Consider the following 136,301-nt stretch of genomic DNA (forward strand, 5'->3'; position numbering starts at 1 on the left):
GAGTGGACAGTGAGAGAGAGAGAAAGGTCTTCCTTTTTTCTGTTGGTTCACCCCCAATGGCTGCTGCGGCTGGCGCGCCACGCTGATCCGAAGACAGGAGCCAGGTGCTTCTCCTGGTCTCCCATGTGGGTGCGGGGCCCAAGCACTTGGGCCATCCTCCACTGCACTCCCAGGCCACAGCAGAGAGCTGGACTGGAAGAGGGGCAACCGGGACAGAATCCGGCACCCTGACCAGGACTAGAACCCGGTGTGCCGGCGCCGCAGGCAGAGGATTAGCCTAGTGAGCCGCGGCACCAGCCAACCTAAAGTAGGTTTTTAACAGTCTCACCAGGGGAGAATGAATTGATGAAGTGACGACGTGTGTGAGCTTGCTGAGCCTCCCGTACACACAGGTCATGTCTCACGCTGTACTGCACACGGACGTCTAACTCAGCCACCAACGAGAGAAGAAACAGGACTGCTTCCTGTGCGAGGAACTCGCCCAGCTCACCTCAGACTGTTCATTTTGTGTCTTAAGTTTGGGTTATGCTTACACTTGCTTCCTATTTTTTAAATTAATTTTTCAAGACATTTATTTATTTGAAAGGCAGAGTCAGAGAGAGAGAGAGAGAACAGATCTTCCATCCCCTGGTTCATTCCCCAAATGGCCACAACAGCCACACAGGGGCCAGGCTGTAGCCAGGAGTCAGTGGGTGCAGGGGCCAAGGACTTGGGCCATCCTCCACTGCTTTCCCAGGCGCCTTAGCAGGGAGCAGGATCAGAAATGGAGCAGCCAGGGCTCAAACCAGCGCCCATACGGGATGTCGGCACTGCAGGCAGCGTCTTAACCGGCTACGCCACAGCGCCAGCCCCTTATGCTTATCTTTGAGCCAGTGCCACACTCACGAGGTTCCAAATTCCAAAAAGGGCACACACAGAGGCTCCCTCCTGCCCTGTCCTCAGCCTCCTGTGTCCACAGTCTCTGTGTCTTCCCAGATGTCTGGGTAGCCGGGCAAGCACGCCCGTGTGAGTTCCCACCCCTCGCACTTCTCACTTCGTGGCACAAGGTGGAGAGGGGTCCTCTCGGTAGCAGTAGGAATCTTCCCTCCCTTTTTTCGCGGCCGAGCACTTTGCCTGGGGCTGGGCCGGCTCGTAGGGGAGCATTGTTCCCGGTTCCAGGTTCCAGGTCACCTGCGCGCCACAAGCACAGGGGGTGTTGGTTGGGCATTGGCCAGGGCCGTGAGGTCAGCTGGGCTTGTTAAGTTCCCCAAATCTCCCTCTTGGAGGTGTGAAGTTCTCGGCTTCATGGTCAAGGTCAGCTGTTTCCATTTCTCTCGGAGGCAGAGGATTGCCTAGTAAGACCCTTCTGCGGGCCGGCGCCGTGGCTCACTAAGCTAATCTTCCGCCTGTGGCGCCGGCACACCAGGTTCTAGTCCCGGTCGGGGCGCTGGATTCTGTCCCGGTTGCCCCTCTTCCAGGCCAGCTCTCTGCTGTGGCCAGGGAAGGCAGTGGAGGATGGCCCAAGTGCTTGGGCCCTGCACCCCATGGGAGACCAGGAGAAGCACCTGGCTCCAGCCTTCGGATCAGCGTGGTGCGCCGGCCGCAGTGGCCATTGGAGGGTGAACCAACGGCAAAGGAAGACCTTTCTCTCTCTCTCTCCCTCCCTGTCTACTCTGCCTGTCAAAAAATTAAAACAAACAAACAAACAAAAAAAAACCTTCAGCGAATGGAAGCGGTGAAACTCAGCAGGAGGCTCTCAGCAGCTGTCTGCTCCAGGGACGCGTGTGTGGAAGGTCTCCCCCCCCCCCCCCACAGAGCCAGGGGGGCTGGGTCTGTCTGGGCAGGGGTCTCCTCCCCCGGGCAGCCCTGCCTGTGCCAGGGCTGTGAGCACAGCGGGAGGACGGAACTCCCAGCTCAGCCCCTGGCCCAGCAGGGCACAGAAGGGACATGGAGAGACCCAGAGTGGGCCCCGCTCCCCGCCCTGGGGGCCTCCTGTTCACCACTGAGACAGCCTGGGATGCAGCAGCGGCTCAACAAATACTCGTGGAAAGAATGACCTCCCCCACCCCAAGCCAGTAACACCCAGGGGCTCCAGGGGGCTCTCCGGCTGAACCGAGGGGCTTGTGTTCATGAGAGAGAACTCCCCTCTAGATGCCCACGATGGCCAGGACGGGGCGGGGGCCGACGCCGGGAGCCAGGAGCACGTCCAGGTCTCCTACATGGGCGGCAGGGACCCACGCACGTGAGCCGTCACCGGAGCCCTCCCAGGGCTGCAGCAGTGGGGAGCTGAGAATCGAACCCCGGCTCTCGGATGTGGGACGTGGGTGTCCCAGCCGCGAGGCCGAACACCCGCCCTCTTAGGGCAGCTGTCTTCCCTCTCCACCCGTCCCCACGGCTGTGGGCAGCTGGTGAAGTCTGCTCGCCGCTCTTGGGTCTGGGATCCCCAGACCGGCCGCAGATGGCCCCACACAGGTCCTTGTTAGGGCAAGGTGGGGGAGGTTTGACCCACGGAGAAGGTGCCACCAGCAGGGAGGCAGAGGCTGGAGGAATAGCCGGGCAGGCCAGGAGTGGGCTCCCCCCAGCCCCTGGAGGGGGCATGGCCCCGCCGCCCCCTGAACCTCCCGGAAGTCAGGAAACACACCGGGGACTTCAAAGTGTTCATGGAGAGAGGCATTCAGAAGGTAAGTCTATTTAGCTGCAAAAAAGTTTTGAAATTCATGCATAGTTTTTTATGTGTTTCTTTTTAAAGATTTATTTATTTATTTGAAAGGCAGAGTTAGGAGGGTGGACTCCATCTGCTGCCTCACTCCCCAAACGGCTGCAATGGCCAAGGCTGGGCCAGGCCGAAGCCAGAAGCCTGGAGCTCCTTCTGGGTCCCCCAGGTGCGTGCAGGGTCCAAGCACTTGGGCCATCTTCTGCTGCTTTCTCAGGCCATCAGCAGGGAGCCGGATCAGAAGTGGAGCAGCTGCTGGCACTCATAGTGTAGGCCAGGCGGCTTAGCCGCTGCACCGCGGAGCAGGCCCCTTTGCGGCCACACTAAGAGGCGTCAGGTGCGCCCGGCTGCGGCTTCCGGCTGTTTCCCTGATGAGTAGTGATGTCGAGCAACTTCTCGTAGGAACTGTTGGTCGTTGGTAAATCACCTTTGGAAAAATGTCTGTTTAGGCCCTCTGCCCATTTTTAATTTTTTTTTTTTGACAGGCAGAGTTAGGCAGAGAGAGAGAGAGAGAGAGAGACAGAGAGAAAGGTCTTCCTTCCGTTGGTTCACCCCCGAAATGGCCATCACGGCTGGCGCTGTGCCAATCCAAAGCCAGGAGCCAGGTGCTTCCTCCTGGTCTCCCACGGGGTGCAGGGCCCAAGCACTTGGCCATCCTCCACTGCACTCCCGGGCCACAGCAGAGAGCTGGCCTGGAAGAGGAGCAGCCGGGACTAGAACTGACGCCCATATGGGATGCAGGCAGAGGATTGATTAATCAAGTGAGCCACAGCGCCGGCCCCTAATTGGGTTATTGCGTTGTGAACGGGTCACAGGAGTTCTTCCTCTGTTCTCTGAAGCCCTTGCCAGATGTGTGACTCGCAGAAGCTTCTCCCTGTCCCACGGGGACCACCGAGCTCTGTCGATCGTGTCCTGCACGTGGAAGCCGGATGTGTGGAGTCCCATTTGCCCCTTCTGCTTTTGGTGCCTGTGCGTCGAGTGTCAGAGCCCAGGGATCCTTGCCAAGTCCAATGTCAAGAAGCTTCTTTAATTTTGTAAAGATTTATGTATTTATTCGAAAGAGTTACAGAGAAGGAGAGGCACAGAGAGAGAGAGAGAGAGAGAGAGAGAGAGTCTTCCGTCCGCTGGTTCACTCCCCAAATGGCTGCAGTAGCCAGGGCTGGGCCAGGCTGAAGCCAAGAACCAGGGTCTTCTCCCAGGTCTCCCACGCGAGTGCTGGGGCCCGAGCACTGGGGCCAGTCTCTGCCGCCTTCCCAGGTGCTTTAGCAGGGAGCTGGATGGGAAGTGGAGCAGCCGGGACTTGATCCAGCGCCCATGTGGGATGCCGGTGCTGCAGGTGGCGGCTTTACCTGCTGCACCATAGCACCAGGCTTGTGAAGCCCCTGTGTGCTTTCTTCTAGGAGTTTGATGGTTTTGGGTCTCTGATCCATTTTTGTCAGTTTCATGCATGGTACAAGGTGAAGGTTCAAGTTCATTCTTCATCGCGTGGGTGTCCGGTTTCTCCGCGCTGTCTGCTGACAGACTGCCCTCTGCTGGCGCCCTCGCTGGCCACTCCGACCACATCCTGGGGGTTGTTTCTCGGCTCTATTCTACCCCACAGGTGCGTTTGTCTCTGTGTCAGTTCCACGCTATTTTGCTGACTGTGGCGTTGTGTGAGGACAGGGTGGTTTGTTCCCATCTTTCCCAGAAGCATCCGTGCTGCGGGACCGACATGGGCACCGCCTTGTCTCTGGGTGTTCTCTGAGCGTCTCTGACTGCGGGGCCCCGGGCTGCTCTCGGGCCCCGAGCCCGAGTTCTGTTTGCCGCACTGGGACCTTCGGGACAATGACAAAAGGGACACCGAGAAGGCAACTCGCAGGCTGAGCGTCTGCGCTTGGGACCACAGGTGTTTCCAATCTGGTTTTTTTTTTTTTTTTTTTTTTTTTTTTTAGAGTTTGGAATATTGGTGTGGACTTGATTGTCGAGTATCCCTAATGTGAAAATCCCAGATCTGAAACATTTTGAGTGTTTTCTTGGCAACTCAGAAAGCTTCAGGTGTTGTAATACCTGCAGTTTTGGACTTTCTGGTGGGTGGAGTTCAACAAACACACAGCAGCCTGTGGCCCCCCGCGGGCGCCAGGCCCTGCTTTGGGGGGCTCACGGCGCGGGGGCTCACAGAGCTGGGGCTCACGAAGCCGGGGCTCATGGACCAGACAAGGCCCATTTTGGGATGCTTTCTGCTGGCAGAGTGGAGCCCATAGGGAGCGGGGCAGAGAATGTCTGACGTCGACCCCTCCGTGCCCTGGCGCTGGCCGTGGGCTATGCTTTTCTCAAAGGAGCTCCTGACTGGGAGAAGGTTCCCAGGCCGCATCTCTGGCCTCGGGGCTTTGCCACCGCCGCCTCCCGCCCCCCCAGGTACGCTGAGCGACCTGAGGCCCAGGCACCTGCCCGCCAGTCTGCTGCCTGTGGTTTATCTTTATTCTGACAAATACAGAACAGCGCATCGTGCTGACACAGCCACATTAACGCGGGCGAAGCCTCGGTGGGGCTGTCGGGGAAAGGATTTCAAAGACGGGTTCTGGGCCCCTCTTCCCTTCCTGAAAGTGTCCGTAGGGAGCTCAGAACCAACCAGGACCACGTTCAATATTTTTAAAATATTTTATTTATTTATTTCAAAGGCACAATTACATACAGTGAAAGACAGAGACAGGGAGAGGTCTTCCATCCGCTGGTTCACTCCCCAGATGGCCGCAATGGCCGGAGCTGCGCCGATCCGAAGCCAGGAGCCAGGAGCTTCTTCCGGGTCTCCCATGCGGGTGCAGGGGCCCTAGGACTTGGGCCATCTTCTACTGTTTCCCCAGGCCACAGCAGAGAGCTGGATCGGAAGTAGAGCAGCTGGGTCTCGAACCGCTGTCCATATGGGATGCTGGTGCCACAGGCAGAGGCTTAGCCTAGTACACCACAGTGCTAGACCCCCTTATGCAAGATTTAAAAAAATATATTTTAAAAATGTTATTTGAGAGAAAGAAGATGCACCCATCTGCTGGCTTATGCCCTAAATGCAACAGCACTGAACCCAGCTGGGGCTGAAACCAGGAGCCGGGAGCTCCATCCGGGTCTCCCACGTGGGTAGCTTCAGCCGTCACCAGCGCCTCCCAGGGGCTGCAGGCAGGACGTGGACCAGCAGCGGAGCCCACGTACTCTGATGTGGGACTCAGCCACCTTCACTGCTAGGTCCAATGCCAGCCCCTCACGAGAGACTCTATCCACCGGCGCTAGGCCTGGGAGCGAAAGGCACACTCGGTAACGCTGGCTCCGAGACCCTGGCAATTCTGCGGTGCCGAGCGAGCTCATGGTGAGTGACAAGAGCGACGGGTGGCCGTGGCGCACACAGGGACGGACAGCTTCCCTGCAGCTCCTCCAAGCACAGCTGAGTCTGCGACGCGGGGACCCTCGTGGGAACCTGGGGGGGGGGGCTCGGGGCTGGAGCCAGGAGAAGGGAAGTGAGCCGCCCCGGGGGGCTCCAGCTGCGCCACGCCGCAGGGCGCCGGCCACCTCGGGCGGCAGGGGCAGGAGGGCGCCTGGCGAGCCCCGCGTTCAGGGCTCCATGCGCCACCACTTGAAGGCGAAGGGCTTCCGGCGCACGTTGGTGCCGCAGTGCACCTCGCCGTGCCGGACGTGGTAGGAGTAGAAGTCGTCGATGAAGGTGCAGCGCAGGCCCAGCGGCTCCAGCAGGGACCGCACCTTCTCCTCCAGGCAGCAGCGGCCGTTGATGATGGGGCCGAAGGGCTTGGGGATGCCCAGGTGCTTGCCCAGCACCAGCAGGTTCACCTGCGGCGGGAGGGAGGCCGCAGCCTGGGGTGTGGTCCGCGCATCCCCCACCCACCCCCCCCCCCGACCTGTGTGGATGGGGAAACTGAGTCTTGCATGGGAAAAGGGCCAGCCCGCTGTTCTAGGACTGGTGCCACGTCTCTCCCCCACTGACCACCTTCTGGTCAAGCCCAACTCAGATGCCAGCCCCGCTGCGAAGCTGCCATGCATCCCCCAACTCTGGTTTCCATGGCAACAGTAAACAAGAGCCGGCGTGCCCAGGGACACAGTCAGTGCAGGGTCGCCCTCCTGAGTCCTTAGGGCGTCTCGTTCTCCGTGGCGGCTCAGCACCCGGGAGCCAGCGGGCCTTGGCTCAGGCTCCCTGCAGGGACCTTGCCGGCAGCTCAGAGCCAGCCCTCAGCCTGGCCCGTGGGTCATTCCAGGAGCCCTCCCCTAGCTGTCGGCACCCACTTCCGTTCCTGCACCAGAAGCCTGGCTCGGCCAAGCCAGAGGGGACCAAGATGCCTGGGGCCGAGGGAGTTCAAAGGGTGGGGGAGGGGCTTTCCTCTTCTTTTAGCCCAGGGACCCTTTATTTATTTATTTATTTGTTTGTTTTATTCCGGCCGAAAGCATTTATTAGACTGAAGGTTTCCTAAGACCTCTTGGAAAACCCGGTAATGTTTGCATGAATCACACACATGTATAGATCCATGCTGTAGGCGATATGCGGCCGGCACTAGGCTCAGGCCATCCCAGCCCAGGCAGGAGAGGGCCACGGGACCCCCATCCTATACAAGACCCTCTGCAGGGCCTCCATGCATGGAACACAGACAACCTGAGCCCCGGATTTGAGGCACCGCCTAGGCACCCCGGAGCCCTGGGGAACCCAGTCTGCAAACCGCCACATTAAGGGCTGCTGGCTGGTCCGGGGCTGCAAGCCCAGTGCTGGGGGAGGCGGCGGCCGAAGGGCCCTTGGGTGTTCTCAGAGGAGATGGGAGAGGGATGGGGGCTGTGACCGGGCTGGGCACTGGGGGTGGGGGGGTGTGACCCTCACATCCGTGCTCCTGCAGCTGGGGTCCCACCCAGCCGGGGAAGGGGTGGTACCACCTTCTCCTTGCAGAGGTCCCCCGGGGCCACCCAGCCGAGGGCCCCCACCTGCATGCCCTTCCTCGCACCTGTCACGGCCGAGGGTGATTCCAGCCCCCCACGAGAGGCAGCCACCCCGGCCCGGAAGCTCTGAACCCCGTCCCCGCCGGCCCAGGGTTCTTGTGCCAGAACCACCCCTGAGCAGTGCGTGACCGGGAGACCCCCGGCATCTAGGGCGCCCCCCTCACCATGTTGGGGAAGAAGGCGGCAGCCTTGAGGCGCTCCCTGCTGCCCCCCACGAGCCTGAAGAGCTGCGGGATGTCCACGATGTCGCCCTCGGCCAGGCCCAGCTCCCGCCTCAGCACCTCGCGGTTCCAGTCGATGCACTTCTGGGGGCGGGAGGGGCGGTGGGTAGGGGGCTGCAGGGGGGCGGGGGGCGAGGCCCTGGGCCGAGGGTGGTGGAGGGCCGGGGTCAGGAAGGCAGTGGCAGTAGCTGCGGGGCTCCCAGGGACTGAGCCGTGTTTCTGGGGCTCTGGGGGACCCTGTAGGCCTCCTCCCCTCCCTCCGCCCCCCTGCTTCTGCGCCTCTGTCTCCCCCGGGCCACGGTGACCCCCGGGCTCGCTGCGGTACCTCCACGTAGGCATTGTGCTCCCTCAGTTTCTTGTTGGACAAAATCTCCTTTATTTGCTGCTGTTTTTTTCCTGTTGGAGAAAAAGAAAAAAAGCCAAAGCCAGTGACCTCAGAGGGCTGTTCCCGGTCCCAGCAGGTGCAGCGGGGCCTCAGTGTCCCCGTCCAGAACATGGGGGCAGGGCGGGCATCTGGTTCAGGATGCCGGCCTCCCCGAGCGCGGTGCCTGGGTGTGGGCGCAGCTCCGCTTCCGCGCCTGGGGAGGCAGCAGGTGGCGCACGAGTTCTCTGGACAGAATCCCCGCTCCCAGCTTCAGCCTTGGCCCAGCCCTGGCTGTCCGGGGCTCTAGGGGAGTGAACCAGCAGATGGAAGATCCCTGTCTGTCTTCCTTGCAGATTAAGCAGAGTTATGGAGAGAATGGACATAGCACGAAAACACCATTTTTTAAAAGGCAGTGGTAGCCATCCCTAACATCCAGGTGACGCCTAGCACCCGCGGGGCAGATGCCATTAATGGCGCATTTTAGCGGTGTGATTGCTCATTGACAATGTTTCTCTCGGGCTGGACAACAGGCATGGGCATAGAGGTACACGCAGAATTTACTGCTAATGTGCTGCACCGTGGTAGGGTAAGACAGTCTATGATGATTTTTCAAAATATTTTAAACGGACTTAATTGGGAAAATCAACCTAATCACTGTCCAGCCCTCCGGGTGGCCCCAGGGTCCTTAGACCCAGGGGCTTCTGTCGCCTCCCCAAACTACTCCACCTGCTGGCCGGTGACAGCTCGGCCTTCAGGCCCCTGCTTGGGGCTCACTTCCTCCAGGACCCCCACCCCTGGGGCCCGTGTCCTGGTTGCTTTGTTGCCTGGCTGGGAGCGACACTGCCCGCGTGCTCAGCCCACATCCGTTGCCCGGAGGCTGCTGCCTGGCGGCAGGAGGCAGAGGAGGGGGCGGACAGAAGCAGGCGGCCTGGCCACTCACTCTTGAGGCCCTGGAAGAGCAGCGCCTCCCCGTGGCCCTCCCGCTGCAGCTCCTGGAAAAGTCTGTAGCAGGCCCGGGGGCTGGCCAGGAGCAGCCGGAAGCCCTGCAGGCAGAAACGCAAGGGTCAGAGGTCAGCTTTGCCACTGGGGCTCCCAGGGAGGGGCAGCACCTCCCCCATCCCCTCTGCTGAGTCAGGCACGCCCCCTCCCCAGGGAGAGCACGGAGCTGTGCAGGGGGACCCAGCGAGGAGGCGTGGCTGGCGCGTGGCACCTTCCTGTCCAGCGCGGGGACAAAGCTCAGGAACTCGTCCACGTGGCCCACGGCCAGCCAGTCTGAATAGAGCTTCACAGGGGCCTGCACCTGCTGGGCGCACAGGAAGTCCCACAGGGCCCGGTGCATCTCCCGGCTCTCGTCGCTGCGGGGGCAGGGGAAGGCGTGTTACTGGGGAGAGTGCCCTCCACCTCCCGTCAGCTCCCTGCTGTGGCCTGGGAAGGCAGCGGAGGACGGCCCACGTGCTCGGGCCCCTGCACCCACATGGGAGACCCAGATGGAGCTCCTGGCTCCTGGCTTCAGCCTGACCCAGTCCTGGCTGTTGCAGCCATGTGGGGAGTGAACCAGCAGGTGGAAGACCTCTCTCTGTCTTCTCTCTAACTCTGTCTTTCAAATAAACAAATACATCTTAAAAAAAGAAACTGTCAGCCGGCGCCGTGGCTCAATAGGCTAATCCTCCACCTTGCGGCGCCGGCATACCGGGTTCTAGTCCCGGTCGGGGCGCCGGATTCTGTCCCGGTTGCCCCTCTTCCAGGCCAGCTCTCTGCTATGGCCAGGGAGTGCAGTGAAGGATGGCCCAGGTGCTTGGGCCCTGCACCCCATGGGAGACCAGGAAAAGCACCTGGATCCTGGCTCCTGCCATCGGATCAGCGTGGTGCGCCGGCTGCAGCGGCGGCCATTGGAGGGTGAACCAACGGCAAAGGAAGACCTTTCTCTCTCTGTCTCTCTCTCTCACTGTCCACTCTGCCTATCAAAAAAAAAAAAAAAGAAAGAAACTGTCAAGTCCTTGGTCCCTGTGCCCGCATGGGAGACCAGGAGGAAGCACCTAGCTCCTGGCTTCGGATCGGCGCAGCGCCAGCTGTAGCGGCCATTTGGGGGGTGAACCAGCGGATGGAAGACCTTTCTCTCTGTCTCTCTCTCTCTCACTGTCTAATTCTGCCTGTCAAAAAAAAAAAAAAAAAAAGGACTTGTCATTCCAGGCTCCTGGAGGGGAACCAAGGCTTGGCCCCTCCCCTAAGGCGGACAGCCAGAGCGCAGCCTCAGAAACTGCTGCCTGTTGAGTCACCGAACGCTGGTGATGCACCGCGGGGTTGGGCCGGTGACTCCTTCTTACCTCTGGGGCCCTGGGGACCTTGGGGACCTCCCTGCATCTCCCTGAGCCTCTTTCTCAGACCCGGCCCTGTGTGCGCTACCCCCTTGCTCTTCCTCTTGCTTATTCTGCGTTAGGCACCCTGGCCTGCCCAGCACAGCAAGCTCCTCCCTGCCGCAGGGCCTTTGCACAGGCTGTTTCCCATGCCAGGCCTACGCTGCACCAGATTTCCACGCAGCCATGCCCTTCCCATCGCAGCCTCAGCTCAAGCGCCCCTCCCCCCGAGAGGGCTCCCTCCCACCCCGCTACCCTAGCTCTGCCCCCTCCTTGTTTTCCTCTCTGTGTGAAATCATCTTTCAGTTGTTTCTGCCACCTGCCTCGCCCACTAGCGCTGTGGCGGGGCCTTGTCTCCGTGCAGGGCTGCGATCCTGGCGCCTGGCCCAGTACACGCTGCTGGCCGAGCGGTGAGCCACGGAGCTGGACGTGGGACTCAGGTCTACAGGGCTGCGTTCGGGTTCCCCTCCAACTCCCAGAAGCCCCCTGCGCCCTCCCTGCGGGCCCCGCCCCCCGGCCCCGGCCCTGCCCCCTTACCCGGGGAAGCTGCTGCTCCCGACGAGAATCCTGCCCAGCGGGTAATCCTTCTTCCCCACCGTGACCGGGGGACTCACTTCCAGGTTCCCGAAGGAGTCCAGCCCCGTGACCTCCTCTGCGGCCCCACGTGTCACATAGCCGAAGTTTGGTCCCTGAGATGGAGACGTACGAGGGTCTTCAGGAAGTTCGTGGAAAAAAGAAGTATGCTCGGATCTTTATTTTTTTTACACCCAAATAAGCTTATCTTTTCATTCCATTTTCCCACGAGTGTTTTGAAGTGCTGGGAGTTGGAGCAAATATTCCCGGGGGAATATTTGGGGTGGAGGCGGCCGTAGGAGGCATTCAGTGGGGGTCGGCCGCCAGGGTCCACTGGCCGCGTCACTGCTGGCGACGGTGAGGCCGGTCAGCGGGTAGGAAAAGGACCTGCCTTCCTCAAGGCCCCCTGCCTGCCCCAGCCTCGCTCTGCAGGGAAGAAGCTGAGCTCGGGGCAGTGGCAGCCTCTGTAGGGCCCGGGGCTGCCGGCTGACTCCTGAGTGTGCCAGCAGGGGCTGCCGGAGGGGAGCTCTGAGCTCTGGCTGCAGTAACCGGTGCCTCCTCCCCTCCCCCGCCACGCCAGGGTTCCACAGCTGTGCAGGCCAAGGGCTGGAACCTGCTTCACTGGTGCACGGGGCGGGGGGCAGTGGGATGGGGGGAGCTGTCCTGCTCACCTCACCCACCCACCCCGGGGGATTCTCATTTCTAATCTTGGCCGGGGCCTCTGCCTCCATCTTCCTGGCGCACCCTCCAGCATCTGCGGCCTGGTGGGCGCCCGCCTGGTTTCCCTGCCTGGGCAGCCCCTGAGTCGGCCCACATCCTCAGCCCACTGTCTGCCCTTGGCCGCTCTCCCACGCGGGGACAGTCCTCACATGTGGGGCTCCCTCTCTCCCAAAGGTTAGACACACACATGAGGTCCACCTGTCTTCTCCCACCCCAGTACACCTGCCGACCCCCAGCCCCACCCCCATCCCGGTCACAGCCTGGCAGTAACCTCTGCCTCATTTGTCTCTCACAGTGGCCAGGAACTGCTAGGGGCTCTGCCCAGGAACCTGCCCAGACGCCCTGCTCCCCGCATTGCCCCATCTTCTGCTGAGACGCCGCCCGCTCTGCCCCGGCCCCTGCCGGCTGCTCCCCCTGGACAGATCTCAGCCTTCTGCTGAGTGAGACCCTGCGGTGACTCCTGGTATCTCAGGTGCTAACTGATGGCCTTAGAGGGGCCGGCAGGTCCACCAGATCTGCCCCTCACGCAGCTCAGTTCACAACGGCCAAGCTGTGGAATCAACCTGAACATCTACCAGCTGAAGACTGGATGAAGAAATGATGGGATACGTACCCCGTGGAATACCACAAAGCGATTAAAATAAAAAAAGAAATACTGTCATTTGCAACAAAATGGATGCTGGACAACACCAGCCTTAGTGAGATAAGCCAGTCCCTAAAGGACAAGCACCATATGTTCTCCCTGACCTGTGATAACTCAGAGCCCCTGAAAGTAGCTACAGAAGTGAAACTGACACTTTGAGATGCGATGGCTCGGCACTGGTCAAAAAACAGGTTCCCCTCCCCGCCATACTGTTTGTTGAACTATTTACTTAGTATAGAGTTAATCTTGCGTGTATAAACTGAAAATACATCTTAGCAAAATATAAGAATGGGAGGAGGAGAGGGAGGAGGAAGACGGGGTGGGGGAGGGTGGGCACGTGCCTCAAGTTGCATTTGTGAAATGCATGGAGTCAGCACACCTTACACAGAAAAAGCAAATGCATGAACTGCGGCTGAAGTAGAAGCCCAGGGGAAGCCTGCAGCTGAGCTGGGTCCCCGCCGTCCAGCACCGCCAGCGACCGGACGGACGTGGCCCAAGCCTGGGGACCCTGGGAGGCTTTCACAGTGCAATGGCCGATCGGGAGGGGCTGTCCCTCCACGTGGGGCCCCCACAACCAGGGCCCGGACGTTCGCCCCGGGAGACCTGCAATCACTCTCCGACCCCCGGTCTCCTCCCACAAAGGACAAAACTCAGAGTTCAGGAAACGCAATGGCGGTGGGTGAGTGAGGCCGGAGGTCTGGTTACTGTTGCCAGCCCTCGCCCAGACCCCTGGCAACAGTGGCTTTTCGCCTTGCTACTTGTTGAGTTTTTTATGCAGTGGAGGATTGAGTTTGTGACTAGAAAGTACATTAGAAGCCGGCGCCGTGGCTCACTAGGCTAATCCTCCGCCTAGCGGCGCCGGCACACCGGGTTCTAGTCCCGGTCGGGGCGCCGGATTCTGTCCCGGTTGCCCCTCTTCCAGGCCAGCTCTCTGCTATGGCCAGGGAGTGCAGTGGAGGATGGCCCAGGTGCTTGGGCCCTGCACCCCATGGGAGACCAGGAAAAGCACCTGGCTCCTGGCTCCTGCCATCGGATCAGCGCGGTGCGCCGGCCGCAGCGCGCCGGCCGCGGCGGCCATTGGAGGGTGAACCAACGGCAAAGGAAGACCTTTCTCTCTGTCTCTCTCTCTCACTGTCCACTCTGCCTGTCAAAAAAAAAAAAAAAAAAAAAAAAAAAAGAAAAGAAAGTACATTAGAAGTGGGTTAGCACAAAAGTAAAAGGAAAACCAACAAGAAGCAAGGAGGGAATGTGGGTGGGGAGCATCATTATGGCCTTAAAACTGCATATATGAAATCCGTTTTGTTTATAGAAATAAGAAAGGAGAAATACCAAAAAAAAAAAAAAATCCATCCCTTTCCCACACCGCCCGAACCCTCACCTCTCCTGCTCTTCCACCCACTCGCTCTGCCCCTGTACAGAGGCTTCCGCCTCAGGGCCTTTGCACTGATGGCGCAGCCTGCCCAGAACTGCGCAGCCAGCTCCCTGGCCTCCGCCAAGCTCTTGCCGCAGTGTCAGCCTGTCGCCGAGGCCCACCCGACTGTTCCCTAATTCTCCCTCCCCTGTCCCCCGTCGGGTACTGCAAGCCCCTCAGATTCCCCCTACTCTTTCACCAAGCACTCGCTATCACCTCCCACAGCGCTGTGACGACAGGAGGCCAGGGCCGGCGTTGTGGTGTAGCAGGTAAAGCCACCGCCGGTGACACTGGCATCCTGTATGGGCGTCAGTGCTTGTCCCGGCAGCCCCACTTCTGATCCAGCTCCCTGCTAATGCGCCTGGGAAAGCAGTGGAAGATGGCCCAAGCCCTTGGGCCCCTGTACCCATGTGGGACACCCAGAGGAAGCTCCTGGCTCCTGGCTTCTGCCTGGCCCAGCCCTGGCCTCTGTGGCCATCTGGGGAGGGAACTAGCAAATGGAAGACCTCTCTCTCTCTGTCTCTCCCTCTTTGTGTCTGTAACTCTTCCTCTCGAATACATAAATAAAATCTTAAAAAAAAAGATACAAAGTAGGTGATACGGTGACACAGTAACACAGCCTCTGAAGGGGGGGGGTGAAACCAGCGAGAAGGGAGCAAACTCCTGGAGGCAGGTGTCCGGGCCCTCACCCTGCTCTTGATCCAGGGTGAACCTGACCTCCCCTCCCACCCCCCGCCCCGACTCGGCAGAGTCTCTGTGCCTCCACGATTCAGCACCGGGCTGGGCTGGAGAAGGTGAGACTCGGACAAGTTGTTGAGTTAAACCAAAGCTTCGCTCCGAGCCCGCGTGTGGGCGGGGCTGCCTCGCCTGCCCTGGGGTGCAGACCTGGGAAAGCTGCTCTGCCTACAAACCTCGATCCTGCACCCCTTCCTCCACTGCCCCAGGACGCCGAGAGCCAGCGTGGCTCTTCCTGGGAAAGCAGGGAGGCAGGCGGGGGCACCTTATGCAGCCTGAGCTAGACTGCCCCGTGTGAATTCCAGCTTTTCCATGCTGAGCCTTAGTTTTTCCATCTACAAAATGGGCCTGTTGATAGCATCTCCGTAAAAGGTGGTCAAATTACAGTGAGTCAGTGCATGACACAGAAGGCGTGCTCAGGAAGCACAGCTAATAATAATAACAACAACAACAACAACAACCGTCTGTGCTGAGTGTGCATGGACCCGCCAGGCCAGCCAAGCACGACTCAGCGATACGTCACTTCCCACCCCGACATCTAGAGACTTGGGCTGACAAAGTCACCTAGCAAGTGACCACAGATCCTGAAACCCCACCTCCCTCCCCACGCAGCCCCTGCAGGCCAAGCCCACCTGAAAGACAGGGCCTCCAGCTGGCTGGAGAGAGAGGGTCCTGTCCTGTCCCACCCCCGCGGCCCAGGATGCCCCAGCCCCACCCACCTCCCCCTGCGTGGAGTTGTTCGAGGACACGCCCAGCGCGTGGGTGGCAGGTGCTTTGGGAAGAGACGGATCTCATCAAGGTAACAACAGAACAGCAAATTCCACCTGCAGGGCCCCGCTGAGCCGGAACCCCGCCCTCCGGAGCCGCTCAGCGTGTGTGTGTGCGTGTGTGTGTGTGTGCATGTGAGTGTGTTATTTCTGGCAGGCTGTGTCCCCCCAGGTGCGCAGGGTGAGTGTGTGTGTGTGCGTTATTTCCAGCAGGCTGTGCCCCCCCGCCCCCAGGTGCATGGGGTGTGTGAGTGTGTGTGCATGCGTGTGTGTGTGTGTGTGTGCGTGTGTGTGTGCGTGCGTGTGAGTGTGTTATTTCTGGCAGGCTGTGTCCCCCCCCAGGTGCACAGGGTGTGTTCGTATGTGTGAGTGCGTGTGTGTGTGTTTGTGTGTGTGTTATTTCCAGCAGGCTGTGCCCCCCGCCCCCAGGTGCATGGGGTGTGTGAGTGTGTGCATGCGTGTGCGTGTGTGTGTGTGTGCGTTATTTCCAGCAGGCTGTGTCCCCCCTGCCCTCAGGTGCGTGGGGTACGTGTGTGCGTGTCTGCGTGTATGTGTGTGTTTGAGTGTGTGTGTTATTTCCAGCAGGCTGTGCCCCCCGCCCCCAGGTGCATGGGGTGTGTGAGTGTGTGTGCATGCGTGTGTGTGTGTGTGTGTGTTATTTCCGGCAGGCTGTGTCCCCCCATCCCCAGGTGTGTGGGATGTGTGTGTGTGCCTGTGTGCATGTGTGTGCATGTGCGCGCGTGTGTGCATGTGTGTTATTTCCAGCAGGCTGTGTCCCACCTCCCCACCCACAGGTGCGCAGGATGTGTGTGCCTGTGTGCCTGTGCCTGTGCGTGTGCGCGCACGTGTGCATGTGTGTTATTTCCGTCAGGCTGTGTCCCTCCCACACCCGCCCCGGCAGGTACCATCACGATTTTGATGGGGAACTCCTTCAGGCCCCTGTCCCTCGGGGAGTCAAAGACCACGGGCAGCGCCTTGTGTGGGGCCTGGGTGTAGCCGATCTCCATCTCGTCCTGCATGGAGAGAGGGAGGGAGGGGGAGACCGGGCAGGAGGCTCAGCCCACGGCACCGGGACGGGGTCGGAGAGCCCTCCAGGCTCTCACCCTTGCGGGCAAGAGACCCTTGACCCCAGCAAGCAGAGCCTGTCGCAGCGGGGGGCCGCCGGGAGCTTGCTGCGCACTTTCACTCCTGCTCCTGCTGGTGCCGGGGCCCGCAGGGAGGGAGACCCGGCCCTGTCCTTGAGAGCCAGGAGGCTGGGCAGTGGGCAGTGTTAGCAGGTGGGGGGGTCTGTGGGGACCCAGATGTCCTGGGGGGAGGGCTGCAAGGCCAAGGCTGGGAGGCCAGCGAGGGCAGCGCCCCCTCCTGCTCCCCCCGAGGGGCCAACCCCTGTGGTGGGAAGTGGGTACAGGGGAGCTTCAGACAGGAACCGAGTGTGAATCCTGTCCCCTCCACAGGCGGGCGGGGGTGGGACTGGACCTGAACGCGATTCTGAACCAGGGCTACATGGAGCCATCGGGGATTTCCGTCCTTGTGGGTCAGAGACAAGGGCTCAGCGGCCACTTCACACAGCTCAGCCCAGCATGAGGGTGGAGGGACAGGGAGGCGGGAGGGCAGGTGATGGAGGCGCTGGGAAGAAGAGGGAGGGGCAGAGCCGCTGCTTGCCTCAGGCACCTGCTCCGCTGCCCATCCAGCCCTCTGCTGTGGCCTGGGAAAGCAGCGGAAGATGGCGCGAGTGCTCGGGCCCCTGCACCTGCGTGGGAGACCCGGAAGAAGCTCCTGGCTCCTGGGTTCCACCTGACCCAGACCCAGCCACTGTGGCCATTTGGGGAGTGAGCCAGCAGATGGAAGACCTCTGTGTGTGTGTGTGTGTGTGTGTGTGTGTCACCTGTCTTCAAAATTAAATAAATAAATGATAATTTTTTTTTTAAAGAAAGGGCAGCGTCCCCGCGGGGACTGTGAGCTGGCATCGCGGCTGACCTGGGGGGGGGCGGGGCGCGCACCTGCATCCACTGGTCGTCCATGTTCTGCTCCTCGGGGCACACGGTCAGCTTGCACCTGGCTTTCTTGGCCAGCGCTGCCACCGACTTCAGGAAGTCCTCATTTTCCAAAACCCTAGGGAGAGAGGACAAGCGGCTCCTTGGGGCTCTGGATTTTAGAGTTCGGGCCCCAGGGTGGGGGGTGGGGGGTTTAGGGGCCCGCGCAGGCGCTCTGGAGGCGGCTTCGGCCTGAACAGAGCCCCCTGCTGGGTTGGTCCCGTCTCCCTGAGCCCTCATCAGCAGGAACCTTGCTGGGAGGGCACCGGCCCGGCCAGGCCACAGGGACAGCCCTGGGGTGGCAGCCCAGCCTCACCGGCTTCCGGCCTGCGTCCTGGCCAGCAGGGTCCCAAGCAAGCCGGAGGCCCTCAGTGGGTCAAGGTCAGGACCAAGACTCTCCCGTTCCCGCGCGCGAGCTCCCAGCTGGGCTCCGGGGCCTCACCTGCACACGTACACCTCCTGAGGCGGCTGGGTGTTGGGGGTCATGATCCAGGGGGCCACGCGGAAGGTCACGCGGTCTTGGAAAACCAGGGCTGCAGGGAGCTCCTGCGTGGGAGGGGCGGGGCGGGGCAGGGGGGTGTCACAGCACGGGGTGGGGGGCAGCACCGCCCGCCTCCCCAGCCCGGCCCCCGATCTGGGCTGCAGGCTTGGCCTACCGGGTTGGACGTGTCCAGCAGGGAGACGCAGAGAGAAATGAGCCCCGGGAAGCCGGCGTCGGGGAAGGAGAGGCCCTCGGCGTAGAAGTCGGTGTGGTGCTGGCCGGCGGGCAGCTCCAGGACGTGAGATGGCTGCTGGGGCCCCAGGACCACCCGGTACCTGGACAGCGGCTGGCTGCCTGGGGAAGAACCGGCGAGGCTCAGGCCCACAGGCCTGGTGCCGGGGCCTCCTCGTTGTCCCCACGCTGGGCACCCCGTGTCATCTCCAAGGGCCCTCATAGCGCAATCCAGCTGGAGCCTCCCCCAGGACCAAAGCCGCAGCTGGGACATCGCTCCCCTGGCTGGGGGTCCAGGGTCGGGAGCGCCAGAGCCGTTCCTAACTTTATAGGAAGTCCAGTGCACATCAATTTTTCATTCATTCATTCTGGAGCACCTGTTCCCGCCAGGGCTCAGGAGAGACCTCGGGTAGGAGTAGGGGAAACCCGGGGTCAGAGTCCTCACCCTGCCCTGCGGAGCACACAGGTAGGTAGAGCGGAACACAGACTGCCCATGCAGTGATACAGGAAGCCCCGCGGGCTTCCTGGAGGAGGGGATGCCTGGACTGAGGCATGAAGGGGGTCTGTCACGGAGTCTGGAGTTGGAGTGAGCCCTGGCTCTGCAGAAACGCCACCATGGCCTCTCCCACCTCCCTCGGCGTGGTGGCCATGGTCCGTACCCGCCTGATCTGCCCCCCATCCCGTCCTCTCTCTCCACCCTCGCCCACCAGGTTGGCCCTTGCACACTGGGCTCCAGTCTCACCGGCCTCCTGCCTTGCTCAGGGCCTTGCAGCTCTGTCCCCTCCCCGGGGTGAGCGTCAGGTCGCTCCTGCGCCTGCGTCCGCCCAGAGGCCTCCTCGTGGGGGAAGCCTGCCCTGACCACCCCCTCCACACCACGCCACGCCTTTATCCATCTTCCCTCCCAGCCCCCCACGCGGCCCCGGCAGGTTCGTGGCTCCACGCCTGTGCCCGGAGCTCAGCAGCAGGCGCTCCTGAGCTGCCAGTTACAGCTGTCTCTGATTGGCAGAATGTTCCAGAACAAGTGTCATGCAGTCACCTTGCATTCAAAAGTCTCTATGAGCAAGAGGTGTGTGTGAGGCTGAGAGAGAGAGAGAGAGAGAGAGAGATTGATTGCGAGAGAACAGTGACAAGCGTCTCCCTTCTCAAGGAAGCGGACAGAGGTGTTTCTGTCTTGCTCGCTGCTTGCCCCTTGTTCTTGGAGCCTGGCACACAGTAGGTGCTCAGGAATTCCTCTCGGAGCAGGTGTTTGGAGAGGCGGCACCCCATTGGCTGGGGCAGGAAGGGGAGGAGCCCGGGGCGACTCACGGGTGGCCTGGAACACCCTCACTTTGTCCATCTCAGACTTGGCCACGTGGAGCACCAGCTGGTGGGTGGCAGAGAAGTTCTTGGGGGTCGTCGTGCTCAGGGTCACCAGGGACATGTCCTTCAGGTCTGGGGCGAGAAGGAGGCGGCCTGAGACCCCAGGAGGCCCGGGGCTCGGGTCCGAGGTCTGCCGACACCTGGGGAGAACTGCCGGCCCGCCCCATGCCTCGGTTTCCCCGTCTGTGCAGCTGGTGTCGAAGGTCAGAGGAGTCAGTCCTCCGGAAGGGCTCAGGGCGCGCGGGCTATGCGGCGGGCTCTCAGCTTGACCCAAGACCGGAAGTTTGGTTTTGGCAGCGGCCAGGGCATGGAAGAAGGCGCCCGTGGGAGACGTCAGGAGACGCAGCCGCGGCGCTTCCCCGACTGCTGTGTGACCTTGGGCGGGTCATCTGCCTTCTCTGGACCTTGGCCCACCGCCTCACCTATCACCCGCACAGGTTCACTCAGCCTGACTTCAGGCCGAGCCTTTACCTCCGTGGTCCCACACGTCCTCATCCTCGCAGTCCCTGCAGGACGCCGTCGGGTGGTCTCTGTCACAGTTCACCAGCAAGATGGCGCCCTGCCCGCGAGGGCCCCACGTCCAGGAGCTCTGCGGGCACGGGGGAGACGGGCGCACTGAGGACCCGGCCGCAGCCCCTCCCCCTCCAGCTCAGCAGCTCACCGGCTCTCAGGGTGGATTTGTGCTGCCTCCAAACAGATCCACCCAAAATGCAGACGGGGAGCCCAGGGCACTAACCCTGGGGCTTCAGGGACGCTCTCCAACGCCCTCGAGGACTGCAGGTGAGCGGTGGCTGTGTCCCGTCTGCAGCCCGGGCCACGGTCTCCCCGCCCCCAGCTCCTACCGCTCCCCTTCCCGCACCGTCGCTCACTTCCATAGGCACCACCCCGGGTTCTCACCTCTCCCCCCCAGTTGTTAGGCGGGGGTGGGGAGTGGGGATGGGGGTCGTTCTGGGCCAGAGGGCAGGGGTGCCACAAATGCTCTGTGCGGGGCTAAAGTCCCCGTGGCGCGGGACAGCGCCTGCCCTGAACCCACAGTCGATGGCAGTGCGACCCTGAGAAAGAGATGGGAAATTACTAAACCCAGATGGTGCCGGAGGTGCGAATTTTCTGTTTTCTCCCTAAATTGTATTTCTTTACAATTAACAGGGGATGCCGCCTTTCACCCCGTTGCCACAAGGGGGCGCGCTGGGCGAGCCCAGCGGAGCGCCCAGGCCCCTTGCGGGTTCGGAGGAGATGGTTTGGTACCTGGCCTCTCGCGGCTCTGGTGGGCTTCGCTTTGCCAGTGCGGGAGACGTCGGCGCGCAGGGACAGTTCTGAAATCCCACCGAGGAAGGGGAGAAGGTTGGTGAGCAGACGGAGCGGGGGCATCCACCCTGGCCCCAGACGGCCAGGCCCTTTCCCCAGGGTGGGGACCCCTCTCCCTGTCCGTCAGAGGAGAGGCAGTTTCATGAACCCCACCCCCACCCCGCCCGCCCCTGTCCCCACAGCCTGGCTGCCACTCAGCACAGCAGAGCTCCTGGGGCCACTGTGCCATCAGCTGGACCCTGCGTGCCTGGTCCCTGCCCCCGCCCCCGAGTGGGGCTTCCTAGTGGAGCTTGGAAGGATTTTAGCCCCTCCCCCTGCAGCCCTGGCCTGGTGGTGGCCATGCCAGCCCCGCCCGGCTGACAAGGCCGGTGTCACATGTCAATCCTCCCTCATCAGAATGCGCCATTCCCACAACCCAGGCCCCTGCGCCCCACGGCTTAGCCCTGTGACCCTGGCCCACATCAAATGGACCCTGATGGCCTCTCAGACACCATGGCCACGGGCAAGGGGCTTGTGGAGAATCCGTGGAAAATGCCTGTGTGAAGTGACTCTGCATTCCAGACATTTCTGATACCAAAAGAAACTTTCAATTCTATTTGCTGGCCAGCGCCACGGCTCACTAGGCTAATCCTCCACCTGCGGAGCCAGCACCCCAGGTTCTAGTTCTAGTTCTAGTTCTAGTCCCGGTCGGGTGCTGGTTCTGTCCTGGTTGCTCCTCTTCCAGACCAGCTCTCTGCTGTGGCCCGGGAAGGCAGTGGAGGATGGCCCAGGTCCTTGGGCCCTGCACCCCATGGGAGACCAGGAGAAGCACCTGGCTCCTGGCTTCGGATCAGCACAGCGCACCAGCCGTAGTGGCCATTTGGGGGGTGAACCAACGGAAGGAAGACCTTTCTCTCTGTCTCTCTCTCTCTCTCTCTGTCTAACTCTGCCTGTCCAAAAAAAAAATTCCATTTGCCATGATCTGTCCCGGGTGACCCTGTATCAGAGCAGCAGAGGGCGGCTGGGGCTTCCAGGTTCTTCACTAACCGGCTGCATGGCCTTGGGCAGGTCTGTTTCCCTGTCGTGCCTCAGTCTTCCCATATGGAAAATGGGATCATAACCGCACCAGTTCCGTTACGTTGCTGGAAGGACTAAATGTGCAGCCCCTGCAGTGATGCAGTGATGCTGTAGTTGTTGAAATGCGACCGCGGAACACGGAGCGGTTCTGTGCTGCGCATGCGCACACACCCGGGTAGGGACCGGCAGGAGACTCGGACTGAGATGAGGTCAGGGTTTAGAGCTTCCTGTTTGTTTGTTTGTTTAGAGAAAACGATTAAACAAACACACGCCCAGGACCGTCCTGACAAGAGGGATTTGGGGAATGGATTTGGGGAATGCTGGTCTCCGCTGCATGAAATAACCACCCACTTTGCAAGAATTAGTCCTTCATTTGCATCATCTTGAAAGGCAGAGAGAGGGAGGGGGAGAGAGAGAAAGGGAGAGAGAGAGAGAGAAAGGAAGAGAGAGAGAGAAAGGGAGAGAGAGAGAGAAAGGGAGAGAGAGAGAAAGGGAGAGAGAGAGAGAGGGAGGGGGAGAGAGAGAAAGGGAGAGAGAGAGAGAAAGGGAGAGAGAGAGAGAGAGGGAGGGGGAGAGAGAGAAAGGGAGAGAGAGAGAAAGGGAGAGAGAGAGGCGGGGGAGAGGGAGAGAAAGGGAGAGAGAGAGAAAAGGAGAGGGAGAGAGGCAGAGGGAGAGAGAGAGAGAGAGGGAGGGGGAGAGAGAAAGGGAGAGAGAGAGAGGGAGAGAGAGAGAGGAAAGGAGAGGGAGAGAGGCGGGGGGAGAGGGAGTGAAAGGGAGAGAGAGAGAAAGAGAGAGAAAGGGAGAGAGAAAGGGAGAGAGAGAAAGGGAGAGAGAGAGAAAGGGAGAGAGAAAGGGAGAGAGAGAAAGGGAGAGAGAGAGAAAGGGAGAGAGAGAGAAAGGGAGAGAGAGGGAGGGGGAGAGGGAAAGAAAGGGAGAGAGAGAGAAAGAGAGAGAGAAGAGGGGGAGAGAGAGAGAGAGAGAGGGAGGGAGGGAGGGAGGGGAGAGAGAGAGAGAGAGGGAGGGAGGGAGGGAGGGGAGAGAGGGATCTCCCATCCGCTGGTTCACTCCTCAGATGCTCGCCACAGCCAGGAGCCAGGAGTGCCACCTGGGTCTCCCATGCGGGTCGCGGGGCCCAGACACCGCAGCCATCACCCGCTTCCCTCCCAGGCGCATCGGCCAGAGCTGGACTGGAGGTGGAGCAGCCGGGCCCGGACCGGCGCTCTGATGTGGGATGTGGGTGTCCCAAGGGGCGCCTGCCCCGTCACCTGCTCTGGTTGTAAATACTTGAGGTGTCGCAAAGGTGTAGAGGCTCAGACGTTGATAATCCACACGCCCTCCCTGGTCAGAGAAACAGACCGGAAGCTGCCCCGGGAAGCCCCACCGATGCCCCCCACACTGGCTGCCTGCCTCAGGGGCTCGCTGGCGGGGACGGAGCACCTGTTGGCCGCTGTGCGTGAGTGGCCCGGAGCTGTCCTCCCCACACTCCGCGTAAAGACCCCAGCTGCGGCTTCTTGGGGAGAGGGCCCTGGCGGTCACTTACCGACTCCGGTGAGGTAGAGCAGAGCTTGGACCGGTGTCGGCTTGGATCCGTAGTAGGAGATGCGCACCTGTAGGTCAGCAGGAGACCGCTAGTGACTTCTCTGAGTCAGTCAACAAACACCCACTGGCCCCTGCTCTGTGTCTGCTCCGGAGGGGCCGCGGGGACGGCAGGGTGGGCTAGAGCAGTCCCAGGCTGTGGGCTGGCGGGGGCGGGGCAGACAGCTCGAGTGACTGATGCTGGAGAGGAGGCTCCCGGGGGGCGGAGCTGGAAGGAGCCCTCTGCGTGGGGGGTGGGTCAGTGAGACCCCGGGGGTGGCAGCAGGGCTCAACAGCGGGGGGTCGAGCCCAGGAGCAGCCGTAGCGAGCGGAAGGACCCAGGTTCCGGGCAAGGCCAGGTCCACTGGGCGTTCGGGAGCAGGTTGGTGGGGGGCGGGGGCTCTCCGGGGCACGGCCACCTCTCTGCTCTCCCCACCTTCAGTCTCCCCCACTGCCAGCAGCGGGGTCTTCCTGAAGCCCCTGGGCCTCGCTGCCCGCCGAGGACACTGGGAAATGGGCCCTGTTAACAGACCTACTGTCGCAGCTCCTGTGTCCCTGACTTCCTGTTTCCCCAGCCTGGGTCTCCCATCTCCTCATCCGGGGTGGGCACAGGGCCGCCCCTCTACATAGCTCTTGCTCCTCTTCCCCTCTCTCAGGCAGGGTTTTTGTACCAGCCTTCCGATTGCCACTTCTTCCAGGAAGTTTTCCCTGACTGCACCTCAGTGGGTGACAACTTCGTGCCTCCAGAGAGGAGCCTGTGTGGCCTTAGAGGAGCAGGTGGCTGTTGGCCCCGCTCTCTGGGAGCTCCCCCCCCAGCCAGACCCCATCTCTGGCCAAAGGCAGTGTGGCAGGCTGGACGGTGACAGACCCATTCCTGTCCCTGACCCCTGTGACTGCGACCTTACTTGGGTTAAGGACCTGGAGATGAGCTGGTCATCCTGCTCGGTGCAGGTGGGCGAGGGTCCTCGTGGCAGAGTGGGGAGGGGGCTACTCGGGGAGGGGAGGCAGGATGCAGCTGCCAGGCAGAAGATCCCACAAGAGCGACTGGGGAGAGGCCCCGAGACCCCCTCCAAGGGTGAAACCCAGGGCCCTGCTGTCCACTGGGACCGCCCAGCACTGCCCGCTTTGCAGTTCAACTTGTGGCTGGAGTATCCTGGTACCGTGGGAGCGCACCAGCCCGGAAAGTCTGGTTTGTAGCCACAAGCAGAGAGCCCGAAGTATGCCCCGCCCAGGTGTCAATCAAACACCCTTCATGAGCCTCATGGCCATGTCACCCGTCAACGCTCTCAAGGCTCGGGGACAGAAGCCCCCAGCCGGGAAGGGGGGGGGGGCACGTGCTGTCCACGGCCCCTCCCCCAGCCCCGGGACCGCAGGCTTCCATCAACTCTGCTCCCTGTCTCTGCCTTGTGCTTCCCGCCTGGCCACCACCGTGACCCAGCGACACAGCCGCAGGTCACGGAACGCTGGAGCCACCAGGAGGCGGGCCGGGGCCAAGGACCCAGGGCCCCTGGAGTCTCCAGTGCGAGCCTGGCCCTGCCAAGGCCCTGAGAGCTGGGGGAGGTTCAAGTTCGATGCAGGACAGAGTGCCCTGGGGCCATCTGCCTGCACCTGAATTATCTCACACACACGTGCACACACATGTACACACACGTGTGCACACGCACGTGCACATGCACGTGCACACACACACGCTCATCAGCCCTGGCCCCACGAGGACCTCGCCTGGGCACGTGCTCCTTAAACACGTGCTGTGTGGATGAACTTCGCCAAGACCTTGGCCTCCATGGGCTCCGGGCAGCCCCAGGTGGGTGTCGGCGAGGACGCTGTGGCCGGGGCCCCCACGGCTGCCACACTCACCTTGTGGTCGTCTGTGAAAGTGCTGACGGCCGTCATGCGCACCGTCACCTCCAGCCCCGGCTCCAGGGGCCACTTAGCGGAGCCGCTGGGTTTCTTCTTGGCTGGGGGGCCGTGGGCCACGTCCACGAGCACCCCTGGGGAGGCACTGATGCCAAAGGCCGTGCAGTCCTCGGGGGCGGAGCTGCGGGCGAGACGGGGGAGGGAGGGCAGCGGCCCCGTGGGAGAGGGCCTGGCCCACCTGCTCTCCCCAGCGGGCGCCGCCCCTTCCCACAGGTGCAAACCCCAGGCCGCGGGAGACCTCCGAGGTGGTGCGCTGCCGCAGTAGGAGACCCAGGCTTGGGTTTCTGACCAGGGAACCACAAGGGACTCGGTTTGTGTCGTCCGCAGTCCCTAATTTGTGACAATTTGTTACAGGGTGGGGAGTAATTAACCCACCCTCCATCTCGGGACCTCAGACAAAACCCTGCTTGGAAGACAGGAACCATAAACCCCCGAACCCAAAGCAGACTCTGCCCAAGGAAAAGCAGGTGACCTGCTCTAGGGCTGCCACTTGCGAGGCCACACCTCTCACTGGAGTGCCGGTTCGAGTCCCGGCTGCTCCGTTTCCAATCCAGCTCCCTGTTAATGCGCCTGGGAAAGCAGCAGAGGATGGCCCACGTGCTGGGGCCTCTGCACCCACGTGGGCGACCCGGATGGAGCTCCTGGCTCCTGGCTTGCGTCTGCCTCAGCCCTGGCTGTTGCGGCCATCTGGGGAGTGAACCAGTGAATGGAAGATCTTTCTTTCTCTCTCCCTCTCTCTCTGTTCTGCATTTCAAATAAATACATAAACATTCAAAATATTCAGAAAAAATAAAGGTCAGCAGCCCGTTTGTGCCATGTCGTGAAAATACACAAACGTTGTCACAGCTCAAGCACAAACGCCGTGGAGTTGAATCACGACGGCTCCAGCCATCCGTCACAGAGCGCTCTCCCTCTGGAAACTCAGCGTCTGCCCGTCTGGTCGCCCCCCGGGCCACTGCGGGCTCGGCGCCTTCGCCCATCCTGACAGCCTTGCCCGCTGCCTTCGCAGGGAAACCCACAGCGGGCAGTCAGCTGGTCACCTTTGTCAGCACGCCCGTTCGCCTGCATTTGCACATCGCCCTGGGGTGGGGCGCTGGGAGTCCCATTTTGCAGCTGGGAAAACCGAGGCTTGGAGAAGCAGTGGCTGGCACCAGCTCCCCCGCGGCCTCACTGCCCCTTTCTCTGCACCCCGCGCTGTGACGCTGCACACCCCTGGCTGGGGCCCGCATCGGGCTCTTCCCCAAGGACCAGCGGCCCCCAAAGTAAGGTCCTCGGAGTAGCAGCCTCAGCCTCGCCTGGGAATGTGTTGGAAACGCAGACTCTCGGGCTCCCCGCAGACCTACAGGACTGGGGACCCTAGGGGTGGCGCCCGGCGATCTGGGCTGTGACACGCTGCCCAGGTGACCCTGACACACCCGCGGGGGTGCGCAGGGCCGCCGGACAAGATGCTAATGGGAGTTCTTGAATTGCCCTGACTTGGAGGGGAAGCCGAGAGAAGTGTGAGTGGGCGTCTGTGCCTCGTCGTGACATTCTGTCCCCACCAGGGGGAGCCACACAGGTGGGCGGAGAGGAGGAAGCCCAGAGGTGACACAGCTGGAAGGTGGGGGTGGGGCCAGGAGCTCGGCCACAGTTGGGGTTCAGTTGGCGGGTAACCGGGAGCTGCGGGAGGTTCTGCAGGGGGGAGCGGCACAGCCCAAGTGTGTCCCGCGTGGAATAAACTCGAAGCTCGGGAAGCGGGAGGAGGCGAGTTTGGGCTGCTGGGGATGTCCCAGGAGCAGCGGGGAAGAGGCGGGGTCCTGATTCAGACCCCTGCTGAGTCCCGCCGTGGGGCGCTGTGTGGTGCGGCACAGCCTCCTTGGCCACCATCGCTGCTCGGCACCAGACCTGGTGTTAAGGGCTTCGCACACGTCTCCACCTGTGTCCCCGGGACAACTATGCCGCAGCTGTTCTGCCAGCCCCTTCTACAGATGCAGAAACTGAGGCTGGAGAGATGCGGGCTGAGACCTACTGTGTGCCTGGCCCTGTGCTCCCGGCGTCTGGCTGAGCCTTCCCGGCGTGGGTGTCCCTCCCCCATGATACAGACAGCACAGCGAGGCTCTGTCCCCCGTCAGCCGCACAGCGCAGCAGCCATGGGGCAGGGGCCCAGCCAGACCCCGCCTCTGCGGACAAGGCCCCAGCTGAAATGCGCCTGCGTGGGCAGCGGGCAGGGAGCCAGCAGGGTGAGGGAGGGGCCCTGCTGGGGAACCATGTGGGTGGGCCAGGCTGTGTGAATGGGGGCAGGGCTGCAGGCCAGGGCACCGCCCGGTGCAGCTGACAGGTGCAGCGCCCGCGGGCTCTGAGGTCAGAGGGTGGGGGCCGATGGGAAGGCAGCCATGGCCCCAGGGTTTTAAAGCAAGAGGTTACTGGGCAACACATGGGCAAGGGGCGTGGCTCACAGCGGACTCGGGGCTCTGGAAAGTTCTCTCCTCTCCCCTCCCGCCCCTGTTGAATCCACCCCACGCCCCGGAATGGGGCTGTTTAACCAGAGAAGGCGGGGGAGGCTTCTTCCAGCAGGACCACGGAACAGGACAAGACCACGCCCTTGTGAGGGTTAGTGGTGTGCTCGATCTTGCTCTCTCTCTCTCTCTCTCTCTCTCTCTCGCCACCACTCCCCCCGCTATGCCTCCCCCCTCCCTCTCAAGATAACTGAGCGCCTTGTATGTGTCCAGCATTAATGGAGTTCAAAGGTCAACAAGACCCTATGCTTAAGTTTAGCGGTCTTTCATTCACTCAACAAACACTTAAAGAACAGCTACTATGTGCCAGGCACAGCCCCCCACCCCCACCCTGCCACTGGATCAGTCCATCAGCAGGTGCTCACACACCCCCCATGTCACCTTGTGCTGGGGACACAGGCAAGCTGGAGGGTCTGGGGTCCCCCAATTCCTTCTGCAGCAGCATGTGTGCCCGCCTGTCCCCTCAGCACAGGCCGGGGTCTTCCCACCTGCCTCCAGCCTGGTGCCCACACTGAGGGTGGTCCCCTGCTTCCCGGGCTCAGGGAGACGGCCAGCACCAGCACTGGCAGAGAGTGCAAATCCCCCTCCCCTGCAGGCACAGCAACGAGACCCACCCAGGGGCCCACTCAGGGTCACTGCAGGTGCCCCTGGTCCCACCCTCAGGGGACATGGTCCTGCAGCCTCTCCCAGGATGGGGAGTGGCAATGACCTTGAGCTGTTGCCCACAAGCTGTGTGACCTTGACCTAGCCACGACCCTCCCTGCTCGGCACCCGGGAATGATGTGGACGTCTCAGGTCTCCTGGTGGCTGTGAGGCTCCGAGGGCCCACGCAGGACGCTGCTGGGACAGGGACAGTCACTTCCAACGGAGGGGCCGCCCAGCCTGTGCCCGGGGGGCGCCTGCGGGCCGGGGTCGCCTCCGCAAACCCAGCGCCTTTCTGCTCAGGTGCCTCCGAATATCACGCAGCCGCCCGGCCAGACGGACTTGAGAGAGGCCCTTGTTCCCTGCCAAAGCCTGGAAGCTCACTGCCTTGGTGCCGAGCCACTGGTCTCACAAAGCCCAGTGCCGGGACAGAGCTGGTGCCGGGCAGGCCTCTCCGGCGCCACAGCCCACGTGGACACGCCCTGCGTTTCCTGCAACAGGGGAATGAACCAGGGGCTCCCGGAACAGTGGGAAGAGTGAGCCTGGGGACCACAGGGCCACAGCACACGCGCCAACGTGCCAAGTCCGCTGGGCTTCCTTGAGAGGGGTGGAGCGAGTGGCCGGAATCTCCAGTGCACCCCCCGCCCCCACGCCTGGGCCAGGAGGGGAGACTGAGGCTCAGAGGGCGGGGCCCGGCGGGGAGGCGGCCGCCCGGGAGAGCGACTCTGAGCCCTGAGATCTCTCCTTTGGCCGTTTTGCCTGGTGCCCAGCTCTTAAACCTGGGCTGGGGGTTTCTCCCGGGCGGGGGCACCCCTGTGTCACAGCCCGGCTTCCTCTCTGTTGCCAGCCTCCAACATCCTTCCTCGGCCTGGGCACCTGCTGTCTCGGGACCCACGACTGCCAGCAGGAGGCGCCCCGTGTGTGTCGGCGGCCACGGCCACTCCCGCAGCCTTGCCCGGAAACCACACTGCTCTACCAGACCCTGGAACCCAATCTCGGCCACACTCAGCAGCGGGTGTTGATTCCCCCATTTCAGAGATGGGTAAACTGAGGCCCACAGACCCTAGCAGACCTGTCCACGCTCCTGGGATTACACTGCGCAGTCTCCTGTTGGGGAGCGACTGGGCGGAAGGGGAGGGCCCGCCGGCCTCCGTGCTGTGTCCCCCGTGCTGTGGGGGCTGGAGGAACTCTGCCCGGCCGGGAGCTGTCACCGCGCTGGGGGACGCAGGTGAGTCTGAAGCCCGTCTTAGTTTGATGTTGGCAGGTGTTTTGCCTCGGTTTACTCATCCCTGTAATGGGTATGCTGATGCTGTTTGCCTTGCAGAGCCTCTACAAGGGTTAGAATCCACACCCAGCCGTGGGCACGAGGCCTCCCTGAGCCCTGGCCGGGTGGATCTTGCTCCCAGGTCAGCAGGCCGTTGTGCGCATGTTCCCACGCGGGGAGCGGCCGAGCAGAGCTGGGAACGGACGCAGCTGGTCAGAGCAGCTCTGGGGGCAGTGCCCCTACCCCACCGTCTGCTCCTGCCGCTGGGAAACCAGCCCTGGGGGGGCAGAGAATGGCCGGGCAAGGCAGGGGCACACGTGGGGGATGTCGGAGGCCGTGCGGAGGGGGTGTGGCCTGCCCCCCCCCCCCGCCCCGCGCCTTTGGGAAGAGTGACAGCAGCCCGGGAGCGCGCGGGGCACTGGCTGGGGCCGCGTTAGGAGTGGTCGGGAGTGGTGGAAGGGCTGGCCAGGGACACAGGAGGGCCCTGGGGCCAGGCCGCCGGGTCTGAGTCCTGCTTCCCCCACGCGCGGGCTCTGTGGCTTCTGGTCGGTCCCCTCGCCTCACCAAGGCTCAGTGTCCCCTCCTGTCCGGCGGGAATGGCAGCATCGCCTGCCCCGTCAGCCGCTGTGACGGGAGGTGCGGGGGGACAGTGACAGCGCTCAATACCGGGCCCCAGGGGGAGGAGGAAGGGTTCTGGGGCGGCCGAGACCTCGGGGAGCCCCACCCTTCCGGTGCCTCCTTGCCCAACTTCCCCCCCGCTCCCTATCCTGACAAAGCAGCAGTGACCTGGACCTGGCAGGACTGAACGGAGGGCTAGCCTGGGCACGCCGTTGGGAGCCTGGGCTAGCTCTGGCCCCTCCGTCCCCTCCTGCAGCCTCAGGGCTTCTTCCTTCTCTGGCTCAGTACCCCCTCCCCTGCCCCGGCCCTGGGGGAGCAGACACTGCTGACTGCATGCTGCTAAAGACAAGGCCCCGGGCACCCCCGCGGGTACCATGTGGCCCACAGTGCCCGACCTGGGATGGGGGGAGCCAGCACGGCCACCACGGAAGCCAGCAAGGACAGCAGCGGTGGCCACACGCACTCCCAGGAGTTCCTCCTCTGACTTGCGCAACCCAGAGCCTGGCACAGGGTTGGCACCCAGTAGGTACTCAACTGGCATTTCTGAATGAATGAATGAATGAATGAACAATTAGCAGGGATGCGCCCAGCCCTGAGCTACATACTCATGAAACATTTTCACTTTTTTTTCTCACTGAACCCTGAACCCCTTATAAAGTAGGAATTGTTCCCATTTCAGAGATGGGAAAACTGAGTCAGTTGCCCAAGGTCACCCAGAGCGCCAGGGTTTCCTCCTCAGTCTCTCCCATGCCAGCGCCTGTCTCGTGTCTCCCTCAGCTACGGAGAGATGTGGGGTAACAGACACATTGTGAACCAGGTTTGGGTGGGAAGCCCAGGTCCCAGTCTTGCTTCTGGGGCACCACTGCTGTGTGACCCTAAGTTTCCATTGTCTCAACAGCGAGAGGGGCGTAGCTCTGACTACTCCCCAGCAACGGCTCACGTGTGGTGAGGCCCCCCGCGGAGCCGCATCTGCCCATGACCGAGAACCCACTGCCATGAGCCGGCACCTCCCAGGGCTGCACTGGCCTTATCTCTCCAGCTGTGCCGGAGCCGGAGCCAGGAGAATGCTCCAGGCTGGCAGCACCGGCTCATGCAGCATCACGCCCGGCCCCAAATCCCGGAGGCCCCGTCTCACCCCAGGACGTCGAGCTGAGTGGCGGTGCCCAGCACACACACGGCATGGGTGGGCTGCTCCGGGGCCACGCGGATCACCGTCCCCTGGGCCATCGTCCTCGCGGCTGCGTTCGCCCGTGGGTTGGTGGCTTTATACCGCCCAGCGGAGGCCGTGAGTCAGCACCTGTGGTGTGCCGGCGGCCGCCCAGCCCCTCCCCACTCGGGTCCTGCGGGCTCCCAGTCCCCCTCTGCCCTGGGGCTTCCCCTGGGAGCCCCGATGGGTGCCCCTGGGATAGGCTGCGGGCCCGGAGGGCCTGGCCACAGGGGTGGGCTCAGTCCTCTTGCCCCTGCCCCTGCCTTGGGCCATGAACACCTGGATCCCGTGCACCTGTGCCTGATTACGCCAAGCGGTGTCAGAGGAAAGAAGGCAAGACAGGCGGGGAGAGGTCACAGCCCAGGCCGAGGCGGTGGCCGTGGCCTCACAGGCCGACACCGGCCAGGCGTGGGACCCGTCTCCCGGCTGGGCTGCACGCGACCGCACAGCATTCTGGGTGTTTTCCCTGTGCGGGGCCCGGGTGCGCTTCACACGCACCAGCTCCTTGCCGTGAGCCCCTCCCCCATTCCGTCCTCCCAGCAGCTCGCCGTGGTCAGTTATACCCATTTCACAGAGGGAGAGACTGAGGCACAGAGCGGTCACACAGCTAGAAAGTGGCAGAGCCAGAATTTAAACCAAAGGTGCCTGGCGCCAGAGTGTGAGGGCCACGAGCTGCCTGTCCCTGCGGCAGAGTCGTCCCAGTGCCGGGTACGCAGGTGGTGCTGTTGCGACCCAGTTTACAGAGGGAAACATCGGGACTCAGCGAGGCAGAGTAACCTGTCCGAGGTGCCCAGCTACTGAGCGCCGGGGCCTCTGGTGTGCGCCCCACCCCGCCTGCCTCGGGGCCCTCTCTGGGTCACAGCGCTGGGCGTCGTGAGGACAGGGCAGGTCCAGATGGGGAGCCCCGGGGGAGGCCAGGGGATGAGCACCGAGTGTTTGCGGGTTGCAAATCCTGTTTGTGTTTTTGTTTGTTTGCTTTGGCGTGAAGTGAAGAATCTGCTCATTCATACAAGCGGGGCCGTGAGACCGGGCAGGCTCGGGTCCGAGTCCTGGTGCTCGCCGGTGTGCCTGTGGGCTGGGCCTTCACCCCGTGCTCCTGCCATAGACGAGGCCAGCAAGGCTCAGAGAGGGTAAACACCACCCAGGGTCCCACAGCCCCACAGCAGGGGGCCAGGACCTCACCCACCTGCCCTAGCTCAGCCGGGGCTTGCTTGTTTCTGTTGCCTGATGCCCTGATAGGTCCACAGGACTTCCTGCACACAGTAGGTCCAAGAAGCCCAAGTTCTCTGGCTGTGTGCGTTGGAGCCGCTGGGAGTCTCCAGTGGACAGTGGCAGGAAGCCCGAGTCAGGAGCCAGAGCTGGGAGGGCCCGAGCGCTCAGACGCCTGCTTCCCACGTCTGCGTTCCTGGGTTCGAATCCCAGCTCTGGCTCCTGACTCCGGCTTCCTGTGGGTGCAGATCCTGGAGCAGTGATGGCTCAAGTGCTTGGGCGCCTGCCACCCCCTGGGAGACCTGGATGGAGTTCCTGGCCCCCAGCGTTGGCCTGGCCCCGGCCCTGCTGTGGGGGGCTTTTGGAGTGTGGAGCAGCAGTAGAGAGGTCTTTCTGTCTGTGTGCCTGTGTGTGCAGCCACGGAGCAGCCACGGCGTGTGCGGGCAGAACGCCAGGACTGCTGTGTGACCAGGGAGGGTGCAGGTGAGGGATGACGGGGGTCGGGCCGGGGTGGGGCCGTGGGGGAGGTGAGAAGCGGCAGGTTCTGGACATTTGGGGATGGTGTAGCCCCCAGGATGTGAAGAGGGGCTGGATCCGGGGTGGGGGAGGTGGAAGGGAAAGAGAGGAATCCAGGAGCCTGCGCCCCAGGAGGGACAGAGCTGCCCCAGCTGAGCCTGGGGCTGCGGGAGGGGCAGTGGCGGGCAGAGAGGGGAGTGGGAGTTGGGTTCCAGCCGGGGCAAGCGTGAGTCAGTGCCGAGATGCCCTGGAGGGCCGCGGGACACAGAGTCTGGAAATCAGGAGACAAGACCAGGCAGGAAGTGACTAGAAGTCAACACCTCCAGTTCCCCTAGGGACTGAGGGTGGATGGAGAGGGACGGCGGCCAAGGGATGAGCCCCAAGGCCTCCGCCGAGACCCAGAGCGAGCACCCACGAGGGGAGACAAGGCAGGATCTGTCATTATCTGCTGTTCTCCGGGGGCAGCGAAAACCCAGGTTTGTAAAACACACACACACACACACACACACACACACACGGAGAGCAGGTGCACCATGGGTAGACGCACACTTGGCAATAGGCTTTGATGGGCAGGAGCCAAGGGCAGTGGAAGAAAAGGCAGCTGGGCCCAGCGCTAGTGCGGACCCACATGCACCTGGGGCTCCGGCTGTGTCATCGCGCGGCTGCTCCCTATTGGTGGGTGCTCTGACTGTGTCATTGCACGGCTGCTCCCTATTGGTGGGCGCTTTGGCAGCGGCATCGCGCAGTTGCTCCCTATTGGTGGACGCGGCAGCAGTTACCAAGTTCTCGGCGTCCTCAGCCGTGCTGAGAGGCGTTCCCTGGGCGCCGTCTGCTTGCAGGGCCTCTCTGCAGTCCCTGGCGGAGCGTTCTGATCCAGCCACAGCGACCTTCAGTGTCTGCCCCTGCTGGCCCTGGGAGCAGGCCGTGTCTGTCTCGGCTGCACCCCCAGTGCCTGAACGGGTCGTCGCTGCTCCCCGGATGTTGGTGGCTCAGACGCCAGCCCGCCACGGGGAAAGCAGGGGTGTGCTCAGGGCTCCCAGGACCCACGGGGCACTTGGGGTCCTGCCGGCCGGACACCCGAGCTGCCCTCCGGGACTGACCTGGCCACCTGCACCAGGTGCCTGTGGGGACGTCATCCGGGGGCAGGACTCGGGGCTGGGGACAGGGCCAGGCTGTGTTTGGAGTACTTTATTGTTTAGTTTTGCCCATTTGTGGTCTTCGTGTTGTAAATGAAAACTCTGTTCACAACCTACTGATTAACTTATTTGAGAGGCAGAGAGAGAGAGAGAGAGAGAGAGATCTCCCCTCCACTTGTTCACTCCCCAGAGCCTGCGCTGTCTGGGACGGGGCTGGGCTGAGTCTGGGTGCCAGGGACCCAGCCACCCGAGCCGCACCTGCTGCCTTGCAGGGGGTGTGTTAGCGGGATGCCGGGATCAGGGGCCGAGCCAGGACTGGACCCAGCGCTCGGAGCGGTCACGCAGGCATCCCCAGGGGAGGTTTACAGGCTGCACCCCGCACCCACCCTCCCCGGAGGCTCTCTGCCCCCTTGAGGCTTCTTTCACTCAGCACCGAGTTTGTGTGAGGTTCGTCCTGGCGACGTGGGGGCCACAGGCCATGAGTGGTTGCTCCTTGCTGACATCCCCCGCCCCCGTGATCCAGAACTGGGCTGTGGCCGCTGCTGGGGGTGAGGGGCGTTGGCGTCTGTTCTGGATGAGCCCACCAGGGCGGCTCTGCGGATTCACGCCTCCCCAGCACGGCTTCCCCAGCGTCTGGAGGTCACCCACCCCCACCCCCAGGAGCAGAATTTCTGGCACAGCCTTCGGCTGGTTTCAACTTTGCTGCGTAGCAAGAGACTGGTTTAGCAAGAGACTGGTTTTGAAAGCGATCGCACCAATGCCATCTCCGGCCGCAGGGATCTCTTCATCAGGTTAAAAACACCGCTTCCCATTCTCAGCCCCACCCCCTTTTAAATGACTATTGGCTAGGGAACGGAGCTGTGGCATAGCAGGTAAAGCCGCCGCCTGCAGTGCCGGCATCCCATATGGGCTCTGGTTGGAGTCCCGGCTGCTCCACTTCTGATCCAGCTCTCTGCTGTGGCCTGGGAAAGCAGTGGAGGATGGTCCCTGCACCCACGTGGGAGACCTGGAAGGAGCTCCCGGCACTGGCTTTGTCCCGGCCCAGCTCTGTGTGTTGCTTTGCCTCACTTCCCTGCTCGGCTGTGAGCTTCGCGGAAGCAGGCTCCGCCCCTGCTCTCTCCCAGAGTCAGCCCCTGGGCCAGACACTCGTAGGGAGCTTTGTGTCCTTGTGAAACAGGTGCGAGGCCCACCAGCTGCCTGGAGAAGGGTGGACAGGGTACCTGACGGAAACGGAAGAATCAGCGCTGGCCGGGTGCTACGGTCTGCCAGGCACGGCTTCTGTCCTCGCCGGACCCAGAGGGAAGCCTCGCTCCCGTCCTACAGGTGAGCAGACAGGCTCAGCCGCGGGAAGTCTCTCACGGGTTTCCCAGCAAGGTGGCCGAGGGTGCTGAGGGTCTGGGTCCCTCTAAAGGCCCCCGTACGGTGGGAATCACCTTGGCTGCCTGCCCTCTGGCGGGAGAACTGGGGCACCGACTCTTTCCCTCCTCACATCGGCTGCTCGGAAGCTCAGAGTGTAATCCCAAGCTCCACCACGTGCAGTGGTTTGATCCTCGTGGTCATATGCGTCTTTATTCTGCTGTTTAACCACCAGTGTGCTGCTCAACTCCCTTCAGGAATGTGTCAACGGAATCAAAATGCAGCGAGCTGAAAGTAAATAAATCTGATGGCTGCACCGCTGCCCAGCGCCCTCTGGGGCGGGGATCCGCAGGTCAGAGCTTCTTTCTGACCGGTGCCGCCCCGCCCTGCCCCGCCCCGCCCATCTCCCTGCTCACCGGGGCCCTGGGAACTGCCCGGGCAGCCCTCATTTCTGAGTGAGAAGCAGATAATTCACACGACCTGCAGCCTCCCAGGCTGCTGACTCGCATTTGCAGACCCAAGAAGGTTCCAGAAAAGGACCCCGATCTCCCTAACGCCGGCCCCAGCTCTTCCCAGGCAGCTCCGCTTCGGGGTCGTGGCTCCGTGGGGGTTTCCCTGCGTCCCTGCAGGGCTGTCGGGGCTGGAACCCTGGGGCGCCTGAGCCTCGGGTGCCGGCGACACCCTCGGGGCACGGAGAGCCCAGCCCTTCTCCCGCCCCAGGCCTGATGGACGCTTGCCCCTGCTTGTCTCAGCCTGAGTCTCAGGGGAGCGGCGGCTGGCACACCACAGGGGCAACCAGGGGACACCCACACACCTGCCTTGTCAATCAAGCAGGGCTCCTCTGCAGCCCGACCTCTCATGCGTCCAGCTGCAGCTCAGACAAAGGTTTATCGTCCAGAAAAAGTGGGCAAGAAGGGGCTGGCGCTGTGGGCTGAGGACCTGAGTCCCGGCTGCTCCACTTCCCACCCAGCTCCCTGCTGATGCGCCTGGGGAGGCAGCGGAAGACGGCCCGAGTGCTTGGGCCCCTGCACCCACGTGGGAGACCCGGATGGAGTTCTGGACCAGCCCTGGCCATTGTAGCCATTTGGAGGCTTGAGCCCGTGGATGGAAGGTCTCGCTCTCTCCCTCTTTGTCACTCTGCCGTTCAAGTAACGAACAACCTCAAGCAAAGAGAAAAGGTAGGCAAAAGTCTCCGTGGGTGGCCATGTGGAAAACCCAAGACCACGGATCCAAACACAGCTGCCCTTGGCGCTCTGGGCCGGTCACCCCGCCCCGGTTTGCTGGGTGCCTGGCACTGGGCCCAGCAGCTCCTTGGACAGTCTGTGCCCCTTCACGGCAGGACCGCACCCTGGGATGCACACTTTCTCCCGTCCCACCAACCAGGAGCACAAAGTTCAGAGAGCTTAAGTCATTCGCCAGAGTCACACAGCCGGCAAGGAGCCAAGCCCGGAAGCACACCTGCCCCAGCGGCGTGAGCGGCTCTGAGCCACGGTCATGCCACGTGGTGCCTGGGCGGTAAACATCTCATGAATTCCATGGTGTGTGCCTCAGAGTTGGCCCCTGGCTCCAGACCCATTGGCAGTGCTGTCAATCATCTGCCGTGGGCAGACCCACGTGGCTTCATCCCCACCCCACACACCTGCACCAGCCAGCGCCCGCCGCGGGAACGTTCTTCCCGGCTCTCGCTGAGCAATGCCTCACTCCTGTCTCTCCAGGAAACTGCCCATCACCGGGTCACAGGCAGACGCAGCACCTTGGGGTCCCGGGGGGAGGGGCAGACCCAGAGGAGCCTGCGGGGGCGGGGCCGGCTCTGCTGTGCCAGGGAGGGCGACTCGGAGCCCCCCCAGTGGTGACACCCGTGGAGCACAGGAACGAAATGCGAGTGGGAACTGACGCCCGCACCCTGGGTGCCTCGCCCCGGGGCCGCGGAAGACCCCTTGCTGCTCATCCGCGCTGTGGATTTGACACGGGAAGGGGGAGGGGGACGGGGTGGCTGCTGGGCCCAGGACCACACTCCCGGAGCCCCCCGCACCCAGATGCTGCCTTCTGGCCCAGGGCTAAGAGGCAGGTTCACTGTCTCCAAAGTCAACGCCTGGATGACCGTGAAGCCACACTTGGAAGAAGCAGAGCTTGGGTCCCTGCGCGACTTGGGGGGCCCTCCGGGGGAACCCTCCCCCCATCCCACCACCCGCACATGCTGTCCAGACCCGAGCCGCCTCAGACCGTCCACGGAAACACGCTTTTACTCTGCCGGCCATCGCACAGCTTTCTGTCCGTCTGCTGGAGCGGCTGGCCACTGGAGAGACCGCTTCCTCTCCAACTGGTCCTTCCCCTCCTCCCACCCGCCGCACCCTGGCACCACCATTCCCACCGTTAAAGCCAGAGCCTCCCAGGGATGCATTCTAGAGAGATCCACGAGTCTCAGAGCCCTCCAAGGATCATGATGTCAGCGTTGTTGGTTACCGCAGAAAATGAAAGCAGCCGGCGCCCCGACGGGAGAGGGCTGGGAGGCGTCACCGCGGATCCTCCTCTTAGCACGGACGCCGGGCAGGGAGGCCTGAGTTCTGCTGGACGATGCTGACTACATGGGTTTTCATTTCAGAACAAATCTGCAGATCATCCAGAAACATACAGGGGCCGGCGCTGTGGCGTAGCAGGAGAAGATGGCCCAGGTGCTTGGGCCCCTGCACCTGCTTAGGAGACCCGGAGTGTCGCTCCCCCTCTTCGTGGAGGAATGACACTAAACCCTGCGCTGTTCTTTCGTCTGCTCGGCCCTCCCCGGGTTTGCTGCTGGTTCTTCCCGGGTTGGCTACTGTCCCTTCCACCTCCGTGGAAGGGCAGTTCCCCCTGGCCACATTCCCCACTTCCGCAGGGGAGCGGCACACCGCCGGCCGGCTCTCTCGGGGGCTGCACAGGTGTTCCTTCGGATGTTCCCCTTAGATGTTCCTGGTGCATGCCGTCTCTCTCCTCCTTTATAGTCCTCCTCCGCCAATCCTAACTCGGCTGCCCACACGCCGAGTACGCTGCTCTCCAATCAGGAGCAAGTCCTACAGTTAATTGGTTGAACTGGAGGCAGCTGTGTAAAAGCTGTTTTCTTCTCTCCCAGTGCCATATTGTGGGAGAGCAGATGCATAGAATAAGTCCCAATTCCAGTAACTTATTCTAGTCCGAATTGCTCCCCACACGGAGGAAGCTCCTGACTCCTGGCTTCGGATCGGCGCAGCTCCGGCCATGCAGCCAATTGGGGAGTGAACCTGCGGATGGACGACCTCCCCCCCCGCCTCTCTTTCTCTATGTGTAACGCTGACTTTCAAATAAATAAATAAATCTTTAAAAACAAAGAGACATTATACAGTGTCTTTGTATCCATGATCGACTTCATCATAGATTGATATCAAATACATCTGGAAGTCTGGGTGCTGTGTCCCTGGGCTCTGCCTCCAAACCATCAGGGAGCCTGTGGCTTCCTGTGTCACACAGTGCATGGGACACGGCCGCTTCTCCCTGGCCGCACTGCTCCGCCGCCGTCTGACTGGTCCCCTTGTCCCCAAGCCCCACATGAGCACTTCCGGGGGTGGAGAACAGAATTCCGTACATGCAGACTACCGGGGCCTCGCCCTGGCTCCCACACCCCAGAGGCAGGGACCACCCCTCGATGGGCGGCCCCCTCCAGCTCTGCGCCCCACCCCGGAGCCCTCGGTGGGGTCCAGAGTGCAGGCATCCGGTCCCACTCGGGCCTTTGGTGCTCCGTGTGCCGTAGCGCCTTCCCCTCCTTCACTGAGACTGGGCTGAGACGCTGCCTCCGAGAAGCCTCCCGGTGACTGGTGACCATCTGGGGCAGTTCCCTATGGCTCCCAGCCCCTCGCCATCACGTGAAGTACATCACGGGGTACTTGGTGCCCAGTTTCTTCACTGACCACTTTACAAGCTGGGCTCTGGGCTCCGGGTGGACGCGTCTCTGGGGGTGGTCTCTGCTGTAACACAGGCCGTTTTGTCCCTGACACTCCCAGTAAAACTTCAACTTGTACCTGTTCATTCTTTTTAAAATATTTATTTATTTACTTGAAAGTCTGTTACACAGAGAGAGGAGGAGAGACAGAGAGAGAGAAAGAGAGAGAGAGAGAGAGAGAGAGAGAGTCTTCCATCTGCTGGTTCACTCCCCAATTGGCCGTATTGCCAGAGCTGCGCTGATCTGAAGCCATGAGCCAGGAGCTTCCTCGGGGTCTCCCACGCGGGTGCAGGAGCCCAAGCACTTGGGGCATCCTCCACTGCTTTCCCAGGCCATAGCAGAGAGCCGGATAGGAAGTGGAGCAGCCGGGACTCGAACCTGATACCATATGGGATGCTGACCCTGGACTTGTTCTTTGACTTCTGAGTGTAGCCATAGTATTTTGTCCAAAGCACAGGTAATTTTAACTTTTAAAAAAGATTAATTAGCTGGCTCCGCGCTCAGTGGCCACGCGGACGTCATCTGCAGCACACTGCTTCGTGTCCTCTCTCGCTCCACGCCACCTCCCGGTCAGTCGGGCTTATGTCCTGTTCATTCCCTTTTCACGCGTGGCCCAAGAGTCTGAGGGCTGGAGCGGCCCAGCCTGGGCGGCAGGCATCCGTCCTCCCCCGCTGTCCTCCACCACGGACAGGGTGCAGACCCGCAGAACCAGCTGGGCGCTTGTAACAGACGGAGCCCCAGGCCCAGGGATTTGGCTCGGGAGCCCTGGCTGGAGGGGGCCCAGGAACCAGTGCTTTGCGCTGCTGGGAAATCTCGCGTGCGCTGTGTTTAAAACCCACTGGCGCCGGTTCGAGTCCCGGCTTCTCCACCTCTGATCCAGCTCCTGCCAATGCACCTGGGAAAGCAGAAGATGCCAAGTCCTTGGGCCCTGCACTCACATTGGAAGACTCTCCTGGCTCCTGGCTTTGGTCTGGCCCAACCCGGTCGTTGCAGCCAATCGGGGACTGAACCAGCAGATGGAAGACCCCTCTCTCTCTGTCCCTGTAGCTCTGCCTTTCAAATAAATGAATAAAGATTTTTTAAAAACTTTAAAAAAAGATTCGCTTTTTTTTCTTTTAAGGACTACTGGGCAGCCTGTGCAATGTGCCAGTGTCAGGCAGAGTCTCAGAGGGCGGGGCCTGGTCTGCTAGATTTTAACATCTGCCGGCCAGTTCCCAGTGCACGGCTGGGGTGAGAACCATTGGCGGGCCTGGGGGTCTCGTGTCTCTGCTCCCACCTGTCTGCCCCCTGAACAGCCGGGCAAGTTCCATCATTTTCCTGCGCCTCGGTTTCCGGCCTATAAAGTGAGGGCGATGCCGGCAGGTGCCTGCTGGCGAGGCGGAGCGAGCAAGATGGCGTCCCGCTGGAGGGGCCCGTGATGACCAGGCTGGCTGTGCAGGGAGCGGGGGCTCCCGCTGACTGTCCTGCCTTCTGGAATTCCTTCGCGGCCCCCAGCTGCCGCTCCCGCCCTCCGGGGCTGCGAGAGGCACAGGAGGCCACGGGGTTGGGAGCCCTGCGGTTACTTATTCCTGAGCGTGAGTCAGGGCTCCGAGCGCCTGGCTGCCTGTCTGGGCCGGAGCCTCGCCCGGGACAGCCCGGATGCGAGCCAGAGGGGAGGGGCAGCCCTCCCTTCCCTGACCCCCAGTGCCCTCCCAGAACCATGGGGAGAGGGCGGGGGAGAGGGCAGGCGGGGTCACAGCGCAGTGAGCACTGACTCATTCCCAGCAAGTCAGCTCCATGAGGCAGGCAGTTGCTGTGCCCATTTTACAGAGAAGGAAACTGAGGGTTGAGAGCTGAGCTTTACCTGTTCCGGATCCCAGGGTCCAGCTCCCAGGGGTTCCAGGCAGCCAGTGAGGAGAGGGGACGGTCCGCGGGGCATCTCCCAGTCTCCGCAGGCCTGGTCAAGTCCACTTGCGGTGTAGGAGGAGCCAGAGGGGTGAGAGTACCCCCACAAGAAGCTAGGGGTCCTGGGCCTGAGACCCCCTCGGCCCCAGGGTTGGCGGGGGAAGCCCCTAGAACTTTGAGGAACCACCAAGGCTGCACCCCTGCTTCCCAGGGTCAGCCCAGTGCCCCCAAGGGTGCGGCACTGACCAGCAGCACTGGAGGGAGGACCCCTTCTCCGGTTCGGCTGGGGCCCCCGCTGCATGTCACAGGGTCCCTCAGCGAGGCCGCCAGGGCCTGGCCAGCTGTGGTCAGGGAGCAGCAGCCCCTGGAGCTGCCTGTGTGCCAGTCCCAGGCCCTGGGCGTGCGTCCCCTTACGGGGCGCCACCAGGGCCCGACTGCCCTGCAGCTGCCCTAGAGAGCATGGACAGCCTGGCTCCCTCCAGGGGGCCCAAGGTCATCCTAAGGCCGCCTGCAAGTGGAGGAGGGAGGAGGAGGGTCAGAGGCAGAGGAGGGAGGAGCCCCCAGTGTGGGAAGCGCAAGCAGCGGACTGTCCCCTGGAGCGCCACCCCGCAGAGCCCCTCTCTCACCTCGAGACCCATGCCAGGCTCTGGCCCCCAGACTACAGCCCGATCCACGGGTGTCGGCTGAAGCCACCGACTTCCTGGCAATTTGTGATTATGAGGAAGCAACCCCCTGCCGCTGGAGACCCCTCCTGCTCCGCTCGTCCCGGGGCTGGGTCCCCCCCCAGCCCAGAGCCCGCGAGGCCCGGCTGAGAGTCACGGCCACCCCAAACCTTCCGCCCAAGTCGGGTTTTTCTCGGTGCCTTCATTTCTCCCGGCCCCCCTCGGTGGTGGGAGGGTTATTTTTGTCGAAGTCTGGGCAGGTGAGTGGCACTGTCCTGAATTCACCATGTAAACAGAGAGACGGCAGCCTGGGGAGGGAGTGGGGCAATTCTCCAACCCCCTCCCAGACCAGCTGGAACGTTCCTGTGTTTTGGATCTCGGGAGAGACTACGGGGGCCGTGAGTCGGTGGACAGAGGGATGAACCTGCTCCCTGTGGGTGGGAAGCAGGGTGCAGCTAAGGGCACCCCAGCAGGGCTCCCCATTGTCCACCGCCCCCCCTGCCCCCTGCGCTTGCTCAGAGCCATCTGGGGCAGGGGCAGGGCAGTCCTCGCTCCACCCGTGACCGAGATGGGGCAACCCCGTGCCGTGTTGCCCGATGTGGGCTTCTCCGCCCCGCATCCTCGGAGGGCTTGGGCAGGAAACCCCTCAGTCCTGCCTGCCTGCCCTCGACCCAGGGAGGAGGCAGAACCAGACCCAGACCACGCACTTGGTGCTGTCGATTTATTCGCCGTCAATGGAAACGCAGCCGGACCCTCACAGAACCACGAGGGGCGGACACACAGCTCGAGAGAACCAGCCCCCTCCCGGCTCCCCTCTCCCCTGCACGCAGAGTGGCTCTTCCCAGATCTGTGCTGTTTCATGGGCCCCTCCGGGCCCCCTCTCCCATGGGGCAGAGCTCTTCAGAGGGCCCCGGACCAGGTCCCGCACAGGCAGGCACCACAGCCACTGCAGCCTCCCTGGCCCTGCTCCCCGGGCCCGCCCCGCACCCCACACCTTATGGAAGATGCTTTCCCCCCTCGTCCACAGCCCCCCCCCCCAGTCTCCAAAAACTCCCCTCGCCCCTCCAGCTCCAAGGAGCTCCAAGCTGGCTTCTGCAGGTCAGAGACGGGGGGCGTCTGTCAGGCTGAGCGGTGACTGCCGGCCTGGGTCACGTGTCTGCGGAAGGCTCGTGCCAGGTGCAGGTGGGGGTGCGGGGCTCAGCATCAGTCAGGAGCTTGGCCGTGGGAACCGCGGCCGCACGTGGACCTAATGGACCCCCAGGTCCTTTCCTGTGGGGCAGCGTTAGGCAGGCGCGCTCCTGTCCGTGTGCAGCGATCTCGCTTCGAGGTCCCTCCCCTGCAGAGCAGGGGGCAATCACACCACAGCGGGGTCGTGGTGCTGCCTGTCAGGACCCACAGGCCAGCATGGCTGGGGAGATGCACGGATGGATGCCCTCTGACCCCAAAGTTGAGCGTGTCCCCACATGGAGGACTTGCCAGTGGGGGCGGGGGTGTCTGGGGAGTCCCCGTGGGTCACGTGGAGCCACGGGAGAGGCCACAGACACGAGGTCCTTTTTATGGGGAGGTCAGGGGCGCTGGGGGTCTGAGAACCAGATGGGAGGCAGGCGAGGCACGGCCACTTCTGGGGAAGGGGGTTCTGAGCGAGGACGGCCCTGCGCGTCCCACACGGGGCTGTGTGGGTGCAGGGTGGGGGTCTCTCGATGCGTGCCGTCCGGGAGCCTGCCTCCGTGTCCGTCAGCCCCAGGGGTGGGCTCAGGGCTCCATGCGCCACCACTTGAAGGCCAAGGGCTGTCGGCGCACGTTGGTGCCGCAGTGCACCTCGCCGTGCAGCATGTGGTACGGGGTGAAGTCGTCGATGAAGGTGCAGCGCAGGCCCAGCGGCTCCAGCAGGGACCGCACCTTCTCCTCCAGGCAGCAGCGGCCGTTGATGATGGGGCCGAAGGGCTTGGGGATGCCCAGGTGCTTGCCCAGCACCAGCAGGTTCACCTGTGGCAGGAGGGAGGCAGAGCTGCACCTGCAAGCCCCCAGCCCCGACCTTGGAAGTCGCTGCTTGCCCTGCTCGCCCTGTGCCGCTCGGCGGGGGCCGGAGGAGCTCTAGAGCCTGGGAGCCCCTGCAGAGCTCACCAGGACTTTCTCTGCCGGCGCCCTGTCTGCGCCATGGAATCCCAACCTGCTGGGCTGCAGCTGATTGGACCAGGGCGGCCAGCGGACCCAAATCGGACCAATCAGATTGTCCCTCTGGGGAACGGGAAGCTGACCCTGGGAGCCTCGGGATCTGGCAGGTACAGCCACGGTCACTCGTGTGCCCAGGGACAGAGCAGCCACGAAAGGCAAACTGCGGGGGGAGCGCGGGAGAAGGGAGCAATGCGGACACAGAGACCAGAGCGGGTTCTGCCCCCCCAGAGGCCTTGCTGAGCCGCCCCGGCCTCCGCTTCCGGCATCCTCCAATCTCCCCCTGGCCGAAGCCAGCTTGGGTGGCCTCTGCTTCCTGCCAACACCAGAGCCTGAACCCTTGCACAAGTTGCTGGGGGCCCACAACCAATCACAAAGTGGCCCCAGGGGACAGGAAGGAAGGAGAGAGCCAAGCCGGCCACAAAGGGGAAGGAAGGGTGGCGTGAAGGCTCCCCCACCCCCGACCCCACCCCGGGTGTCGGGGGGGTGAGCTGAGTTCCTCTGGATGTGGGGCGAAGCCAGGCGACCCCTGCCGTGTGCAGCAGGACCCCCGGACGCAGTCCCAGCTGCCCACACATTTCAGAGGCAAGCACAAGGTCTAGAAGCACCAGCACAGTCCTCAAGGCTCAATCAAAGGCCACTTCTTCCACGAAGCCTTCCTGGATCCCCAGTCTTATCTCTGAGGCTGGACACACGTTGTCCCACCCCACTTTATGGTCCCCTGAGAGGTGAGAGCCCTCCCCTCCCACAGAGTGGACCGGGAGCTCCTGGAGATCAAGGGCCAACTTCTGTCATCTCCGAGCCCCCACAGGGCACCCGGAGCTAAGTGAGGGGGGCAGGCCGCCACCAGCTGGGAGGAAGGGAGAAGGGGCCCCTGTGCACCAGCTGAGGCCACCAAGGTCAAGTGGCTCGCTTCCCTGGTAGCCGCGAGCCAGGCCTGGCCCCTGGTGGTCAGCCAAGGAGAAGAGAAGCCCTCCTGCTGGGCGCCACACAAGCCCTGCTGCCCCCGCCACCCCCTGCCTTCCCCCAGGCGCCGCGGCCCGGGCGCGGCCTCACCAGGTCAGGGAAGAAGGCCACGGCCTTTTTCTTCTCGGGCTTGAAGAGCTGCGGGATGTCGATGATGTCACGCTCGGCCAGGCCCAGCTCCCGCTTCAGCACCTCGCGGTTCCAGTCGATGCAGCTCTGGCGGGGGCGGGGGGCAGAGTTGGGGACACCCAAGGGCCCCGCGTGGGTGCTCCAGCCCCGTGGCTGACTGCTGCCCAGTCGCACCCTGTCCCATCCTCCGCCCAGAGCTCAGGCGTGCGAGTGTGGACAGCCCACGGGCTTCCTGATCCATCCCGCGGCCACCGGGACAGGGCTCCTTGTAGACCACCCCCCCAACCTGTGGCTCATCGCCCTTGGCCTCTGTCTTCCCCCACACGTGCGGCTCACACACTCACTTCCTCTGGCTCAAGGAGGGGACCGAGCCCCTCTGTCCGCAGCCCCCGGCCCCTGTACCTGCACAAACTTGTTGAAGCTGATGAGGTTGTCATTGGAGAGGACCTGGTTTATGGAGATGGTCTTGACCCGCCTGTCGCCTGTGCAGGAGCGAGAGAGACACAAGAGGGGATGGGGCGGAGAGAAGGCAGATGGAGGTCACCTGCTCTGGGCGGCAGCCAGGCGGAGGCCAAGGTCACAGCCTCTCACCTCCCTGGGCATCGCCTGTCAGAGCTCAGCTGGGCTGCTGTGCAAGTGTGGGGGTGTGCAGCAGGGGGTGGGGGCCTGGGGTTCCTACACCAGCAGGGGATGGCTGCGTGGCAGGGGGCCCCCCCAGCCAGCCTGCAGGGCTGCCCCAGAGGCGGGGCTGTCCAGGAAGGGAGACACGAGCCAGCGGCTCACGTCGGCCATACATGAAGCACATCCCACAGCCAGGCCCTGACCAGGCCAAGGCCAAGGCTCCCCAGGCCGTGTGCACACTCCAGGCACACAGGTGGGTCCAGTCCCAGCTGCACACACTCTTGCTCGGGCCTCTGAGTGTCCCATGCTAAGGTATGAAGGGAGCAGGGAGGGTGAGGACAGAGACGCTCATAGGCTCAGCGAGGACCAGAGAGGCAGTGCGGCATGCATGAGACACACAGCTTGGGGCAGGTGCATGGGTACCTGATCGGGAACACTGGCCTCGGAGCCCGCGTGACGTCTCAGCCGCGGCCTGGGCCTAGCCTCTGTCTGTGGCCCCTGGGAGGCCCCTGCTCACCCCCTAGCCCGGCAGCTTGGGATAACGTTGCCGGGCCTGCACCCGGGACCCCCCTGCCTGCAGACGTGGCTCTCCCAGGAAGGCCAAGGATCCTTCCCCCCACCCCCGCCGGCACATCAGACTCGGATCGGAGGGTTTTCAAGATGAGATGTGGTCCCTTCGGGAGCTGCTCTCCCACTGCCCTGCCAGGCTCCTGTGTGGTGAGAGGCACAGGGACCTCAGCAAACACAGCGAGGGGCCCTGGGAAGCTGGAAACCCGGGAGTGTTGGTATTTTCCTGTCTGCCTCCCCTGGGGCTAAGAAAATCTCTTCCTGGCCAGAGACCCCTGGGGTCTCCGACAGAGAGGAAGGGCCCTGGGGGAGGGCAGGAAAGGGAGTGAGCGTGAGCGCAGCCGGCCAGCCCTCTGCTCAGAATCCCACCCGGACCAGAAGCACCACCCCCAAGTATGCAAATGCAGGTAGTGGTTGTTTCTTTCTTAACCCAATCATGGTGTTTCGGTTCTCTTGGACATCGGGGCTCCCTTGGACTCTGAGACAGGTGTGGGGGAGGGTCCTGGTGCGTGGGCACAGCCCCGCTCCCAGCCCAGGCTCCTGCCCCAAGCATCCACCCATGCCCGGATGTGCTGGGCACCTTGGCGGGGTGAGCAAGCAGCTCTTCGCTCCCCAGCTGCTCGGCCAATGCCCCTGCAGGGCTGGGTGAGATGCCAGGCCCCACCCAGGGGCCCCACCCCAGCCCTGCCAGTGTCCGGGCCCCTGCTGAGGGTGGGGGGCTGCTCGGGGCTCCCGTAGGGTGTAGGGGTGGAGACAGAGGCTGCGCGCCCCCAGCAGGCAACCCCCCGCCCCATCCATCAGCGCTCACTAATGAAACACAGTCACTACACTAGGATCTCAAGACCGGGACCACAGGGCGCTAAACCCCAAGCTCGGAGCCTCCTGAGCAGGTCCTGGGGACACCCCCGCAGCCCGCCGTGTCCCCACACCGTCCATGCCCGCCCACGCCTGCCCTCGCCTTGCTTTGCCTCAGGCCCAGGCAGCGGTGGTGGGGAAGGCTGGCGTGCAGGGGCAGGAGTGAGGAGCCCCACGCGGAGCTGGGGGGGGCAGCCTTGCTCTAAAGCTGCCCAGCCGGGGGCCGGCGTGCAACCTGCGGATTTAGACGCTCGCAGGCCCCATCAGAGCACCTGTGTTGCACACCCAGCTTCGAGACCTGGCTCCGCTTCTTGCTGATGCGTGCCCGGCAGGCACCGGGTTCCTGCCGCCTGCGTGGGAGACCCGGATGGAGCTCCTGCCTCCCAGTTTGGCCCACCCCAGCTGTCGAGGGCACTTGACGAGTGAGCCAGTGGTCTATGGGAGTGCGCGCGCTCTCTCTGCTCTCCAAAAAATGAAATTGGGCCTCCCTCTCTGAAGCCACAGTCGGTCTTAGGGGAGGGGCGGGCGAGCCGTGAGGGGGCCGGGCCGTTACCCACCGATGACCCCCTCGAACAGGAGGGCCCTGCCGTGGCCCCACTTGCGCTTTTCCTGGAAGAGTTTGAAGCAGGTGCTTGGGCTGGCCAGGAGCATCCGGAAGCCCTGTGTGCAGAGGAGGGGTCGGCTGAGCTCCAGCCTGGCCAGCCCGGGGGGCCCCGCCCCTCCCCAGGCGCACCCCCCAACCCCTCACCTTGCCATCGGGGGCGGGGACGAAGCTCAGAAACTCGTCCACGTGGCCCACAGCCAGCCAGTCCACAAAGAGCTCCAGCGGCGGCTGCACCTTCTGCGCGTGCAGGAAGTTCCGCACCACCTGCGTGACCCTGCGGCCGCTCGACCTGGGGAGCGCAGGGTCAGAGGGCGAACCTCGCTGGCAAAACCCGGGCTGCTGCTGTGTGCCGGGAAGGCAACCCGCAGGGCATTCTGAGTCCCACAGGTGCGCTCCGGATGGGCGCTGAGTCTGGTTCTAACAGTGTTGCGGCACCGCGTGGCTCGCTGCCCCGGCCACTCCACAGCAGCCACCACCATGACATCATCACCCTTCCCCGGCACTCCAGGGCCACGCGCCACACAGCCTGGAGCCAGGCCACATGCCGCACATCCCGGAGCCAGGCCACATGCCGCACAGCCCAGAGCCAGGCCACGTGCCGCACAACCCGGAGCTCACTACTCTCTGTGCGACTGTGCCTCACTTTCTTTGTCTTATGCCTCCCTTCTCCTGCTCTCTGGAACAGATCTGGGGTCAGTCATTTACATGCTAGTATGAACAAGCCTTGACTTGGGGGCGCTTCTCCCAGGACCGCTAGGGATTGAATTTTTCTCTATTACTGTGGGCTGACAGAGCCTGTGACCAGCCTCGTCTCCTTAGTTTCAGAATCAGATGAAATGAAAGGGCTGGTCGGCCTCCATGAGCGTCAGACACCCCCCACGTGGGTGTCAAACACCCGGCCCCCAACACCCAGGGCCTTGGTTCCACTGCTTCCTCTTTCTGGTTCCCTTCGAGGGGTGCGTGGCCCCTCCCCCCCATCACCAGCACCCCCCACCGCCCACCCCCTCGCCGCTCTTCGCTCACCCAGGCAGGTTGCCCCCGATGAGGATCCGCCCCAGGGGGTACTCTTTCCCGTTGGCCACCACCGGGGGGCTGACCTCCAGGTTCCCGAAGGAGTCCAGGCCGCTCACTGACCTGTCTCGGGGCTCCCGAGTCACGTAGCCAAAATCGGGACCCTGGGGGCCGGAGTCAGATGGGGCAGAGTCAGATGGGGGCAGTGTCAGTTGAGGCGGAGTCAGATGGGGGTGGGGCACAAGGCAGAGCTGGAAGCCACTTGCTGGGCTCTGAGCTCCTTCAAGACAGGACGGGTGTGGCCACCCATTGCTCAGGTGGACAGACCTGGTCACCGTCCCATGCGTGCAGAGGCCGGAGGTTGGACCCCTCGGGCCATGCTTGCACCCCAGGGCGCAGGGAGACAGGCAGGGCTCTGGGGGCCCCTGCTCCCCTCAGCAGATACGGAGCTTGAGACCACGGCACCCCCTCCCTGCGCGGCCAAGTCCAGCCCCACGGCAGCCAGCTGGACTTGTGCAGTGACTTGTGCCCGGGGCCACGGGGCCACAGGCTCCTCCCCCACCCAGCCCCAGCCTGGGCCTCCCCCGCCCCCTGCCATCGAGGGCCAGACAGAGCTGAGGCTGACAGGGGTCCCGTCTCTAGGGCACGGAAGAGGTCTCCCCGCTCTGCTCAGCGGGGTCCTGGCCAGCAGCCCCTCCGCCTCTCTATCGCGCTCCGTTTATCACCGACAGGACCGGCCCCTCCCTGTGGCCCTGGAGCCCCGAAAACCTTCACAAACACGGGGAGCCTGGGGCTGCACCTCCGAGAGCGGAAGTGACGCAGCCACGTCACACAGAGGCGAGCCCGGGGCCTGGGTGCTTTCCTCCCGCCCAGGGACCCAGTGCGTGAGAACACAGGCTGCCCCGGCCTGGCCACCCTGGAATGTTCCAGAACAACATATCCTGTGCAGTGTGAGCACGGCCCGAGGCAGCGCGGGGAGCTCCTTGCCGCCAGTGTAAGCCGCACCTTCCGCGGACGCCGTGGCACCCGCACCCTCGCCCCTGCGGAGCCAGGCCCCCGGGCGGGGCCCTGCCGCCCACACCCGGCCTGCGCTCACCAGGATCCTCTTGTAAGGGAAGTCCTGCAGCTCCCCGTTCCGCGGCGAGTCGAAGACCACGGGGAAGGTCTTGTGCGGCGCCTCCACGTAGCCCAGCTCCATCTCGTCCTGCGGGGAAGGCAGGGACGCGGGCAGTCAGGACACCCCCGGCTGGCGCAGGCCGGCTGAGCCCTCGGAGGGGGCGGACAGGGGTCAGAGGCCTGCTGGCTGGGGGAGGGGCTGCAGGCTCAGAGAGCCGACGCGCTTGCCTGGGGTCACACAGCGAGACAGAGCCGAGGGTAAGAACATGGCCGTGACCTTGGGGTGTCCCCCTGCTGGGCCAGGGCAGGATGGATGTAGAGGGGACCTCGAGTGGTCTGAGTGGGACAAAGAGACTGCAGGGCACTGGCCAGTCCCTCTCCCTCCACCCGTGGTCACAAGAGGTCGGGGCAGGTCAGGGGTGACTGCCCTGGTTTGTGAGGCAAGATAGCCCCACACTGATGGAGGGCACAGCAGTGAGAGGCCCCCCAGTTCCTGCAGGTTGCACCCAGCTCTTCCCCAGGATGTGCCCATGTGGAGGCGCTGTCACGTCCAGGTGACAGATGACAGCGAGGAACGGAGAGGTCCAGGTGTTTGTCCGAGGGCACACAGCCAGTGAGCAGGCCGGGACCCAAACCCAGCCCGTCTTGCTCCGGCGTCCTGTCCCGACCTCCCTTGCTGGTCTAGTCTCCAGCCAGAACGAAAGCTCCCTAGCTTGGCGTTCAAGGTCTCCCACCTCTGCACCCACCCCAGCCCTGGCCAGGGAGAACATTCCTCTCCTGCCTCCTGCCCCGGGCCTGTGCACCTGCTGGTCCACCGCCCTGTGCAGCCTGGTGGTGGGGCGCTTCATCCCTGGGCACCTGCTCCCCTGAGAGTGCCTGCAGGGGCCCCCAGAGCCACACGACCTGCGGGAAGTGTTTGACGGACGGCGGGAACCACCCTCCCACCTGCCGAGTCTGGTCCAGGCCCGGGCCCTTCCTCCCGGGGGCATTCGTGGAGGCTTGAAGTGGAGGGGACGCCGGCTCCTCCGGGGCCTCCTGGCGCTGCCGGCACCCTGGCCGCCTCTGCCGTGGGATAGCAGCTCACCGCATCGGGGGCGGCCAGCCTCAGCGCTGTCCACAGCACTGTCCACAGACGGCCCTGTGGGCGTGGCCCGGGCGTGGCTGGCTTAGGAGCCGGGAGCACCACCTGGGTAGGCCTTCCTGGGTATCTCTAAGGAGCCCCGGCCAGGGCAGGCCAGCCTCCCCCTCCGGGGTGGCGCCCGGCGGGCCCCTGCCCCGTAACCATGGCTACCTGGATCCAGCGGTCATTGCGGTTCTCGGCCTGCGGGCAGATGGTCAGCTTGCAGCCGGCTTTCTGGGCCAGCTCAGCCACCGCCTCCACAAAGCACGTGTTGTTCCCCACCCTGCGGGCGAGGCCAGGGAGAGCGGCTGAGGACAGAGCCGGGGCGGGGAGGCGGTGGAGGGGCCCGGGAGGGATGCCCACGGCCCCCAGGCTCACCGGCACACGTACACCTCCAGGGGCGGCTGGGTGCTGGGCGTCATGATCCACGGGGCCACGCGGAACACCACGGTGTCGGTGAAGATGGGGGACTGGGAGAAGTCCTGCGGGGGGTGGGGTGGGAACCGGGAGAGGGAGCACTGGACGTGGAGCCCAGGGGCCTAGGGTGGGGGTGGGGAGGCTCTGATACTGTGAGGAAGCCCCTTGCTTCTCAGCCAGCGGGGCTGGAGGTCTAGGTCCTCCCTTGCAGTGCCACGGGGCCCTCCCGGCCCCTGCCCCGCCGCTCCGCCCCACCGGCGCCTACCTCGTTGGAGTCGTCCAGCAGGGCCGCCCCCTGCCCCGCCCCCTGCCCCGCCGCCCCGCCCCACCGGCGCCCACCTCGTTGGAGTCGTCCAGCAGGGTGACGTGGAAGGAGAGCAGCCCCGGGAAGCCGGCGTCGGGGAAGCAGAGGCCCTCCACGAAGAAGCGCTCCTCGTCCCCGTGGAAGCGCCGCACCTCGTATGACACCTTGTCCTGGCCCAGCACGCACCTGTAGGCCTTGCAGGAGTCTTCAGGACCTGGGGCGGGGGTGGGGGACGAGGGGGCGGTGACTCCCAGGCAGGCCCCGGGGAGCATGCGCAGCCTCACCGCACGTGGGTGTGATGATGCCTAACTAGCACCTGCCCCTGGCAAAGGCAAGAGGGGTGTGCAATGCCCAGAGTGGCCACAGCTGGGAGGCAGCCGGCATGGGCGTGGCCAGTGGGTGTGGCTGACCTTGCCGACACCGGCGTTCAGCTCTTTTTGGAGGGTTTAGTGGCATCCAAACAGCGTTTGCCCCTAGCCCAGAGCTTCTGTTTCTGGCTAGTTTGTCTACAAGACCATGTGCACCGGCGGGGGCCGGCACTGTGGCTCAGCGGGTGAAACCACCGCCTGCAGAGCCAGCATCCCATGCGCTGGTTCGAGTCCCAGCTGCTCCACTTCCGATCCAGCTCCCTGCTAATGCGCCTGGGAAAGCAGTAGAGGATGGCCCAAGTGCTTGGGTCCCTGCACCCACATGGGAGACCCGGAAGATGTCCAAGCTCCTGACTTTGGCCTGGCCCAGTTGAGGCATCACAGCCATCTGGGAAGTGAACCAGTGGATGGAAGGCCTTTCTCTCTCTCCCTCTCTTTGTAATTCTGACTTCCAAATAAATAAATAAATACATCTTTGGGGGGAAAACTACACATACAAGTAAATATCATTTATCTAGACAGGCTATTTCAAGGGGTTATTTAGCCACTCATTTGCGTTTTTGTGATTCTGGCGCCAACTTTGTAAACCAACAGTCACTTTTGTTCCTGGGAGACACAGCCCGAAGCCTGCGGAGAGGAGAGCCAGGGCGGACTCCGCCGAGTGAGGACCGTGCTCTGGCCCGGGGGCTCCTGACGCTTGCGCATGGGTGGAGCCAACATTGTCGACGCTGAGAATTTCAGGGCGAGCTTAGACTATGTTTTTAAAATTCACCCACCGAGAAAACAACCCCAGGCCAGGTGCCGTGCAGGGGAAGCCAGCCGATGGGTCCCAAAGCGCCCCCCGCCCACTGCTGGCTGCTCTTCCTGGGACCCCCAAGGCAGTCCCTGGAGCCCTTGCAGAGCTGCCCAAGGCAAGGAGGCCCCGACTCACCACAGAGGTGGAAGACCCGGGCCCGCTCAGCGTCCGAGCTGGAGGTGTGCAGGACAAGCTTGTGGTCATCAAAGAGAGCCGCAGGGCCCTGGGTCCGCAGGACCATCACGGACATGTCTTCCAGGTCTGCGAAGCCACATGGGGGCTGGCAACTTGGGGGGCCCTGTCCCCTGGCACCCGGTCCCCCTGCCCAGCTCTGCAGGCACTGGACCCCAAATGGAGCAAACCATGAAGCCCCATGCTCCAGGCGGCTGTGCATGAGGGTCCCATGGGAGCAGCTAAGCACCCTGGGACGTGGCCGCCTCCCTATGCTGCGGGTGCTCTCAGCAGAGGCTGGGGCCTCACAGAAAGGCTGGGCACCTTGGAGGTGTCCTGACCTCTGACCCTCAGCATCCCATTGCTGAGTTGGGGTGAGGATACCCTCCAACTTGGAGGGTTATGCAGGGGCCTGGCAACGGGAGCGCCCTCTGCTGTCCTGGAGGAGGGGGGTGGTGAAGCCACCGTTTCCAGCTTCCACCCTAGCACAAGTGCCCGCTGGCCTTGGGGCGGCCGGGGAAGGCCGGCGGCCAGCCTGAGATGGATTCTATGCAACATCAAGGCGTGGCCCAGGGCGGGACTGCGGACCCCAGTGCTGCCTCCTGGGCCCCATCTGTGGGTTGGAGCCCCCGTGCCATAACCGAGCAGGGGCCCTGGACGCCCAGGGACCCCTGTGCCGGCCCCCTCACCTTCCAGGCAGCGCACGTGCTGGTCAGAGTTGTCCCGGACATCGCAGCTCAGGTCGTCGCGGTCACAGTTCACCAGCAGGATGGCCCCATGTCCACTGGGCCCCCAGACCCACTGCCGCTGCCGACGGCACAACAGGGCAGGTGCTGGGGCCCCGCCCAGACCTGCGCCCCTCCCCCCGCCTGTTGAGCCTTTGTCTTACCCCCTGGGGGGGACCCTGTCATGGAGGGACCCCCGCTCCAGAAATGGCAACGGCCCCCTCTGGCCACACCACCAGACCACAGAGCTGCCTTTCGTGGCTGGCTGGGCTATGCCTCCAGCCCACGTCCTGTTTCTCTGCCTCCCACCCACTCCTTCCTCCCGCTCCACCTGGAACGCCCCCCGTCTTCATCCCTGCAGAGCCCAGCTCCAGCGCACTGCCTTCCAGAAGCTTCCCCGCTCGCCCAGCCCAACCTGACCGTCCCCCTGAATTCTCAGTGCATCAGTGCCACCGCCGTGCAGCCCAAAGTTCTGGAAGCTTCATACTTGGCAGGGGCTCTGCACATCATGGCCTGCGGGCCACATCTGGCCCACTGCTTGTTTTTGTCAATAAAGTTTTATTGGAACACAGCCACGTCTATCAGCTTGTGTACTGACCCTGGCTGCTTTCAGACTACACAGGCGGGCCCACGATGCCTAAACTCCCGTCTAGTTTATAGGAAAAGTTTGGCAATGCTTGGCCCAGAGCTGTGCCCAGGCCTGCGTGCCTCTGTGCCTGCTTGTCTCTGGTGGAGATTTTTCTCCTGGTCACAGATGACCCCGGCCATGCCCGGTTCTCGCTTGTGTGCCCTGACCTCAGCACCAGTCAGGTGGCAGGGGGCTACCCGTAATGACCTTGCCTCTTCCAACCCACCCGACAGCAGCGCCACACGCCGTTCCCTGGTCCTGGGCCCCAGGCAGGGGCTGCCTACCTTGTCCACGAAGTTCCCGTCCTGCCTGCCCTCACAGTTCAGGTCGCAATCCAGAGAGATGTCTGCAAGAAGGAGGCAGTGGACGCCCCTGTGTGGCTCACCAGAGCCCGAGAGGCCATGTTGCAGTGCCCACCAGGGGCCGGGCACCAACAACACATTTCTAAGAAGACACAGCCTGGAGATGGGTGTGCCCGTGACCTCGATCCCTGGGATGGGAACTAGGCCTTGGAGGGGGAAGGAGGGTCAGAGCAGAGGCCCAGACCAAATGCTGCCTCCTCCAGGAAGTCTTCCTGGAGCCCCTCCTCTCCTGCACACTGACAGCCCTCGCTGTCTGTGGCACCTTGCTGGGAGCTCAGGACTCCCGGGACGACCTTGGTGGGTGTGAAGCGGCCCTCTGTGTGAGACAGTGCGACCACCAGGACATGGGTGTGAATCTGCACTCTGCCCCGCCTGGCCGTGAGGCCTCCAAGCCCCACTTCTGTGAGTCCTCTCACTCCGTGAGCCCCACCCTCACCCCCTTCTTCAAGTCGCTCGGCAGAAGCTGGGAGAGACTTTGCAGCCAAATGGAGCCTTTGATTGGTCAAACCCCGTCTTCCTGCACAGACAACACAGCTTCCCCTGAGTCCCTGCAGGAGCAGGGGAGGGGAGGAGGAAGGGAGAAGAATTTGAAACAGTTTCCAAACCTGCAGAAGAGGCCCCGCCCCCAGTACCTGATCCTGTGGAAGAGGCCCCGCCCCCCAGTACCTGATGGCTCCCCCACCTGCACACTGCACCCATGGCAACCCTCTACCCACAGAGCAGCCCCGAGGACTGGGTGCACAGCAGCCCTCACCTCCAGGGGAGGTGGGAGGGAGGCTCAGAGGGGCGTGGCGGGGAGGTCACTTCTGTTTCCTGACTTGTGTGATGGCTGCCAGGGTCTGCCTGGCAATCATCCATCAGAAGTGTGTGTGTGTGTGTGTGTGCGTGGGTGTGTCTGTGTTCCTGCAAGGTGGGGGTGAAGGGGTCGGGAGGGTGTGTGTGTGCGCGCGTGCGTGGGTGTGTCTGTTCCTGCAAGGTGGGGGTGAAGTGGTCGGGAGGGTGTGTGTGTGTGTGTACGCGTGCGTGGGTGTGTCTGTGTTCCTGCAAGGTAGGGGTGAAGGGGTCGGGAGGGTGTGTGTGTGCACATGCATGGGTGTGTCTGTGTTCCTGCAAGGTGGGGGTGAAGGGGTCGGGAGGGATACCCAATGTCACTACTAACTAAAGAAAGGCAAATGGAAGCCAACATGAGACGTTGACCTAATCACCTGGCAAAACCAGCGAATACCGACCGCACACAGTGCTGGCCGGGGCTCCCCAGGCTGCCGGCAGCTGCACAACTCGGAACTCTCGGTGCAGAGCCATTGGGCAACATATCAGAATTTAAAGTACACGCTCCCTGGATCCCGGCTGCTCTGCTGCTAAAACTTCTTCCTGGAGATAAAGCACCCGGGCCTCGGTGCTAATGGCTGGAGCCCCTGCAGCCCACGCCTGCCTCCTGCGGGAGCTCCTAGCCCCACGCCCTCGGCGTCACTCAGTCCGTCCAGCTTCTGTGGAGTCGGACCACAGAGGTCCTCTCACCCACAAACTTATACCTTCAAGGTTTGCCCATTTCCACGTTTTGGTCTTTGTTCCCATTTCTCGGGGTTCTCTCTGTCCTGTGCACAGGTGCCGAGCAAGCGCCTTCACCAAGTCCCAAGTCTGACCCAATGCGCCGAAGGCAACCCCAGCCTGGGAAACTTCTACGACTTATCTTCAAGTTCACTGTTCCTTCCTCAACACCTTCAGTCTATCGATGAACTCATCGGAAGCATTGTCCATCTCTGTTACTATGATTTTTATTTCCCAGCTTTCCACTTGCGTCTTTCTCACGATTTCCCTTGCCCTGTGTAAATCCCCCTCCTGTTCATGCATTATCGGCACGTCCTCGGCCAGAGCCTGCCGTGCCTTACCCACGGGCACCCGCTGCTCCCTGCCCCATTGCTCCAGCATCGGAATCAGCTTGCACAAACTTTGTACATCCATTTGTGGAGAATCAGCAGTGTTTAAGCTGGGAAAAGCAAGGGGCAGTCCCAGGTGTACACAGGTGTGTGTGTGTGTGTGTGTGCACGCCCAGCTCGTCTCTAGAAAGATGCTGGCTTTGGGGGACCAGAGGCCTTGGGTTGGACAAGAAGAGGTTGACTTTTCAATGTGTACTCTTGGAATTTTTTAAGTGTGCATTTCTCTAATTTTTACAATAAAACCGGCTGACTTTCGTAACCCTGGTTCAGTGTCATTCCCAACCAGCTCCCCGTGTGCCCGGCAGAGGCCTGTTGGCCACACCCCCGCCAGGTCGCTCACTTACCCACGCAGGTGAGGTAGAGCACCGCGTAGGCCAGGGGCCGAGGCTCGTGGCTGGAGTGGTAGGAGATCTGGACCTGCAGAAAGAGGGTCATCAGGCCAGTGGGAGCCAAGAGCCCCCACCCCAAAATACAGGCCTGGGAGGGTGGTAGGTGGAGAGGGTGAGGGTCTCAGGAACTTCTGCACACCAACCCAGCTCTTCCTTTAGCTTTCTCTGTGCTGTTTATAACTTCCCTGCCTCAATAGGCCCATCTGTATAATGGAACCTCATCCTAAGGGATTTTGTGGAGCCTGGGTCCCAGTGCTGCTGATAACCGACTGGGTGAGCCTCAGTTTTACCATCTGTGAAATGGGGAGTTCTACTAGGCAGGGTTGAGGGGCACCGTCCCAGCCAATGTTCTTATCTGTGGGTTCAGGCAGGCCTGGCTGCTCTGGGCTCGGTGACCTTGGCCAAGGACCTTCACCTCTCTGAGATGCCTCAGTTTTCAATATGCAAAATGGGGACCACAGAGCCGCTGCCTCTGAGGACCACAGGGCGGCTTAGACACGATACGTGTGAAGGGCTGGGCCTGCGGGCAGTGCCCCCGGGGAAACACGGCCTTCACTATCAGTGGGCAGGCGGCGGCTGTGTGCTCTGGAGTCAGCCTGGGCTCAGATCCCGGACCCCCCCATGGATATCCCGGGCAGTGGGGGGGGGGCTCGTCTTCTCTGGGTCTCAGTCTCAGCTGGAGGCTGGGGGGTGATTGCTGGCTGTGAGGACGGAAGGAGACACAGGTTTTGCTCTGCCCAGAGCCTGGAGACCTGCGGCCGAGGCAGATGTCGGGGGGGCAGACCTGTCTGTGTCCCCGGCGGCCACAGCGCTCCCCTGGAGGGGCCCCTCCCCTCCCCGACGGCCTCATCTCAGCTCGGGAGTCAGGAGCCACGCGTGCTCCATCCTGCAATTCCTGCCCCGGCCACGGTGCTCATCTCAGACACGCAGGGACCTGGACCCTGGCCCAAGGCAGGGTGGGGGAGGGGACTCAGGCCTTCTTCAACCCCAGCAGCCGTGGGGCCCAGGAACTAACTCAGGGTGGGGAGGCGTCCACAGAGCACCCTGTGATGGGACCCAGAGGGGGCCTCTCAGGCTGCCCCAGGACCCTGTCCTCACCCTCATTCCAACTCTGCTGCTCATAGATCATGGCAGCGCAGGTAAGCCACACTCCTTCTGTCTGTAAAATGGGCTCATTGAGCTGTGCTCAGGGGAGGGGCTCAATGGGAACAGAGGTGGCGGGATGGTGGGAGCTGCCCCAGGCGTCAGGGAGGTGGCCGGCTCTCCTGCCCACAGTGTGTGGCCCTGAACCTGGGGAGTGGGGAGCCGCTCCTGCCTCCAGGGCTGTTGGGGAATGGCCACCCAGTGCCCGGGGAAGGGCTGGGCGGGGCCCTGATGCCAAGCTCAGCGTGCCCGTGTCTTCCACGTCCTCCTCCCACGCTGACGGCATCAGCATCAGCGAGCAGGTTGGGGGACAGCGAGGAGAAGAGGCCCCTCCCAATCCACCGTCAGCCTGCAGATGCGGGCGCTGAGGCCAGCACAGCTCCTCCCCCAACAAGGCTTCTGGGGACTGGGAGAAGGAGCGAGCGCTGGCCGTGTCCGCTGCATGCCACCCCAAGGGAGGGGTGATGAGTACCCCCACGTCAGACAGGCAAACAGAGGCCCGTGTGCCGGGGACACAGAGTGTGTGTGTGTGTGCAGTCCGCTCCGGGGCCAGGAGCTCACCCACTGTGCTGCCCACACCCCAGAGGAGAGGACGCTGGGCGCTGGGTCTCGGCCCCGCCCACCGCAGAGGAGAGGACGCTGGGCGCTGGGTCTCAGCCCCGCCCACCCCAGAGGAGAGGACGCCGGGCGCTGGGTCTCGGCCCCGCCCACCGCAGAGGAGAGGACGCTGGGCGCTGGGTCTCGGCCCCGCCCACCCCAGAGGAGAGGGCGCTGGGCGCTGGGTCTCGGCCCCGCCCACCCCAGAGGAGAGGATGCTGGGAGCTGCATCTCGGCCCCGCCCACCCCAGGCAGGGAGCGCTCACATGACTGTCATTGATGTCGTTGCTGGGGGAATTCATGACCACGATGATCTCCAGCCCCTCGTCAAAGTGCCAGCGCCCGGTGTCCGCGCGCTCCCGGCTCCTCTCCACGCTGGGAGAGATGTAGATGTCCACACCGGGGGTCCCGTACACCTCGAACGTCTCTGTGCCCTCGGGAACCGACCTGGGAAGAGCGGGAGGCGTGGGAGGATGGTGCAGATGTCCGAGCTTTGGCTGAAGCCCTGCTTCCTCCAGGAAGCCTTCCCTGACTACCCCAGCCCCCGAGAGCCTCATGGTAAGCTCCTAGACAGCTGTGTCCACATGCTCAGGTCCAGGGCTTGGCACCCACTCACCTGTCCCCTGCTGTGGCCTCCCAGCAGAGCCGGAAGCTCCCGGGCGGCCAGGACCCAGCTGCCTCCTATCCTCCTGGGGCAGAGCTGGTGCCAAGAGCTCAGGGAACGGCAGTGGGCAGCGAGGGTGTTCCCCGTGCGGTTCCCTCCCCACGTGCCCCCGTGAGCCTCCATGGCAGGAAGAAGACAGCCTGGGTCCCCCCTGCACTTGCATAGGGGCTGCCCGCTGTGTGCCAGGCGCCTGCGACAAGCCTGCCAGGCGAGCGCAATCGTCCCCCATCACAGGCTCAGGGAGGTCTACTCACAGGCGCGGCGTCACACAGCCTCAACTAGCAGAGCCGGCTTTGCACGAGGTCTCCGAGGGGCGGAGCCCACGCCTTCCCACAGCTCTGCGCCACCGCCACCGTCTGGGGAACTTGGCCAGGCTCAGTGACGTCATCTGGCCCTGGCACCGCCACTCTGGGCTCCTGTGTGCAAACCAACCTGCCCGGCTGCTGCTGGCCTGCAGGGGGCCTGCTGCGCTCGCGGGTGTGGTCAGCCTTGTGCGGGTGCACCTCCCGTCCCCCCCACTGCCCGCTTCCGCTGGGGAACTGAGGCTCAACATTGCTCACGGCTGCCGGATGGGGCTCTGGGCTATGGAGATCCAGGTAGGGAGAGGCCCGGAAGGCTTCCTGGAGGAAGCAGCGCCCCCATGGCCCAGGGGGTTACGGAAGCCAACGCTGGCAGGGCCCTAGCACGGCCCAGCCCTGTTTCAGTGTCTTGTGCCACGCGACACTCCCAGTAAGCATCAGAGGCAGGCACTCGTGTTGCCTCCCGTTTCACAGATGGGGAGACTGAGGTCTCGTAGCTGGCAAGCAGCCCTCTGGCTCCCGAGTCCACACCCTCGCCGCCACCTCCCCAGGACAATAACAAGAATAACCCTAACTCCCAGGTCACCCATCCCCCCGCCCCAGCCAAGGTGGGCCTGGCCAAGCCTTCCCACCCCTCCGCTCTGAGCTCCTCAGTGCCACCCAGGAGGAGGCGCCGTTACTCCTATGCACACATGGGGAAACTGAGGCTCGAGTGGCCAAATTACGCCTCCAAGCTCGCACAGGTGGCCACCCACCCCAGCTCCCCTGGGAGGAAGGCAGGCCCTTCCCCGCACAAACCCGCTCCATTGGCTGGTCCTGCTCAGGTGCATGGCCCCTGCCCGGAGTCCTTGCCAGGTGGACAGGGCTCACACACCGGCTTCTCCCAGGCAAGGCTGTGGGATGCAGCAGACGAAGATCCGGAAGGCACTGCCGGACCCGACGCGCCCATCAACAGCAGACAGTCGTGCTGCCCTAAGTCCGCCCCAACGTTAGCCAGGGCGCGCGCTCTGCTAACGCTCCGTCATCGCTTTTGGATCTGGCCGCCCTGCTCTCAAACACCCGTCATTTCCTCTGGCCTGCCCCGCCCTGGGGGTGTGGGCAGCCCCCGTCAGGGACGGAGACTTAGACGGAGAGATGGGGAGCCTGAGACGGGCATCAGAGAGATGGGCTCAGGGAGCCAGACCCAGGTGAGGTGCTACCCCAGGGAGCACCCAGCTGCACCTACAGCTCCCCAGGCCTGGGGTCCTGGACCCAGGGCTGCACACCCCTGCCAGCCCCCCTGGTGGGAACCCCCCCTCGGCTGCGGGCCCCTCGCTGGGTTGGGGGTAACACAGTCCAGCTCCCCTGGCCCTCCCTGTGTGAGAGGCACGCGGGGGTGGGGGCTGATGAGGATGGAAGTGAGACCCCTCCCCAGGGCCGTAGCCAAAGAGGGCCTCAGGTGAAGGCAGACAAGGTGCAGCTGGGGCCACGGAAGCCCCGGGCTTGCCGAGTCAGGAATCAGGTTCCAGGTCAGGTGACCTTGGCTGAGTCACTCAGCCTCACTGGGCCCAGTCATCCCATCTGTGAAATGGGTTAATGACACTCCTTTGGCCAAGCTCATGGCAATCACTAGGCTCGCATGCGATGGCAGATAGGAGAGGCTTGGAACACCGCCCCGCCCAGGACGGGGAAGGGCTGTGAAATCAGTTGGGGTGCAGGAGACGGGAGGCTGGGGCGGGGTGAGAGAGAGGCCGGGGCGGCCGGGCGGGCTTCCTGGAGGACACCTGTTGGAGGGAAATCTTGTCTCATGGTGCCTCCTTGGGAGGCCATTTAGGCTCAGGGTTTAATGAGTTTGTTTTTATTTCATCTCCAGGTAATGGGCAGCTGCCGATGGCTCTTGATCGGGAGCAGCAACGCGACACAGCTGGGGCCAGGCGGATGCGCCTGGGGGCCCCGGGGGTGGACAGATTGCAGCCCCACCCCGCCCCCATCTGTAGGCGTGAGACCTCAGGGGGCTGACTCAGCCTCCCCCACCCCCGGTCTGCATCTGTCTGTACGCGAGCGGTGTGCACAGTGCACTCAGGACGAGCAAGTCTTGCCCCCATTTCTCTGTAGGGGAAACTGAGGGACAATGGGAGGCTGAGCTCCAGCCTCCGGGCCAGGGCCCAGGCCCCACCAGGGAAGCTGTGTCCCAGGAGGAGAGCCTGCGTCAGGCCCAGGAGGACCCAGATTTCCCACCTCCTTGAGCGTCAGGGAAGCATCGGAACCTCTCCTGGACCACGCTGACCCTCCAGCCGGGCCATGCCTAGCAGCCAGAGTGGCTAAGCCCCCCACACCCTGGCTTTGCCAAGCTCAGCCGAGCAGTCACACACAGGAAGCTGAGGACCCAGCTGCTCCTCCACCGGTGGGGACAACTGGTCACCTGGGAAGCGGCCACCCTCAGGCCGACCCTACTGAAAACGCAAAGCCCTAGAACCGGCAGTGCTGCAGACTGGGCCCCGGCCTCTGCTGCTCAGGGACTCGGCCTGGTCCCCGGGGCTGAAGGAATGGCCCCAGGCGACACCCCGACACTGTGCGCCAGCACCACGTGGTCTCCCTGGTGCTCCTGTGACAATGGGGGCAGTGGAGATGAAGGGGGCTCCCGCAGCCGACGGATGCATGAGCAGGTTGAAAATCCCAAAGGCTCCCAAGTCCCCAACGTTCTGAGCACTGGCTCGCTGCCAGAGCTGACCCCACGGGCCGGGTCACAGCAGACCACACTGTGTCGTCGCCCTCAGCCTGAGCGTCCCTGTGTCCGCGAGGCATAAATGGAGTTGGGGGTCAAGACTCGGGTCCCACCCCAAGCTATCTCATCATGCATATGCAAATATTCCAAAAGCTGGAAAAACCCTCCCTCTGAACCCCTTCTTGTCCCAAGTTATCAAAGGAGGGGGCTTCACCTGCACCATTAGCCCCACTTTACAGATGCGGAAACTGAGGCTTTGTGCAGGGCACAGAGCCAGGACTCACAGCCAGCCCTGTCCCCGCTCCCCCACTCTCCAGGCGCCCAGGGCCTTGGCCTCTGGGAAAACAAACCCAGACAATTCCGGAGCTGAGAAGCCGGTGGGCGAGGGCGCCATGGCTGAAAACAGAAGGCGTGACAAGAGGACCAACGAGGTCCCCTGTGAGCTGGCCTGCGGGGATGGAGGAGACAGAGACACGGCCAGCTGGGGCTCTGGGTGACAGCTCCGGCTGCCCCTACCCAATTCGCCAGGCTCGCAGATGCCCTCATCTGCCAGCCTGGCCCACGGAACCAGGTTCAGGAAACCACCGCCCTGCCTCAGCCGCACGCCCTCCCGAACCCGACCTGGAAAGTGACAGCCACACTGCCCTCTCCCCACACCAGGCAGTAAACACAGTGGGAGCTGCACCAGCCCCCGGCAGGCCCACGTCAGCCCACGTCCAGCGTCAAGTCAGGGAGGGGCAGAGCGCGAAACCCACTGCCCTAAGCCAACTCCTCAGGAGACAGGTGGAGAAACTGAGGCACAGGACGGCACAGAAAGTGGCTCAGGCAATGCAGCCGGGGTGACAGGGGCGGGACCAAAGCTCAGAGCGCCATGGTGCTGGCTCTGCCAGGCAACAGGTGGCAGGAGTTGCCTGCCCCTTGCAAAGACAGCAGCGCTGTCCACCCTGCCCCATGGCCACCCCGGGGGACCTCACCCGAGCCACGCTGCTGGGGTCCCCAGTGCACCACCTGAGCCAGGCGTCTGAGGTGGGGCCCTGGGCGTCAGGGTTGATCTCCAGGTCCCCCGGGCGGTTCCCCTGCGCCAGGGTGGGGAACTCCCAACCACAGCTGCCGGCTGCTGGCCAGGTGCGGCCCCGTGACAGCTGCTAAGGGAAGACGGAAGGAGGGGTCCACAGGCCAGGAAGCCAGCGGCAGCTCAGGTTTAGACCTGCCCATGGGGCCAGCGCTATGGTGTAGCCGGTCCTGCCGCTGCTTGAGGTGCCGACATCCCATATGGGTGCCAGTTCAAGTCCTGGCTGCTCCACTTCTGATCCAGCTCTCTGCTGTGGCCTGGGAAAGCAGTAGAGGATGGCCCAAGCCCTTGGGCCCCTGCACCCGTGTAGGAGACCTGGAAGAAGCTCCTGGCTCCTGGCTTCAGATTGGGCCAGCTCCAGCCGTTAGTGCGGCCATTCAGGGAGTGAACCAGCAGATGGAAGACCTCTCTCTACCTCTGCCTCTGTCTCTGTAACTACCTTTCAGAGGTCGCTCATTTGAACTGGAAGACTGCTCTGGCCCTCACTTGCTGTGAGATCCTGGGCCGGGGTGGGAGGGGAGAGGAGGGTGAGACCCCAGGGAGGGTTCCAGTGACCCAGTTGGGGACAGTCGTCCAAGCCTGTGGCCAGTTAAGAGGGCTCCTCAGCCACTGCGCAGTCACCCCCTGATGGACTCCAAGGTTTTCCCAGTGGTGTGGGAGGGCCTGGCAGGAACGGTTCCAGTCCCTCTCCCATCTCAACATTTGGCCACTGACCGTGACCTTGGCCCAGGTGGTCCCAGCACCAGAGGTCAGCCTGGAATCCTGACGTTGTCCATCGAGAACCAACTCGAAGCCCAAGTCCGAGACCCTCATCTCTAGGCTGAACATCGGAACCTCGAGAAAGAGCCATGGAGGGGCTGGCGCTGTGGCACAGCAGGTGAAGCCGCCGGCAACACCAGCAGCCCACACTGAAGGGGCAGTTCCAGTCCCAGCTGCTCGGCTTCCGATCCAGCTCCCTGCCGTGTGCCTGGGATCACAGCGGAAAATGGCCCAAGTACCGGGGCTCCCGCCACTCACATAGGAGACCAAGATGGAGTTTCAGGCCCCTGCTTTTCCAGCGCTGGCCACGGCAGCCCTTGGGTGAGCAAAGCAGCAGACGGAAATCTCTCTCCCTCTCTCTTTCTGTCCCTCTGCTTTTCAAGTAGATAAGAGAAATCTTTTGAAAAATAAAAACACAAAAGGTGGCCGGCGCCGTGGCTCAATAGGCTAATCCTCCACCTTGCGGCGCCGGCACACCGGGTTCTAGTCCCGGTCGGGGCGCCGGATTCTGTCCCGGTCGCCCCTCTTCCAGGCCAGCTCTCTGCTATGGCCAGGGAGTGCAGTGGAGGATGGCCCAGGTGCTTGGGCCCTGCACCCCATGGGAGACCAGGAAAAGCACCTGGATCCTGGCTCCTGCCATCGGATCAGCGCGGTGCGCCGGCTGCAGCGGCGGCCATTGGAGGGTGAACCAACGGCAAAGGAAGACCTTTCTCTCTGTCTCTCTCTCTCACTGTCCACTCTGCCTGTCAAAAAAAAAAAAAAAAAAAGAAAAAAAAACACAAAAGGAAAAACTATGTAGAATGCAGGAAACCACCTGGGCTTTGGAACCTGATGAGTTCTGGGTTCAAGTTCAGCTGTGGCTTGAAGGACAAGAGGTGTCAAGCGACCAGGCCGTTGGGTCTTCATTTTTGCACCTGCTACACGGAGACTGTAATGTTGGCCTCCAGTCGAAGTGAGGAGCAGACGAGACGCCAGGCTCAGGGCACCCCTGTACCACCCCCTTCCCCTCCCCCCGTCCCCTGTCACGGCTCAAGAAAGAGAAGCTCCCACAGGCACCCTGGGCCAACTCCAGTGCATCGTCGTCAGGAACACAGGGCAGAGTCCACCGCAACAGAGAGGCCCAAGGTCTTGCCTATGCTCATTCTTCAAGGCACTCCTCCTCCAGGAAGCCTGCCCCGAGTGCTCCTCCTGCACTAGTCTCTGTTCTCAACCTCTCCTTCTCCCAGTATGGCTCCGTGGCTGTTCCCCAGCCATGAGGCACCTGGCAGGCCCGAGGACACTTGAGGCTGTCCATAGGGCCAGATATGGCCTGCAAGTGACAACGCTATGGGAGTGGCCACTGGCACAGGCTTGAGATGCTGCCCGGGAGAAGCACTCACACCGGGGCGCCGGGGTCTGAGCCCTGGCTCTGCTCCGCGTCCAGCTTCCTGCTACCGCACACTCAGGGAGGCGGCAGGTGCCGCCGAGCACTTGGGGCCCTGCCTCCCACATGGGAGACCCGGATGGAGCTCTGTGCTCCTGGCTTCCGCCTGGCCATCCCTGGCTGTTGGAGGCATTTGGAGAGTGAACCAGTGGACGGAAGATCTCTCTCTCTCCATTCCAAATAAAAAAAATACATGCAATTTTGATGATGATGACATTGATAATGGAGACAGTTGCCGTAACCAAGTACTTGCCCCCTAGCAGGTGCTGGCCACGTGTGCTATACTACCAGGGCCAACCTGGTAGGGTTGCATCTGGGCTCTGCTGCACACTGGCTGTGCGACCTCGGGCCACTTACTTAACCTCTCTGTACCTCAGTCTGCACATCCATCAAATGGATTCACATCTATCAAACAGATTGCTGTGAGAATCCCATCGCATACGTCAACCGCTCAGGAGAGCGAGCGCCAGGCACGGGCGCTGAGCGCTGTCGCTGGGGTTACCACAGTCTCCATTCTGCAGAGGGAGAGACCGGCTCCCCGGCTCAGAGCACAGCCACGCCTGCTGCCCTGTCTCTCCTCGGCCCCCAGGCTGAGCGCCTGGGGTTGCTAAATCACAGCCTCGCCAAGCCGGAAGGGGCCGTGGTGATCACCCAGTCCTGCAGCCTCCCCCCTGCCCACAAGAAGGTGGTGCGGCCTCTGCTAGCGCCCCCAAGGACGGGGTTCCTGGAGGGCAGTGGCTGTGCCCCGTGCGCACGCACCAGACCCCAGGGAAACCCCCGATTCCTGCCCATGTGAACGAAACGACCCAGGCGCTCACCACCACCTGCAGCGCGGCTGGTCACTGGGCCCCAGAGGCCCTCACATGAACTCCCTGGAGTCTCCACCCCCGCGCCCTGGCTGTGCCACTCGTGGCCCCCCCCACTCGTGCTCCCCCAGGACGTGGCTGCCTTTGCACCCCCCACCCAATGCTTCCTCTGCCCTCTAAGAAAGCTGCGTGGGGGAGCAGCCAGCCCCAGGCCTCCCGGGCAGGTCAGACTGGAGACACAGCTGCCCGACGGGCACGAGGCAGCTGGGCAGGTGAATCACCCCTTGGCCTGCAACCCCAGAGCGGGCGGCGGCGCCAGGCAGCAAGGGGCCCCTCCCCCCCCCACCTCTGCGGCTGCCCCGTCTTCAGGAGCCACTGAATCCCCTTCCCACTCTGTTCGCCACCCCCTCCACCCACCCACCGCCCTCAGCCGGGCTTTAGCTCCTGGAGCCTGTTTGGGCTGTGCCTGCTCCAGACTTGGTTCTCTCCCGTGACCACCCCCTCACCCCTCTCATCCAATGCCCACGGACCAACCCGATGACTGCTTCCGTCTCAAGTTCACTCCAAGTTGTCAAGTCTGAATCTGGGATGCACCTTCTCAACAGGCAGGCAAGTCTGCCCCCTCAGTGCACATGGGACAACATCCCCCGTTTTGGCTGTCACAGTGGGAGGGGCAGGAAACGGTGGCCGGGTGCCTCTCAACACCTTGCCACGCACGGAACAAAGATGCCGAAATAGAGAAACCGGGAATGCGGACAGGGGTGGGAGACCAGAGAGGTGGGGACGGTCACTCGCGCCGCTGCTTCCTCCCAGCATCCTGGGTGCTGTCCCCAGTGCAGTCCCCGAGCTGGGACCCCAAACACTCCACAGATACCGTCAAAGCCACTTGGCGCAGCTCCCAGAGCCCAGCTCCTGCACCCCCTCCCCAAACCTGCCTTTTCTGCCTAGGAGAGAGAGGTGGGGACTGGCCTTGGGCACCACAGACACGGGGTGGGGGGTCGGGTCCTGGGAGGGAGGAGGAAATGCTGGGGAAAGCACCCTCCTGGGGCTGCAGAGCCGCGACCCGCCCAGCACCCCTGAGACGGCCGCGGGCGGGCTCAGCCCTTGGCTTTGCCACTTGGCTCCCATGTATGGTTTCTCGTCTGTCAGACGAGATGACACTAACTAGAAACCCAGCTCCTAGGGTGGTCCTAAGGGGTGCAACAGCACTTGGTGCATCGTGAGTGCCGTATTAAGTAAAACAGATTGGAAAAAAAAAAGATTGACTCTGTTTTGGGGTTGTAAACTGAGGGGTGACGAGGCTGGGTGTACACTTCTTCGTATTCCTGTGTGCCCCAGACAGACCCTCCCCCCCCGGCCCCCAGCCCAGCCTGCAGCATCTCTGCATGGAGGAAACTGTCGCTGCCCCCGAGCCCAGCACCAGCCACTGCAAGCCCCTTCTGCCCCCACAGTCTAACCTGGCTGCACCATGGCTAGGGAGTGGCCTGAGCCCCGAGGAAGCCCCAGCTCCCAGGAGGAGGGCCCAACGGGGCTGGCCCCTCTGGCTCTTACCCGTAGATGTCCACGAGAGTCTCCACGCCGGCCACGCACACGGCGCTGGTGGGGTGCTCCAGGGACACACGCACGATCCTCTGCAGCGACATGCTGGCTGCACACTAGGCTTTGGCCACCAAACCCAGCACTGCCCCATGCCCCCTGGGACGCAGTTATGAAGTCTCTGGCCCCACCCCTCCAGCCTAGGGTGCAAGCCCATTGGCTCCAGTCCTGGAAGCCCAACCCCTTCCCAGAGCGGAGAGTTCAGGATTGGCTAGAAGGGATCTGAAATTTGCATATGAATCTTGCCCCCTCCCCAGCACCTGAGAAGTTAATTGCTACAAAAGAGAGCAAGTTCCCACAAGTACTGGGCCAGGGCCCCGGGGGACTGCTGGGGGTGGCAGTGGGGTGTTTGGAAGGAGGGTGTACAGGGGTGGGGGGCGCTGACTTAGAGCCTCCCTCACTCCCTTTCCTGCAGGCTCAGAGACAAAGTGGTTTCAGGGGTGTAGCCTAGCATGTGGATTCATTTTTTTTTACCAGCACCCAAAATGTGTTACTGCTCTTTGCGTGTGGATTTGAGAGGTGGAAGTGGGCCCCACCTCAGCCCTCTCCTGGGCAGCTCTGTCGCTCGGTGCCTCACCTTTTACCTGAGAAATGGCCGCTGCGAGGCTTACACGGGCCGACGCCGGCGAGCGCCAGTGTGGGGCTTGGCATTGTTTTATCACTGTCATTGTCATCGTCGTTATCAGATGCAGAGGCTGGGATTTCCCTAGGACCAAAGGGAGCTTGCGACGTCTGGCAGGTGGGGAAACTGAGGCCTGAGTGAGCGTCCATGCTCTGGCACAGCAGGAGCAAGGGCTCCGAGCAGAGGAGGCTTGGGTTCAGACCCAGGCTGCACGGCGCCCTGGCTGTGTCACCTTGGGGGCTCTTGCCCCCTCTCTCGGGGCCTCAGCTTCCTTGCCTGCAGACAATGTGGTCAGCACCAGCCCTGGAGGAGGTAATGGCGGGATGCACAGGTGCTGAATCCGGTTTCCTCTCCCGCCTGGTGGCACTGCGGGTCTCAGGCAGGGTCCCTGGTGGGAGCTGCTCCCCGGAGACCTCGGCAGGTGCGTCGGCATCAGCCCAAGCATCTCAGGACACCAGACTGTGTGTGTGTCCCTGTCCCCGGAGAGCATGGCTGCTGGGACAGTGTGCTCTGTTCCGCTAGAAAAGGTGGCCAACTGGGCTCTGCAGGAAGCCGCTGGTGCTCTCCCCAGCCTGCTTGTGCGCACAGCTGCGGCATGGACAGAGAAAGCCTGAATCCTGCCGGAACCCTGCGGGCGGGCAGAGCCGGCCTCCTGCTCAGAGCCCTGGGTCTCCCCAGGCGATGCCAGCCCTTAGAAGCAGGCCTGTGGTGCGCTCAGACTAGAGTCAATGACTGACGAGCAGCAGTGATTTGCCTCTTAGTCCACAACAAAAGCTAAAATAAAGTGAGCCCGTGAGTGAGCGAGCAAGCAGGTGTTAAGGGTGTCGTCTGAGGTGGCGGCCAGGAGGGGCTAAGAGAGGCGGTATTTTCAGCCACGGAAACCAGGCCACCAAGGCTGCGCACGGCAGAGATGAGAGGGCCCGCGCCCTGGGCACCAGCTCTCTGCCAGCAGGGCCCCCACCCCTCCTCAGCTTCCTGGAGAGGAGGAGGAGACAGAAGAGGGGGGGGGCAGCCCTGCCCCACCTCCATCACAGCAGGGCAGGTGCCCTGGGGGCAACAGGCGGGCGTGTGCCAGCCACACTGCTGAGTCAGCCCCACTCCACCCCAGGGCCTCGCGGGCGCTGGGGGCTCTGGCAGCCGCGTCAGGGCTGCCTGTGGCCCACAGAAGTTGCACCCAGGAGCAGGTGGTGGGGGTGGGGGGAGCATGGGAAGCCCCTTCACTTTCCTCCTATCCTAGAGCCCAGTAACGGAGGCCACGGAGGCAGCAGTGAGAGAAACACACGTGGACGTATTTATTGACGGGGAAGGAGGCAACTGGTCACCCAGCGCACTTGCAGAGCGGACCCAGGGCCCCCGGAATGGCTTCGGCAGCGACCCCGGAGCGTCCCCCACTCGGTGGGCTTCCACCGGCCCCACCCCCCTGCCTGGTCCTCCCTGCCCCCAGCCCCTTCTCTGTGGAGTCCCAATACCCGCCTCACGCCCTCCACCCCCGAGAGCTCCTTTCTCCTTGGTTCAGCCCGGGTTGGATCCTGATCCAGTTATAGCAGGAGCTTGCAGATGGAGTTCCACAGAACCTTCTAGAAGGGAGGATCCGGATTCCTGCCCACCTGCTCTAACCATTGCAGACCACGTAAACCTGTGTGCTGTGTTCCGTGTCTCAGTCTGAGGTCTCACCAGGGGCCACCAAAAACCCACGCCGGCAGAAGTAGCCCCCCAGCCGAAGGGGGCGGGGGCAGGCTAGCCGCCTCCTGTCCATGCCCAGCCAAGCCCGCCTGTGCACATCAGGGTGACCTCACCCCGGGCTGTTAACCTCTGGGGCAGCTGTGTCTTCCCCTGTGGGAGGGCACATGGCTCGGCCAGGGGTTTACTCACAGGTGAGACTCAAGCTATGTGCAGGGTCCCCAGTCGCTGGGAGAAAACCTCCCAATTCCTCCCCTCCTACTGCCTGCAGCAGGAAGGGGAGTAATTAAAGAGCATTAGAGGAAATTAACCCCGCCTGCAAGATAAGCTGATGCCTCCCACCCTCTTCCAACACCTGGGCCCCTCCCTGGCTACATCTGGACCGCCAGCTCCGCTCAGATCCAGAGCCAGGTACCGGGGATCCAGGAGCATCCGGGCTGGAGATCCCCCGGGCGCCCCCTGCCCTGCCCGCAGTCCTGGCCTCCTGCACCCCCACCCTGGCCTCCTGCTCACTTTGCCTCTCAGCGATCCTGAGCCGGAAGCCAGGACTCTCCTAATTAAAGGCTCAGCCAATGGTAACAAGCACCTGCTGAGCATGGAGTTGGGAATTAAAGGGTTTGCTTTGCTTTTCTTTCTCCTGTTTGCCATCAGGCCCAGGTGCTGAGCTGTCCTGCGTCCGGGTGCCTACACACAGGCGGAGGACGCTGGGGTCACAGCCTCGGGGGCCCCCAGGGAGGAGACAGCCGGTCTAGCCAGGAGGACCACCTGTGTCTCCCCTGCTGTGTTCTGAGAGCCAGAGCATCCTGGAGGCAGGGCCTCACCGAGACCCCACGGACCAGAAGGTCCAGGAGAACCTGGGGCAAACCCAGAGTCTCTCTCCCTGCGCCCCCGGCAGGCGTCCGCATAGAGCGGCCGCGATTCAAGGTGAGGGCTGCCCGCCAAGGCCCCTCGCAGCCCTTCTCGGACGTGCTGAGGCTGCTGGTCTTTTTCCGGAACATCTGGGGGCTGTGGTCAGTCCGTCCCAGGTTGGGTGGGGCCAGCTCCAGAGTCCAGGCGGGGTGGTGTCCGTGCGTGCTGCAGCCCCAGCGCCCAAGGTGGCCAGCACACTTGCAGGCACTGGGCTGGCGGGGGTGGGGAGAGCGCCAAGTGTCCCCCAGGAGGGCAGCGAGGACGGCTGGTGGGGGGCGCTCAGGGCTCCATGTGCCACCACTTGAAGGCGAAGGGCTTCCGGCGCACGTTGGTGCCGCAGTGGATCTCCCCGAGCAGCTCGTGGTAGGACAGGAAGTCGTCGATGAAGACGCAGCGCAGGCCCAGGGGCTCCAGCAGGGACCGCACCCTCTCCTCCAGGCAGCAGCGGCCGTCGATGATGGGGCCGTAGGGCTTGGGGATGCCCAGGTACTTGCCCAGCACCACCATGTTCACCTGCGATAGAGAAGGCAAGGGGGAGGCTGCCTGGCTGTGGAGGCTCCACACGCGCGGCTCCTACCGGGCTCCGGCTGCTGCCTCCCCCTCCCAGGGCCAGGGCCAGCCCCGCCAGCATTCCTGGGCCCCCAGGTCTGTAGCTCAGGAAGAACCAGAGTGGAGGCAAGCAGAGAAGAAACAGATGGGTGGTTTCGAGACTCTGTAACAGCCAGAGCTGTAGGAGAAAGCATACACTTGGCAACTTTGTATCAGTCAAAGCCTCGCCTTCCTCCAGCACTCTCTTCCATCTACTAGGAAATCACCGGTTATAAGGACTTTGTTAGAACAAGAGATTTCGCTGTCACCTGCCAGAAACTTGTGCAGTAAGTATGCACTCTGGACAAGGCCTACAGTGCGATGTCCTCACAAGTGTGGTGTGCTTGTGCAGTGCACACCTTGTTCATCTGTTCTTGGCAGCCCTGATCATTGTTATCGTTTATCGAGCCGTATACACACAGCCTCTAAATCTCACAACCTCCCTCTGGGGCTGGGGCCACATGATCAAGGCCACATGGCCAAAGGCTGGGGAGATGAAGACTGGAACTTGGATCTGACCCCTGCTTTCACACCCTGCCCGAGTGGGGCCATGTGCGGGGATGAGGCGCTGGGGGAGGGACTGGGAGCCCCTGGGCCACCTAGTGCATCTTGGTGGTTCCGCTCCTTCCCGCCGTGGAGACCTGGCTTGGGCTCTAACTGGGAAGGGCACTCTCCCCAGCGCAGGGGTGGGGGCTTCTGAGGGTATCTCAGCTCCAGATTGACAGCTGAGGTCAAAAGGCTGTCTTTGGGGCTCAAAGGGGACTCTGGACCCCGTGTCTGGAGGGCAGTCCTGGGTTGTCTCCAGATGGGGTGGGCTGTCTGGGACTCCTTGCCTTCAAACTCCCCACGCCCTGGCCCACCACCCTCAGGTCTGCCCTGCAGGGCCACCCACGGTTGAGGCAGCTGCAGGGTCCCTGGGGGCCAGTGCCATGCGCTATCTAGTTGCCAACCAGTGCTGGGGTGGGGGGGAGGCAGGAGAGGAAGAGGAGCCAGGCCGCGCCTCCGCTTCTTCCCTGGCGACAAGTCAGGAGGGTGGGGGCTGGCACCCGCTCTGCTGCCTGTGCTCTGTCTGGGGGCCTCAGTTTCCCCATCTGACGAGCAGGGAAGCCAGCTGAGCGCCCCCTAAGGGCCCTTGCAGTGAGAAGGGACTGTGGAGATTCCCACAGACAGGGAGGCTGTCGGGCGGGGCCCCTGCCCCAGGGAGGGCTGCCCAGGGTCGTGGGCTGTGGCCTTGGCCCTGCCCCACCCTCAGTGGGTCCCCGAGCGCTTCGCCGTCCACACACAGCTGCTCACGCCCAGCTTCACGGTGAACGAAACGGATGCTTCCGTTATTAATCCACACGCGAGCGCCCCATGGTCACACAGGCGACCACGTGGTCCACGGGGCCCTGACACAGCTCGTGGGAAGTGCGCGGTGTGAGAAAACCAGGCCTAGCTTTCAGCCTTGTCTGCAGCAAATCCCACTTCGGTTTCCGTTCCAGGGGTGCACAGCTGTCTGCCCCCTGGATCCAGAATCTTCTCATCCCAGGAAGTCCCGTGGCCGCACGGCTTTGCAGGGTTCTCCCAGCTCCAGGTGCCCTGGCATCCGGTGGGCAGAGGCCAGGGCTGCCATCAACGCCCCACCCGGCATCGGGGCCTCTGCCCCTGCCTCCAATCCGCACCTAGACCCCAGGATCACTTCCGACCTTCGGCTTCTCCGAGAAGAGGGATTTCAGCTGCAGCAGGGCTCCCCCACCCCTCGCAGCTGCCACCGCCTGGCTTCCCTTCCCGAGGGCTTAATGGGTGCTTGGGCCAGGCCTGCACCTGTACCACCAGCATCTCCAGGTGACAGGCAGGTGAGATCACACCTGCTCACACTCGCCAGCTGCCCCGGGGAATGAGAGCCGGAGGCCTTGCCTGTGCCACCTGCACGGCTGCCCTACCCCAGAGTTGCCTTGGAGAGCCACACGGTGCCGGGCGCGGGGGGCGGGGAGACAGCCGGGGTGGGTGTACAGTGTAGGCAGCCGAGACCCGGAAAGGAAAAGCTGAGACATTCAGAACCCGGCTGTGCTTTGGGGGCAGGGGCTTCCCTGTGCCCCACGGTGTGTCCCTGCCCCGTACCCACTTGCTCCCAGACAGGTGCACCTGCCTCATCGTGACCAGCAAAAATGCCACATGGGGGCAGGCGCTCAGCCCCCCTCTCCCACCATCCAGGAGCGGCCAGGTTCAATCCCCACCACAAGAATTTGCTCCTCACTCCCCACCGTGCAGTCCCCACCTCCAGCTGCCAGCAGAGACCCAGAGGCGGGGTCTCCCCCACCCCCAGCACCCCCGCTGTTTGGGCTGGGGAAATCCCTGGCCATGGGCGCCGCCCTGTGCAGTGCGGGTGTGTATGGCAGCCCTGGCCTCTGCCCACGGTGCCAGGAGCACCCGCCTCGTTGGGACACCCACAGTGCTACACCCCTGGCTCCGGCTTCCTGCGGGACGGTTCGGTTCATCAGGCTCCTGCCACCGGCGGGGGAGACCTGGAGCCGGGGCCAGGCCTCAGCCCGCCCAGTCCCGGACATTGTGGGTATTGGGTAGTGGACCAGCAGGGACGAATCGGTCCTGGTTAAGAACCATGCAGGGAAATGGTCTCTGTCTACACACATGCATGTGCACACACACATATGCACATGCACAAACACAATGCACACACGGGGGGGGCACACGCCCCTGGCCGCAGGGGAAGCCTCTCACCATGTCGGGGAAGAAGGCTTCCGCGTAGGAGCCCTTCAGGGTGAAGAGCTGCGGGATGTCCACGATGTCGCTCTCGGTCAGGCCCAGCTCCCGCTTCAGCACCTCGCGGTTCCAGTCAATGCACTTCTGGGGGCGGGAGGGGGCAGGAGGGCTCTAACCCTGGCCGGGCACCGGCTGTGCACAGCTCAGCTCAGCTCCGAGGGCCTGCGCAGGGCAGCAGCCGTTGCCATCCCCCGAGGGGGCGGCTGGGAAGCGGCAGAGCTGGTACCTGGACGGAGCAGGTTCTGGGTCACTAGGACACCATCCCGGCCTCAGCCACAGCACGGTGCACCTGGGCAGCTGGGGGCAAGTGCCCGGCCCCACTGGGAGGCGTCTCCTCCCACTCACTGGGCAGCGGCACTACCCTTGGGCAAGTCCTGCCCCTTGCTGAGATCCCCAGAGTACAGCAGACCTCCCTCATCAGACTGGGAGCTCCCTGGGGACACAGCCCTGTCTCTTCCATCAGACTGTGGGCTCCTGAGAGCAGAGACGCTATTCTACTCACAGGTCCCAGCCACCCCAGGACCATCAGAGACCCAGGGCTGAATCCTCCGCCCATCCCCACAGCTGCTGGGGGAGCTCCTCCTGGGAGGGTGGGGGACCCCTTAGAGCAGCCGGTGGCCCTACTGTGCGCCAGACTGCGTGCACCTGTGCGTGGAGATTGTCGCTCCTGAGACGCCTGTCTGCCAGCATCTCGTTGATGCTCCTGTTTGCCTTGTGTTTTAACCCTGCAAGAGAAAGACAGGACTGGAGCTGCAAAATCCAGGCCAGGATTTTCCTCCTGCCTCAGAGCCAGGCCTCAGGGAAGGAGATGGAGACCTGGAGACCCTGCAGAGGGACCAGGCTGCGGCTGTGGGTAAAACCTGGTGACGGATTCACAGACCCGTGGGCAGGGACTTCTGTGTGCTGAGCCTAGTAATTACAGCACCAGCTGCTGTTACCAAACACTCACCGTGCCCTGGGAGCCCTGCTCAGTTCGTTACTGAGCTTTAAAAGAATCCTTGGAGGAGTTAGTTATGACCTCTGAATCAGAGGCACCGAGAGGCAGCTCCGACCCCAGCCTTGATCCCAACGCAGCCAGCGGGCGGCAAGACCGGGATCTGAACCCTGTTCTTCCCAATGCTCCACTCCTCAGGTGAGAACACTGCAGTGGGGGCGGGACCAGGGAAGTGGGCAGGTCCTTGGCAGGTAGGAGGGGCGGGGCCTGTCAGTTTCTGGGCCTCCGAGCCTGGCTCCTCCTCCTCCACGCCCCCTTGAGCCCTGCTATCCTCCCCTCATCCCCCCTCCCCCACAGCTCCACAGCCCCAGGAGAGGAACCTCAGGCTCCTCTCAGCCTGGAAGGGGGTGGGAGGGGAGACAGGCGAGCACAAAGGGGCCTGGTGCACACAGGCACCCAGGCACCCCGGTCTCCTTTGCTCTCCCGGGGTGTGCCTCAGAAACCGCCCTGCCCCACCCAGGAAGAGCCCTGGCCCGCAGGTGTCAGGGCAGCGCCGTGGGCACTGTCCTGGAGAGCACCTGGTGTGACCGGCTGTTGTCACTCACCCTCAAACTGGGCCGCCTCCCCGTGGCCCTCCTCTCTCTTCTCGTGGAACAGCTGGAGGCAAGCGCTCGGGCTGGCCAGGAGCAGCCGGAAACCCTGGCACAGGGGGAGGGAACAGCTCAGGGGGCAGCCTCCCCCAAGACACAGGAGACCCCAACTTCAGGAGGGGCCCCATTCAGGCCGGGCATGGGGCACCCTTCCTCCCCCATCCTGCCGCCAGCCCCGAAGAAAATGTCTGCTATTCCCTGGTCCCCCAGCCTGCAGCCCTGCCCTGGCCCTCCCAGGTGCCCCCCAGCCTGCAGCCCTCCCCCAGTCCCCCCAGCTGCCCCCCAGCCTGCAGCCCTGCCCCACCCAGCCACCGGGAACCCGGCTCGCCCTTCCACACCCACCCAGGTGTCTCCTGCCTTTTAGGGCAGCAGCTGAGCTCCCTTGCAAGTGTACCTGCTACCCCCTGGGAGCTCGTACCCCGCTGGGCTGGGCCCCCGGGCCCCCGGGATGCCCCTCCTCGCTCCCTGAGGGCCACCCCCTCCCCGGTCACCTCCGCAAAGCAGCAGAGCGCAGTGGTTAGTGCAAAGACCTGGCCCCTCCGCTCTGAATTTGAATCCTGCCCTGCCACCTGCAGGGCCTCAGTTTCCTCACTGGTAAAATGGGTACAACAGTCACTGCACACATCTCGTGGGCTTGCTAGAGGATTAAGCACTCAGATGAGTGCTTGGCACACAGTAGGTGCTCAGCAAATATCCCCAGCGCGCGCCTGGTGGCTGGGGCTTTGGGGGCAGGCGCACAGCCAGGAAGGGTGAGAACAAGGGCCCTCGTAGTCGGCCCAAGAGCAGCCTCCGCCCGAGGCTCTGCCCTCCCCCCAGGGCGCAGCTGGTCTCAGCCCTGTCACAGCCGGCGGGGCAGGGCCAGGCAGGAGGCGGGGACGCACCTTGGGGTCGGAGGTGGGCACAAAGCTCAGGAACTCGTCCACGTGGCCCACGGACAGCCAGCTCGAGTACAGCTCCACCGGCGGCTGCACCCGCTGGGCCTGCAGGAAGCCGCGCAGCGCCTGGGCCATCCGCCGCCCGCCGGACCTGGCCACGGAGGGACGGGCGGTGGTCACCCCGCAGCACTTCTCGGACGGCCCCTCCCTCCCACAACCCTCTGAGCCCAAGCGACTTAACGGGGCTCCCACAGCTGAGGAGTGACAGGGCCAGACCTCCCTGACGACCAGTGGCACTGGGAGCAGGGGGGACGCCCCAGGGGGGGGACAGGGGGTCCACACGTGTGGGTCAGCACCGAGTGTCAGGGCGGGGCCGGGACCTGCCCCAACCCCTAGGTGCTCCCAGGAACCTGGCCCCTGTCCTGTCTGTCTCCCAGAGCGCCTGCCCCACCCCCACCCCAACCTCCTCCTTGGGGCCCAAAGGAATCCCAGGAGACAGCTGCATGGACCAAAGGGAGTGGAAGACCCCCGGGGCCCAGCCCGGGGTTCAGGGCAGCGGACTCCTCACTCAAGGGACACACAGCCTTTAGCTCCAAGCAGCCCCTGCTCAGTCCAGCGAGTCCCCGGGGTCAGGGGCTGGAAGGGGCAGGGCTTGTGGCCCCCACACCCCGCATGCCACCATCCCCAGGGAGGCGGCCCAGGAATCTGCATTTGCAGAAGCACCTGCTTCCCACACGTTCTGGTTTGAGGACCCTGCCCCAGGCACCCCGTGCTCAGCACTGTCCAGTCCCCAGGAGTCCCTGACAGGGGGCAGGGCCCCTCCAGAACTCCCTTTGCCAGTGGGGGGGTTGACATGGAAAGAGGGGGCTGGGGCAGGGGCAGGGAGCAGGACTGGAATCCCCGCTCCGGGGGAGAAGACATCACCCAAGGCCACGTGTGCATGGAGGGACCCCCAAGATGTCTTAGGCAGGCAACATCCCCATTTCACAGACCAGGCGGCGGAGGCTGAGGGAGTGACGTCACAAGTCAGAACGTCGGAGCTGGCGCAGGGGTGCAGCGGGTTCAGCCGCTGCTTGCGACCCCAGCGTCCCAGACTGGAGTGCTGCTTGGAGCCCCAGCTGCTCTGCTCGCGATCCGGCTTCCTGCTGGGGGCGAGCGGCAGAAGGCGCCCCAGGGCTGGGGTCCCTGCCACCCGCCCGGGAGACCCGGACAGGGTCCTGCTCAGCCTGGCTCACAGCTGGCTGTCGTGGCCACTCGGGGAGTGAACCAGAGGCTGCAGGATCTCCCCAGCCCTCTGCCTTCCCGATAAACAAATCACTTTTTTTTTTTTTTAATCAGAATGTCTCGCTGCATTCCCCCCTTGCCCTGGCCGCGCCGCGCGCAGACACCAGCACGCGCCCCCTGCACAGACAGCGCTGTCCCGTGCGCTTACTGAGAGGGTCACGTCTCGCCTCGCGCTTGCTGGCCCGGTTTGAGGACACGACTCAGACAAGAACCCACGCCAGCTCCCGACCTCAGACGCAGAGAGCAGTCCTGCCACCACCACGCAGCCCGCGGACACCGACTCAGCGGCCTGTCCCTCTCCCTGCTCAGACCACGAGGAGACCTGGCTAAACCCCGGGGTCACTGCCATCTCACGCATGGTAGCTGCAGGTCCTCACGGGGCCCCTACGAGGCCTCTGCCCGTCCCCCACCGACCCGGGGCTCCACCTCCCCAGCACACTCTCTGAAGGCTGCAGCGCCCCCTAGTGCCCGCCCCGGCCCCACCGCTCTCTGTTGCACCAGGGACCACCTGGCCTTCCTGGGTCTCGCTAGTCTCTCGCCTCCACCCCACTGGGCTGTGAGCTCCAGGAAGGCCGGGGTCTCTAAGCTGTTCCTGCCACAGCCTCAGCTCCACCCCCCCGAAACCGCGGGATTGGAGGCTCTGCATAATACACAGCCCAAGGTCCCCACAAACTGGCACGTGCCACAGACCCCCCGGACAGCGACGGGTGAAGGTCCCAACTCGAAGGTTGGGCTGGATTACGGGAAAGATTTCTCTGGGGTTTCTGTTATTTTAATCTCGTGTTGGCAACTTCAAAGGATTTATTTCAAAACAGTGAGAATGTGTTCCTAAGGAAGCAGCAGGAACCCAAAACAGATAAGGTTGGGGATGAGAAAGCCCCACCCCCGACCCCCACCCCGGGTGCTCTCAGCCCTCTGCGTGGTGGGCAGGGGCATGGACGAGATGACTCCAGCCCAGAGGAGGCTCTGTCTCCGAGTCATCCTCAAAGCCACCACTAGGTGGCAGAGTTGCTCAAAGAACGTTTCCAGTTCGGCGTGCAGAGGGTGCAGACGCCAGGCCTGCAGAGCCGGGAACCGATGTCTGCTAAGCGCCCACTATGTGCCTACTCTAGGCTCCTCCCACTACGTGTCTTAGTGAATCCTCACGAGCTCTCTGATACCCACACAAGCCCAGCCTCACTCCGCACCGCTCAGCTCCTTACCCCGTCTGCTCCAGCCCCACTGGGCTCCCCGCTGTTCTATGTCTCCTGCCTCAGGGCCTTTACCGACCCTCTGCATGGAGCCCTGCACAGAAGCTCCGCGCGGGTCACCTCCTGTAATCGTCACGTGTAATCGTGAGATGGGGCCATCAGCAGCCCAGGGTTACAGGCGAGCGGCCGGGGGCTTGGGAGAGGTACGTGATGCGCCTTTCTCCACGCAGTCCGTGCAATTCTCGTCCGCCCTGCGGGTTTGCTCGCTGTCCCCCTCTGCTGGAAGATACTAGAATGTAGCCCCGTTCACTGCCAAGGAGAAGCCACGGCAGGAGCAGGGGCAGCGGCCCACGTGGCTGCGTTTCAGTTGGGATTCCCACTGCGCCACTAACACGCCGTGGGCTCCTGGGCCAGGCTCTAGCCCTCTCGGAATCCCAGGACTCCGTCTGTCTGTGGAGGGCCCTATTCCCGTCTCAGCTCTGGGCACGGCCACAGCAGAAACCCCTGCCCGCCGTCCAGGCTTTGCTCCGTGCCTGGGGCCCCCCAGAGCACACCGATGGGCGTGGCTGAGCCAGGGCTCCCAGCTTGGCGGGGTGATCTAGAGGCTGGGGCAGGAGCCGGGCCAGGGAGCGGAGCGGAGTCCTCGGAGACCCCCCCCCCCCCCGGAGAGCCCCTCCTGCTCCCGAGCCCCCATTTGCTGAGTTCTGGGTCGCAGGCCAGCTCCCCAGGCTGGTGCGGGGCTGGGGCAGGGACCCCCTGAGACCTGGACGAACCCTGCCCCCGCCCCCCCACCTCTCCAGCCTCCCCTGAGCCCTGCTCTCTCCGGCCCCCAGGCTGTGACCCGTGCGGCGCCCTCTGCCTGGCACACTCTGCCTCACTCCCTTCTCCATGCCGGGTCCACGTCACCGCCGCCCCCAGGAAGTCTTCCCTGACACCCGCCTCAGGTGCTGTGCAATCCCATCGGGCCGACATTGCTCGCCCGTCTCTCTCCTTAGACTGCAAACTGCCCGGGGCGCGCTCCTCGGCTGTCCTGCACCCCCAGGCCTGTGGAGAGGACGTCGCCATAAAGTCATTGAAATAGCAGACGGGTGCACCTGACTTCGCCCTCCTGAGCCTCGGTGTTCTCATCTGTGAAATGGGACAGCAGGGGCAGGCACGCGGCACGCGGTCAAGGTGCTACTTGGAGTGCCCCCCCCATACTGGGGCCCGGGCTGCACCAGTCCCAGCCCCCTGCTCGTGTGCACCCTGGGAGGCAGCAGTGGCCGCTCCGGTACTTAAGTCCCCGCCACCCTCAGGGGAGACCCGGGTGGAGTTCCTGGCTCCTGGCGTTGGCCTGGCCAGCCCTGGCTGTCGCAGGCATTTGGGGAGCCAGCTGGTGGATGGAAGATTCTCTGTCCATCGACTCTCTCTGCCTTTTCCAGGAAATAAAAAATCTTGAAATAAAAAAATCAAGAACAAAATGGGAACCGATAGTCCCAAACCTGCAAGAACTAAATGGGCGTGGCGCACAGTAGGTGGTCAATTAACTATGCCCACCTGCTGCAGGGCGGGCCAGGCTGGAGGCCAGCGGGGAGCGCCGGGCACTGAGAGCGGCTCACGTGGACTCTCTGCCCCGGGAGTGCTGGTTTTGCAGCTGCGACGGGGGTCTCTATTAGGCCCATTTTACAGAGGAGGCGACTGAGGCATGGAGCAGCAAATACACTTAACAAGCATCTGCTCTGTTCCCTCATAGACCCCCGTCCCCTCAGTAGTGCCTGGCACACACCAGGCGTCTTTACAGAAACTGAGCACCCACTGTGTGCCCGGCACCGGCTGGGCGACAGGTCCAGCGTTAAGCGGCAAGGCCAGACTCAAGCCCAGGTCGCAGGAAAGCTGCCCAGAAGCCTCCAGGCCCTGGGGCCCACAGGGAGTGGCCAGGGCCCGGCCCCCGCTGTGTCTGGGCATGAGTCACGGTCAGGTTGAGCCCGCTCCGGCCCCGGCCATCCTCGGCCCCAGGCACCAGCTGGGGCACCTGCTCCCCGCCTGGGTGGCTGCCAGAGAGCCTAGCCTCGCCTGCTCTGGAGACCTGAGGCCACCAGGTTCACGTCCCAGCACCGCCCATCTCCCCTGGGCCTCGGGTCCGAGGGCAGCCAGGGCCGGGGTGGGGCTGGGGGCGTTGGGGCACGCCCACGCTCCACGCTCACCCCACCAGCAGGCTGGCACCGGGCGTGGGGGGGGCTCAGAGAGGAAGCAGTGCACCCACACCCCATTCCTCTGTGCCGCTGGAGGGCGTGGCCTGTGGCCGGAGTGCTAAACCCCAAATACCTCGCTTCCTGCCCCATCACAGCCACGGGGCGGGACCCACCGGGTCGCTTCTGTCACCTGGAAACCTGGCCAAACACACCCTGACCTCAGCCACCCGCCCTGGCGACCTCTGGGCCCTTTCGGGAGAAATCAACGAGTCCATCCCCCTGCCTCCGCAGCTCTGCCGGGGCTTCCAGCTTTTCGGGGAGGCCCCCTGCGGACACAGTGCAGGCTGGGGACTAACGGAGCCCCTAAAACCAGGGGAGGCCCCGAGGCCCTGGGCCACGAGCTTGCGAGTCCCCCCCTAAGGTTCTGGGAGGTTCTGCAGGGAGAGCCCACGACTCCGGGCTTCCTCGGCCGAGGCTAAGGCCGCCTCCCAGGCCGGGTGCCCTGCTGGGGACCTGGGGCCTAGGGATGGATGCCCTGCGTGGTCCAGCCCTCCCCCGGGCCCCGGCCTCGCACCTGGGGAAGCTGCCACCGATGAGGATCCGGCCCAGGGGGTAGTCCTTGCCGCCCACCGTGACGGGCGGGCTGACGTCCAGGTTGCCGAAGGAGTCGAGGCTGGAGGCGCCGGAGGTTAGGGTCTCCCGGGTCACATATCCAAAGTCAGGACCCTAGGGGAGGAGCAGCGAGACCCCGTCCCCAGAAGGAGGGGTCAGTTAGGACAGGAAGGGGCGGCTCTTGGAGTGGGGGGTGGGGGGATAACGGGGGGCCTGAGAAAGCACCTCTGGCAGCGTCTCACAAACCCGCACCCCCGCTCTCTGGGCTCCGTGCAACGCAAGCTCTGGTGGACAACGGGATAACTGCATAGCCGGAAGACCGCGGGCGCCTGGCAAGGAGCAGCCGTCTCTGAACCCAGAGCAAACCCCGTGGAGAGCAGACCATGCTCGCAGCGAAAGGCGCCCCCAGTGCAGCGCGTGCAGAATCCTGGCGAGGCGGCCCCGGCAGGCCGGCCTCCGGCTTTTAGAACTCCCGGGAAGCCGGCGTCAAGGGGAGGCACCGGGGCCAGCGTCCCGGCCCAGAGGGTTAAGCACCAGTTCGAGTCCCAGCTCCACTTCCAATCCAGCTTCCTGCTAACGCGCCTGGGCAAGCAGCGGAAGGCGGCCCACGTGCCTGGGCCCCTGCACCCACGTGGGAAACCCGGATGGAGCTCCTGGCTCCTGGCTCCTGGCTTGGGCTGGCCCAGTCCAGGCTGTTGCGGCCAACTGGGGAGTGAACCATCGGGTGGAAGACCTCTCTCACCTCTCTCTCTCTCTCCACCCCCCCACCCCCATCTGTAACTCTGCCTTTCAAATACATGAATCTCCTTTTTTATATAAAAACAGAAAAATAAGTTATTTTAGTGCAAAAAAATTTGACCTCGATGCAAAGCGTTCTCATACACGCCGTTCCCTGAACATTTTGTTTCTGACCTGAGAGGGAGCGCGCGCTCCCAGGTTCACTCCCAGCTGCCTGTAACAGCCGGGGACGAGCAGGGGGCTCGAGCTGGGAGCCAGGCCCCACGCCGGGTGCCCCACGTGGGCGGCAGGGCCCCAGTCACGTGGGCCATCGCCACTGCTTCCCAGGGAGGCGTCAGCGGGAAGCTGCAGTCGGGAGCCGGAGCTGGGTATCAAACCCAGGTACGCGGATGTGGGACGCGGTATCTTAACCACGAGCAAGACACCCACCCATCCCCCCATGACGGAAACGCCCACCCCCAGTAGCAGAAACGCCACCCCTCCTATAACTTTTTTTTTTTTTTTTGCCAAGCAGAGTTAGAGAGTGAGAGAGAGAGAGAGTTATAGACAGTGAGAGAGAGAGACAGAGAGAAAGGTCTTCCTTCCGTTGGTTCACCCACCACGTGGCCGCTACCGCCTGTGCACCGCGCTGATCCGATGGCAGGAGCCAGGTGCTTCTCCTGGTCTCCCATGGGGTGCAGGGCCCAAGGACTTGGGCCATCCTCCACTGCCCTCCCTGGCCACAGCAGAGAGCTGGCCTGGAAGAGGGGCAACCGGGACAGAATCCGGTGCCCCGACCAGGACTAGAACCCGGTGTGCCGGCGCCGCTAGGCGGAGGATTAGCCTAGTGAGCCGCGGCACTGGCCCTCCTATAACTTTTTGAAGACCCCCTGTATGCATAGGTTTACATTTTTCACACTAAAACAAGCTGATCTTTTCATTCCACCTTCCATGGATTTTTAAGCGCCTGTACCGTAGGGACAGGGTGAAGGATCTTAGCTTCCATTACAAGCTGGGAAAGGAGCAAACGAACCCCAAAGAAAGCAGCAGGTGCAAGATCACAGAGAGCAGAAACCCAGAGTCCCCCGGCCCCACAGGTGCAGCCTGGGGCTGGGGGCCAGGTGTCCCCCGGCCCCACAGGTGCAGCCTGGGGCTGGGGGCCAGGTGTCCCCCGGCCCCACAGGTGCAGCCTGGGGCTGGGGGCCAGGTGTCCCCCGGCCCCACAGGTGCAGCCTGGGGCTGGGGCCAGGTGTCCCCCGGCCCCACAGGTGCAGCCTGGGGCTGGGGCCAGGTGTCCCCCGGCCCCACAGGTGCAGCCTGGGGCTGGGGGCCAGGTGTCCCCCGCCGGGCACTCGCCCGACCTCTCCAGGCTGGGGCTGATGTCCCCACCGGCTCTGCGGGCCCTCAGCCCCCTGCCCCGGTGCCCCACCCCCACCCCGGACTGGCACGGGGTCAACCAGCAGAGACAGGGCCACTCCAAAGACGGGGCCTGGAGCCCAAGGGCGGGGGCTGTGGGGGCAGCCTCTCTGGTTCCACATCCTGATGTCACCACTAACTTACTGGGTGGCCTTGGGCAAGTTCCGTAACCTCCCAACCTTCATCTTCCTCCTTCGCAAAGAAGGACTTAGAATAGCTCTATCCATAGGTGTGCCCTGTCAGCTAAATGAGTGTAGCCGGTGACATGCTAGGGAGACAGTGCTGGAACTCGCTACATGATGGCAGGTGCAGCTGTTGCCATCCTGAGCACACGAGGTAGCATAGTGCCTGGCACACAGCGGGTGTTCAGAAAGCATTCGCTATCCGAGGAGAGGCTCTGGCTCTTAGAACAGGGGCCAGGGGGCTCACCAGGGGTGCCCCCTCCCCCCAAAAAAGGCAGCTGGTCTCCCTGGGGCTGACTCTTCTGTTGATTTCCCTTTGGAAAACAGGCCCCTACCTAGAACTGCAGTCCCAGAAAAGGGGCGATGGGCACCTCTGTCCATTTGCATGTGGTTTGCATATCCCTAGCTCGTCCTGCCCCAGCCCCTCCCTGGCTGCCCCCACTTCCCACATCTGCGGCCCCCCCCCATCTTCTCAGGAGAGGCCTCGCTGGGGGCTCCCGTAGGAGGGCCCACCCGGCCCCCTCCCCACTCTGCCTCTGTGTACCAGGATCCTCTTCAAGGGGAAGTCCCTCAGGCCTCTGTTCCGGGGCGAGTCAAAGACCACGGGGAAGGACTTGTGCGGGGCCTCGACGTAGCCAAACTCCATCTCGTCCTGGGAGAGGAGGGGGAGTGGGGGGGGGGGGAGTGAAGTCACCTGACCGCACAGGCGCTATCAGACAGGTGGCCCCCGGGCAGACCTGGGCGGGGTGCGGGCACCGAGGTGGGGGGGATCCCGGCTGGGCCTAGGGCACGGGGAGGGAGGCCGGGGCCTCTGCCAGGAGCCCGAGGAGGGGCAGGACCCGTGCAGGCTCCCCTGCCCCAGGCCTCGCCCCCTCCCACACGGCTTCCGCCCCCACCTGGATCCAGCGGTCATTGCGATTCTCCGCCCGCGGGCAGACCACCAGCCTGCAGTCGGCCTTCGACGCCAGCGAGGCCAGGTCGGCCAGAAACTTCTCATTGGAGCCGTGCGGGTCCACCACGCTGCAGAGACAGGGAGGCGGGAGCTGGTGAGGACCTGGGGCCGGGGCCGGGGCCGGGCCGGTGTGGCCTGGGTTCAGCCTGCACTGGGCTCTGGGTGGCCCCCCGGGGTGCAGAGGTGCAGACACAGCCTTTGCCCTAGAGAAGCTCCAGGCTCGTGGGGGACCCAGGGGACGTCCCCAGACCAGGTGACAGTGAGCAGGGCTACGCCCAGGCTGTGGAGCCCAGAGGGAGGCACCTAGGCCAGCACAGGTAATCCGAGAGGCCGCCCTGGAGGTGACCTGGGCCTGAATCTCTAGTCCTGGAGCTGTAGGGGGCAGGCGCCCCGGCTCCTCCTGTTCCTTAGCCCGGCCTGAGCCGAGGACCCGGGCGGGGCTGTGAGCAAACAGGCGGACAGGACGCCCTCTGAGTGCCTGCACACACCTGGGCCCAGGTCAGCAGAGCGAACCTGTCCGGCCACCCCCGTCCCGGCCTTGGGACTCGTGCGCAGCCCAGCTGTGGCCCTGTCTGTGGATCCGGCCCCCGTACAGAGGCCTGGCGGGGCCTTGTCCCACGCCCCCCAGCAAGGAGCCCGCCCAAGGTTCTGAGAGATGCAGATGGCCCAGGGCTGCGCTGGGCTGGGTTCCCGCGTCCTCAGCAGATGCAGGAGACGAGGCCCTCTAGGGTCGCTACTGCCCAGGCCACGCCCAGGGTGCCCCAGGGCTGCAGCCTTGAGACCACTCAGGGGCCAGGAGGCGGGAGCCGCAGCCGGGGACCTGGGCCAGGCCCGAGCTGCAGGGCGGTGCCCACGCACACCGGCTCCGGTCCTGGGCCCTGCTCCCTGCCGGTCTGAGCGAGGGGCCAGCCAGCACCCTGTCCCCACCCCTCCACATCCAGGGCCATGGGGCGGGGGGGGTGGGGCGGCCTCACCTGCACACATACAGCTCCAGGGGGGGCTGGGTGTTGGGGGTCATGATCCAGGGGGCCACGCGGAAGGTCACGGTGTCTGTGAAGATGGGCGCCTCGGCCAGGGGCTGGGGGGGATGGAGGGAGACTCAGCGCCCAGCCCCAGCCCGGCCCCCACAGCCCTCGGCCGAGCCGCCGTACCCTGGTGTCCAGCAGGCTCACGCTGAGGGAGACCACGCCCGCGAAGTCGGCGTCCGGGAAGGCGAGCCCCTCCACGTGGAAGAGCACCTCCCGCTCCCCCGGCTGTCGCTCCACTTCGTAGGACAGGAGCCGGGGCCCCAGCACCTGCCTGTAGTCCGGGAGGGACCTCCCACCTGCGGAGAGCCAGGGTCAGGGGCCAGTGCCGGGCGGGGTCCCGGGGTGGGCAGGAGCCCCATGGTGGGAGTCCAGGGGCAGAGCCGCCTCGGGGGTGCCAGCTACTCGGGTCGCTGTCCAGCCGCGCCACGCCCACGTCACGTGGCTGTGGCTCAGTGAGTCGGTTCCTCATCTATAAAATGGGCCACGGTGTGTTTCTCGCGAAGCCGTGAGAACTCTGAGCCAGGCAGAGATCAAAGCCCCCGACACAAAAGGGGGCCGGAACCCCAGCTGTGGCCAGAGGAGGGGACAGAGTGTGCAGGGAGGTGCACCTGTCATCCCTGAGAGCAACCATGCGCCCGTTCTCACTAGGCTGGGGAGATGCTGGAGGACTTCCCGCCACCGCGTGGTGTCTTCCGAGCAGGAAAGCCACAGGGACAGAGAACAGAGGGCGGGGAGGGGCCGGGGAGGTGGCCAGTGTCCCAGCGGTGGCCAGGTGTTTTTATTCGGGACAGTGAAGACGCCAGGGACGAGGAAGAGGCGGCGGCGGGCGGGCGGCGGGTGGGATGTGCTAAATGCCACAGAGCAGTTCACTTAGAAATGTTGCAAGCAGGGCAGCGGCACGGGGCAGCGGTGACCTTGACCCCATATCCCAGCTGCTCCACTTCCCATCCTGCTCCCCGCTCCTGCCCTGGGGAAGCGACGGAGGACGGCGCAGTGGTCCTCGGGCTCCTGACTCCTGGCCTTGGCCTGGCTCAGCCCGGCTGTTGCGGCCATCTGGGGAGTAGACCGGCGGGTGGGGGGCTCTCTTTCTCTCTGCCTTTAACAGCCTCTTCCTGCGGCTTTGCTTAATAAGAACTCTGGGGGACAGGACAGAGAGGATGGGGTGGGGCCCGGGCCACAGCCTCCCCTGGGCAGGCAGAGGAGGGAAGAGGTCCCAGGCCGTGGACAGGAGAGGGGCTTTGGTGCTCAAGGTGCCGGGGCCCAAATGCCCGCTCTGCTCCTCGTTGGTCCTATGACAGTGAACTTATGCGTTGGAGCCTCGGTTTTCCTCCCTGTACAACGGGCCCAATGCGGACCCTCGTTCCGGGACACTACATTGGACACCAGCGGCGTCCAGTTTAGAGAGTGATGAATGGGTGGGAGGGCTGGGAGACATGGGGGGGAACAGGGATGGGAGGGCGCCCAACCCCCACCCCCACTCCCACCCCCACCCCGGCCGCTCACCCCGAGCACAGAAGACCCGCAGTCTCTTGGCATCAGACGAGGGCACGTTCAGGACCAGCCTGTGGCTGTCGAAGACGCTGTCCGGGCCTTCGCAGCTCAGCACCATGGGGGACATGTCCTTCAGGTCTGGGGACAGGGGTGCCTTTACAACCCCCACCCCAGCTGGGTCCCCTCCCCCCCCCCCGCACGAGCTGGTTTCACCCCACCCCCACCCCGCGATCGCTGTCACTCATCGGCCAGGCCCCCCCCACCGGCCAGGTCTCCCCCCCCCCCGACCAGCCAGGTCCTCTCCCCCAACTCCGGCCAGGTCCCCCCTCCCCCAGCAACCATGTCGCTCACCGGCCAGCGATATCAGCTGGCTGTCATCAAGGTCGGGGTCCCTGGACCTGTCACTGTCGCGGTCGCAGTTCACCAGCAGGATGGCCCCATGGCCCTCAGGGCCCCAGTGCCAGGTTCTCTGGGGCCAAATAAGAAGATCTGGGCATCAGAGGGACTGGGGGCTCGGGAAAGGGGGTTCTGCACGGGGCCCGGGCCGCCCCTCCTGGCAGCCTGAGACGCACGCTCTGGGTTTGCTGAAAGACTCACAGAGGGACCGCAGGCGGGGAGCTGGAGCTACCCAGAGTCACCCCGCCCTTGTGCAGTGAACAACGTGTACAACCGCACACACCAGGCACAGGGGCCCCGGGGGGGCAAGGGCACCGCCTCCACACTCCACACTCGAGAGCCAGCGGCGCTCGGTCCGCCTGGGGCACAGAGGCTGCCTGCCCACCCTGGATGGGGGTGAGGGGCCGAGAACCCGGGGAGACCCTCCCCACCCCAGCCCTCCCCTGTGGCCTGTCCCACAGACGTCCCTGATGTCCACCCACTGTCCTACAAGCCCTGCACGCTGAGGCCTGTGCTGCAGCGGGAAGGATGGCTGGGACCTCGCCCGCCTCGGGAGCCACCGCTCCGCCCTGCTCGCCTCCGCTTCATCTCCAGCCGACTGCGGGGCAGGGCTCAGCCTCGTGGCTCCCAGGAGGGAAGAGAACCCAGCCTCGGGGACCACACCGAGCACTGCCAGCCTAATGGCCCTCTCGTCCACCCCCCCCCCGCCCCGGGTGGCTGCCATCCTGCACCAGGGCCCAAGTACCCTCGTGCAGTGAGCAGCCTGCACAGCCGTCCACGGCAGCCCTGCACTGCCTTGTCCATAAAGCCTTACGATCCAGGCTGCCTCTCTAGGACCTTTCTCTGCAAACTGCCTTCAGCCTCAGATACCTCCTGCAGGGGAAGACCTTGAGCCCCCCACCTCTTCCTCCCCCCGCCTCCTCCTCTTCCTCCCCCCGCCTCCTCCTCCTCCCCCCGCCTCCTCCTCTTCCTCCCCCCTGCCTCCACCTCTTCTTGCCCCCCTCGCCTCCTCCTCTTCCTCCCCCCGCCTCCTCCTCCTCCCCCCGCCTCCTCTTCTTCCTCCCCCCTGCCTCCACCTCTTCTTGCCCCCCTCGCCTCCTCCTCTTCCTCCCCCCGCCTCCTCTTCTTCCTCCCCCACCTCCTCCTCCTCCCCCCCCGCCTCCTCCTCCTCCACCCCCCCACCTCCTCCACTTCCTCCCCCCCCACCTCCTCTTCCTCCCTCTTGGGGTCTAACTCAGGCTCACCGCCACAGCTTCCTCTACAGAGGCTCATCTCCTTGCCTCCAACCACTCAGCTACAAAGCCCCTGAGCAGTTCAGGGTTCAAAACCAGCGCTCCAGATGGAAGAGGCAGCGAGAAAAGACCCCGGCCCAACCCTAAGACAGCCTGAGAGAGACGCGGAGGGTGCGAGCTGGGCTCAGCGGCTCCAGTGCTGCTCGGACGCTGCACCCCACGCAGGGCGCCTGGGTTCGAGTCCTGCTTACACCCCCGAACCCCGCTTCCTGTGAAAGTGCGCCCTGGGGGGCACCATTCTGAGACCTCTCTGTCTCTCCTCTCACTAAGGACACAGAGAGTTTAAATCGCCTTAAATATGAGCAGAGAGGATGAGTTCTTGCCACGAAGCACATGTGTGCTGGTCATGTGGCGTTAGTGCCCACCAAGGCCTGTGTGACCATCCCTGGAAGGGTTCCCTATGCCTGGGAGACCCCAGACTCTGGGGCCTCGCCAGCCCCCCAGGGCCACCCCAGGTTCCGGGGGGCGGCGGGGGGGTCCCACCTTGTTCCTGCGGCTTCTCTTCATCTTGCCGGTACGGCCCAAGTCCACATCGAGGGAAACATCTGGAAAGCGATGGGGCGGGGCTGATGGGGCCTCCCCCAGCCCCAGGCCCACGAGAACAGAGAATGGCCCATTCTCAGCCCAGGGACACCCTCGCCCTGGTCCTCGGCGCCGGCCGGGGGCGTCAGTGACTCGGGTGCTGGGGGCCCCGTGTCACTGGCTGTCGAGCTGCCGGCTCTGGTGGCCTGGGCCTTCTGGAGTCTACACTGGTGGCCCTGAGCGCTGGCAGCTGGGGACCCACCCGGGGTTCCAGGGACCGGGCTCTGCTGTCCCCAGAGCCTGCGCCGTGCGCTTGGACTGGAGGGGCCCGTGGCTCTCCGGGATTTGGTGCCAGGTCCTGGTGTCCAGCGAGGGCACACCGGAGACTCGGCCGTGGCTCCAGCTGTGGGCTCCCGGGCTGTGGCATTTCTAGGTCCTCCCCTTCTGCAGAAAGCACCCGGCCCTTGATCAGGCCCGAGGTGGAACAGCCAGGCATCCAGCACATGGTGGGAGGCGGCTGGCGGGCAGACCCAGTTGCACCTGCGGTTTGCGGCGCCTGCACACAAGTTGCAAGCCCGCACCTGCTTTCTGATGGCGGAAGCGAGAAGCCGCTCTCCGAAGGCTGAATCTCAGCTCACTGCTGAACAAGCGGACGGGCCTGGTGCGTGGCGGCAGGTGCACCTGTTCCCTGCTGACTGTGCAGCGCCCCTCCCGGACCCCGCCCCCACTCCTGATGGAGACGCACGACCCGGAAGTGAACTCTGTGCCACCAGCTTTGGGCCATAAGACGCTGCTGCTCGGGTCATGCGTGCAACCTGCAGGTGGCAAGGCCCAGCTCCCTAAGCACTGCTGGGGGGAGGGGGACAGGTGCGGGGTGGGGGCCATGGTCTCCAGGGGGCAGTACTCACCCACGCCAGTGAGGTAGAGCACGCTGTGGGCCAGGGCGCCCGCTTCCGGCTGCCCAAAGTAGGAGACCTTTACCTGGGGACACACAGTCGGCCGGAGGCCGCCCCTTCAGCCACGGCTGTTGAGGGGGGGCGGATGGCGTTGCCCCTACAGCCCCACTGGGAGGAGAGGGGGCACAGGGGCCCAGGGGCAGCTGAGGGCCCGGGACGCAGGGGCTCCAGGCTTGTGTTCCCAGCTAGAGGCTGTGGCTGCCGCCCCCCTCTCTGGGTAGGCTGAGAACAGGACAGTTTGGGGCCAGGGGCGGGGGGTGGAGGGTGTCCCAGAAGGAGCAGGTGACCGCAGGCCACATCCAGGGACCGGACAGCTGTCGTCACTGTCGTCAGCAAGTCCCGCAAACTCCCCGAGCCTCTGGTTCTCCGTCTACAGAATGGGAGCCATGACCCCCACCCCACCCCCACCATCCCAGCCAGGGGTCTTGGAGCTGCGCCCGGTGCTCCGCCCCATGGCCTTGGGGACAGGGCACAGGCAGAGCCCGTCCTGCAGCCATGCGGCCCCAGCCCCCACCCTCCCCAGGGCCTGCTGGGGAGAAGGGATCGTGTCAGTGAGCAGGAGCCCAGGACAGCGGCTGAGAGAGGTGGGGGCTGTTAGGAGTGGGCATCTGTTCACGTGCTGTCCCGGGAAGATCCTAGCCCATCCTGCCTCAGGGCCTGTGCACCTGCTCCCTCTGTATATGAATGGGGGTGTGCCATGGGGGCTCCTGCTGTAGGTGGAGCTGGGGTGGGCGACACAGCCCCTGACCGCCACGGTGGCCTCTTACCTTCAAGTCATTTAAGTCCTTGCTGGCGGTGCCCACGGACAAGACCACATCCACGTTGGCATCCAGGGGCCAGTGGGTCTTGCCCGCAGGCTCTGTCACCTGCGTGGGGTCATAGGCCACGAAGACCTCCACGCCGGGGCTCCCGGAGACCCCGAAGGTCTTGGCACCCTGGGGAACGTCCCTGCCAGGAAGAGACCACGGATGACGGTGGCAGTGGGCGGTGCGCCGGGGCTGCCGGCCGTTCAGACAGTGCCCCCCGCCGGGCTAGCGCGCAGCCGGCCAACCTCCAGGCACCCCACCCTCAAGCCTCCCCCACGTCGGCCACGGCCACGTTCCCCAGGCCTATGGGCCACCCGTTGTCTGGCCAGGTCTCGCGGCTTCCGCGGTCACCGCTGTGCTTCCGGCCTCCATGAGGCCCCCTGCAGGGCTGGGCGCCGCCTCACTCTTCTCCCAGTGCCACCCGCACCCCTGCCGTCTGTTCCGCAAGCATCAGTCGGGCTGTGTGCTCCTCTGCTCAGGAGCAAGGATCTCCCTCCCGGCGGGCGGAAGGCGCGCTCCTCCCAGTGGCACCCAGGCCCCCGCTGACCGCCCTGCCACCTCCCTGGCCCCTCCTCCCCATTCACGCTCCTCACACATTCTGTGCCCACCACACTGGCATTCTCTGCTGTTCCTCAAAGACACAAGGCCATCCTGCCTCAGGGCCTTTGCACCTGCTGTTCCCTCTTGATAGAATGCTCCCCCCACCCCCACATAGCCACATGGCTCCCCCCCTCACCGCCCGCAGGGTTCTGCTTAAATGTCCTCTTCTCGGCGAGCCCCTCTGTCACCGCATTTCATGTCGCACCTCGCCCCCTCTCCTCGCCCCTGCTCTGACTCCTGCCCATGCCCGCGCGGTGTCCCTCTCTCCTGCTAGGTCCGCCCCCAAGGGCAGCAGTTTTGTGTTTTGTTCCCGGCTGGACCCTTCGCACTCATGACAGTTCCCGGCGCACTTGCTCTTGGATGGAGGCTCCTCACGTCCTGCTGCCCCGCCGGGCGTCCCCAGGCCCACCTGCACCTGATAGAGATGTCGCCCGTGACTGCCGCGGTACTCAGGGACCCACAGGAACACCAATTCCCCAGGGCTCTGGAGAGGAGGCCGAGGGCACACACGCTGCCCCCAGCCACAGCTGCTTAGGGCCACGGAGGGAGCCCTGCAAAGGCGGGGCTGAGCCCACAGGAATTCAGGGGACAGCATCTCGTCCCTTGTCCCTGGATAAACCGGGACTGTGCACCTCCCTGCACCAGGCCCCGCGGGGAGGTCGGGTGAGGGCATGGCCCACCAGTGTTCCTCCCTCCCCTGGCCATCGCCCAAGGTCAGGTCCACGTCCAGAGGCCGCTGGCCTGCCATGTTCCCCGGTGGGGTCTGTTTCCCTATCCTCTGCCTCTGTCCTTTCCTGGACACCAGGGATTGAACCCCCTGGAGACCCCTGCCCTGGTCCCTGTGTCCCCGCCAGACAGCTGCCCCGGGGACAATGGTGATGCTGGTCAGCTCTGGCCATCACATGCTGCTGCCCGCCGTGCCCCCATGAGGAAAACACTCATCCCCACACGAGGCAGGAGTGCATGGGGGCCCCCGGCCCCCCGAAGCTGCCCGCAAAATCCTTGCCACCACCAACCCACACTCTCCATGGCCGCGCGCCCTGACGCCGCCAGCGATCCCCGGCTTAACCCACTGCACCACACTACCGTCCCCTAAGTTTGCTTTTAATACAGAGATGGCCCCTGGTCTGTGGTCTTACAATGTTAAAGCTTTATGATAGTACGAAGTGCACCCAAGCAACCATTCTGTTTTCCATTTTCAGAATAGGATTCAACCTTTGGCTAGCACAGTGGCATAGTGTACAAAGTCACCGCCTGCAGGGCCGGCATCCCCCATGGGCGCCGGTTCGAGTCCTGGCTGATCCACTTCCAATCCAGCTTTCTGCTATGGCCTGGGAAAAAAGCAGAGGATGGCCCAAGTGCTGGGGACCCTGCATCCACGTGGGAGACCAAGAAGAAGCTCCTGGCTCCTGGCTTCAGATCAGCCCAGTTCCCAGCTGCTGCAGCCCTTTGGGGAATTGAACAAGGGAATGAAACATTCTCTCTCTCTCTCTCTCTCTCTCTCTCTCTCTCTCTCAGAGCAGGGGCCTGCGGAGCTCAGCTGGCAGACGTGTCTTAGCCCAGGTCCGTCTCCCAGTGGGTCCACGGAGGCCCTGAACGCTTTGAGTTGAAGAACGCGGAGCTGAAACAGACACACCCAGCAACTGAAAGACAGAGACCCGGCTCTGGTACCCTGGCATGTGCACCTGCTGGCCCCAACACAGCAGGCCCCACAGGCCCCCCCTCCCGCCCCCTCCCCTCCCCTTCCCACACCCACGCCCTTGGGGAGCTCCCCCGACACACTGATGTACAGGGAACCCCGCCTCCACGCGCAGAGTTGGTGAGCTGTCTGTAAAGCATCTCCCTGGGCACCCACGTGCCTTGTAGATTACAGCCCTGCAAAACCGCTCTGCAGCCCCTCCTCCTGTGCACCCCCACCCTGCCCAGGCTTCCGGAGCCAGTGGATGGCGGCCACATCCTCAGCCTCCCCTCCCCCCTTCCCTCCTGCATCCTCAGCAGTTCGCGGCTCAGCCCTGGTCCAGGCTGCCAGCCCCTTCCCCGTGGGTCTGGCGAGGCACTGGCCTCCTTGCCTCGGCTCTTCCACCCCAGTCCGTCCCCAACTCAGCAGGAACGGAAGTCCCGCCTCCTCTCCCCCTGCTCAGAACCCTCCCTCGGGATAGGCTGCCGCGCCACCTCCCGGCCCTGACTGCCCCCTCCCCACGTGCCTTGCCCTGCTGTGGTTCTCTGCCTCGATGGTTCCATGGCAGACACCGGGCCCCCGCTTCCCTCTGAGAGAGGACTTCCCTGTCACCCTATGGCAGCCAGGGTGACATGAATGACATGAATGACACCGTGAAGCCAGAGCTGCGTCACCCCGGCTTCACCCCGGCTCCCGCAGCCCCTGGCCTCCGAGGTCCGTGGCGCAGCTGTCTCTCACACCAGAAGTCAGGGGCCCTGTCTGTTTCCTTCTCTGTGTGTTTCGGCATCCTACTCTGTGCCTGGTGTGTCACGAATGAGGACACAGCCACCCAGCACTGTGCAGGCGGGGAGGTCACTGAGCCAGGATCGGAGCCAGGGACACGGCCGCTGCAAGGGACCAGGGCTCTGCAAAGCCCATCCCACCACCCCCAGCTCCAGGCTACTCAACCTCTGCCAGTCGCAGCCGTGGCCGCGCCCACCCCTGTGGGGTCACCAGCAGTGCATGGCCAGCTCCGTGACCCAGCCTCCCCTGCCTGTGTGCTTGGAAACCCTCTCATGTGGCTCAGGAATCGAATTAGTTATGCACAGAAAAATGGGGTCCTCTCGGGTTGCACGCTTAGTGGAGATTCGTTAAAATACCACATTTGGGGCAGGCGCTTGGCACAGCAGCGAGGACACCACTTGGGATGCGCGTGTCCCACGGTGGAGTGCCTGGGTTCAAGTCCTGGCTCCAGCAGGATTCCGTGGAAGCCCCGCCCAACATGGCTTCCTGCAGCCCAGGCTGCCCCTCCCTGCACCAAACCTGCTCAGGAGCTCGGGTCACCCCTCCATGGGCTGCCGGGCTCCTGGTCACAGCTTCTCGCCCCCTTGGCAGGAGCCAGGTACAGGGGCTTCCCCAGGAGACTCCTCCCCCTGGAGGGGCCTGTGCTGCACCTGCTGGGAGGAGGCGCTGCTTTTCCTGCTGGACCCAAGCAGGCAGAACTCTGCCAGACAGGTGCCGGGCGGCCTTGCACTCTCATCTCTTTGGCATCCTCTCCTCGCCCTGCCCAGAGGCTCAGAGATGGGGCACCTGCTGCCCTTGCTCACCTCTCCGGTCCCTGGGCTGCAGATGTGGCCTTGGGGGCCTCCAGGTGCACACCTCAGCCCCCAGAGCTGACCTCAGCCCCCAGACCTGACCAGTCGCCAGGTGCGCAGCCAGGCCAGTCTCCAAGCTCCCCACCAGATGAGGTAATGGATTTAAATGAAAGGGACTATTAGCGTCACCATTGCAGACACTGCGCACTCCTGCCCTTGTTACCATGGTTACCATCTTTCCTGTTCTGTAGAAGGAATGTGGCGCCAATCCCAGCCTCCATTTCCCTCTCTCTGAAATGGGTATAAGCCAAAGAACCAAGTGCTCAGGGCTCTGGGTGTTCCTAGAGATGGTGCATTTGAAACCTGACCATTGTTAGAGTCGGCTGCTGGCGCTGCCGTCACCGTCACTGCCCTCAGCCCAGCCCACTCCAGCCAGGACCCCTGTGCTTGCTCTGCGCCCGCTCGGCTCCGGCACACACCATCCTGGGGGCCCTCACGGTCAGTCTGTGCCGCCCAGGGCACATCCAGCCCGACTCACCCTGCACCGTCCCCCACCCTGAGCCCAGGGCAGGGCCCCCAGGCCGGGTTCAAGAGAGAGGCAGCTAGGAGAACGGAGGTGATCCTTAGAGAACCTCGTAGAAGGAGGCACACAGGGTGGGTGGAGGCCCTGCCGGGGCTGCTTGCTGTGGGATGCTGGGGCGAGGAAGTGCCCACACTCGGACACCCCTGCTATGTGAGGCTCTCGCCTTCACAACAGCCCTCCTGGGACATGTTACTGGCCCATTTAAAGATGAAGCCACCCCCGACCCCCAAGAGGCGAGGCAGCCCCTCTGGGGGAGCACGGTCGGCCGAGGCGGGCGTGAGCAGCAGGTCCCGCCTCTCTCCCGGGCTGTCCCAGCTGACATCAGCATGCGCACGTGTGCCCTGCGCGTGCCCCGTGCGTGCCCCGTCAGGGATGGGAGGAAGAGACGGCCAGGGAAGACGGAGGAAGGAAACGAGAAGGTGTTGAAACCTGGCCACGCCAGCTCCGCCTTGACACTTCCGCACGGGTGAGCCGTGGAGGTCAGGACAGGCTGTCCCTGCCCACACGCCTGAACCCTGCAGGGGTGAGGTTGGTGCAAGTGGGGAGGAGGGAGCGCACGCCTGGCCGGCCCCGCCCTGCCCAAGTGCATCTGCATAGGTCTTAGACCAGAGGGGGCTGGGAGGTCATTCTGGCCATCCCCCTGCCGGGCCAGGACCCTGAACCTGAGCACCACCTCCCAGGACAGAGAGCTCACGGCCCCACACCTCTCTGTTGTGACAGTTCAGGTCATTAGAAAGTGTTTCCTTTGGCTCGGCTACAAGCAGCCTTCCAGAAGCTTCCGCCCCCCCCCCCCCCCCCCGCAGCTCTGTAGGCTACGCCTCATCTCAGGGACTCTGGCCGGAGGGGGCGTGCAGCAGTCCCACCAGGCCGCCAGTCCCACCCCAAAGCTTGGGCAGTGCAGCCCTGGGGGCGGGAGTCAGCTGGGCAGGGGTGGGGGCCCAGGGGTCCCTTGGGGGTGTCCAGGGCCCTGTGCAGGGGCAGGAGGGGTGCATAACATGAAGAGATGGGAGACTGTGGCTCCCTGCCCAGCCTCCGATGCACCCGGAGCCCCTGGTGGGGGCGGGACAGCCTCCGGTTTTCCTGGACTGAAATCCAGAGCAGTGGCCCAGGAGCCAGCAGGACCCGGCAGGTGCCCTCTACGCGGCCAGCATGGGGAGGGCTCTGCAGGGGCTGCAGATCTGGCTGGGGGCCCAGCACCACAGGGCACACAGTCCATGGCCGGCCCTGTCCTAACAGTCAACAGCTGCCCCCCCTCCCCCGCCCTGCCCTGCCCCGGGACACACAGAGCTCCCACTAGGAGCTCCCACTAGGGCTGCAAACCCACTGTACATCAGTACCTCGCCAGGCACCAGGAAAGTGGACCGGGGCTCCACAGGGGGCAGGGCGTCCGCATGCTCAGAGCGCCCTTCCTCCACTCCAGTCCACCCGCCCGGCCGCTGCCCACCCAGGCTAGAGACGAACTGCAATCCAGACTGCGGTCACACAGGGCAGAGCTGGGAATCCACCCTGCCTGGGTCTGCTGCAGAGTTCCCCTCCGCCCTGCCCCCACCCCAGAGAACAGGCTCTCTCCCAGAAGTAGGCAGTCGTGGGTTCAAATCCCAGGCCCGGCAATCATGGGCTGTGGGATTTCAGAAAAGTCTCACGGGGGGCGGCACTGTGGTGTAGCAGGTAGAGTTGCCACTTGCAGCACCGGCATCCCCTATGGGTGCTGGTTCAAGTCCTGGCTGCTCCACTTCTGAGCCAGCTCCCTGCTAATGCACCTGGGAAAGCAGAGGAAGATGGCCCAAGTCCTTGAGCCCCGGCACCCATGTGGGAGACCCAGAAGAAGCTTCTGGCTCCTGTCTGTGGCCTGGCCCAACCCTGGCTGTTGCAACCATTTGGGGAGTGAACCAAGGGATGAAAGATCTCTCTCTCTCTCTCTCTCTCTCTAACTCTGACTTTTAAATAAATAACTCTTTTTAAAAAAGGAAAAAGTCTTTTGACCTCTGTGTCTGTTTCTCTGTCTGCAAAATGGGGATCCCAGCAGTCCCTGTCCCGGGATCTTCTTGTGCGATTTGACGGAGATGGCGTGGGGAGCATTTAAGACAGTGCCGCCCCCTGGGCCGCTACCCTAGGGCTGTCCCAAAGGCAAGGAGCCGGGGCCGGGCTCGCGGAGGAGAGGAACTACCTGCCCCTCCCTTTACTCTCCTGGCTGAGGGAGGAAGCAGATCAGGTGTGCAGCCATTAAACCGGCCCCTGGCAATGGTGTTGCCCCCCACTGCCCTGGGCAATGGTGTTGACCCCGACCACCCTGGGGGGCGCTCCCACAGCAGGGGTGGGCGGCACCTTCTCAGAGCATCAGAGCCCACGGGAGCAGGTGCCAGGAGCGTTTGTTAAGTGGCTGCAGTGGGCTGCAGACCACAGGGGGTTCTCAGACATGGGGAGGTGTGGGTGCTTGGCAGTGGGAGGGGCAGCTCAGACACCCACCCCCGGCTCCCTGCGCTGGCTCTGATCTCCCCCGTCTTCTCCCCTAGGGCTGGCTGCAGCCAGAGGTACGAGGGAGGGGGGTGTCGTGGCAGACGCCCACTTCGCACCACCCTGGAATTCCAGACTCTCCCAGGGCAAGGCTGTGCCCTTACCTTCTCCTCCTTCCCCGAGGTGGCCATTGCTCCTGGGTGCCCAGGGAGGGCCAGGCCCAGGAGCCCGGGAGGAGGACCCCGGGGGCACAGGCCCTCTCTCAAGGGGAGCCCTGCCTGCCCAAGACTGGGGCTGGGGGCAGCTGCCCCTCCTGGGTGTGCCCCGCGGAGACGGTGAAGGGCCGGGCGCCTCGAGGTGCCCGCAGGTACGGCCCGGACTTGAGAGGCAGCCTCGTGAGTCACGCTGCCTCTCCCCAGAGCACATTGTGAAAGTCCTCGTTTGTAAAATGGGGACAACAAAGGCGCACACAGCAAGCCGCAACGTCTCCATTGAGCTCCGGCGAAAACAGGCTCAGAGAGGCCGAGCCACGGCCCCAGGGTCACACAGCCGCGGCCGCACCCACCAGCCCCCTAGGTTTCAGCGGTTGGTGAATCGGAGCTCACGTGGTCCTGCCGCCAGGAGCTTCCTCCCAGGGAGCCCAGCCAGGTGCCTCTGGACTGGGGCCAAGGCCACAGAGGGGGCCCCGCTCTCTCAAGCCCCACCCCCGGGCCTCTACTGTGGCACCCAGTCTGGCCCAGATGGTGCCAAGTGCGCCCCCTGCTGGGCCCTACTGTGGAGTTTTGTTTATTTGACAGCAAAGAGAGGGGGAGAGAGACAGAGACAGGGAAAGCCCCCAAATGCTGGTTCATTCCGCAAATGCCCACAGTGGCCATGGCTGGGCGTGGGCAGGAGCTGGGAACGCAGTCCCTGTCTCCCCACCGTGGACTCCTCGCCCTTCCCTCCAGAGCAGTGCCTGGGCCAGGGCTGCAGGGTGGGGTGGGGGGTGGGGTCACTGCAGGATCATCAAGGTGGCCGGGAAGGCGAGCAGGGGAGGTGCACAGCGGGGCTCCGCGTGGCCTCAAACGCTGACACGGGGCAACTGAGCTGTCTGCCCTGGGCCCAGGCTGCACCCAGGCCCAGATACACGCGTCACCTGGGAGGACACACGCGGTCACCTGGGAGGACACACGCGGTCACCTGGGAGGCCAGGTCCCTGGCTGGCTCCGGGGGGCTGTGGCCTGCGCCCGCTGTGAGGAGCTCCCCTCCTAGTCAGGGAGCGAATCCTATCACGGGGTGCGGGTTTTAATGGCCGTGGCCCACGTGACCCATCTCCTCAGTCAGCTTGGTCGGGTCAAGTGCTCTTACCCACAGGCCCTCGCGTCCTCTCCTCCCGGGTCCACCCACTCTGCGAGGGCCATGGCCATGAGGGCAGCGCTGTCCTGCCTGCTCCCCACACCATCTCAGGACAAGGCCAGGCAGGACCCAGCTCCCTCAGCTCCATCCCGAGGCCCGGGCACTGCCGAATCAGCCACGGGGAGAAGCGCCGTGATTTCCTGCCTGGTGGAGGGGGCCTCACCTCCCGGCCCTCCCAGGTGGCCAGGGTCCCGGGCTGGCTGTGCATCTGCCAGTTCCTCCTGGGCCTGCATCTTTCCCTGCACACCTTGGCAGAGCCGGGCACAGAGCCGGAAGCCACAGAGAAGCCGGTGACAGTGGCAGTGATGCCAGAGAGAGCCGGGGAAGACACGGCGGGGAAGGGAAGGCGTTGGGGAGAGCCCAGGAGGACTCGACATCACCAGCGCATGATCGTCTTGCGTCTGGAATCTTCCATTGGGGCCCGCCCACCTCAGACGCTCCCAGAACCCTGCCCACCATGGGGACGAGGTGGGGGCAGGGGGAGGAGGAGAACCGGGGGCTGGCAGTGGCGGTGGCCGGGGGGGGGGGCTGAGGAGGGAAGAGGAGAAGGAGCAGGAGGAGGAGCAAGTCCTAACGGGGTATGGCTGCCTTGCGGGTCCCTGCGGATGCCAGAGGCCATCAGTCCAAGAGGGCGTTTCCGGCTCCGTCAGCGCCGTGTGGGACTCCTAGGCGACCCCACCCCAGCTGCATGTTCTCCAGGGACCCTCAACTTAAGCTGTTGCTGTCACTTCTCTCCTGCCACGATGACAGGGCGGCAGGACGGAGCCCAGCGCCTGCCTGTGGCTGTGAGTCCGTGCCGGCTCCGAGCTGCGGCCGCCCCGAGAGGCCCACGGCCCGGCGTCCGTGTGCTTCTGCGCACTTCCTCCTTGTCCGCGCCCGAGATGCTTACGCCATATATTGATTCAAAAGGCAAAGAGAGAGAGAGAGAGAGAGAGAGAGAGAGAGAGAGAGACTGACTCTTCCGTCTTCCCTCCCCAAATGCCCACAGCAGTGCCAGGAGCCAGGAGCCTCATCCGGGTCTCCCATGCGGGTGCAGGAGCGCAAGCCATCTTCGCTGCTTTCCCGGGCCATCAGCAGGGGGCTGGGCTGGATGTGGAGCAGCCGGGACTCGAACCCACATTCCTGTAGGAGGTGCCAAAGTCCCAAGCAGCGGCTTAACCCACAGCACCACAACACCGTGCGTGCACCTGAGCTTTGTAACCTGCCTTGGGCATTTTTCACCTGAGAGGCCCTGGGGTGACCCTTCTCCCCAAACTCCCCCTTCCACCCCAAAGAGCTGTGTGGCCTTGGCACTGTTGAGCAGTGAAGACGGCTGGGCACGTGCTAGTGAGTGTCCCGTCTCCTGCCTTCTCCATTCTAAGGAATTAGCTCTTCCCCAGCCTCCACCTGGGGCTCTGCTTCTAGCCGCTGGGCAGACAGGGAGGTGGCCAGGCTGGGCCCCCTGCATTGCCTGCGATGCCCACCTTCTCTTTATTGGCCCCCGTCTGGGGGCCACCTCAAGCTACCCAGCAAGGACAGGGAGAGCCAAGGAGACAGGGTGGTGAGCTAGCCCACTGGGGTGGGGGGTGGGGGTCAGTGTGCTGAGCTAGCCCACTAGGGTGTGGGCATCAGGATGGTGAGCTAGCCCGCTGGAATGCAGGTGTCAGGGTGGTGAGCTAGCCCGCTGGGGTGAGGGGCTCGGATACTGAGTGAGCCCGCTGAGTGCAGGGGTGGGATTTGTAGCTGAGTCAGGGGATTCCTCAGGGTTCCGTCTGGGACACCGCATGGCACACAATTACCCCAAACATAAATATTTCTCCAAATAGGCAGTGCACACAGCCCTCGGGGGAATTTATCACTTCCCATGATGTCACTCTGCACGCCCAGCGCCCCCTGAGGGCCCCGGCGGCCAGCAGCTCAGGTGACCGGGCACGGTCTCTCCTGGAGGCTTCCCTCTCCACCAGCAAGGCCAAGGAGAGAGCCCTGGCCCAGTCTTGGCAGGCGCCAGGCCCGTAACAACAGGAGTGGAGGAGCCCCAGGTCCGTCGTTCATGGTCAAGTGCAGCCCTTCCTCTGTCCCAGTCCAGCCCCCGCAGTGAGCCTCTGGCTTCTCTAAAAACCTTGGCAGGTGGACAAGTGCACCTGTCACAGTCCCGGCTGGCAGGAAGCTCTCCCGGTGCGGCAGATCAAACATCTCTGCACGGGCCCAGCGGAGGTCGCCCTCCCTACACACGCTCAGCACCCGAGGCAGCCAGAGCATGGCAGTTGTGACGCCCCCCACCTCCGCCGCTTCTTCTGAGCCCCTGCTGGGCGGGGCCACCAGACGGTGCTAAGGTGCTCGGGGTTCCCAGCCTTGGGGAGCCATAGAAAGGACAGGCGCTGGGGGAGACGGAGCCCCAGAGCCATCAGAGCTCCGGCAGCCCCCACACAAGGGGCCCCCTATCTGCATGGTCCCATTGGTCCCCCCCCCCCCAGGTCTGTTGCGGCCATTTGTCAGATGCAGAAACTCGGGCTCAGCGGCCACAGACGCAGCCAGGATGACTCGAGTCTGTCCGACTCTGGGCTCAGGGCACCCACCCTCCACGCCGAGCTCATCCCGCTGGGGCTCCAGGAAAAAGAAGCCCAGAGACAGGCAGTAACTTGGCCCATGCCGCACAGTGCGTCAGCGGCGGCGTGAGGGCCAGAGCCCCTGGCTCTTGTCAAAGGCATCTGGTCTCAGCTGCGCTATGTGGGGCCTGAGGAACTGACGCACCTCCCAGAACCAACCGTGCCCCTGCTGAGAGATTCAACTAGACAGGATTTTTTTTTTTAAGCAGTATGTTCCTTGAAGTATATGCAATAAAATTATTTGTTGTTTATCTGAAATTCAACTGGAACTGGGCATGTTGGTTCCTTTCCCTTGCTAAATTGGAGCCAACCCTATGGACAGGGCAGGAGAAACTGCGTGGGTTCCTCACCAGTCACCCACATCCGAGAGAACCAGCCCCGGGGCCAGCGCCCCCAGCAGCCGCTGAGGTCAAGGTCTGGCCTCCCCGGGCTCCCAGCTCCTCCCCCCAGCCCCATAGCCGAGCCCCAGGCTGCTGCCAGAGACAGGGCCAGGGAGGGCTCCTGGGGCAGAGCCTCACCCAAAGCCAGGTGGGCCGCTGGGTCTGACATCCACGGAGCAGCCTGGGCAAGCCCAGGAGCGGAGACCCAGGAGGGTCGTGGCAGCTCAGCCCCCACCTGATAAGAGACCCCTGACCTTAGCTCCTCTCCAAGGGAGACCCCTGCTCTAAGCCCCTACCTGCAGAGGGTCTAGCTGCCAGGGAGGGGAACACTGGCTGAGCCAGGTCCCAGGACCCCCACGGGGGCAGAGCCCACGCAGGGGAGGTTTGGGCCAGGAGGAGGAGCTGACACTACAGCTGCCCGCCTCCGACGTCATCATTGTCACTCTCACTGGCACCATCATCATCCTCATCATCACCCAAGGCCCAGGCCTTGCTCCAGGTTCTCCGATCACATGGTCACGCCCTCTCGATCCCATCACCTCGGCTGCCCCCGGATGGTCTCCAGGGATGGGGCTGCCATACACCGTCCTGCGCACCCCAGACACAGCAGTTGGCATGAAACTGAGAGAGACCAGGGGAAGCTCTGTCCTTGTGCCTGTCTTGGGCAACAAGTCACTCTGACATGCCACCCAGGTTCCACTCCGACTTCCAAACACAGAGCCCGTGCCCCAAAGCCTGGTTCAGGGTCAGAATCTGGAGGCCAGACCTCACCTAGCGGCTGGAGACCGATGTCCTGACCTTGGTCCCAGGAGCTGGAGCCTGGAGTGCACCCGACCAAATCCTGGTCCCTCCCTCCCAGGCTCCACAGCCAACTCCACCTCCTCTGTTGTCAAAACAATCCCCAGCCAGCATCTTCCAACACGCCTGAGCCGACCCCCGGGGCGCCGACCCCACTGTCTTCCATTGGAGCGCAGCCCCCGGCGGCCAGGCCGGTGCTGCCCAGCCCTCACCTGTGAACGTCCACGCGCGTCTCCACTCCCACCACACACACAGCATAGGTGGGCTTCTCCAGGGACAGCTGCACCGCTCTCTGCAGGGCCATCCTGGCCCCTGGCTCCCAAGTTTCCAGATGGGCTCGGGCACCCCGGCGGCTGTGTGCCCGGCAGCCCTGGCTCCTCTCCTGGGCACCTGGGCACTGCCAGGAAGCAGCGTGAAGTCTGATGGGCTGGTGCTCTCTTCCTCCTTTTTAATTTCACCCTACAACCTGATTAGCCAGCCTGAGCCTGGTCCCCACCTCCTGGCTCCGTGCCCAGTCCGCCTCACGCAGGGCTGTCAATCCAGGAGGCAAGAGGAGGCGGCACCTGCGCCCCAAATGGGAGACGGGGAGTAGGGGCTTCAGCTCACGTGGAGAAGGACTCCAGCTTTGCCTCCGCCCTCAGACTCTGCGTGCCTGCATCCCCACTGTGTCAGCGTTTTCTGACGGCTGACTGTGTGCCGGGCGCCAGCAGGTCTCACCCTACGTGCCCGGAGACCGGACAGCACCAAGATCGCGGGGGACTCAGACTGCCGGGGTTCAAGTCCCAGCACTGCCTCTCACAACCCTGCGTCTGCACCCAGTTATTTTATCCCCTTGGGGCTCAGTTCCTCCATACGTGGGATGGCAGCTGCGTGGGGACAACATGAGCGCAGAGGCGGCGGCGGCCACCCCAGGGGAGCACCCTCAGTCAGCCCCAGGGGACTTGGAGAGGAGCCTGGAGCCAGGGTTTGCGGGGGACGCTGACCCGGTTCTGGAAATCCTCTCCTCTGAGCTCAGGGCTGCAAGTTCTGGCTTGAACCCTTCTGTGTGTGCATGTAGAATTTCATTCGCTCACGTGACCGCGGTTTGTGGACCGTCTCCTGTGTTAGGTGCTGCCGTAGGTGAGGGGGGAGGTTTCAGCCACAAACTAATTGATCAGGATCCTGCTCACCGACACGCGGGGCAGGCAGACAAGTCAGGGAAAGGTGGGTGACAGTGGGAGAGAGATGACGGTGGCTCAGTCCCAGGAGTGACAGTGATGATGGTGAGAGGCGTTTGGGTTCTGAATGTACCTTGCAGAGAGAGACGATGTTTGCTGATGGACGTGGATGCAAGAGGAAGCGTGGCCAAGGTCTATGGAGGGGTCCAAACTTCCAGAAGGATGCAATTCTTCTCAGGGGGCGGGGAAGGCCCCCACGGGCAGGCTGGGTGGGGGCGTGGCCTGTCTGTGTTGCCTGTCACACGTGGATGTCCACCTCTGAGTGGAGATGCCGTGTTGCAGGTGACATGTTCCCCACGTGTTAGGTATCAGGAGTTACAAGAAGAGTGATGCTCTCGATCCACAGGCCGCACCTCCTCGGCCACGCCACACCCTCACGCCAGGAGGCCCCTACACAGAGGAGAGCAAAGGGCACACAAACCTGCACTCAGACCTGGGGTGGGGCGGACAGCACAGTCAGAGGAGGGGAGAAGCACCTTGTGCATGGAGGGGAGGTGGCGCACACAGGGCCCCAGCCTGACCTGGAGACAGGAAACACAAGAGCGGAATGAACATCTGGTGGTTGCTTTGGATTTTGAACCTCTTTCTGGAATGGTCTTTCCTTTTCCATTTCTTAGTTATTTATGTGCACCTTATTTCAAAGGCAGAAAGACAGACAGTGAGAGAGGATCCACCTGCTGGTACATGTCCCAAATGCCAGGCCAAAGTCAGGAGCCTGGAACTCAGTCCAGGTCCCCGTGACCCAGGCCTGCGGGGCGTCGCCAGCTGCCTCCCAGGTGCACACTAGTGGGAAGCTGTTAGCAGCCGAGGAGCAGGGCCGGTGTTGTGGCACAGCACCTGTGAGCCGGCATCCCCTGCGCATGCCAGTTCAAATCCCGGCTGCTCCACTTCTGAGCCAGCTCCCTGCTAATGGCCTGGGAGGGCAGTGGAGGATGGACCAAGCGCTTGGGCCCAGAAGAAGTTCCCAGCTCTGGCTGCTACGGCCATGGGGAATGAACCACCGGATAGAAGATCTCTCTTTCTCTCTCTCTCTCTCTCTCTCTCTTTCTCTCCCTCTCTCTCTCTGTAACTCTGACTTTCAAATAAATAAATCTTTAAAAGAAGAAGAAGAAAAGGAGGGGGGGGGGAGGAGGAGGAGGAGGGAGGACTCAAGCCAGGCACTCTGATGTGGGATATAGATGTCCCTAGCAGCAACCTACCCACCGCACCAGGCGTCCACCCTGGAATGATCCTCCTTACGCCCACACACACCCAATTGCAAATGTCACTGATCTACAAAGCCCCTTACACCTGGGAGCGCCAAGTCCAAGCCTAGGTTCGGTCCACAGGCACAGAGCGAGCACCACCACCCTCCAGGGCTGGTTCTCCCTCACCCCCACTCCGGCCTCCTCCCCAGAACTATGCCTTTCTGCTTAGTAACATTTACTGCTTAGAAACACGTCCACTTCACATGGAGCATGAAAACAGGCTTCCAAAGGCACCCCAGTGTGTTCCCATGAGAGAGGATGCAACCGACGGGTGGATGAATGGGTGCATGGGTGGGTGGATGGATAGATGGTTAGGGGAGTGGATGGGTGGGTGGATGGGTGGGTGGGAGGGTGGATGGACAGATGAGTGGGGGGAGTGGATGGGTAGGTGGATGGATGCATGGGTGGGTGGATGGGTGATGGATGGATAGACAGATGAATGGGTGGGTGGGTGGGAGGGTGGATGGACAGATGAGTGGGGGGCATGGATGGGTAGGTGGGCTGCTGATGGATGGATGAGAAAGAGGAAAGAAGGGAGGAAGAGGAGACAGATGTGGGTCCATAAAGAGCCATCCGTGAAGGTGACGATGGTGCTGACCATGACCATGACACTAGCAGACACGCACCCTGTCCTGGCCGTGTCCCAGGCACTGTCGGAAGCCCCTCGCACGTACTCATTGGTGTAATCCTCACAGCAATACCGGGTGGAAGGTGCTAGTCAGGCCTGGAATCGGAATCCCAAGTTCAAGTAAACCGCAGGATGGGGGTGCGGGAGGCCCCGTGGCCAGCTGTGGTCCCGGCAGGGCCCGGGCAGGCCACAGTCATCAGAGAAGCCCTCCTCTAGCTGGCGGACAGAGGGGAGGCAGGAGGTGGGGCAGAGGGGGTGGCGGGCAGGACCGGCTCGTCCCTGATTGTCAGGTAAAGAAGCCGAGGCCCGGAGAAACGGAGGAACCCCCCACCCCCACCCCAGGCCTGAGGCTGGCGCCGGGGGCTGGGTCCAGGCTGCGAGCCTGGCAGACCCCTGGGAGGCAGCTCCTCCTCATGCTTGTGGGGATTATTGGAATAGTTTCACTCTTAGGAAAAATGCCAGCCACCCTCATTATGCTGTCTTGGAGGAAAAATAAGAAGAGTTTCCTCCTCTGGGCCTCCCCCCCCCATTCTTTCCCCTCCCCTCCCCTCCCCCCTGCTCTGAGAACATCTCCTTGAAGACAGCACGACCTGCCCAGGCCCCTGCCCTGACCACAGCCCGTGACAGGCACATCCTGCACACCCGTGCTGGGGGCTGTTTGAGGTCGGGACTCCAGGCGCAGTGCCGGGATGTGGGAGCAGCGAGGGGGAGGGGCACCATCACTGCACCCTCTCCCCTTGGGCTGGGCTGCAGACAGCAGGAGGGCCTGCCCCGGCTAGCCCAAGAGGCAGCCCCATGCAGGGGACAGGTCACCAGTGCCTGGTGACCGACGGGCTAGCAGACGACTCCAGTGTGTCCCCGGAGCAGCCCAAGGAAGCGGTAGCAGGGCAGGTATCTGGTACTGGGGCTGTAGCATCCAGGGCCTGGCTTTCTCCTTTCTTCAATAATTTTTTTCGCGCACCCACCATGTGCCAGGCGTTAGTCTGGGCCCTGTGATACCACAGTAAACAAGGCAGACCGTGCCCCTGCCCCATGCGGCATGTGCATGGCGAGAGAGACAGGCTGGAGATGTCACACCGGGAACGAGGAGCACAGGCCGAGCCGGGGCCGAGCCGGGGCCGAGCGGAGGGCAGCTGTTTGGGCAGGGTGGCTGGGGAAGGCCTGTCCGATGGCGTGATGCTGCCTCTGAGATCAGAACAGGAGAGGCTCGATGGTGCGGCCTCAGACGACCTCAGGGTTGTGCCCCCCATGCTCCCTCTTCACAAAGCTGAACTTGATCAAAGTTTCCGAACTCAGATGTCTTAGGGGTGTGGCAGACAGCATGAACCCAGAAGCTGCCAGGCCGAGAAGATGGGGTGGGCGTGGCACCTGCAGCAGAGCGAACAGAGCCGGCTTCGGTGAGTGCACGCTCACTGCTCCCTAGCAATGGAACCCTGAGGGTCACACAGAACCCATCTGCCGGCCAGACCCAGCCCGGGGGCCGGCAGGTTGAGAGCCCAGCACAGACCCTTACGGGTGGGTGGGTGAGGACGGTGGCTGAGGGGTCACCCTGGCTGCAGAAGACATTGGATACACAGAGGAGGAGCCACTGGGTCCCACCAGGGCATGCAACCAGGCAGGTGAGACACGCAGGCCCCTGACTCTGTCCTCAGGAGAGTCAGCCCCACAGGGCACAGCTCCGCGGCCTCCCAGCCCCTCCCACCCTGGTCACGCAAGCCAGAAACCCGAGTGGCCTCCGCGGTGTCCCCTCAGCCTGACCCAGGACCAGGCAGTCGGCGCCCCTCCCAGTGTCTCTCGGTTCCATTCCTTTCCTAGGCCCCACTCTTAGCGCCACCCCGGTCCCGGCCCCGGCCCCGGCCACCTGCATTAGGGGCAGAGCTAGTGGTCTGCTTGGAACACGCATCTGTGCTCATCAAGCCCCTCTGGAAAGCCTTCGCCAGCTCTTAGGGTAAAGGGGGTGGGGGCCGGGGAGCAGGTGGGAAAGCAGAGATTTTGGGCCCCACCCATCTGGAGTTCCAGGCTGGGCCTGGTTGTTTCTTTCTTTCTCTCTCTCTCTCTCTCTCTCTCTCTCTCTCTAGATTTATTACTGGGGCCAGCACTGTGGCAGCGCAGGTTGAGCCGTGGCCTGCAATGCTGGCATCCCATATGGGCACCGGTTTGAGTCCCAGCTGCTCCACTTCCGATCCAGCTCTCTGCTGTGGCCTGGGAAAGCAGCAGAAGATGGCCCAAGTCCTGGGGCCCCTGCACCTGTGTGGGAGACCTGGAAGAAGCTCCCGGCTCCTGGCTTCAGATCGGTGTAGTTGAGGCCAATTGGGGAGTGAACCAGGGGGTAGAAGAACACACACTCTCTCTCTCTCTGCCTTTCCTTCTCTCTCTGTGTAACTCTTTCAAATAAGTATTTTTAAAAAGATGTATTGCTTATTTTGAAAGTCAGTGACAGAGAGAGAGGGAGAGACAGAAATTTCCCATCTGCTCATTCACTCCCGAAATGATAGCGATGGCCGGGGCTGGACCAGGCCAAAGCCAGGAGCCAGGAGCTTCACTTGGGCAGGGACCCAAGCACTTGGGTCATCTTCTGTTACCCTCCCAGGTGCATTAGCAAGGAGCTGGATCGGAAGTGGAGCAGCCGGGACTCGAACTGGCGCCCACATGGGATGCCAGCACTGCAGTTCACGACTCAACCCACTGTGCCACGGCACCGACAGAGGAGCAGGAGCAGGTGGCAGAGCCTGCCTCGCGGGAACGTGGAAGGGTGAACGCACCGTCACCCAGAAGTGTCGTAAGAGAGGCGTGTGCCCAGGGCGGGAACCAAGCGGGCAGGGGAGCCGCCACAGTGGCGGTGCCTCCCGAGCACCCGGGGCTGCCAGTTCTGCGCATTTTGCAAGCGACATCTCCAACCCTGGCACAAACCCCGGAAGTGAGCACTGCCGTGGCCTCCACTGTGCAGGGAACACACAGTGGCAGAGTCCAAGCCGCCGCCCACGGTCCCCGGCTACTGTGCGCTGCAGCCCTGGCCCCGGGGGACTCCAGAGCCGCTGTTGTCGCTGTACCGGCCCCAAGGAGGGTCAAACCAGGCAGCGCGGCCACCGGCCCCAGCCCCTGCTGTGAGGACACGCTGTGCCCCAGCTGCCGCCCGCCGTCCAGGCTGCAGCCCCTGGCAGCTTCCTGCACAGAGGTCTGGGGCCGGCACTTGGCATAGCGGGGAAAGCTGCCTCCTGGGACGCTGGCATTATGTGTGGGCGCTGTAGATTGAGTCCCGCCTGCTCCACTTCCGTTCCAGCTCCCTGCTAATGTGCCTGGGACAGTAGAGGAAGGTGGCCCAAGTCCTTGGATCCCCGCCACCCATGTGGGAGGCCCCGAGGAAGCCCTTGGCTCCTGGCTTCCGCCTGGCCCAGCGCTGGCTGTTGCTGCCATCTGGGGAGTGAACCAGTGGATGGACGATCTCTCTCTCTCTGTGTAATTCTGCCTTTCAAATAAATAAATAAATCTTAAAAAAAAAAAAAGTAGAGACACCCAACTCTCGCTGAGATCCCTGGGGTGTCGATGACCCAGCTCCGCTGGGGCCCCAGCAGCCCCCCAGGACACGGGCCCAGGCCTTCCAGGACTGGAGGACTATCCTGGGGGCGGGGAAGATGCCCACCTGAGAGGCCCCGATGGCTGGGGTGGGGGTGGGGCCCATGCACTCCCAGAAAATCAGAAGAGGCTTTAGAGCTCACCCGAAGTCCAGGGCGTCACATGGACCAGGACCAGGCAGACTGGGATTCAAAGCCCGCCTCTCACTCCTTCCCCCTGGGGTCCCTGGACTCCTTCTGAAGAGGAAGCCCAGAGAGGGACAGAAGCTGATCCAAGGCCGCACAGCCCAGTCTCCTTGCCCTCACCTGGGAGGGCGGCGGGGCACCTGGGAGGGAGGGCCGATGGTCAGGTGCACCAGCACTGGACAGAGCGTGGTCCAGGGGCCAGGCCCGTCCCCAGCTGCTCGGCTGTGTGAGCACAGGCAGCCCCTTCACCCCTCCGGGCAGCTTTGGGCTCATCTGCACGTGGGCTCATTTTGTAATGAGCACCTGCTGCGCACCCGGTCCAGGTGCTGAAGCTTTGTACCACGCCCCCAACACCTCCAGGGAGGCGGCCAAGCGTAGCCCCACTCGGCAGCTGTGTCTAGAGCACCCAGCACAGGCCAGGCCCTGGCGGGCTCGTGGTGGGTATTACTTCCTCTCCTGATCCCCCATGGTCCACCTTATCCAGGAAGTCCTCCCAGATGGCCCTGGCTCCCAGGGAGCAAACCGGCCTCTAAGCGGCTGCCACAGGCTCTGCCCTGGGAAACCACCCGCTTCAGCCCATGGCCCTTGTCCCTTGCCAGATGGCACATCCCAGAGGGCCAGGGCCAGGGCCTGCCCAGGCAGTGGTGTGATGTCAGCACCCCCACCCCAGCCGTCCCTCCACAGGGCTCCTACCCGTCATACCCCAGCCCGGCCCTGCGGCTCAGCAAAGCCAAAGGGGCCACCCAAGGGAAGAGAAGGGGAGAGGAGAGACAGAGACAAAGGAAGCCCAAGCAGAGAGAAAGAAAACAGAGCAGCAAGGTGCAGGGGTGGAGACCAGGACAAAGAGGGAGGGCAGGGGTGAGGCCACTGGGCGAGGCCGAGCAGGACCCTGTGCCCCAGAGGTCCCCCTCCTCAAGCTCCCTGCTGCCTGCACCCAGCCGGGATGCGGGAGGGAGGGGCCGCCACCACAGACAGGTCTCAATCAAGTACTTTGCACCTGACTTGGGCTCTGGGGCCACGCCCCTCAGCACCTGCCACAGATGAAGAAACTGAGACCGGCAGCCGTCAGGTGACTCAGCCAGTGACCCCGGATGCACCACCGCCAGGGCTGCGGGCGGGGGACTGGAAAGGGAGAAGCAGACTCAGAGATGGGCAGGACTGGTTCGGGGTCACACAGCAGCCCGCTGAAAGTTCGCACACCTGCCCCTTGCCCGGCTCCAACAAAAACAAGGTCTAATGAAGTCTTCGGCAAGGAGCTCCAGGGCTTATCAGATGGGCCGCGGCCAACACCCTCGCAGCCATCAGCACCTGCGCGGAGGCCCCTCCCCCCCTCCCCGCCCCCCCGCGATCTCTTTGCCAAGAAAGGCAGCCCTGGAACAGCCCCAGCTCGCCCTCTCTCCCGGGTGCCAGGCCCTGGCCGGTGGCATCTCTACTCCCTCGCTGGACCCTCACGCAGCCCAACCGTGACATCGCCAGAGCGAGCCCTCAGACGCCCCGCAGAGTCCTCGCCCCCGGAGGAAGGGAGGGAGCACCCACGCTGCCTCGCATTGAGTGACAGCTCCTGGCACCCGCCCTGGCTCCCCGGGGTCTCCTGCAGCCCGCAGGTGGCTCAGAGAGAAACCGCAAGGCATCCGCCCAGGGTCACCTGGGTCACCCAACCCCAGCCCCGTGCTCCCCAGGTGCCAGGCTCGTGTGCTCGCTTCCTGTCCCCGTCCTGGTCCAGGATGTGGGTCCCCTAGCCCTGCAGGCACTTCCCCTGTGCAAACTATGCCCTGGCCAACATGGGCTGGGAAGAGGGGGCGCTTCCTGGCTGTGGGGCTTCGGGCAGGGGAGAGCCCCTCCTGGGCCACAGCTTCCTGTCTGCACCGTGTGGATGGAGGCACAGCCTGATGGCCTCTGAGGGCCTGGGCTGGCCCATGCGCCCTGCGGGTCCCCCTCCCCCCTGCAGGTACTGCGAGGCGAGCTGGGCTGATCCTGGGCTCCATAGCCGCTGGGAGGCAGCGCCTCCGGTTCCCGAGAGCCGGGACATCTAGGCACAGGTCCTGTGGTTTGCCCACCACCCCTGCCCCAGGCTCCTGACCCCAGAAAGCAGAAGCCGGGAGCTAGGAGCAGGCGCAGAGTCCGCCTGAAGGTGCACCTCACACCCGCATGTTGCTGGCCCTGGACGGCAGCAGGACGGGGTGCAGCGGGTGCCCTCACAGAGCTCCCGGTCTGGGGCTGAGGGAGTCTGATACACCACAGCTCGTCACAGACTCCCGTGCAGCCCGGAGACGGGCGCCTTCCTGCAGGAGGTGACGCCGGGACAGGAGGTGGGCTGAGTGGCGCCTGCCCCCGCCCCAGCTGCTCACAGCTCTTCCTGGAGAAGCGCCGTGGGGCCGGAGCCTGGGTCCCTGAGCCAGAGAAGAAGGTTGGTGGCCCTGACGAGCTGGGCACTGGCCTTAGGCAAGAGCCCAGGGCTCCTGCTCCCTGCTTTGCCTTCTGTGTCAGCCACGGAAGCCCCAGCCCGCCATGGCGCCCGCTGTCCAGGCACCGCTTCACCGAGGACTTGGTGGCCCGGCCCAGCTTCCATACTTGCCCATCCCATCTGGCCCAGCATGGCCCCTGTGCTCCAACGTGCTCCCCCATCCGGAGCCCCCTTCGGGACTGACAGCCAGGGGTAGGAGGGGGTGTCTGGTTTTGCCCCTTAGCTTGTCTGGGATGAGTGAGGACCCCAGCTGGCTCCACCCCCTCCTCATCAAGCCTTCGCCCTCCCTGGCTCCAGCTGAACACGCTCCTCTAAGCACCAGCAACTGGCTTCCGGGCCAAGAACTCAGCCACGCACGTCCTGGTGAGTCAGGCCTAGTGTCCCCCAGGTGGGTCAGGGCCAAGATCCCCCAAACCAGGCGGAAACCGGGATGCGGGGTGAGGGCAGGGGGGGTGGCTCAGCAGGTGACTCAGGTTCAGGGGGCGGGGCTTGTGGAGCCTGGAACCCGGCTCACAGCCTCCAAGCAGCACCCTCTGCCAGGGGCTTAAAGACCCAGCCCAGAAAGCAAACAGGGAGCAGCTGTTCGGCCCCTTCCCTGGGCCCTGCAGAAGCCGCGTCCCTGGTCAGGTGGATGAGCTGGCACCTCCCCCACCCCAGCTGCTCCTTCTCCTTCTAAGAGGCCGGCGCTCTGTGGAGGACATGCACTCCAGGGCCTCCAGCGTGCAACACTTCCAGCTGCGTTTTTGCGCACTTACTCATCTGGGAGGCAGAGACAGAGCTGTTCCATCGGCTGGCCCATTCCCCAAGTGTCAGGGCTGGGGTGAGGCTGGGCCAGGCCAAAGCCAGGAGCTCCCAGCTCTTCCTGGGTCTCCCCCCTGGGTGGCAGGGACTCAGCACCCGAGTCTCCTGCTGCCTTCCGGGATGCAGTAGCAGGAAGCTGGATAGGAAGTGGAGCCCAGATTTGCACTCAGAGCCTCCGACATGGGATGCAGGCATCCCAACGGCATCTTGAACACAGTGGCAAATGCACCCAGAATTTTTTTTTAAGATTTTTATTTATTTATTTGACAGGTAGAGTTACAGACAGTGAGAGAGAGAGACAGAGAGAGAGAGAGAGGTCTTTCTTCCGTTGTTTCACCCCCCAAGTGGCCGCTATGGCCGGCGCGCTGCACTGATCCGAAGCCAGGAGCCAGGTGCTTCCTCCTGGTCTCCCATGCGGGTGCAGGGCCCAAGCACTTGGGCCATCCTCCACTGCCCTCCCGGGCCACAGCAGAGAGCTGGACTGGAAGAGGAACAACCGGGACTAGAACCCGGCACCCATATGGGATGCTGATGCCACAGGCGGAGGATTAACCAAGTGAGCCACGGCGCCGGCCCCCAGAAATTTCATCTCTTGGAGCATTTGGGGTTTCAAGGAATTTATTGTAAAATATTTGTTGTGTCCCAGGCACTGTGGAAGGTACTAGATATTTTATCAATGGACAGAACAGACACATCTTAAATCAACAGTCCACGCCTCAGTCTCCTCGCCTGTTAAAATGGGCTAATAGAAACCCCCATCTTAACTGCATAGCCAGCACTCCTGGGGACGTAAGCCAGCCCCCCAGTGCTCAGCCGCTGCCCCGCTGGCCTCCCAGCCCGGGCCCGCTTTGCAGCAGGTTGGAACCCATGGGACAGTTTCCTGAGCACCTACTGTGCGCCAACACCCATAACACTTTCCCCAGCTGATCTCATTTAACTCTCACACAACATTCTGAGGTTGGGTCTATTATTATCTGTGTTTTATTTTTTATTTAAATTTAAAAAATGTATTTGAAAGAGAGAGACACGGACACATAGAGACAGATCTCGCATCCACTGGTTCACTCCCTGATTGCCTGCAACAGCCCGGGCTGGGCCAAGGCCAAAGACGTGAGTGGGGGACTTGGTCCAGGTCTCCCACGCGGGCGGCAGGTGCTCATCTGAAACCTCAGGGCTGTGTCCAGGGCGCGGAGCAGCAGGGAGCTGGAGTTGGGAGCGGAACCAGGGATCGAGCACGGAACTCAGGCGTCCCAAGGGGCAGCTTCGCTTCTGTGCCAAGTGTCTGCCCCTGGTTATTTTAAGTGAGCCTGAAGATTGGACAGGGACTTCATTTCTGAGAGAGAGTAACCCAGGCGAAGACGCTCGACTTCCTTAGTCACCGGAGAAACGCAGCCTCTGCCCGGGACGACGGCAGTTACAAGGCTGACGCCGCAGAGCGCCGAGAAGGCTGCGGAGCCGCCGGCACGCTCAGACACCGCGCTCGCTGTCGCGAATGGGTAGGACCGCTTTGGGAAACTGACGACACGAATACTTCCCCTGGGACCCCCGGCTACCCGCCCCAGCCGGGTTCGCAGCCCAGACAAGCTTTGCCGTGGGCTGAGCCTGAGCACAAACGAGACGGCGTGGCGGGAAGGGGTTCTACCAGGTGCTGTCGCTGGGGCGGGAGCCGTGGGGCTTCCTCCTCGGCACACAGCGCGTGGATCTGCAGCTGGCCTGGAATTCTGGCCAAACCCTCTCCACCCACAGTGCTTCAGTTTACACCTGGCTAGGTGTTCCATGCCATGACATCGTTGTGGGTTTTTTGTTTTGTTCTGTTTTGTTTTTTTTGCACACAACACACTCCAAATGGCAGTGTTGCCCATCACCGCCACCCCAGGAGGGTCCCACATGGGTCACATTGGGCTATTCTGGGCATACGTGCAAGACAGAGGAGTCCCTAGCGGGGCAGTAGGGGGCTTTTGTGGTTAGAGTCCGGAGGCTCCTTGCGTCTGATTAGGGTGGCAGGCACCGGAGCTGGATGCATGGTCAGGTCAGGAGACGGACACCTGTGGGGGAGGCGGGGCTTGGCTTCTATGCTGCCTCACCGGAAGTTCTACTCCTGGACGCCCCACGAGAATGGGAGCGTTTCCCACGGAAACACTCACACAGGAATGCTCATGGCAGCGGTGTTTAAAATAACTGCAAAGGAAACAACCCAAGTGCCCGTGGATGGAGAAACAGATACATGAATTGCAATAGTCACCCCAGGAAATAGTACCTGACAAGGAAAAAGAACACAGCCCAGTCCTGCCCAGCAACAGGACTAAATCTCACAGACACAATGAGGCGCCAAAGAGCCCAGGCATAAAAGACGAAATACTTACTGGCGATTCCACCTACGTGACAGGTAGAGTCCATTCAAGAATCTATGGTGTCGGAGGTCAGAAAAGCCGTTACCTTCAGGGAGAGTTTGGTTGGCAGCAGGGATGAAGAAGCCCTCAGAGTGTTGGGAATGTGCAATTTTTCTGATTTCTAAGGTGTGTTTGATAGACAGGGAGATGGGCCGGCGCCGTGGCTCACTAGGCTAATCCTCCACCTTGTGGCGCCAGCACACCGGCTTCTAGTCCCAGTCGAGGCGCCGGATTCTGTCCCGGTTGCCCCTCTTCCAGGCCAGCTCTCTGCTATGGCCAGGGAGTGTGGTGGAGGATGGCCCAAGTGCTTGGGCCCTGCACCCCATGGGAGACCAGGAGAAGCACCTGGCTCCTGCCTTCGGATCAGCACGATGCGCCAGCCACGGCGGCCATTGGAGGGTGAACCAACGGCAAAGGAAGACCTTTCTCTCTTTCTCTCTCTCTCACTGTCCACTCTGCCTGTAAAAAAAAAAAAAAAAAGGGGGAGATGGAGAGAGGCACAGACAGACAGAGACCTCCCATCTGCTGGTTCACTCCCCAGATGCCTGCAATGGTTGGGCCAGGAGCCAGGAACTCAATCCAGGCCTCCCCTGGGGGCGGGTAGGAACCCAGTCACTTGAGCCATCACCTCTGTCAGCCAGGGTCCCCCTGAGCAGGGAGCTAGAGCCAGCAGCCGGGTAGCAAACCCAGGCGCTCCGATGTGGGGGTGTCCTGACTGCCCTGCTCTGCCTTAGTACCGGCTTCCTGCCTTATGTGTGGCTGCCTTTCTCCCAGACACCCAGCGCTGGTCCCCAGGGGCCAGCCCCACACCCAGCAGTCACCCACAGCACAGGCCTCCTGGGTGCTGGCTCTGACAGAGGATGGGAGGGGACAGTCTGTTGGCGGAGGCACAGCCCACGCTCACTGAGACCCCAAGACTGTGTAGACAAACTGCTCTGATGGTGGAGACAAAGTCCCTGTGGCCCTTGGGACTCTTAGTCCGAGGGGTGAGGTGCGGCTCTGGTCCTTGGGAAGCCTCCAGCCCAATGCTAGGACGGGGCCCCTCTCCTTATCTGATTGGGGAGGCGGCACATCAGCAGGGTGTGGTCAGCAACCAGGTCCCAAGGCTGTCCCTGCCCACATGTGCGGGGCTAATCTCTTACAGGTAGTTCTGGGCTAGACTCGGAACCCAGAGCTGAGATGAACTGGCTGGGGAGGGGAGTTGGGGGACAGCTGGGGGAGGGGCTGCCCAGAGACTGAGGGTCATTGCGCCCTTGTGACAAAGATGTGCTTATGTTACCTCCATTGAACCTCACCACAGTCCAGGAGCAGGGCCAGCCAGGGAAACTGAGGCCCAGGGCAGAAGCACAAGGGCCAAGGCCACACACGGAGGCACGAGGGAGCCAGCTTTATCTCCGGGGGGAGGAGAGAGGCGGGACAGGGCTGCCGGTGACTCAGGGAGCCGGCTCCCCACACCCTGGGCTCCCGAAGGTGCAGGCAGCCAGCTGGCCTCTGCCCCAGTGCCCTGGAGGTGCCCTGGCTCCGGGCTGCCCAGAGCCGGCCTGGCGCAATCCCGATTGGAAAATGCTTTTATTTGAGGACGGCCTGTGGCCTGCCAGGGTTTACGAGCCTGGTTTATGGGTCTGGCCCGGGCAGCCTGGGGCGCAGTTTCTGCCTGAGCCAAACTCTGCGGAAGCCACAGCTTTTCTGAAAGTCAGGGCTGGAAGGGGATTGGAAATCCCCCAGGGCCTGAGCCAGAAGGAACCCCCGGGGACGAGCTGGCCCAGTCCCTGCCTTCTGCAGACCAGAGCAGGGCAGTGACTTGCCCAAGGTCACACAGCGCACCAGCAGCAGAGTGTGGCCCCTGGGCCCTGTCCGGGACTCTCACCAGCACTGGGGCCAAGGGTGGGGGCCGGCCCAGAGTGTCACAGAGACCTTCTGTGATTGGTGGGTATGGGGGTGCCTTTTGTAGGGCTCCCCTCTGGCTCTGCATCTGCCCCCTGCAGACCCCAGGCCAAGATGGAGTTTAGGGGACACAGAAGGCCGCATCCTCCCTTACCCCTGTCCCCCACCACCCTCAGCATCTCCCGAGCACCCCCAGCCCGCAGCCCAGGGCACAGCCCACAGCCCTGGAGCACAACACCGCCTCACTTGCCACTCACGACCGTTGGGAGGCCAGACACCTTTATGAGAGCCAACGGAAGTTCAAAGAAGCTGAGACATCTTGCCTGAGGTCTCCCAGCACCTTACGTGGCAGCCGCAGCGCCAGCCCAGCGGGCTCAGCCCACGCCTGATTTCTCCATGGTGCCGCAGCCTCCTCCAGGGAGCGCCCAGGGCGTCCTGTGACCCCCACCCCGACCTGGTCCTGGGGACTCCCAGCTGGCCTTGCCCCCAGCAGGAGTCCTGGAGGAGCCGCAGAGGGGCAGACAGAGGCCGATCTGGCCTCCAAGGGGTGGGGCTCAGCCCACTGAGATCCTCAGCTCAGGGCTGCAGAAGCCTGGGGCCAGACTCCGGTGTGCACAGCTTTAAGGCTGGGGTGAGGGCTCAGGGACTTGGGCTCCGGTTGAACCCTGCTCCGTTCTGCTGTGTGACCTCAGGCAGGCTACCAGCCCCCTCTGAGCCTCTGTCGTCATGAGCTGGTCACCGGCGTCCTGTGATGGCTACAGGAGCCTGATTGGATCAGAAGTTGCACCCAGGACCTCTGCTCAGTGGGGAGGGGCCAGGCCTGGAGCAGCTGTGACCTCCCGAGATGGGTCTGCCTGGCATCCTCACCTGCTGCAGGTGCAGGGGCGGGGGGCTGGGCCAGGGGCTTGGTTCCCTTTGTGGCTGTGGAGCACGGGGCTCCTCCACTTCTGTTACAACTCAGTGGTGAGCTGGAGGCTGGCCCCGGAGAGCCCACCATGCCACGTACCCAAGCGCCGACGCCACCCACGGCGAGGTCGCAGGGGCAGCCTGATGCTGCCTTGGTGGGAACGCATTTGCCTCAGGCGCTGGCGCACGCCGCGCAGGGGGGATGAACCTTATGATGTGCCCTTGTGAGCAACTGAAGGAAAAAAAGACAGAAATTGACCTTTCTCAAAATGAAACATTTTTCGTGCTTCCAAGGACAAGGTGAAAAGAGTGAAAAAAGGGGAGAAAATGCTTGCAAACAGGGTGTCTGATGAGGCCTTGGATTCAGAGTGGGTCAGGATGTCTGATAGAGCGCCAGCACTGTGGCGTGCCCGGTAAAGCCGCCGCCTGTAGTGCCGGCGTCCCATATAGGCGCCAGTGCAAGCCCCAACTGCTCCACTTCTGATCCAGCTCTCTGCTGTGGCCTGGGAAAGCAGTAGGAGATGGACCAAGTGTTAGGTCCCCTGCACCCACATGGGAGAAACTCCTGGCTCCTGGCTTTGGATCAGCTCAGCTCCAGCTGTTGCAGCCAACTGGGGAGTGAACCAGCGGATGGAAGACCTCTCTCTCTCTCTCTGTAACTCTGCCTTTCAAATAAATAAAATAAATTATTTTTTAAAGATTTCATTTATTTATTTGAGAGGTAGAGTTACAGACAGTGAGAGGGAGAGACAGAGAGGTCTTCCGTCTGCTGGTTCACTCCCCAGATGGCTGCAATGGCCAGAGCTGCACCAATCCAAAGCCAGGAGCCAGGAGCTTCTTCTGGGTCTCCCACGTGGGTGCAGGGGCCAAGGACTTGGGCCATCTTCCACTGCTTTCCCAGGCCACAGCTGGATTGGAAGAGGGGCAGCTGGGGACTAGAACCGGCGCCCATATGGGATGCCAGCACTGCAGGTGGAGGATTAACCTACTGCACCACTGAGCCGGCCCCAAACTCTTAACAATTTAAAAAAGAGATATATTGCTGTATCTCTTCTGTCACTCTTTCAAATAAATAAATCTTAAAAAAACAAGAGGTCTGACAAGTCAATGGTAAAAAGACAGCCCAGCTGCACAGCGGACAGGGATTTGAGCAGACGTCTCTTCAAGGAAGGCACGCCACGGGCCAGCAGGCGCCCAAAAGACCCTTGCCAACCAGAAGTACAGCGAGAGCCCCCTCATCCCCACCCCAAGTCCAGGACCAAACAACAGACAAGAACGAGGGTCGGCAGCAAGGTGGGGAGGCTGGGACCCTCGGCTACAGCTGCCGGCGATGGAAAATGGAGGAGCCCCCAGGACATCAAGGAACAACCTGGAACAGCATGGAACAACGTGGAACAGCATGGAACGGCCGCTCTGGCAGCTTGGCAGCTCTCTCCTGGCTGGGGGTTGGGCATGGGAGACAAAGGGGCCCCTGCCTGCGGGCTCCTCCCTGTCCTGGGGAGGGCGCAGACCTTCTCCAGGGTCCTGGGCTCTGAGGGGCTGCAGGGGGGATGGGGAAGCGTCTAGAGGCACAAGCATGGACCCCCTGGGTTCCTGCAGGCACCAGGCGCTGCTCCTGCTCCCCCGAGCCCCCGCGCTTGGTTCCGCTGCCGCCTGCGCCCGTCTCCGCAGTGCTGCTCGCCAGAAGGCCACAATCCAATCTCTGAGAACCAATTTCTAGATCAAAAAGATGGTTTTCCTCCTTTTTCTTTTCTCTCCCACCAACTCCCGCCTGCACATCCGTCTGGCCCTGCCCGTGGTGAATCAGGTGTTCTGCTGACTTCTCGGGTGCCGGGTGCCGGGTGCCGGGTGCACGGATCTCCTGCCGCGAACATTCCAGACTGCGCTCTCCCGGCCAGGCCACTCGGCTGTGCCCCACCTCTTCACCATCGCTCAGCTCCAGTTTTCCTCACAAGCTGCCCTTTGATCGATGAGCTGCTGAGAAGACGACTATTTCAATTCCCAAGGAAGGGAAGGGGGGTTCTTCGGGGCCTGGCGGCGTCCCAGGTTGGCGGCGCTGGCGTCAGAGGAAGCCGGCTGGATGACACAGGCTCCTTTCGGTTGTGTCGAGTCGGCTTCTGCCGGTTGCCACCGGAGCCACTTTTCCAGTACATTCCACAAGCCCGAGCGAAACGTCCACTCACCCCGGGTGAAACGGGTTTGCCGGGTATTGATCGGCTGCAGGGCGCTCTCTGCGTTTGTCCGATCTCCCGCTGGCTACGGCTCCACTTTCTCTGCTGTGTTTAGCCACCACCGAGATGCGGGCGAATCTCCCACCGTGCAGGTCCACTTGTTCCGTCCTCAGACTCGATCCGTCTTAGTTGCATTTCTTTCTACACTGGAGTTTTGCTGCCTTCATAAAATGACTTGAAATTGACCTCCCGGGGCTGGTGTGGGGGTGCAGCGGGCTAAGCCGCCTCTCCTAACGCCAGTGTCCCACACGGGTGCCAGCTCAAGTCCCGACTGCTCGACGCCTGATCCAGCTCCCTGCTACTGCACCTGGGAAAGCAGGGGGAGGTGGTCCGTGTACCTGGGTCCCTGCACCCACGTGGGAGACCCAGAAGACGCTCCTGAACGCTCCTGACTCCTGGCTCCTGATAACTCTGTCTTTTAAATAAATAAAATAAATCTTTTAAAAAAGGAAGGAGCCCATTTCATCCAAGTTACCAAGAGCTCGTAGGATTCTCTCCTTATTGTTGTCTTCAAGGGCTCTGCTAACAGCCTCCGCCCTCTTCCTGGGGTTGGCCATTCATGTCTTCTCTCTGTCAATCTTACCAGACATCAGTCAATTTCATTCAACTTTGCAAAGCACTGGGTTTTGGGTCGTTGATCGTCTCCTCTGGTTTTTCCACATTCAGTTTATTTCCTTTATTATGTTCTTCTTCTGAAGGCAGAAACTCAAGTACTCGAGACATCACGCACTGCTTCCCAGGCACCTTAGCAGGGAGCTGGATTGGAAGTAGAGCAGCTGGTGCCCAACACAGCACTGCAGTAAGGGATAGGGGCTTCACCCACTGCGCCACGACACCGGCCCCACACCTAGGATCCCTGTGTCGCCTCGGTGAGCCGGTTCTCATCATTGTGTAAGTACCCTCCGGACCCTGGTAATTTCTTTGCTCTGGAGACGAAGTTATCTGATAGCCACAGACCTTGCTCTATCCTTTGATTTTCAGATTGCTTTCATCACTGTACTTGAACTTCGTTTCTTGTAGCTAGAATATAGTTGTGTCACTTTTTTATCCGCTGTGCCAATTTTTAGCTTTTATTTAGTTTCTATGCAAAGGGACTTCAGAAAGATCATGGAGAACAGAATGAAAAGATAAAGTTCGGAAGCAGGGAATCAGGGTAGAGGGTAAGATGCCCACGTCCTGTATCAGGGAGCCGGGCTGGGACTCCTGGCTCCAGCCTCCTGCTACTGCAGACCCTAGGAGGCAGCAGTGACAGCTGGAGCAGCCGAGCTCCTGCCACCCCTGTGGATGGCCTGGATGGGGTACCCGGCACCAGCTCTGGCTCCGACCCAGCCTCGCTCCAGTCGTCTGGGTGTGTGAGGAGTGGTCCAGCAGATGAGAGTGCTCCCTCTCCCTCTCTCTCTCTCTCTCTCTCTGCCCTTCAAATAAACAAAGATTTTTAAAAAGATGTTTATCTTGATGCGAAAATGTTTTTAAATCTATGGATAGCTTTCTCATAATATGAATTTCTCATGAACTTACACATGGATATCAAAATTTTGGGGCGAGGGGCTGGTGCTGTGGCATAGCAGGTAAAACTGCCACCTGCAGTGCTGGCATCCCACATGGGCACCGGTTCAAATCCCAGCTGCTCCACTTCTGATCCAGCTCTCTGCTGTGGCCTGGGAAAGCAGTGGAAGAAGGCCCAAGTCCTTGGGCCCTTGCACCCACATGGGAGACCTGGAGGAAGCTCCTGGCTCCTGGCTTTGGATTGGCGCAGCTCCAGCTGTTGCAGCCATTTGGGGAGTGAACCAGCGGGTGGAAGACCTCTCTCTCTCTCTCTCTCTCTCTCTCTCTCTCTCTCTGCCTTTGCCTCTGTGTCTCTGCAACTCTTATTTTCAAATAAATAAATCTTTTTTAAAAAATTTTTATGCCAAAATAAAGTGATGTTTCCACCCCATTTCCCGTGAACTTTTCGGATATCCCACAGACCGTTTACATTTAATGAGCTTAGGGCTGCTGATTTACTTTGTTCCTCTGTTCCTTCTGTCTGCCTGCCTCTGGGCTACTGGACTGTTCTGGAATTCCATCCCGATTTATGTGCAGTGCTTTCAAATGCATCTCTCCATATAAAATGTGTGAGTCACTCCTAGGCTCTGTGTCAGAGGGACAGGACTGACCACAACCTCCCGGGGTCGTCATGCCGCCAGTTCCAGCGCGGAAGAGACACTAGCTCTCCTCACATCACTTGGTCCTCCTCATCCGTAAGATGATTGTCTTAATTATTTTATCTGCATGCATGTGTATTTATCATGCATGTGTAGAATCGCATCAGTGTTACAATTTTTTTTTTCTTTTTGCTTCAACCACCAGACACAAGTTCGGAAAACCGAAGTGGAGGGAAAAGGTCATTTGCCATAATGGAGTCCTTTTTATCATTCTGTCTTCCTTCCTGTTTCAGGATTTCTTCTTTGTCGTTTCTACTTAGAAAATGCCTTCTATGGCCGGTGCCGCAGCTCACTAGGCTAATCTTCCGCCTTGCGGCGCCAGCACACCGGGTTCTAGTCCCGGTTGGGGTACCGGATTCTGTCCCAGTTGCCCCTCTTCCAGGCCAGCTCTCTGCTGTGGGCCGGGAGTGTAGAGGAGGATGGCCCAAGTCCTTGGGCCCTGCACCCCATGGGAGACCAGGAGGAGCACCTGGCTCCTGGCTTCAGATCAGCGCGGTGTGCTGGCCGCGGCAGCCATTGGAGGGTGAACCAACGGCAAAGGAAGACCTTTCTCTCTGTCTCTCTCTCTCACTGTCCACTCTGCCTGTCAAAAAAAAAAAAAAATGCCTTCTAGAAGGTCTGCTGGGGACAAATTCTCTTGGTTTCCTCTCCTTGGATTTGTTCTTTGTTCCTGGAAGATTTGCTTGCTGGTGTAGAATTCCGGATTCGCAGGTCTTTTCCTGGTGCACCTGGAAAACCAGCCACGTCCTCTGGTGCCCACGGATTCGGGGGACACATCGGCTGTCCTTCCAACCGTCTCACAGACATGAAATGTCACGGCGCTCTCTTACCTCTTGCAAATTTTGCTCCTGTCCTAATTTTCCAGAAGTTTAACTCTTTCATGTCTTGGAATAGTTGTCCTTGCGTTTGTCCTGCTTGGAGTGCACTTGGTTCTTAAATCTTCAGGCTTCTGTCTTTTGCTGAATTTGGGAACCTTTCCCATGATTCTTGAAGTCCTTGCTCTCCCTCACCCCTCCCCCTCCTCCCTCCCTGGGACGTCAGTGACTGAGCAGCAGGACTTGTGTTGACAGCCACCAGTTTCTGAAGCTCTGCTCACTTTCTCGGTCGTTTTCTCTCCGTGTGTGTGTTGCTCTGCCTTCAGTTTCCCTGGAATTCCACGTTTCCTCCACTCTGCCGGTGCGCTCATGAACGAAATCTTTATTCCATGCATTATATCTGACGTTCTAAAACTTCCGCTGGTTCTTTTTTACGTCTTCTTCTTGCTTGCTGAGCCTCTCCACTTTCCCACTCACTTCAAGAGTGTTCGCGGTTGCTTGTGCAGCCATCCTTACGACGGCACTGGTAACCCTCACACTGGTGTCACCTCGGTGCTGGTGGCAGTTGGTTGTTTTCTCATTCAGGTGGAGGGTTCCCAGTTCCTGGTATGACAAACGATTGTCTACTGAAGTGGAGGCACTTGTGCTTGGTATGAAGCTCTGGGTCTCACCTAAATCTCACTTAATAGCAGGGTGGGGGCAGGAGCCGGAGCTCTGCCTCCCCACTACGCTGGAGGAGACGGGCTGCCTTGCACTGCTCCCCACATGACACCTGCCTGACCTCTCCTCTGAGGTTTCCCCAAAGAGCTACCGTTACCGTAGGGCAGGGGTATAAAACCTCCCCCCGACCCCATCCACCCCCCATTCAAGGTCAAGGAGACGCCACATTAGCACCCAGTGGGAATGCATCCCCCATCCTCAACCTTCTGTGACACCACCGCTGCGGAGGAGTGGGGCGTGCGACGGTGGAGGCCAAGGTTTCCCAGCGCGTGCTTGGCCGGGGAGCAGGTGTCACCTGCGGGTTTCAGTCCTGCCCGGCTGCCCCTTCCTGGTGCCTTGGCCAGAAGAGCCAGCTCCCTCTGCACCCTTCTGTCTGAGCCCCCGGGCGTCTCAGTCTGGGAGACGTGAAGCCAGGAGAGAACCCAGGAAGCCCGGCTTTGCCAGTTCCGGTCGTGGGGCATCAGCTCGTGCAAGTCCACGGCTGCTCCAGCATTCCAGTGAATTGACTCTCCCAGCATTGCGCGGTGACTCCCTCGTTTCTTCATACTGTTTTTGCTTTAAAGTCGGTTTTATCCGAGTTTCATTGAAGCCACACTGGCTCCCTCTGGGTTGCCATTTCTTCTGGTATGTCTCGTTTTCCGCCTCATGTTGCCTGGGGCTTTCCGTGGGAGGAGTGTCTTTAACACCTCGTTTGCTCTCTCGCTTGTCTGACAACATAAGTCTTTCCACTGGATCATCTCCTCCACTTCCAGTTGTCATTGTTGGTTTGCTGATTTTATCCAATCAAATATTTTTTTCAATTTTAAAAGAAGTTATTTGAGAGACCAGGAGGCAGGCACAGGGCTTTCACCCACTGGTTCACTCCCCAGATGCCCACGATGGCTGGGGCCAAGCCAGGGTCAAAGGTGGGGGCATGGAACTCAACCGCTCTCCCGTGTGGGTGGCAGGACCCTCTCAACTTGGGCCATCCCTGCTGCCTCCCCCCAGGGCCGCAGTAGCAGGAGGCTGGAACCCAGGCCAGGGGCTCCGATGTGGGATGCGGGCATCCTAGGCAGCACCTTCACTTCTGGGCTGAATGCCTGCCCCACTCCAATACGGAGCTGCCACCATCTGCCAGGCGCTCCCGGGTGCTGAGACACGCGCAAGTCCAAGCTCCCAAGAGTCAGAGTCTGGCTAGGGGAAAAGGACAATCGAGAAGTGACTAAAATGTACATTGTTGGCACCGGCACTGTGGCATAGTGGGCTAAGCCTCCTCCTGCAGTGCCAGCATCCCGTATGGGTGCCGGTTCGAGTCTCGGCTGCTCCACTTCTGATCCAGCTCCCTGCTCATGCACCTGGGAAAGCAGCAGCAGATGGTCCAAGTCCTTGGGCCTCTACACCCGTGTGGGAGACCCAGAAGAAGCTCTGGGCTCCTGGCTTCGGATCGGCTCAGCTCCAGCTGTTGCGGCCATTTGGGGAGTGAACCAGTGGATGGAAGACCTCTCTGGCTTTCCCTCTCTGTATCTGTGACTCTGCCTCTCAAATCTTCTTTAAAAATGCGTTTTGTCTGCGGAGAATTCCAAATAATTTCTGTAGATACCCTGGCCTCAAGGTGGCCTTGCTTCGCTCTAACAGGAAGACATGGAAAAGGCGAGGGAGGGTTGGCTCTGGCTTCAGCATCTGCTGGGGTCGCTGTGTGGGGTGTCCAGAGGCTGGAGACCAAATCCCGCCACAGGAACCAGAGGTGGGACGTGCCCAGGATTCCATGAGGTCATCAGAGGGCACCTGGTGGCTTCACTAGGAGGAAGCCCCCACGCACACCCTGCCTCCCACATGTGGCACCCTGGGCCACCTCGGGACTCCGCCAGCAACACGGCTGTCCCCACACGCAGCCCCTCGACCCCGGGCCGCCATAACTGAGTCAAAGCAGCGTCTTTTCCCTACAAAGTGCACAGCCTCAGGTGTGGCCTTGCAGTAATAAATGCACATGACACGGGAAGAAGAGGAGCGCTTTCCCCAGGCCCTTTAGGTTCCCGGGGTGGCCGCAGCAAAGGGCGCGGAGTGGCCTGCATGGCAGACACTGTGCTCCCGGCGCTGACGGTCAGGATGGAGGCGCTGGCAGGCCGGGCTCCCGCTGGGGGCTGGGTGGCCCCAGGCCCCTCCCTGCTGGCGGTGGCCGTCTTCCTGTGGACGGGGTGCTCTGTGTCCGCCTGTCTCCCAGCTGCCCCTTCCCATTAGGGGCACGGGGCGGACGAGGCCCCCACAGCCTCCTCCTCCTCATGGAGTCACTGCTGTGGGGACCCCACTTCCTGCCAAGGTCACATGCAGGTGTGTTGGGGGTTACGACTGGCGTCTATGAATGGGGAGGGGGACGGGGACGCAACTCAGCCCACCAGGAGCAGCCGGGTGGCCAGCTGCCACGGGTGTCAGCTCGTAGTGATGTGTACCACGGGGCAGGCGAGGCATCCGGGAGGCGCTCTAGCCACGTGGCCTTCAGATGACCAGGAGGGGAGGGGACACGTGGCGGGGACAGCTGGTCAACCACGTCCCCACCAGCTGGGCTGGCGTGAGGGTGCAGGCTCAGGGATCTGGGAGGTGAAGTCAGAAAGGTGACAGGTGGAACCCAGGTGACCCCTGGGCGGGAGGAAGGGTGGGGTGAGCTGTCACTGGCAGGGCCTAAGCCTGGGAGAGGCAGGAGCTGGCTCGGGTTCTGGCCGAATCCCTCTGGCTGCGGCGCTGACCGCGCGATCAAAGCGGGGGACGTTAGAACAAGCCCAGCAAGATGGGGGAGCCCGTGGGGCTGGCAGCAGGCGGGAAGCAGCGGAGCGGGGGTCAGACGGGGCTGGTTTTCCGGGCAGATCTGACAGTTTCCTGGGGGACGGAAGCTGGGGTGGGAGAGCAACCGTGACGTCAGAGAGGCTCCGAGGTTTCGGTGGAAGCGACTGGAAGCCGCCGTGATGGACTTGGGGCAGGGCCGTAGGGCTGCAGATCGGGCGCTGGTGACCTTCAGGGCGACGCCGTCCCCACTGGCGTTCCAGGGAGGGGCTGGGCCACATGGAGGAATGCGGGCGGGGCGGGCCGAGCCGGAGCCTGGGGGCGGAGCCGCAGCCTGGGGGCGGAGCGTGGGAGGGACCACCAAGGCCGAGGCTGAGCCTGAGGCTTGCCCACGTTCGTTCGCAGCCTGAGACCCAGAGGAGCCTGGGAAGGAGCTGCCAGGAGGCAGGAGGAACGGCGAAAGCGAGGCGTCCCGGGGAGGCAGTGGGATCAGCCGGGGCGGGCGCCGGGAGCAGCGGTTAGGACGCCCCCAGCCCGCCTTGGCATGCCAGGGTGTGGGTCCCAGCGCCCCTTCTGATCCAGCTGCCTGCTGACGGGCACCCTGCGAAGCTGCTTAGACACGTGGGTCTCTGCACCCACGTGGGAGACCCGGCTTGAGTTCCCAGTCCTGGCTGTGGCCCAGCCCAGGCACAGTTGTCCTGGGCATTTGGGGAGTGAACCAACCTGTGGGTGCTTTCTCTGGACCAAACTCTCTCTCTCCCCTCCCCCTCCCATATGTTTCAAATTTAAAAATTACGGATTGACCCCAGCCGGGCCTCCTACCTGATCCTTTTTTAGTTTTCTGAGTGGCTCACATCCCATCAGAACACCCGTTCTAGGCACACAGCTGATGCGACTTAACAAGTACATACACTCGGTAGCCCTCGCCACGGCCCAGGGGCGCGGTCAGCGCTGCACCAGTCGGTTCCACGCCTGTGCGTCCAACCAGCTGCGGGTCAGAAGAGCTTCTTCCCCGCTCTCCCAGACAGCGTGGTGTGATGACCATCTACACTGCGTCTGCCTCGTTAGGTCGGGGGATTACCTAGAGTTGCCTTAAAGTAGACGGAAGCTGGGCGTAGGCTCCATGCAAATTCTAGGCCATTTTATTTAAAAGATTTTTATTTATTTGTGAGGTAGAGTTACAGACAGAGAAAAAAAGAGTCAGACAGAAAGGTGTCTTCCATCCACTCCCCAAATGGCCACAACAGCCAGAGCTGAGCTGAAGCCAGGAGCCAGGAGCTTCTTCCGGGTCTCCCATGTGGGTGCAGGGGCCCAAGGACTCGGGCCGCCTCCACTGCCCTCCCAGGCCACAGCAGAGAGAGACAGACAGCGCTCTCATCTGCTGGTTCACTCCATAAATGCCTGCAACAGCCAGGGCTGAGCTGAGCCGAAGCCTGGGAGCTGGGAGCTGGGAGCTCCACCCAGCTCTCCCAAGTACGTGGCAGGGGCCCCATCGCCTGAGCCATCACCCCTGCCTACCATGGAGCTGGCAGCCAGAGCTGGGAATCAGACCCGAATTCATGGGGGGGGGGGGGCAGGCATCTTAGCCTCTAGACTGGACACCAGCCCCTGGTAGAGCGATTCATTGTCCCAAAAAGTCCCCTTGTCCCCTTCTCAAACCACCACCGCCAGCGTCTGTCACTGGAGGCTGGGTTTGTGCCTGTCTCGGGAGTGAATACAAAGCCGTAGATTTCACGCTCGCTTGTTTCCCGTTTCTTTCTCAGAATCAGGTTGGTGGAAGTGCCTGTGCTCCATGCCTCTTTTTTTTTTTTTTTTTTTTTTTTTTTTTTACAGGCAGAGTGGACAGTGAGAGAGAGAGACAGAGAGAAAGGTCTTCCTTTGCCGTTGGTTCACCCTCCAATGGCCGCCGCGGCCGGCGCGCTGCGGCCGGCGCACCGCGCTGATCCGATGGCAGGAGCCAGGAGCCAGGTGCCTTTCCTGGTCTCCCATGGGGTGCAGGGCCCAAGCACCTGGGCCATCCTCCACTGCACTCCCTGGCCACAGCAGAGGGCTGGCCTGGAAGAGGGGCAACCGGGACAGAATCCGGCGCCCCGACCGGGACTAGAACCCGGTGTGCTGGCGCCGCAAGGCGGAGGATTAGCCTAGTGAGCCGCGGCGCCGGCCTCCATGCCTCTTTATCACTTCCCTAGTACCCCACTCTACGCCACAGCTCGGTGTGCACTCGCCTCCGACGGACACCTGCACCGTCTCCAGCGAGCGCCCCGTGCAATGTGCCTCTGACACAGTCTTTCTGTGAATGCGTCTCATTTCTCTTTGGCAGATACCTAGACGTGGCTGCTCACACGTAAATGTGTGCTGGATTTTATTTTACCTAAAAGCAACTGTATGTCCAATCTCTTCTTTTTTAAAGATTTATTTATTTATTTATTTATTTGAAAGGCGAAGTTACAGAGAGGCAGAGAGAGAGAGAGAGAGAGGTCTTCCATCCGCTGGTTCACTCCCCAAATGGCAACAACAGCCAGAGTTGGGCTGATCCAAAGCCAGGAGCCGGGAGCTTCCTCTGGGTCTCCCACGTGGGTGCAGGGACCCAGGGATTGGGCCATCTTCTACTGCTTTCCTAGGCCATGGCAGAGAGCTGGATCGGAAGTGGAGCAGCCGAGACTTGAACTGAACCGGCGCACATATGGGACGCCGGCACTGCAGGTGGTGGCTTTACCCGCTACGCCACAGCTCCGGCCCTGGCCAATCCCTTTTAATAGCCTCTTGTTCTATGCTCAGACTTTTGATGTCTTCTTTGTGGATTATTTAGCACCTTCATTCCCCAGCAGGCGTATTCTAACTCCGGTACGTGAGGGTTCGCACGTCTGACTTTCTCTCTTGTGGTTTCTACCGAAACTTGCTCGTGGGGCCTTGTTTCTTTGTGTGATTTTACATGTTTTCACTGTGAGCTCATGGTCACGATGACTTAGTTGTGGGACCTGTGCAAGGTCTGGATTGATGTGCTTTCCCCTGGAAAGGTTTTGGGTTTCGTTCCGTGGCCCCCTGGGATGGTGACTCACCAGGAATTGCTTTGAACAAAATCCAGGCAGAAGCAGAGCCCCGTCTGACGGCTGGCTTGGGGGAGGGTTCCTTTCTTTTCTTCATTTTATTCTTTTTCTTTTTTAAAAATCTATTTAAAGATTTATTTTATTTATTTGAAAGGTAGAGTGACAGAGAGAGAGAGAGAGAGAGAGAGAGAGGGCTTCTGTCTGCTGGCTCATTTCCCCAATGGCTGTAACAACCGGACCTGGGCCAGAGCCAGGACCTCCATCCGGGTCTCCCACATAGGTGCAGGGGCCCAAGCACTGGGGCCATCTGCTGCTGCTCTCCCAGGGGCATTAGCAGGGAGCAGGGTGGGAAGCGGAGCAGCCGGGACTCTGGCGCTCAGATGGGGGATGCTCACCCAGCTGTGCCACACCATTGGCCCCTGCTTCTGAGCCAAAGCCAAGAGCCACCGCCGTGCTTGCCCTCTCCTCCTAGAACACAGGTATTTGGGGTTACCCAGACCATGCTTGCCCTCTCCTCCTAGAACACAGGTATTTGGGGGTTACCCAGACCGTGCTTGCCCTCTCCTCCTAGAACACAGGTATTTGGGGGTTACCCAGAGGTGCTGACGTCCTTCTGGCTCTCAGGTTGGCCCTGCTACACGGTCAGTCTCGGGCTTCACTTCCTGTCCCGCACGCATCTGTTAAAAGCAATGCTCAATGGGGCCAGCGCCATGGCTAACTTGGTTAATCCTCCGCCTGCGGCGCCGGCATCCCATATGGACACCAGGTTCTGTCCCGGTTGCCCCTCTTCCAGTCCAGCTCTCTGCTGTGGCCCTGGAGGGCAGTGGAGGATGGCCCAAGTCCTTGGGCCTTGCACCTGCATGGGAGACCAGGAGGAAGCACCTGGCCCCTGGCTTCGGGTCGGCGCAGCGTGCCGGCCATAGCGGCCATTTTGGGGGGTGAACCAACGGAAGAAAGACCTTTCTCTCTGTCTCTCTCTCACTGTTTTGACTCTACCTGTAAAAAAAAAAAAAAAAAAAAAAAAAAGCACTGCCCGATGCTGTCATGAAGGACTTCTGGCAGCTTCTGGTCAAATCAAATGCACCCTTCCCACGCGACCCGGCCATCTGTCCACCAGCTGCTGTTTGCCCACACAACAGCCGTACCCCGAGGCCCGGGTGCCGGACGCTCACGGCCCCTTTATTCACAAGAAGCAAAGGCAGAGAACAACCCAGACGTCCGTGCACCAGGAACACACGTGCGCACGCAGCACGGCTGAGCATAAAGGCATCGCCCAAAGTCTGCTCTCCGCGTGATTCCAACACACGGCGTCCCGAGGAAGGCAACCACGCGGGAACAGGAGAGGGCAGAGGGGCCCGAGGCGAGGGAGGAGGGGGCAGCAAAGCCCCCGGGAGACTGCGGGCAGGGAGCGATTCTGCACCTCAGACAGGACTGCAACTACGCATTTGTCAAAACTCAACGATTTTCCTACCCGAAATGTTGCTCCGTATAAATCTGAACACAGCTTAAAATCCACCAAGCTCAGGGCCAGCACTGTGGCATGGTGGGTAAAGCCACCGCCTGCAGTGCCGGCATCCCATATGGGCGCCGGTTTGAGTCCCACCTGCTCCACTTCCGATCCAGCTCTCTGCTGTGGCCTGGGAAAGCAGTGGAGGATGGCCCAAGTCCTTGGGCCCCTGCACCCACGTGGGAGACTCAGAGGAGGCTCCTGGCTTCGGATCGGCACAGCTCCAACCATTGCAGCCATTGGCGGTGTGAACCAGCAGATGGAAGATCTTTTTTTCTCTCCCTCTCTCTGTAACTCTGCCTCTCAAATAAATAAATAAAACTTTATTAAAAAATCCACCAAGCTCTAATTTACTGGAATCTTTGAGGGTGGCCGCCAGCGCGGGCTGCCTTCACCCTCGGTCTGTGTCCACTGCCTTTTTTTTTTCTAATCTTTTCTTTTTTCGTATTCCCTGCACTTTCCTGCCCGTTCAGTCACAGGTCACAGCCGATGGAGGGAACCCCATCTCTAACCTCCAAGGGGCCCCATCCAGTGGAGGAGGGTGGGGTGGGCAGGCAGGGAGGGGCCTCTTCCAGACACCACCCTGGGGGGCCAGCTGTGCCCCTGGGCTTGGCGGCTTCCGGCTGTGCCGGAGATCACAGAACCTCCGTCAGGGGGGTAATGGCTGTAATTAACCGGAGCTAACCTGAACCTGCGTGCAGAGGGCAGCTGCAGGGCTTGGGGCCAGGCGCGTGACTCACCCAGCCCGGGGGGGTGGGGGACCGCAGATCTGCAGGTGCGCGCCGGCTCCTGCCGCGGCTTCCAGGCAGGACCCCCAGCAACCATCCGAGTGCTGGACCCCGCCCTCACCCAGCAGGACGGCCCAGGGGTGGCCGCGAGGACGCAGTGAGCCGAACCGCTCGTGCTGAGCACCTCTACCCTTCTTCCAGCTCCAACCACCTCCTCCAGGGAGCCCTCCCTGATCCCCCGCCGTCCTGGTCTCAGAGCACACGGTCCCGTTCCATTGGCTGGAGGCCTGCCAGAGGCCAGGCACCCGGGGATGAGGCAGTGAAGGAGACAGACCAGGCCCTGGCCTCGTGCGGCCGGTATTCTAGTAGGGAAAAGGGATGATAAACAAGCTTTAAAACGGTGGAGTTACTCACAGATATGGTTGGGCCCACGAAGCTGAGAAATCCTCACCAAAGAGCCGTCAGTCAAGCCGAAACCTCAGGGATGAGGCCTCAGACACTGTCAGGCGTGTTCTGGGCAGGACGGAGGCTTGTGCAAAGGCCCTGGGGTGGAAGATGGCCTTGTGGGTTTAGGGGAAATGCAAGGAAGGGGAGGGGAGGAAGCCGGAGGCAGCAGGCAGAGGCCACAGAGCCTTGTCCTGCTGCTGGGCTCTTGGGCCGCGGTGCTGACCAAGGCGGAGTCGCTGCAAAGCCCTCGGCCGAGGACGCCAGGCAGGCAGTGGACACTCGGGAAGCAGGACAGAAGGAGGGGGTTGCAGGGTTGAGGCAGGGCTGCTGGGAGCCAGGGCAGGGCAGGTGCAGGGGGGTGGCAAGAGGGACGGGGCGGACTCCAGGGCACCCAGGGCCCTTTCCCCAACTCTGCTGTCCCCTGGTGCCTCCACCCCTTCCTGGGCCTTATTTCCCACCTGCGAACACCTCTTCCAGGAAGCCCTCCCTAGTTTCCCCCTTCCTTCCCCTAGCCACACCTCTGGCCGTCGGGGAGACTCTCCCAGGGCTGTACACACCCTTGTCGCTCACAGCCGCTCCTCGCAACCATGAGATCAACAGCTGCGGCTGAGGGCAACAGTCCCCGAGACCAGAGGCCTAGGTTAAACCCGACATGAAATCTCTCTGAACGCCCTCCCGCTCCGACGGAGGCTGCAGCCCCGGACCCGAGGGTCTCAGAGTCCCTCTGCTGAGGGTGGAGCTTCCTGGTCCCAGCCGAACTCGGGTCAGTGCCAGCCCGGAGCCCCCCACCCCCACCCTACCCCAGCCCCAGCCTCGGGGTCCAGGCCTGACAACTCTGCCTTCTAAATCTCACTCACCACATCTCCCCCTCCTCGGCCTTCCCGCCCCCACCCCGGCCGGGGCCCTGCTCCCCCCATTTTCCCAGGAACCATCTGCTGAGCTCCTACTACGCGCCCGCTTCCCAGCAGGTCCCTGGGATCGGAGACGGCCAAGGCACAGCCGGCTCTCGGCGTCACCATTGGGAGGACCAGGCGGGCTCGCTGATGCTGGGGGTGTAGGGGAGGGGCGGGGAGGGTGACAGTGATGGCGATGGCTATGGCGAGGGTGATGGGGAGGCGAGAGCTCCCCTGTGTCCCGGCACTTGCCGTCCAGTCCTCATAGCAGCCCCGTGAGGTAAGGTAATGACTTTAATAATGGGCGCCACTTGGCATGTGCTAAGCGCCCGCATTCCTCCGGACGGGAACCCGTTCTCGGAAGCACCATGATTGCCCAGTTCGCCATGATGAAACAGAGGCACAGAGAAGCCTAATGGCTTGCCGAGGTCACACGGCCAGTTAGCAGCACGTGTGCGGAGAGCAGGTGCTGCGGAGTCCCAAGGAGTCCACCCTCCTGGGCAGATCAAGGAAGACATCACGGCGGAGGTGGCGTTGAGCCACGTCCTGAGGGATTGGCAGGGGGTTTCAGGGCAAGGGAGGGGCAGATCCAGGCAGGAGGAGCGGGGTGGGGACTCGGGCTGCTGAGGCAGGATGAGGCCAGGTCCCAGAGAGGCGGGGGGCGGGCTGGGGGGGATGGAGCCCCCACATCTCTCCCTGCGGGTGCTGAAGGTCCTGACCCTTAAACTGAGCGCGACTGCAACCCGCACGGCCCCGCAAGAGCCCTGGGCTACGCCCCACTCCCTCTTGTCCCACCCCAAGTTGTCCGAGGCGGCCTCCCCTGCCCACCACTCCCAGGTTATCTCCCGCCACATGCCTCCTGCACCTTGTTCCCTACCCACATGCCCTCCATGACCCCGACAACCTGCCCACAGCCTGTTCCTCC

General features: G+C 62.7%; 3 protein-coding genes and 1 long non-coding RNA gene across 6 annotated transcripts; 1 reads left to right on the top strand and 3 right to left on the bottom strand.

The window, feature by feature from the left end:
- Positions 1-656: 656 nt before the first annotated feature.
- Positions 657-12,703, top strand: LOC149125824 (uncharacterized). Its single transcript, XR_016210232.1, has 3 exons — positions 657-1,334; positions 11,211-11,328; positions 12,179-12,703. It is a non-coding gene; the product is annotated as an uncharacterized LOC149125824 (long non-coding RNA).
- PADI4 (peptidyl arginine deiminase 4) lies at positions 5,323-31,651 on the bottom strand. The gene is made up of 16 exons (XM_070077042.2): positions 31,551-31,651; positions 25,337-25,517; positions 23,445-23,511; positions 20,789-20,856; positions 20,015-20,132; positions 19,490-19,615; positions 18,129-18,307; positions 17,915-18,018; positions 17,440-17,551; positions 16,345-16,452; positions 11,128-11,279; positions 9,447-9,591; positions 9,177-9,279; positions 8,198-8,268; positions 7,816-7,956; positions 5,323-6,502 (listed from the first exon to the last, which is right to left on the bottom strand). Exons 1-16 carry the CDS (start codon positions 31,640-31,642, stop codon positions 6,269-6,271), a joined length of 2,001 nt encoding a protein of 666 aa, XP_069933143.2. The 5' UTR covers positions 31,643-31,651; the 3' UTR covers positions 5,323-6,268.
- An 11,391-nt stretch (positions 31,652-43,042) lies between these two features.
- On the bottom strand, positions 43,043-68,745 carry PADI3 (peptidyl arginine deiminase 3). 2 transcript variants are annotated; one of them, XM_017339320.4, is made up of 16 exons: positions 68,611-68,745; positions 59,599-59,779; positions 57,548-57,620; positions 55,189-55,250; positions 54,241-54,358; positions 53,516-53,641; positions 52,252-52,430; positions 51,874-51,977; positions 51,667-51,778; positions 50,356-50,463; positions 49,272-49,423; positions 48,393-48,537; positions 48,202-48,304; positions 46,004-46,083; positions 45,563-45,688; positions 43,043-44,320 (listed from the first exon to the last, which is right to left on the bottom strand). In XM_017339320.4, the coding sequence occupies exons 1-16, from the start codon at positions 68,700-68,702 to the stop codon at positions 44,087-44,089; spliced, it is 1,995 nt and encodes a 664-aa protein (XP_017194809.3). In that variant the 5' UTR covers positions 68,703-68,745; the 3' UTR covers positions 43,043-44,086. The 2 variants fall into 2 exon arrangements, with proteins under 2 accessions (XP_017194809.3, XP_089157558.1); XM_089301432.1 differs by lacking the exon at positions 68,611-68,745 and adding an exon at positions 61,094-61,527.
- Positions 68,746-70,821: 2,076 nt separating this feature from the next.
- On the bottom strand, positions 70,822-105,152 carry PADI1 (peptidyl arginine deiminase 1). 2 transcript variants are annotated; one of them, XM_070079224.2, is made up of 16 exons: positions 104,948-105,152; positions 92,650-92,830; positions 91,835-91,907; positions 90,888-90,949; positions 89,068-89,185; positions 88,729-88,854; positions 87,349-87,521; positions 87,172-87,275; positions 86,142-86,265; positions 85,790-85,897; positions 82,893-83,044; positions 77,680-77,824; positions 76,754-76,847; positions 75,860-75,939; positions 75,173-75,295; positions 70,822-72,379 (listed from the first exon to the last, which is right to left on the bottom strand). In XM_070079224.2, the coding sequence occupies exons 1-16, from the start codon at positions 105,037-105,039 to the stop codon at positions 72,146-72,148; spliced, it is 1,989 nt and encodes a 662-aa protein (XP_069935325.2). In that variant the 5' UTR covers positions 105,040-105,152; the 3' UTR covers positions 70,822-72,145. The 2 variants fall into 2 exon arrangements, with proteins under 2 accessions (XP_069935325.2, XP_069935324.2); XM_070079223.2 differs by having other exon boundaries at positions 75,173-75,298.
- Positions 105,153-136,301: the final 31,149 nt, after the last annotated feature.

Source organism: Oryctolagus cuniculus, chromosome 7, assembly GCF_051225735.1.
Source record: "Oryctolagus cuniculus isolate XC-2025 breed Fujian yellow rabbit chromosome 7, ASM5122573v1, whole genome shotgun sequence".
NCBI classification, from domain to species: domain Eukaryota; kingdom Metazoa; phylum Chordata; class Mammalia; order Lagomorpha; family Leporidae; genus Oryctolagus; species Oryctolagus cuniculus.

Excerpts from the sequence above, each read along its gene's own strand:
- PADI4 (XM_070077042.2), bottom strand. The coding sequence starts at position 31,642 with ATGGCCCAGGGGACGGTGATCCGCGTGGCCCCGGAGCAGCCCACCCAT. Across the intron at positions 23,512-25,336 it reads CTTTCACAGACGACCACAAG|GTGCGCATCTCCTACTACGG; the intron begins GTGAGTGTGGCA and ends GCTGACCTACAG. Across the intron at positions 18,308-19,489 it reads GAGGGTGTTCCAGGCCACCC|GCAGCCAGCCGCTGTCCAGG; the intron begins GTGAGTCGCCCC and ends GTTCTTCCCCAG.
- PADI3 (XM_017339320.4), bottom strand. The coding sequence starts at position 68,702 with ATGTCGCTGCAGAGGATCGTGCGTGTGTCCCTGGAGCACCCCACCAGC. Across the intron at positions 57,621-59,598 it reads ACGACATCAATGACAGTCAT|GTCCAGATCTCCTACCACTC; the intron begins GTGAGCGCTCCC and ends CTCTTTCTGCAG. Across the intron at positions 44,321-45,562 it reads TGGCCTTCTTCCCTGACCTG|GTGAACCTGCTGGTGCTGGG; the intron begins GTGAGGCCGCGC and ends CTCCTGCCACAG.
- PADI1 (XM_070079223.2), bottom strand. The coding sequence starts at position 105,039 with ATGGCCCTGCAGAGAGCGGTGCAGCTGTCCCTGGAGAAGCCCACCTAT. Across the intron at positions 76,848-77,679 it reads TGCCCACCTCCGACCCCAAG|GGTTTCCGGCTGCTCCTGGC; the intron begins GTGCGTCCCCGC and ends CCCCTGTGCCAG. Across the intron at positions 75,299-75,859 it reads GCGACAATCTCCACGCACAG|AAGTGCATTGACTGGAACCG; the intron begins GTGCACGCAGTC and ends TCCCGCCCCCAG.